The 144179-nt window shown below is 38.8% G+C and overlaps 1 protein-coding gene across 2 annotated transcripts; it reads left to right on the plus strand.

The window, feature by feature from the left end:
• The first annotated feature begins 48303 nt into the window (after positions 1-48303).
• Positions 48304-114784, plus strand: LOC105053504 (DNA polymerase delta small subunit). Of its 2 annotated transcripts, none has more exons than XM_029267149.2 (14): positions 48304-48509; positions 48637-48766; positions 50747-50853; positions 50955-51081; positions 51179-51286; positions 86630-86745; positions 86814-86897; positions 87066-87134; positions 87293-87364; positions 87475-87566; positions 87639-87766; positions 88026-88127; positions 88207-88274; positions 111530-111812. In XM_029267149.2, exons 1-14 carry the CDS (start codon positions 48438-48440, stop codon positions 111713-111715), a joined length of 1461 nt encoding a protein of 486 aa, XP_029122982.2. In that variant the 5' UTR covers positions 48304-48437; the 3' UTR covers positions 111716-111812. The 2 variants fall into 2 exon arrangements, with proteins under 2 accessions (XP_029122982.2, XP_010932996.2); XM_010934694.4 differs by lacking the exon at positions 111530-111812 and adding an exon at positions 114437-114784 and having other exon boundaries at positions 48307-48509.
• Positions 114785-144179: the final 29395 nt, after the last annotated feature.

Raw genomic sequence — 144179 nt, forward strand, 5'->3', positions numbered from 1 at the left:
AGCAGATACAATGATTATGAGATCTAGCAGATGGATGTCAAGACTGCCTTCCTCAATAAAAACCTTGAGAAAGAAGTCTATATGACTCAGCCAAAGGGATTTGTCTCAAGTGAGAGAGCAAATCAAGTATGCAAGCTGAATAGATTCATTTATGGATTAAAGCAAGTATTGAGGAGCTGAAATATTTATTTTGATAAGACAATCAAATAATTTGGCTTCATCAAAAATATGGATGAACTTTGTGTGTACAAGAAGACTAGCGGGAGTGCTATTGTCTTCTTGATCTTATATGTGGATGACATACTGCTCATTGAGAATGATATACCAATATTGCAATCGGTCAAAACTTGGTTATCACAAAAGTTTTTCATTAAAGACTTGGATGAAGCGTCCTATATATTTGATATAAAGATCTATAAGGATAGATCGAAATTGTTGCCCAGCTATGCAACCCAAGAGGGGGGGTGAATTGGGTTTCTAAAAATTTTAAACTTAACTAATGACTTATGAAAGATGTTTGTCAATAGCTAAATGAATGAGGAGAATAATCTTAGTTCAAGATTAATTGCCTAAAGCAAGAATGCAAGGAAATAATGAAGAGTTAAAGAGAAGCAATTATGCACACCACAAACACAAGGATTTATAGTGGTTCGGTGCCAACCTTGCACCTACATCCACTCCTCAAGCTCCTACTTGGGAATTCCAATCCACTAAACTTGTATTCAACCCGAATACAAACATCGGAAACTCCAACACTAGCTATCCCAAGCTAGTCCACTTGTTTTCCGGGTACAAGCCAACCCAATACACTCCAATTCTAGGTTCGGATCAACCTTCTCTTGTTTTGGAACCCCTCCAAAACAAAAACAATCACTCAAAAAGAGTAAAATAGTTTATAGCACAAATAAGTACAAGAAAAGCTCTTTAATGAGCGAATATAACTTTAAATACACTTTACTCAAGTGAAGAAGTTCCTTTTTGGATTTTCTCAAAGTGGATGGAGAATTGATTGAGCGCTTGAGGAGTTGGTGAGCTTGGATTGATGGCTTCTTGAAAGCTTTAAATGAGCTCTTGATTAGGGCTGAAAAGTTGGCTTGAGAAACCCTTTCTCTTTTGAATGCTCTTGAATGCTCTCTTGAATGCTCTTCAAATCTCTTTCTTTTCTTCTTAATCTCTTGTTTGTTTCCCACCTTTTGAATCCTTTTATAGCTTTAAGAAATAGAGAAAAATATTCTAGGCAGAAAAAGAGCCGTTAGAGCACATTAAATGAGCATTTAAAGCACTTAAAACGGGTTAAAAACTAGCCGTTGCGGAAAAATTCCGTCGCAGGGGTCGACTCATGAGTCGACTCATGCTTCAGGGGTCGACTCATGAGTCGACCTCTGTTGCAACAACCAGAAAATAGGTTTCTGTAACTTTTGGCCTAAAACTGCAGAAGTCGACTCATGAGTCGACTCATGCCTTGAGGGTCGACTCATGAGTCGACTCACAGGCCGTGCCAAGCCAAAAATTCAGCGTGCCAAACTGCTCATTGTGCCATGAGCTGACTCATGAGTCGACTCATGGATTTCAAACATGCATAACTTCAAAAATATAAGTCCAAAAACAATGAAATTTTCACCAATAGATCACAAATCTTTTGTTCTACCAAATGATACTATTAAATCAGAGTTTTGGTAAAATTATGATTTTGCCCCTGAAGAGCACAAAGACTTTTTCAAATAAAAAATATTGGTACCCCTTCAATCTGCTTTGTAATCATCAAAATCAATTTAGGAGCAACAATCTCCCCCTTTTTGATGATGACAAAATATTTGAACAAAAGCATTTATGTGAATCATGAATTTCAAAAGGATGCATTAGCATGAAAAGAATATTGATTCTTTTGGCATGTGATACAAATGGTCATATGCATAAATAGTTTGCCCATTTGCTTAAAGATTTGAAAATTTGCTCATTGGATTATGTGATTTTGGTGTTAGAGCAGAAAGTTTGGTTTTGTTATCAGAGCAAGCTGTATCTTGAAAATTTGCTCATTCTCATTTGATTATTTAGTTTTAGTATCAGAGCAAAAATAATTAAGTGTGCCAATGCATGTCTAAGAGTTAATTTGTGAAGTATATTAGAGCATGTTAAATTTAAGATGTATCAAAGCAAGTAAGAATTTTAAAGCATATCAGAGCATGTTTAAAGAAGTAATTTTAAAGGTTGCTCATTTGCATTGTACTTAGCAATTTACTCATTGTATTTTTAAGTCATTTAATAATTTTACTTTTGATATAGTTCTTTAATTTCTTCCCAATTCATTCATTTTATTTTCAAGTCTTTTAATAATTTATAATTTTGCTTTTGATGGGTTTCTTTTTCTTTAATTTCTCATAATTTATGATTTTGCTTTTGATGGGTTTCTTTTTCTTTAATTTCTCATAATTTATGGTTTTGCTTTTGATGGGTTTCTTTTTCTTTAATTTCTCATAATTTATGGTTTTGCTTTTGATGGATTTCTTTTTCTTTAATTTTCATAATTTATGGTTTTGCTTTTTCTTTAATTTTCTCTCCCTTTTTGACATCATCAAACATTGTTAACTCCCCCTCTTTTTCTGAATACGTTTTCTCTTTAATGTTTCTAGTGCTAATCATTGATGTTTGCTCCCCCTTAATACAGCAATCATTAACAGCAATCATCAACAAAGAGAAGATATTTCAACAACGAGAAGATATATAACCAAAAGATGATTGACATCATTACAAAAAGTAGATATATAAGTAGAAGATGATTAAAACCATAATAGTTTCAATACAAATTTCATAACATAAAAGTCAACTAGCTAATGTCAATACATGGCCCCAAAATAAGATCCTAGAAAGAACAAGAGACTAACACCTAGGATCTAGTAAAGATCATGACTAGAAGGATCGGAGTCGTCAGAGATAGGATGAGGAGATGATGGATCTCGACCAGAAGAACATCCTCTACCCCGTCTGCCTCTGGCACGAGCAGGTGAGCGAGATGAACTAGGAGGCTGAGAACGCTGAGAGGCCAAGGACTGAACTGATAGAGTGAGTCTAATGGAATCAAGAACGTTCAATGCTCTAGAAACAGACTAAAGTAGAGCAGTGAACTGAGTAGATGCATGCTCACTCGAGCCTCTGATCTCTCTCCTTAGTAACTCATAACCACCCTCCAAAGCACCTCTGAGCCTGCCAGCCTTTGCAGTAAGGTCTGTGACCTCAATAGTGGACTCCTGTGGCTAAGGATGGGCCAAAGCTAGGACTTGCCCCTGCAAGTCAAGAACTCTCCCAGTCAGTCTCCAAACGGTGTCCTCAAGCTGCTGAATCCAGATAGACTGATCTGAGATCAACTGAAACACAGTGGAGATATGGGGAGTCAAGGTCTGATCAGATGAAGTAGCCTCTGGTGTAAATGTGTAGTGCTCCACTGTCTAGATAGTAAGGAAGCCACACGCTGAGATATCTGCTCGATCTGATCATCAGCCAATCTGAACTCTGAAGGAGGTGCTCTGCTCTCTGGCTGATGTACTGGTGTGGGCCTCCTGGTGAACTCTGAAGGGCCAGCCTCTGGGTCTGGAATAAACTGGATATCTGGAGATGCTGCCCTGAAGTCATGGATAGGAGATGATGGACCTTCTTCTTCAGCTCTGTCTTCTACTCTGTCCTCAGCTCTCTCCTCAGAACCCTTGATCCAACCACCATCAGTTTTTGTAAATCCCATGCGGTGCAGGGTGTGTTGGTTGAAGGTGTCTACATGAGAAAGCTTAGTAGATGCCTCCCCCTCAAAGCTGACTCCAAACCTCCTAAAAACTCAAGTAAGGGCCATACCAAAAGGCAGATGTGCCTTGGATCTGTTCAGTGTCTCTCTCATGGCCTCAATCATTAGTGCAGGGAGGTTCAGGGGGGTTTGAGTGATAACATGAAACATAATACAAATATCTCTGCTAGAAAGTAGATCATGCCTACCACTCCTAGGGAAGAAGAGCTTTGTCACTAACTGATGTAAGATCCTCATCTCAATAGATAGAATTTTGGCTTCCAATTTATTCAAACTTCCTGAGTAGGTTCCCCCTAGAATAACACTGATCCCCTCTTCCTTTACTGGGAGTTCCATGTAAGAATCCCCTCACAGGGCAAATATAGTATTTCTCCCAATATGACAGGATCCAGACAAATATCAACTCCTTTAACTGTCGAAGTCACTGTTCCATTCCCATAATGCAGATTCTGATAAAATTCTCTAACTAGGTCTACAAAAGTGACTTCCTTAAGAGAGCAATAGAAACCCCAACCCTGGTTTTTAATCTTTGTTCCAAAGGTGAAACCCTCTTTTTCAAAGAATCGAAAATCCACATTCTTTCCGGTTTCAACTTTCCTATCAGATAGAGGGATCTTACTGGGGCTAAGGGAAGACTGAGAGGGACCTTGAGCTGACACAGAAGCCGGAGTGGGAGCAGTGGAGGACTGAGCAGCTTGCCTTTTTCTGCGGATATTTTCTTCTAGCTCACGGACCGACTTTCTTCTCTGAGGGAGCTTCATCTTCAGAGCCATTCTCAACACAGCAGCAGGCAGAGAGACTTGGAGGATCAAGTGGATGAGTGGAAGAAGGGCTACAAAAGAATGGAGAGGGATTTTGGCGGAGAGAAGAGGCGGATTTGAGAAGAACGGTGGAGGCTAGGGCACGCTCCAACTGTTTCAATCAAAGGGAAAAGACGTGAAAATCTTCTTTCCCAGCGGTGATTTGTGGTGGAGAGAAGAAGGGAGAACAATCTTAAGCTAGATCCTTGGTTTTGGAGAGAATGAGGATGAGGATGTCGGTTCTTGGAGGGAGGAAGACGAAGAGATGAGTCGGCTCATGAACAAGCTTCCAAATAAAAAGAAGGAGCCCGTGGGAAGTTGGCAGAAATTACAAGTTTGCCAAGGGGTCGACTCATGAAACTCAAAAATTCAGAAAAAATATGAATAAATTCCGAAAAAATTTAAAATTTTGGGAGAAGGAATTTTGTTCAATGACAAGTTGTGAGAGTGATAATCTTGAGCTTTTGGGATCAAGATAGATGATGGAAATTGAGCTCAAAGAATTTTTGACATCAAATCTTTGGAATTTGAGAAATATTTAGGCATAGGATCAAGAATTCCTAGATTTCTCCTAATTTCACAGAATCTGTCCTCACTAAGGGCCTTTGTAAAGATATCAGCTAATTGATTTTCAGTGCAAACATATTCAAGAATTATATTTTTATTTTGAACATGTTCTCTTATAAAATGATGTCTTATTTCAATATGTTTGGACCTTGAGTGTTGAATTGGATTTTTAGATAGATTTATGGCACTTGTGTTGTCACATCTTATTAGTGTTTCATTAAGTTTGATTCCAAAGTCTTGAGTTGTTGCTTAATTAACAAGATTTGAGCACAATAACTTCCGGCTGCAATGTATTCGGCCTCAGCCGTAGAAAGTGCTACCGAATTTTGTTTCTTGCTAAACCAGGAGATTAGGTTAACTCCAAGAAATTGGCAAGTTCCACTTGTGCTTTTTCTATCTAATTTACATTCAGCAAAATCAGCATCTGAATATCCTAATAAATCAATTTGTGAGTCCTTAGAGTACCATAACCCTAGAGTTTGAGTACCATTCAAGTATCTAAGGATTCTTTTAACAGCATTCAAATGAGATTCTTTAGGATTAGATTGATATCTAGCACATAAACAAACACTAAACATGATATCAGACCTACTTGCAGTTAAATATAATAATGAGCCAATCATACCTCTATAGTATTTTAAGTCTACACATTTACCTTCATCATCCTTGTCGAGCTTACATGAGGGGCTCATTGGTGTGCCAATTGGTTTGGAGTTCTCCATTCCAAATCTTTTGAGTAGTTTCTTGGTGTACTTGCTTTGGGTGATGGAGATTCCTCTTTTGTTTGTTTGATTTGGAGTCTGAGGAAGAAGGTAAGTTCTTCCATCATGCTCATCTCGAACTCCCCCTGCATGAGCTTAGCAAAGTCTTGACAAAGAGATTCATTAGTAGACCCAAAAATTATGTCGTAAACATAAATTTGTATTACTAACATATCATTTTGATTTCTTTTAATAAAGAGGGTTGTATCTATATTACCTCTTGAAAAACCATTATTTAGTAAGAATTTGCTTAGCCTATCATACCAAGCTCTAGGTGCTTGTTTTAATCCATATAAAGCTTTATTTAATTTAAAAACATGATCAGGAAAAGCATGATTTTCAAATCCCGGGGGTTGTTCTACATAGACTTCTTCAGCAATATATCCATTTAAAAATGTACTTTTAACATCCATTTGAAATAATTTGAATTTCATAAAGCAAGCATATGCAAGTAGAAGTCTAATGGCTTCTAATCTAGCAACAGGTGCAAAAGTCTCATCAAAATCAATTTCTTCTTCTTGATTATATCCTTTAGCAACCAATCTTGCTTTATTTCTAATTACATTACCATGTTCATCTAATTTGTTCCTAAAGACCCATTTTGTGCCAATTATTGAATAATTTTTAGGTCTTGATACTAAGGTCCAAACATTATTTCTTTCAAATTGATTAAGTTCCTCTTGCATTGCATTAATCCAATTATGATCATTTTCAGCTTCTTCAATAGTTTTTGGTTCAAGATGAGATACAAAAGCACAATGATTAAATACATCTCTAAGTGAGGAACGAGTTTTTACCCCATGCATAGGATCACCAATAATTAACTCCTTAGGGTGATTGTGAACATACCTCCATTCCTTGGATAGGTCATTTGTACCTTGAGGTTGTTCTTGATTTTCTTCACCTCTCTCATCTTGTTTGTCTTCTTGTTCCTCGTCCTCTTGAATTGTTGAATCTTTCAGAGTGATCTCCTTCATTCCTTCTATTAGAGGATCTGCATCATCAACACCCTCATTCTTCTTTGAAGGAAGATCGTTAGATTCATCAAAAACAACATGTATGGACTCCTCTACTACTAAAGTTCTTTTGTTAAAAACTCTAAAAGCTTTACTAGTGGAGGAGTAACCCAGAAAGATTGCTTCATCTGATTTTGCATCAAATTTACCAAGTCTTTCTTTACCATTATTTAACACAAAACATCGGCAACCAAAAATATGAAAATATACAATATTTGATTTTCTTCCTTTCCAAAGTTCATAGGGGTTTTCTTTAAAATTTGTCTAATCAAGGCACGATTTAAAATATAACATGCTGTGTTAATTGCTTCCGCCCAAAAATATCTTGGAAGGTTGCTTTCACAAAGCATGGTACGGGCCATTTCTTCTAAGGTTCTGTTTTTCCTTTCAACTACCCCATTTTGTTGGGGTGTCCTAGGAGCAGAGAAGTTATGGCCAATTCCATTTTCATCACAAAATTTTTCAAAATCTTAATTTTCAAATTCAGTTCCATGATCACTTCTAATATTTTGAATTGAAAATCCTTTTTCATTGGTGACTTTTCGATAAAATTTAGTAAAAATATGAAAAGTTTCATCTTTGTGTGCTAAAAAGAAAACCCAAGTAAAACGAGAGTAATCATCTATAATTACAAAACCATATCGTTTTCCTCCTAGACTAGTGGTTCTAGTTGGTCCAAATAAGTCCATATGCAAAAGCTCTAAAGGTCTAGAGGTTGAAACAATATTTTTGGATTTAAATGAAACTCTTGTTTGTTTACCTAGTTGACATGCATCACAAATTCTATCTTTTTCGAAATTCAGTTTAGGCAAGCCAAGAACTAATCCTTTCTTAATTAATTTTGAAAGAAAATGCATACTAATGTGTGCAAGTCTACGATGCCAAAGCCAACTAGTCTCATTAACTTTAGCATTCAAGGATACTAGGCATTGCATATTTATTTTGGCTAAATCATTTAAATCTACCATATAAACATTGCCATGTCTATGTCCAATAAATTTAATGCCATCGTTAATAGGACTAGTCATAATGCAAACAGATGATTCAAAAACAACTTTATACCCTTTATCACAAAATTGACTAATGCTAAGTAAGTTATGCTTTAAACCACTAACTAGCAAAATATTTTCAATGTATTTGGAGGGAGTGATACCAATGTTACCTATCCCAATGATCTTTCCTTTGCCATTATCTCCAAAGGCGACCATCCCTCCATCCTTAGCATCAAGCGTGATGAATTGTGATTCATCACCAGTCATGTGTCTCGAACATCCCCTGTTAAGATACCATTTCCTATTTTCTCCTTGGGATGCTAGACACACCTGCAAGTAAAAGTCAAGTTTTTGTTTTAGGTACCCAAGCTTTCTTGGGTCCTTTTTGGTTAGTCAAAATGGTTCCTTTTGGAACCCATATTTTCTTTATAGTTGAGTTTGCAGATTTGTCAAAGAAGCAAGTGTATAACTTATGTCCTACTCTACCACATTTGAAATAAATAATATTGGTAGACTTGTTGCTTAAAGAATTTACATAAATATTCTTCAGATATTTTTGTTTCTTCAAGGGGTTATAGCCAAGTCCAGCCTTATCATATACGGCTTTTTGATTATCAAGAATCATATTTAGTTTGTTTGAACTTAAGGTGAACTTATCTACTATTGGTTTCAGCTTGGCAATTTCAATCTTTAAGCTTTGATTTTTTGAAGCAAGGTGGATTTTTCAATTGAAAAGTTTTCAGCTTGTTTCACTAAGGATTGATTTTTCAATTTCAGCTCTTTGTTTGTCATCCCTAGTTTCTTTAATTCATCAACTAAATCATAGAATGCTTCATGCAATTCTTCAAATGTAAAATCACTAGGGGTTTCAGAAATTACCTCATTTTCGTGTGCCATAAGGCACAGGTTGGCTTGTTCGGTTGAGGTTTCCTCATCGGAGCTTGAGTCATCACTCGCACTCCATGTTGCCATCATGGCCTTCTTCTTGAACTTCTTGGGACCTTTCTTCAGTTGTGGACATTCGGATTTGAAGTGTCCCGGTTTCTTGCACTCGTAGCAGATAAGGGGTTGTTCTTTCTCTTTTTCTTTGCTTTGTTTCTCTTTTGTGAATGGCCTCTTTCTCATCTCCTGTTTCTTTTTTCTCAAAAATTTCTTGAATCTTCGGGTGATGAGAGCCATCTCTTCATCTTGTCCTTCATCTTCAGTGTCATCAGTTTCTTCATCAGGAGGAGCTGTGGATTTGAGGGCGATGGTTCTTTTCTTTTTGACTTCTTCCTCTTGATGTTGCTTCATGCTTAGCTCATGAGTCATCAAAGATCCAAGAAGCTCTTCTAGAGGTAGAGTGTTCAAGTCCTTCGCTTCTTGGATGGCAGTCACTTTGGCTTCCCAAGTTCTTGGCAAAGACCTGAGAATCTTTCTTACAAGCTCACTGTTAGTATAGGACTTACCAAGACTCTTCAAATCATTAATGATATCAGTAAAACGAGTAAACATTACAGTTATGGACTCATCATGCTCCATTTTAAACAATTCATATTTATGCACAAGCATGTTTATTTTAGACTCTTTTACTTAATTGGTTCCCTCATGGGTTACTTCTAACCTATCCCATATTTCTTCAGCAGATGAACAAGTAGAAATGCGATTAAATTCGTTTGCATCAAGAGCATAATAAAGTACATTCATTGCTTTAGCATTTAATTGGGCCATCTTTTTATCAACCTCATCCCATTCTTTCTCGGGTTTGGTTGATTCCTCACCATCTATAATTTTAGTGGGTGTGTGAGGACCGTTCACTATGATACTCCATATATCATAGTCGAGTGCTTGTATGAATATTTTCATCCGAGCTTTCCAATAGGTGTAATTAGACCCATTGAAAAGTGGAGGTCGGTTGGTGGATTGCCCCTCGGTTAGAGAAGTACCGACATAGGTTGCCATAGATCTTTGGCTCTTTGATTGTTTAGATCAAAGATGGGCTAGAGCATCGGGCTCTGATACCACTTGTTGCCCAGCTATGCAACCCAAGAGGGGGGGTGAATTGGGTTTCTAAAAATTTTAAACTTAACTAATGACTTATGAAAGATGTTTGTCAATAGCTAAATGAATGAGGAGAATAACCTTAGTTCAAGATTAATTACCTAAAGCAAGAATGCAAGGAAATAATGAAGAGTTAAAGAGAAGCAATTATGCACACCACAAACACAAGGATTTATAGTGGTTCGGTGCCAACCTTGCACCTACATCCACTCCCCAAGCTCCTACTTGGAAATTTCAATCCACTAAACTTGTATTCAACCCGAATACAAACGTCGGAAACTCCGACACTAGCTATCCCAAGCTAGTCCACTTATTTCTCGGGTACAAGCCAACCCAATACACTCCGATTCTAGGTTCGGATCAATCTTTTCTTGTTTTGGAACCCCTCCAAAACAAAAACAATCACTCAAAAAGAGTAAAATAGTTTATAGCACAAATAAGTACAAGAAAAGCTCCTTTAATGAGCGAATATAACTTTAAATATACTTTACTCAAGTGAAGAAGCCCCTTTTTGGATTTCTCAAAGTGGATGGAGAATTGATTGAGCGCTTGAGAAGTTGGTGAGCTTGGATTGATGGCTTCTTGAAAGCTTTAAATGAGCTCTTGATTAGGGCTGAAAAGTTGGCTTGAGAAACCCTTTCTCTTTTGAATGCTCTTGAATGCTCTCTTGAATGCTCTTCAAATCTCTTTCTTTCTCTTCTTAATCTCTTGTTTGTTTCCCACCTTTTGAATCCTTTTATAGCTTTAAGAAATAGAGAAAAATTCTAGACAGAAAAAGAGCCGTTAGAGCACATTAAATGAGCATTTAAAGCACCTAAAATGGGTTAAAAACTAGCCGTTGCGAAAAAATTCCGTCGCAGGGGTCGACTCATGAGTCGACTCATGCCTCAGGGGTCGACTCATGAGTCGACCTCTGTTGCAACAACCAGAAAATAGGTTTCTGTAACTTTTGACCTAAAACTGCAGAAGTTGACTCATGAGTCGACTCATGCCTTGAGGGTCGACTTATGAGTCGACTCACAGGCCGTGTCAAGCCAAAAATTCAGCGTGCCAAACTGCTCATTGTGCCATGAGCTGACTCATGAGTCGACTCATGGATTTCAAACATGCATAACTTCAAAAATATAAGTCCAAAAATAATAAAATTTTCACCAATAGATCACAAATCTTTTGTTCTACCAAATGATACTATTAAATCAGAGTTTTGGTAAAATTATGATTTTGCCCCTGAAGAGCACAAAGACTTTTTCAAATAAAAAATATTGGTACCCCTTCAATCTGCTTTGTAATCATCAAAATCAATCTAGGAGCAACAGAAATGAAAGCTAGGCTTGTCCCATTCTAGGTATATTGACCTTGTATTGAAGAGATTCAATGTGGAGAAAAGTAAAAGAGGTTACTTGCCCATAGGTCATGGCATACAACTCTCTAAGAAGATGTCTCCTAAGACACCTAAAGAAAGCAATAGAATGAGTTCTATTCCTTGTGCTTCAGCAGTAGGATCAATAATATATGCTATGTTATGTACTAGACTTGATGTTGCTTATGCCTTAGGCATTGTAAGCAGATTTCAGGCTGATCTCGGGAAGGATCATTGGAAAGCTATGAAAAATATACTCAAATACTTGAGAAGGACTAGAAATATTTTTCTAATATATGGTGGATCTGATTTAAAACTAAAAAGTTATACTGATTCTAATTTTCAATCTGATCTGGATGATAGCAAATCGATATCTGGATATGTATTCACCTTGCATGGGGTGCAGTAAGTTGAAAAAGTTTCAAACAATAAACTATTGCTAACTCGATTACTAAGGTTAAGTATATTGCTGCAAGTGAGGCTGCTAAGGAGGCCGTCTGGATGAAGAAATTCATCACAAAGTTGGATGTGGTTTCGAAGATTGAACAACCAGTGCCTCTTAATTATGACAATACTGGGGCAGTTGCTCAAGTCAAAGAACTAACGTCTCATCATAAATCCAAGCACATCCTAAGACGATTCCACCTCGTTTGGGAGATAGTCGAAAGATGCGATGTGATCATGGAGCGAGTTGACACCAAGAATAATATAGCGGATCTGTTCACTAAAGCATTGTCATTGCAGTAGTTTGACTGTCACCTTGATTGCATGGGTATCAAGTATAGGGATGATTGACTTTAAGTGCAAGTGAAAAATTGAAAGAATAATATCCTACAAGCCAATGCATATGGGATACAATAGAGTGTTTATTGTAATTTATCTTCCAGACTCATGTAATTGACATTTATATTAATAAAATAGGTATTTTTGATTTATTATATACTCCATCTTATTATTTTTTAAGATTATAATGAACCTCATAGGTCTGGATAATGATTTTAGGACCGTGATGAGATCACGCCAGTGAGATCTAATTTCTTAATATCTCTGATCTAAAATATTCTTAGTCGTTGGTATATTAAGTCAGGGATCAATGATATCGGTAAGACTAGCATATCCTATATATGCTCAGAAATGAGGATGGTTGATCTCACAATCACTTATGTGGTGACACTAATATAAGAATATGGATGCTCATTAGAGAATGAGTTCACTGAATTAACCTACAAGAAAATATCAAATGGAGTCTTATTTACATATCAACTTATGATTCTCTAGTGAAAGTTGTGTAAGTGATCCTTAGACCTGAGGTCATCATGGTACCTTGTATACTTAAATCCATATTTTGGTTCACTACCTAATTTGGTTCTTTGATCCTTATGTGGGTTGTTTTAGATATGGTGAAGTGTGCATAGAGGTGTGAGTGATCAATAAACGATCAGTCATTTTGGTTCATTATCTAATTTGGTTCTTTGTGAAGCAAAAATTCAATGCAGGGGCAAAATAGTAATTTTAAAACTTTTTCAAAATTACTATTTTATAGTAAAATTATTAATTAATCTTATTAATTAATACTAATTAACCCTACACTAGGATCTAAATATGATACAACAGCATGCATTTAAATTTGAAATTCAAATTTGAAACAGTAAACTTTTTACTGTACTGTGTTCAGAACACATCACCTTTTACGGATAGTCGATCACCGCAATCTGATCATCGTCGGAGGGCTCTGATCTTCACATCGCAGCCACACTAGTGTCAGGCCTCTGGGATCATCCACACGAAGCTTCCATCTGATCGATTCCTCACGAATGCTAGTTCGTGATTTCACCCTTTTGATGGCTGATGTTGATCGAACTCCTTCGATCGATGTGTACCGACTCCTCAGACACTCCGGATCATCTGCATGGTTGGTTGAGAGACTGATGGATCTCTTCCTAAAATTTGGTGGACTCACGACACTCGTGGCACACCAATCTCACTTCCCGAACCCTAGGTAGAAACCTTAGGGTACACACCAAAAACCCTGCGCCCACTTCTCTCTCCTTTTTCTCTCCTCTCGATAAATTTTGAATACTTCAAAATTTTTTCAAAATCTCCCCATGCCCCGTATCTCTTCTTTTTTTTTTTTTTGCTCACGCCCCCACCCTTTCTCATTTTATAAAACATCGCAAGAGATGTTGAAAGCGTGTGAGTGGATAAAAAGAGGTGGTTGCTCACTTAAATTCAAATCAAATTTGAATTCAAGTGTCAACCAATCTTATCCTCATCCATTTATGCGAGAAAGAAGAAATGGTGTGGCTCTTTTTTTTTCTTTTTTTGTGCATGGAGACTTTCACGAGAAACCATTTCTCGTGTGGAATATGGGGCGCACAAAAGAGGATAAACTGGCGCATGGTTATTTGGTTATCCATTCAAATTCAAAACCCCTTTGAATTTGGATGGGTAACAAATCAAGTTAATCCAAATAATTGGTGCACCGAAATATGGGCGTGAGAGAGCTTTGCGTGGGAAATTCATGAGAAAATTTCTTCTCGTGAATTCAAATGGGCGCAAGGAAGTTGGGTGGCGCAGGGAATTTGAAACAAGGTGGTTTGATTCAAATTGAGCCAACCTAATTAAAATAGGTTAAGCACAATTAGACCAAATTAAATCCAACACAATTAGGCTTAATTAGGCTCAATAAAATTCTAATCAAATCAGGAATTAACTAAGCCTAACCCCTGATCAAATCAGGGACTAAACCACCTTAGCGATTAGATCAACACTTAACCTAATCAGGTCAATCCAAACTGAATCCAATTCAATTGGACTTGATCTAAAAATAATTACTCAATCAAATTGAGTTAATTAGTGATCATATCACTAATTAAATCTCTCATAAATATTGATCCAAATTCGATGGGCAATTAGGCATCAGAGACCATCGATATGAAACCCTGATCAAAGAGTTCAAATTTCAAATTCAAAATTTGAAATTCAAAATTTTGACTCCGGTACCCAAAATATGTGGAACTCATGATCAGAGAATCCTAATTCTCAATCATAGAGTCCCAGACACATAAGACTCATAATCAGCCATCAGATCAGAAAGGAACCTCTAATGTGTGTGACCCCACAGGTTCGAACCTAAGTCGGTAGCACAGGAACCAATTCCTGTACTAATCGAAGTGACCATCTAGCAATGGTACCCGATGATCGGATAGGTCGAATGGTCATAATCGCAACATTCAAAACTTACGTGAATATGGTTACCGTATAATTCATCCCTTTTGACCCCTGTGTTTAGGACGACTCAGGGTTAAACTGTCAACCCTGATAAGATCATCCGAATCGTGCTCAACTCAATTAGTCCTGTGACTCCTCACTAGGATTACCCTGACCAAGATTTTGCTAAATTGAAACATGACTGTACACAGCTCCTAAACTGGAGTGGTCAATCCCATCTTGATACACGCACCGACAAGTCAAGTACTTGACTACACCCAGCAGCCTTCCGTCACTGAATTAGAAATTCAGATAGTCCAGTGCCTAAGTGCAGTGAGTTGCTTGCAAGTCACCGTGGCGTCTCAGGTCGGAGGGACATTTATACCCATATCCCATCGGAGCAAATCTTGATAGCAGAAATAGCTCCGGAGTCGGTCACGTTCAGTGTAGATGTACCATTACATCTCACCTGTATGCCATACCAGTGTCTCCACACTCCTTGGTTATGAGGACAACCAACCCATATGGCACACAATGACCTATGCTCGATAAATGTTATCGTCCTTGGTAACAACGTATCATTTGATCGCGAACAGGTTTAAGGACTAAGCGACAAATCCTTCTTTGTCGAGTCTAAATAGTCCTAAGGACTTCACCACAACACAGGAGTTCATTAGAAGATGAAACATTTGTGATGAAAAAATATCAAAATAATTTTTATTTATTTATAATTCATGTACTAATACAAAAGGAGCACAACCATCAACAGTCTGACGATTGGCTTTGGGACACTATTCCCAACAATCTCTCACTTGGCCTAAAGCCAATCGGTGCAGTATCTAATACCCATCTTCGACTTGTAGTCGTTGAACTCCTTCACCGCAATGGCTTTAGTGAATGGGTCGGCCAGGTTCTCCTTTCCGTCGATCTTCTGAAGGTCGACGTTGCCTCAATCTACGATCTCTCGGATGAGATGGTAGCGGCACAGAATATGCTTCGTCCGCTGGTGTGCCTTCGGTTCCTTCGCCTGAGCAATGGCTCCAGAGCTGTCACAGTAGAGCAAAACTGGACCAACAAGGGAGGGTGCTACTCCAAGCTCGATGATGAATTTCCTCAGCCACACCACTTCTTTGGCAGCATCTGATGCAGCAATATACTCCACCTCGCATACTGAATCAGCCATAGTGTGCTGCTTGGAACTCTTCCAACAGACAGCCCCACCATTAAGGGTAAAAATAAATCCTGACACACTCTTGTTGTCATCACGATCAGACTGGAAACTAGAGTCTGTAAACCCTATAAGTCTCAAGTCCGATTCACCATATACAAGCCACTGATCCTTAGTATTTCTTAAATACTTCAAGATGGTTTTAATAACCTTCCAGTGATTCTCCCCTGGATCAGATTGGTATCTACTCACTATCCCTAGTGAGTATGCCACATCTGGTCGTGTACATGTCATGGCGTACATGAGATCCCACTACCGAAGCATATGGAATTCTACCCATACGCTCTCTCTCTTTAGGTGTTGTCAAACAATCCCTTTTCGAGAGAGAAATTCCATGGCCTATCAGTAGATAGCCTTTCTTGGAATTCTCCATGCTGAACCTTTTTAGCAAAGTATCAATGTACGTGGACTGGGATAAGCCAAGCAACCTTTTGGATCTATCCCTATAGATCCTCATCCCTAAGATGTAGAAAGCTTCTCCCAGATCCTTCATGGAGAACTGGACGATAGCCAAATCTTTATTCCCTGTAATGCAGGGACATCATTCTCGATTAAGAGAATGTCATCCACATACAATACAAGAAATACTACTACTGGACCATTAGCCCACTTATAAATGCAGGGCTCTTCTCCATTCTTAATGAAGCCATACGTTTTGATCGTCCTATCAAAACGTATGTTCCAACTCCGAGATGCCTGCTTAAGTCCATAAATGGACCTTTGTAGCTTGCATACCTTAGACTCATCTGTGGATGTGAATCCTTCAGGTTGTATCATACACACCTCTTCGTCCAGCTCTCCATTTAGGAAAGCTGTCTTCACATCCATCTGCCAGATTTCATAATCTAGATGGGCAGCTATCGCAAGCATAATCCGAATGGATTTGAGCATTGCCACAGGAGAAAATGTCTCGTCATAGTCTATACCATAATGTTGACGATATCCCATGGCAACCAGACGGGCTTTATAGGTCTCCACCTTTCCATCTGTGCCTCTCTTCCTCTTGAAGACCTACTTACACCCTATGGGTTTCACTCCTTCGGGTGAGTCAACCAATGTCCACACATCGTTGACCTTCATGGACTCCATTTCGGATTTCATGGCTTCTAGCCATTTCTCAGAGTCAGGTCTCTGCATTGCATCCATGTAGGTGATCAGATCCTCATCATTTTCATCAAGTTCGATAGGATCGCCATCTCGGACCAAGAAACCATAATATCTGTCCGGTTGATGTGGTACTCTACCAGACCGCCTTAAGGGTGCATAATCAATGGGCTCCGGATCTGATCTAATCAAATCCGGTTCAGGTTCAGTAACATGTGTCGATTTTTCCACCTGTCGAACTTCGTTAAGTTCGATCTTAGAGGCAACAGTTCCTTCACTAAAGAACTTCTTTTCTAAAAAGATTGTCTTAAGGCTGACAAACACCTTTTGCTCATCAGCAAGGTAGAAATAATACCCTTTGGTCTCTTTTGGGTACCCTATAAAATTACACTTGTCAGACCTAGATCCAAGCTTGTCTATAATTAAACGTTTAACATAAACCGGACACCCCCAAACCCTAAGGTGCGAGAGTACTGGCTTACGTCCTATCCATATCTCATATGGCGTTTTGGCTACAGACTTACTCGGAACTCTATTTAGAAGGTAACAAGCCGATTCGAGCGCATATCTCCAGAGAAAGATCGGCAGACTAGCAAACCCCATCATGGATCAAACCATGTCCAATAAGGTCCGATTCCTCCTTTCAGACACACCATTATGCTGTGGTGTTCCAGGAGGAGTCCACTGAGAGAGAATCCCATTCTCCCCTAGATACGTCAGAAACTCATTGGAAAGGTATTCACCTCCTCGATCAGATCGAAGAATTTTAATACACTTCTCAGTTTGTTTTTCTACCTCATTTCGGAATAGTTTGAACATTTCAAACGACTCTGACTTATGCTTCATTAAGTAGACATACCCATACCTCGATAGATTGTCTGTGAAGGTTATGAAGTAGAAATATCCACCTCTTGCACTTGAGCTCAAGGTCCACATACATCAGAATGTACCAGACCCAAGAGTTCACCGGCTCGCTCACCTTTTTCAGTAAAAGGTGACTTGGTCATCTTTTCAAGAAGACAAGACTCACAGGTTGGAAGTGATTCACAATCACCAAGTTCAAGAATTCCTTCTTGAGCCAACCTGTTTATCCTGTTCTTATTGATATGACCTAGCCTACAGTGCCAAAGGTAGACTTCTGACACGTTATCTATTCTAGGGCATTTACCGAAGTTTTGAACAACATTAACAGGCTGTGATAGTCAGTAAATTCCATTATTTAATTATCCAACAAATATTGTAACACCATTCAAAATGATATTGTAAATATTTCTTTTTATTAAAAAATCATAACCGTACATGGCCAAAAGGCCTACAAAAATAATATTTAATAAAAAGCTTGGACAATAGTGATATTCACTCAGAATTACATTACGAGAATTGATTACAAGACTCATGATTCCTAAAGCTAGAACTGGAACTTTGCTTCCATCTCCAACGTTCAGGAACCTCTCGCCTTCATCAAATCTCCTACTGACCTGCAGACCCTGCATCGAATTATAAATATGATAAGGGCTTCCGGTATCCAATACCCAAGCAGTAGTATCACAAATAGAAAAGTTGCAAGGAGTTATCATATAATTACCTTGCTTCTTCTTCGGCCTGTTCGAGTCCAGGGAGACTATGTATTGAGGATAGTTCCTCTTCCAATGCCCCTGCTCCTTGCAAAAGAAGCACTCCGCCTGGCTCTGGTCGGGCTTGCGCTTCTTGGTCTGACCCTATGCAACCGTCCCAGCATGAGGCTGCACCTTCTTGTTCTTCTTCTTCTTATTCTTCTTCCCCTTCCCAAAGGGTCGACGACGAGAAGAAGACCCTCCCACTACATTCACCGACTCCTTATGGAGCAAGTGATCCTTCTCAAAGTTCTGCAGCAACCCCAACAACCCGTGGTAGTTTACTGCAGGCTTTGTCATTCGAAAATGAGTAAGGAATGGGAGGAAGGACTTGGGCAAGGAATTAAGGATCGCATCCTTACCGAGCTGCTCGTGCAGAGGAAAACCCAATTTGCTTAGGCGCTCAATCATCTCGATCATGTACAGTACATGATCAGTGACTGAGGCCCCATCCCTCATCCGAGCATTGAAAATGGCAAACTAGTTTTGTGCCTTTCAACGTCGTCAGGCGTGCCAAAGGAGTCGTTCAACATTTGAAGCATCTCCTGTGGCTGGACGTTCTCAAACATGCGACTGAACTCATCATTCATTGCTGCCAGCATAATACATCGGACAGTGGTGTGGTCATTGAGCCACTTCTGGTAAGTGTCTCGAATCGCCTTACTAGCATTCGAAGCTGGCTCCTCAGGTGCTGGATCCATTACTACATAAAGGATCCGCTCATGCTCAAGGACGATTTTCAATTTTTGATACCAGCTATCGAAATTAGGTCCCATGAGCTTGTCATTATCTAATAATGACCGGAGCGACAGGGTAGTGGCCATAGCTGTATAAAGAAAAATCAGACCTCTATTAGTACAAAAATTAATACTAAAGACTTGGACTTTAGTCTAAAGTTTTTTCCAATATTTTTACGAACTGGTAGCCTCAAACTCCAATTTGAGGAATTACTTTAATTCCTTAATGGGTACTAGAATCCACACAGACTACACATGAGCCCAACTTTGGTTGGTCAACCCATGTGCATCTATGGGTAGGTTCTTAACCAGTTGTTTCTCTAAATAACTTCTAGTAATTGATTTTGCCCTAGAACCTAATCAGTAGGCTTTGGCCTCCACTGAAAAGATCTGGTTAGATCCAACCATTAACATGACTTAATTTGGTGAATCAGACCAATAAATGATCAGGTTCGACTTTGGCCGGCCAACCTAACCACCATCAGAAAGACTCAACCAAATTATCATATTATGAATGATAATTCCATTAGCCAATGAGCACCAGGCCTTTGGGCCTCCAATGATTATTGAACTAATGGACTCATTATCACTCACTTAATGGGAGGCATTGACTTAGTTATCATTATAACTTAATCATTTTAGAGACCTAATAATTTTTGAGAATTTTATTAAAGGATAGTAGAGAAGAAATCATCCAGCCAATTTCAATCCTCCCACTGACTTCACCAAGTCAGATTAAAAAGGATTTAATTAAAGCTGGTATTAGGAGCACCTAAATCAGTCACACTGATTTACCTAATGACATGAGTGAACTCTAATCACCAAGTGATCTAATCAAAATCTAACTTACCAGATTGGCCAGGTAAGTGAGATCAGTGGTGAAGATTTGCCATTAACTCATCAATGATCGAATCAATGCGAGTAGCTTCCGCTTAAGAATCACTGGTCAAAACTGACGAACTTATCTTAGACACCAACCGGTTCATTAGTTTTAATTTTGATCAACTTAGTAAATAGGGCTCCACCGCATAGCCATGAACTAAGTCCATCTTGGTCTAGTTAAAGACATGGATCCATTCAACTACAACTATTGAAGTTGAGTCTAGAGTATCCTTGACCTAATCTAATTTAACTTTTGATTAGATTTGATCAATTACTCCATTTAGTCCATTTTTTAAGCTAACCTTAGGTCTAACCCAATTATGGACCTAATTCATCTAACCCATTGACCCACAAGTTTATGCAATTGTCTTAGGTCTTAATTCATAATTCTAGACCTACTAGATAACACTTAATTCTTTTAATTAAGTACTTGGGCTGATGGGTCAGGGTTTGGCATTTCAAAAATAATTTTTAAATTTTGAAAGATTTTATTTTCTGTTCACCAAATGTGTTGGCTCATTTCACAAACGGGTCAGCACATTTCATAAACAGCAATCCTATTGCTCATTTCACAACAAAAAATAACTCAAAATAAAATATAAATTTTTTTTTAGATCTAATCTAACACATTCATGATAAATTTTATAATTAAGTCCTTTCGTTGCTTCATCGGCATGGGATATAATTACATTGGCACCCCTACCGCCATAGGAGATCCCATCGAATGGGAAGAGAGAGCCTTTAAACCCTACTTTTCTCCTATGATCGGACGGCCATGGCAACCAACCCAATTAGATTACTTGCTACTTGGATCAAGTATATCTAAATATACCAATTTTAAATTTTAAATTTTAAATTTCAAATTTCAAATTTCAAATTTCAAATTTTAAATTTTAAATTTGAGATTTCAACCAAATTTCAAATTTTCAATCTTTGAATTTTAAATTTTTGAATTTTGAATTTAAATTTTAAATTTTGAATTTCAAATTTCAAATTTGAAATTTCAAACAAATTTCAAATTTGAAATTTCAAACAAATTTCAAATTTCAAATCTCAAATTTCAAAATTCAAATTTCAAATTTCAAATTTCAAATTTTGAATTTTAAATTTAAAATTTTGAATTTCAAATTTAAACTTATAGATTACACCTTAATCTACGCATGCATATGCATATCATATTCTAGAACCATGCTCTGATACCATTTGAAGCAAAAATTCAGTGTAGGGGCAAAATGGTAATTTTAAATTTTTTTTAAAATTACTATTTTACAGTAAAATTATTAATTAATCTCATTAACTAATACTAATTAATCCTACACTAGAATCTAAATATGATACAATAGTATGTATTTAAATTTAAAATTCAAATTTGAAACAGTAAACTTTTTACTGTACTGTGTTCAGAAACATCACCTTTTGCGGGTAGTTGATCACCGCAATCTGATCACCGTCGGGGGGCTCTGATCTTCACGTCATAGCCACACTAGTATCTGACCTCTGCGGATCATCCACATGAAGCTTCCGTCTGATCGATTCCTCACGAATGCTAGTTCGTGATTTCACCCTTTTGATGGCTGATGTTGATCGAACTCCTTCGATCGATGTGTGCCGACTCCTCAGATACTCTGAATCATCTGCATGATTGGTTGAGAGGTTGATGGATCTCTTTCTAAAATTTGGTGGAATCACGACACTCGTTGCACACCAATCTCACTTCCCGAACCCTAGGTAGAAACCCTAGGGTACACACCAAAAACCCTGCGCCCACTTCTCTCTCCTTTTTCTCTCCTCTCGGTAAATTTTGAACACTTCAAAATTTTTTTAGAACCTCCCCATGCCCCTTATCTCTTCTTTCTTTTTTTTTGTCCATGCCCCCTCCCTTTCTCATTTTATAAAACATCACAAGGGATGTTGAAAGTGTGTGAGTGGATAAGAAGAGGTGGTTGCTCACTTAAATTCAAATCAAATTTGAATTCAAGTGTCAACCAATCTTATCCTCATCCATTTGTGCGAGAAAGAAGAGATGGCGTGGCTCTTTTTTTTTTTTGTGCATGGAGATTTTCACGAGAAACCATTTCTCGTGTGGAATATGGGGTGCACAAAAGAGGATAAGCTGGCGCATGGTTATTTGGTTATCCATTCAAATTCAAAATCCCTTTGAATTTGGATGGGTAACAAACCAAGTTAATCCAAATAATTGGCACACAAAAACATGAGCGTGAGAGAGCTTTGCGTGGGAGAAAATTCACGAGAAAATTTCTTCTCGTGAATTCAAATGGGCGCAAGAAAGTTGGGTGGCGCAGAGAATTTAAAACAAGGTGGTTTGATTCAAATTGAGCCAACCTAATTAAAATAGGTTAAGCACAATTAGACCAGATTAAACCCAACATAATTAGGCTTAATTAGGCTCAATAAAATCTTAATCAAATCAAAAATTAACTAAGCCTAACCCCTGATCAAATCAGGGACAAAACCACCTTAGCGATTAGATCAACACTTAACCTAATCGGGTCAATCCAAACTGAATCCAATTCAATTAGACTTGATCTAAAAATAATTACTCAATCAAATTAAGTTAATTAGTGATCAAATCACTAATTAAACCTCTCATAAATATTGAGTCCAAATCCGATGGACAATTAGGCATCAGAGACCATCGATATGAAACCCTGATCAAAGAGTTCAAATTTCAAATTCAAAATTTAAAATTCAAAATTTTGACCCCGATACCCAAAATATGTGGAACTCATGATCAGAAAATCCTAATTCTCAATCATAGAGTCCCAGACACATAAGACTCATAATCAGCCATCAGATCAGAAAGGAACCTCTAATGTGTGTGACCCCGCAGGTTCGAACCTAAGCCGGTAGCACAGGAACCAATTCATGTACTAATCGAAGTGACCATCTAGTAATGGTATTCAACGACCGGATAGATCGAATAGTCACAATCGCAACATTCAGAACCTACGTGAATATGGTTACCGTATAATTCATCCCTTTTGACCCCTGTGTTTAGGATGACTCAGGGTTAAACTGTCAACCCTGATAAGATCATCCGAATCGTGCTCAACTCAATTAGTCCTGTGACTCCTCACTAGGACTACCCTGACCAAGATTTTGCTAAATTGAAACACGACTGTACACAGCTCCTAAACTGGAGTGGTCAATCCCATCTTGACACACGCACCGACAAGTCAAGTACTTGACTACACCCAGCAGCCTTCCGTCACTGAATTAGAAATTCAGGTAGTCCAGTGCCTAAGTGCAGTGAGTTGCTTGCAAGTCACCGTGGCGGTCTTAGGTCGGAGGGACATTTATACCCATATCCCATCGGAGCAAATCTTGACAGCAGAAATAGCTCCGGAGTCGGTCACGTTCAGTGCAGATGTACCATTATATCTCACCTGTATGTCATACCAGTGTCTCCACACTCCTTGGTTATGAGGACAACCAATCCATATGGCACACAACGACCTATGCTCGATAAACATTGTCGTCCTTGGTAACAATGTATCATTTGATCGTGAACAGATTTAAGGACTAAGTGACAAATCCTCTTTTGTCGAGTCTAAATAGTCCTAAGGACTTCACCACAACACAGGAGTTCATTAGAAGATGAAATATTTATGATGAAAAAATACCAAAATAATTTTTATTTATTTATAATTCATGTACTAATACAAAAGGAGCACAACCGTCAACAGACTGACGATTGGCTTTGGGATACTATTCCCAATACTTTGATCATTATGTGGGATGTTCTGGATATAGTAAAGTATGTATGGAGGTTGTGAGTGATCAATAAGGGATCAGTCATACCTAATAAGGGGAGCAACATCCTATGTGATCTCATAGGATGGTGATTCTGAAAGTCTTTGGCTAAAGCAGGATAATAATTAGAAAAAGATTTCTAATATATCATCAACTGAATCATCACCTTCAGATTGAGATACATATAGATAAGTAATTGGATTTCACATATTTTCATGCCCACAGCTCATTTGGGATGTTATTTAACTGAAGGATTGAATCATACGAAAACTTATCGCTGAAGGATATTTTGATAATTTCTACTAAAATTTTAAATCCTTCAGATAGTTATGACACGTTGCTAGACATCAATCTTGATTTGTGAGCTCGTCAGAATTAAAAAAATTTGATTTTGAAATTAATTTGGAAGAGTTCAAGTTGATTGAGACTCTTCGGATGATCTAATCTCATCGAATTAAGGTTACGTCGAAAGTTTGGATCCACTGTTGGCTAGATTTGGAACTCAATGGGTCACACATTTTAAGATTCAATTTTGGTCTAATTTAATTAGAGTTTAATATAAATTTTATGGATTAATTTGATATGCTAGCATATTGTATTAACCCAAGTTCTCAAATTGGTTTAGTTCAAAGTGTTTGAACTAACCTAGACCGGTTGCCTTTGTCCTAATAGGATTGAGTCAGTTTGGATTGGATCCTTATCCAACTGGAACCAATTTCAAGTGGGAAAGGACTCCTATGTACCCATCAAAAGTTATGATAAAATATAAATGCTGCCCCCTTATTTTTGGCATGTGAAATGAAGAGTCCTTTTTAATGAAGGCTCTTAATTTTTATGTATTGTCATATTTTTCCAACCAGATCTCTTATGTTTTGTTATCAAATTTTATTAAATTATTTATGACATGTAGAAGAAGAAGAGTCCTTCAACTATAAGTATCTAGAATACCAAAAATTTACTCAGTGAATTTATTCATTGTGTGAGAAGTTGAAGTGCCAAAGGTTGGCACCCCTTCATCCCATATGACATCCCTTGGTCCCCTATTTATAGGGGACACCCCAAATGGCTGATTGCTATAATTTTTGTTTGAATCTAGAGAGGAGGGATGTGGTAAACATAAAAAAAAAATTTGAAAATTTTTTAAGGAAAAAGAAAGAGAAATTTGAGTAGCAAAATTTGCAAGAAGGATGGAGAGATTTTTAGCAAGTATTGCTAGTGTGCCCTAGGGTTTGATTTTTCCATATATTGGAGCCAAAAATCAAATCCTAGGATCCTAGGTTGTATAAAATCTGAAGAGTATCTTCTTGGTGTCGTTTTGATGGCAAGATTGAAAGCAACTGAGATTTGACGCGATTGTGATGCAAGTTCGAAGCTGACAGTGTTCTTGAGAAGACAAGGCTGCGGCAGCGCACCAGTTGGAAAAGACCTTGGCCAACTTCTATGTGGATCACTGTTGGAGGACTTCTACCTTGGAGTCTCGTGGAGAACATCAACATGCTACTTTTTTCATTTTGGTGAAAGTATAAAATTTTATCTTTTCTTACATGCTTGATTTTGCTTTGATCGATATCGGCAAGGTGATTCTAGGATTTGGATTCCAGTTCGATAGTTTTATTTGATAGAGTTATTGATTTGTATGATTTTAAAATTTTTAAAAATCACTTTCCACTGCATGGCCAGAATCCAACATCCTGTGGCCTCATCTAACAGCTATTGGCACATTTCTTAGTTAAGTCCGACCCATCATTCACCAATGAGTGCAAAGTTGTCATTGGATCCCTCGCCTAACAATTATTGGGCCCAATCCCATCTTTATCTCGAGGCATCTAATGCCAATAGAGTGGTTGTGCCTTTTTGATGCAACCGAACCACAGTAACCAATCGAGAATGATCAATGCTGAAAAAGACATCCGCATCTCTACAACGGTGAAAGACCAGTAGACTTAATATTTAGTGAGAAAATTTAGGTTCAGATCTCTTCTAATTAGTCACATATATCTGATGTAATGACTAATTTGATTTGGGTCAGCATATTTCATGTCTGACCAACCTAGTCGGCATGGGTGAACTCGGATCAATAAGTAACCTAATACAAAACATAATCTCCCAAGAAGGCCAAGTAAGTAAAGATGAGTGGGGTCCCCCTGTTGCATTTCTTAGACACCAATGAATTGGTCAGGTCAAACAACGGAACCAATTAAATAACTACCATCTAATACTTGCCTTAGGCATCCAATTAGTTGATTAGAATTAATTAGGTTAACCTATAGACCTAGGCTCGAACCGCTGAGTCAAATTCGATCTTGATTTAATCAATTCACATCACATGTGAATCAATTTGACCAACTACAATTAAATTCAATTTTGAGTCTCTTTGACTTAATTCCAACCAACTCTTGATTAGATTTGATCAACTACTCAAAATCGAAAAGGATTCTAACCTGATCTAATCAATGACCCAAGTTGTAGTTTAGTCTCTAAATCTAATTTGTTCAACCCATACCTGAAGCCTATATTTTATGCATTAAAATTTAGATCTTAAATTTGTAATTTCAGATCTTATAATTTCAAATCTTAATTCTCAATTAAATGCATTATATATATGGGTTTAAGTTTAGATCTCGAAATATTTTCTAATCTAAATAATTTATATTGTATCTCATACAATATCGCTGTTTACAGAATCGAGTCGAGTTATCCTGATATACAAATCGATTTGTCACAGTGAGTCAGCACAATACTGAGATAAATAAAAACCTGTAGACCTAGCCTGTACAATTGAGTCGGCTCATCAGCAAATGAGCTGATCTACCAGGGTCTTGAGTCGACTCCAACAAAAATAAGTTAACTCACCTCAATAACTCGAGTCAACCCAATTGAGAATTAAGTCGACTCCATAGGCATACCAATCACAGTTTCATATTTTCATGCAAATAGAGCCTAAGATTTTGGATCTAGGATTTTGGAGAAATTAAGTTTTAAATCGTGTGTCAAAATAATATATCAAATATAATATTTTAATGATCTAAAATACATAAAAATATATGTATAATCTAATTTAAATTTAAAATACGTCATACATATAATTTTTTATTCACTATTCATCTTCATAGAAAATATCACAGTCGGTACCCTTACACGTCATAAGAGAGAACCCATCGAATAGACGAGAGAGGGACTTTAATCCCTTCATTATCTTATGACCAGACGGTCATGATGACTATCTCAATTTAATTACTAAGCTACTAAGAAATTAATCTAACATATTACATATGTAATCAATTAAAATCAAATCTAATTATCTTTCATATGTCAAATATATGAACAATAACTATGAATCTATGCATGTAAAAAAAGTTTCAGCAACCATACTAGATCTAAATTAAATCCTAATTAATATATTTAGATCTAAAATTAATTTTAGATCTAAATAATTTATGATTTATTTCAGATATGAAATAATTTTATATTCAAAATAATCTTGTAATTATATTACAACATGTAGAAAATTTATATCTAATCTTAATCGATATTCTACATCGTTCTAGGACAACCATTCAGCATAATAGAATTATGCGAGGATAATCTTATTTCAGAATGAGTAGATCATCAAACTAATCTTTAGATCTAATTTCTACAAATCAAATTTCAAATCTGGGGAGTTTTCATATTCGTATCAGAACCTAAGCTCTGATACCACTGTTAGAAAACCGCTACGATTTCATACGTGAAGTTCAAAAAATTTTAAACATCTAAGCAATGGAAGTAAATCAACTAAAATATTTTTAATTAAACTATATACTAGATTTAATTGAAAAAATTATAGTTAGGATCTTGATACGAACAAGTAACCATAATCTGAAATCTGAAAAAGAAAATAAATGGTTAGTGAAAATCGAATGGAGATCAGATCTCCATACCTAGGATCTTGTAAATTTCTTGGATTCTAATCGTAGCCGCGCATGTGTCCGACCTCTATTGGTATCTACAAAGAGATGCCTGATCGGAGCACCGAGATCATCGGTATACTAACACCTTACAGATCTCGCTCCTCAATCTTAGATCTGTTAGATGTGTGCCCTAGATACCAGATTGGCTGACACATTCCTGTACAAATCTAAAGGTAAATTTATAATTTTGAATATAAATCAATAAATGGGATATTCTTCTATCACATTGTGTACATTGTGTCTGTGATACATCCTTTGAGTTAGTAGGAATATCAATTCATATTTTCAAGAGTTAAAAATTTAAGGCATGAATTTACATAACTAACTCATAAATAGCTCCTGACCATAGGATCATCACGAGGATGGTGATCGATCCGGAAGGTTGGTGTACGATCGCTTTCTTAGGATAGATGTATCTTGAGTCAACGGTGTGGAGACATCGAAGCGAGAGTACAGATATTCATTGAGAATGAGAGTACTGAGTGTGACCACCTCGAGCAGTCATAAGGAAGTCTATCTTCTCATCGATGACTAGCTCGATGCTGTAGTTGTGTGTCTAGTTCTTTGACCTGAGTTGCATCGACAGTTCATCTTGAGTGTGTTATAGTTTGACTATACCATAACTCGATCTTCTAGCCATTCGGAACACTGAGGTATATGTTGGCTGTAGCATATTCATTGTAGGAACTAGGTCGCACCAAGATGGGATCTATCAACCTTGATAGATGAGAGGAGTAGTCCTATGATGATCGAAAATCGAGTCCTTAAGTCCATAGCCATGGCAGAGTGAAATAATGGAAAAAAAGTTTTCTATTGGAGTTTCACATCAGACTCGGATCAATCGATTGATTCAAATGACTGATGTTGGATTTGATGAGTTCACCTTAACCCTAATTCAATCGGGACTCATGATAGAGGAACTCAATCACACAGGTAGCTGTACCGAGAGGTTCATCTTCAGTTCTGATGGATTGCTACCACATACTGCTAGATGTCACTGGTAGATTTTGGGAGCAATTAGAATGATATTGATGATCGATCATTTTAATTGTCTAAATCAAAAGAGTTCTGGTCCATCGAAAGAAGTTTCGATGATGTCGATGATGAGATCACGACATATCTCATTACCATACAGAATTGAACCTAACTGAGTCACACAAATAAGGGTTAGGATCTGAATGTCATCAATTAGGCTAACCCAATTGATTTGGATAAGATCCAATTAGGTTCAAGAAAATTATGCTAGCACACGATTGAGCCTAACTTTCTCCTCGTGTAATCTTTTCTGTCTCTACTGAGCCAAATATGATTTGACTCATCCAAAAAATCTTGAAAAGATTTTTCTCAGTCTAAATGAAGCTTGTCCATCTTAGAAAAGGCTTGTCTTAATTCATGAGATGAATTTAAGACAACACCTGCTAATTCCTAGCACCTGCCAATTTCATATTAGGATATCTGTCAAAAGTTGACATATAGATCTTAAACTGAAGAGGGCTCATTGGATGATTTTTTGTGGAGTATCCACAAGACAAAATCCAATTGAATTAGATACCATAATTAGATTATGGCGTGAGCCCAATTAGATTAAAGTGGGCGCCCCAAATGGATAAGAACCAAAGAGTCCTGATAAACATGGACTCTTTAGCGCCACCTTGCTTGAGCTTATCCAATGTTGGTGCCAACTTAGGAGAGAGGGTGGAGTTTTTATCTGATATGATCAGATGACATCACTCTACTAATCAAAATTTTTTCAAAATTTATTAAAATTTTTTGATTGGTTGAATGATGTGGCACTGCGCAGCATACAGGGTCTATATAAACCCTGCTGCACCTAAGGTTTCGAGGTAGAAATTATTTTATAAACAAAACCCAATAGCTGCCACCTCCTCTCCTCTTCTTCACATCCTCCCTACTCTCCTTCCTCCCCTCTTCAGGTCCAAAGAGTTGGACATCCATCTGGCAGAGATCCAAGGTGTGGTGATGCCTGGAATAGAAGGCTGCAGGACTTCTTCGACAGGCTGCTGCTCCAACTTCAAGAAGATTTTTGAAAATTTTTCTAATCAGATTTAGATCTGATTTTTGGAGCATAGATTCATGAGGAGAAGACATTCTAGGTCCTGCCTGAGTGGATATTGGTAGAGGTCAGACACTTGCGTGGCTACATCAGAACCTCGGGCTGTGCAGAGATCATCTACAGGGTAATAAAATTACCCTTGAGGTATTTCTTCTTTTATCATAGTTTTAGATTTAATTTTAGATTTTAAATATCAAATAATAAGATTAGATCTAGAGATTTAGATCTAAAATACATGTAGGATAAATATTTTTGAATTTATTCCATCTCAGATTTGGTGAAATCTGGAAGATCCTACGAGGAAAAGCGGTTTTCCTCCTTCAACTGGTATCAGAGCCAGGTTGTTGGCTCTATTTCAGATCTAATTTAGATCTAATTTTGACTTTTATTTATTTGATATTAAAAATTTTAGATATTACATCAGATATGATAGGATCTAAAATTAAAATATTTAAAAATTAAATCTAAGAAGATCTAACATGCATAAGATGCATGACTAGACTAGGATTAGTTAAATCTATGAATAGTCTTAAGTCTTATATTTTAATGAGATTAAAATATGAATTAAATTTAATTTATTTTCTATTTTTTTGATATTATAATTATTATAATTAGATTAAAAAATAAAAAATAAAATTTTAATTATTTCATAAAATTGATCTGTTGCATGTCTAGACTAGTTGTAGAATTGTTCTAGTAACTTGTCTAGAATAGTTTTTATTTTGAATAGTTTAATTTAAATTCTATTTTTTAGATATTATATATGATATATCATATCTGAAAGCATATTAATGAGATTAATTTTTAATACATGAGATGTATGCAAAGCATGTATTAGTTAGATCTTAAATTGTATATGTGATATGTTAATTTAGATCTAACTAGTTTTGTAGTTAAATTTATATTTCTGATTAAGGTGTTCCTCATGGCCATCCGGTCATAAGAATAAAGTAAAATTTTAAGACCCTCTCTTCCTATTCAATGAGGTGTTCATATGACGTGTAGGGGTGCCGCGCGTTCATCCTTAATCAAAAATCAAAACTTACTTTTCTGCAAAACCCTAGATCCTGAAATCCTATGATTTATTTTACATGCTTTATTTATGAACCCAAACTTAATTAATAAATTAAGCTTATAAAATTAAGTTAGGTCTAAAATTGAAAATTTCAGATCTAAGATATTTTTATAAAATTGGGTTCAGGCTTGGGTAGCTCAATTAGGTCTAGTGGTTGATCAAATCGAATCAAGAGTTGGTTAGGTAGGAGCATGAAAGCTAATAATTGACCAGTCTAATAGGATTAAGTCGGGTCAAGGTCGAATCACATTTAGATGTGACTTGGTCAAATTAAGACCTAATTTGGCTCAGTGGTTAGAGCCTAGATTGTAGGCTAACCCAATTAGTTCTGGTTCGACAATTTGGTGTCTAAAGTAAGTTGGGCAGATACGACTGACTGATTTTTAATTGGGAGCTACTCGACTCGAATACATTTTTGTCGAGTTAATGGTATATCCCTCCTACTGATCTCACTTACCTGGCCATATGTGTCGACTCAGTTCTGATTAGAGGTGGCTAACAATTCGAGCTAACCCATGCCACTAGGTTAGTCATAATTGTTATGACTATGTCAAGTCAAGTTTAATGAGACCTAAATCAAATCTTTCTAAAAAAATATTAAGTCTAGGTCTTCCATCATTGTGGATGTGCGGGCCCTTCCCGGGGTTGATTGTTCTCGGTTGGTTACAGTGGCTCAGTTGTACCGGAAAGACGCAACCATATCCATTAAGAGGCATTGGATGCTATGAATTAGAGGATTGGTTGGGCTCAATATTTCGGATACGGTGAGGGACCCAATCAGGAATCTAGTTCGTGCAAATGGTGGGTCTGACTTAACTAAGGATTGGAGCAATATCCCAAGCACGGTGAGCTTCATGAATTAGAGACCAATTTTGGGTGCACCATGATTAGAGAATCATTGGATAAGAGTTGTCCACTCATCGGTTGACCCATAACCAATAACTGTTAGGTGAGGTGGTGAGTCAGTTGGTGAGACCGCACCACCCATTAGAAATCACTGATCACGGAGATTTTCACATCTCTACCAAGGGAGTGTAAGGATCTGAGAAAATAGTGGAAGTCTAATTTATTTAAAAATAAAAATCTTAAATAAATTGGTTAAGTCTGATTACAAAATCTAACTAGAAATTTTTGACTCTCTACAGGAAACATGTCTGCCTCAAACCCCCTGACCAAAATACTAGACACCCACAGATTGACTGGACCCAAGTTCAAGGATTGGTTAAGGAACTACAGAATTATTCTGGATTTTAAAAAATTGACTCATATTTTGGACCAGGACCCACCTGCCATGTCAACACGTCCGACTGCTGAATAGAGAGCATCTCTGAAAAAATGGACGGATGATGATAACAAAGCAAGGTACTAAATGTTGGATGCAATGTTTGATGACTTGCAGCACCAACATGAAAATATTTTGACCATCCGCCAAATGTTGGCTCACCTGTAAGAGTTGTTTGGTGAACAGAGTCGCGCGGCCAAGTATCAAGTCTGTCAAAGACATTTTAAGACCAAGATGCATGATGGACAGTCAGTCCAAGATCATTGTTTGACAATGATCAAGGATCTTAAGGAGCTTGAGAAGCTCGGTATCATCTTAGATAAGAATTTTCAGATTGATGTGATCCTTCAGTCCTTGTCCGATGCATATGGTCAGTTCATCATGAACTTTCATATGCATAAGATGTAGTGTACCTTGGTCGAGTTAATGAGCATGCTGGTTAAGCTGAGCTTTCTATGAAGAGTTCAAAAGGCTCAGTTCTTACTATGGAACAGACTTCTTCCAAAAAAGTCTTTTGAAAAGAAAAAGAAGTCTGCGAAGAAGCAGAAGGTGGATGCAAGAAGAAGAAGACAGAACGAAGAAGAAGGCTGCTGATAAGGAAAAATATTTTCACTGCCAATCAGACGGCTATTGGAAGCAAACTATCCTCAGTACCTGACCACCCTGAAGAATAAGAAGGATGGTCCTTCTGAAGGTATGCTCATTTTAGAATCTAATCTTACAGTTTCTTCTGCATCCAGTTGGGTGCTTGACTCTGGTTCTAGTGCTCATTTATGCACTTCTATGCAGGGTCTTAAGGAGAGCAGGAGGCTGAGGGATGGGGAGATGATCTACACGTCAGAAACGGAGCAAGAGTTGCTGCTGTGGTCGTGGAAACCTATCCTCTACGATTACCATTAAGATTAATTTATTTCTTAGAAATAGTTATTATGTGCCTGCAGCAAGCAGAAATTTGATTTCTGTTTCATGTTTAGCACAAAAAGGCTATGTGATTAGCTTTCATAAGGACTATTATAATATTTTTTTATGAAAATAATAAAGTTGCAGATGATTTTCTTATTAACGGTCTCTATCAGCTACATATTGATGTATCTGTATTTAATATTGAGCAAAATATGAATGCCATAGGAATTAAAAGGCCTAGAGAAAGTCTAAATGATAAGTATCTGTGGCACCTAAGGCTAGGTCATATAGCGAAAGACAGGGTTAACAAATTGAAAAAATTCAGATTATTGAGTCCGTTGACTTCCGAGTCATATCCAGTTTGTGAATCATGCCTTCTAGGCATGATGACCAAGCTTCCTTTTATGGGACATGGAGAAAGGACCACAGACCTACTTGTCCTAGTACATACGGATGTGTGCAGCCCATTTGATGTACCGGCTAGAAGCAACTACATCTACTTCATTACCTTTATCGATGATATGTCTAGGTACGGATATGTATTTCTAATGAAACACAAGTCTGAAGCTTTTAAAAGGTTCAAAGAATTCAAACATGAGGTAGAAAAACAAACAGAAAAGTCCATTAAGGTTCTTCGATCAGATCGAGGAGATGAATACCTTAGTCGGGAGTTCCTAGACTATCTTAAGGATAATGGTATAGTCTCTCAATGGACTCCATCTGGAATGCCTCAACTCAATAGGGTTTCAGAATGGAGAAATCGGATCCGATTAGATATGGTCCGTTCCATGATGAGCTTCATAGACCTCCCTGAGTTTCTTTGGGGATATTATCTCATGACAGCAATTTATGTATTGAATAGGGTTCTCTCTAAAATCGTTTCTACCACACCGTATGAGATATGGCATGGTAAGAAGCCAAGTCTGAATCATCTCAAAATTTGGGGTTGTCCAGCTCACGTCAAGAGACAACAGACAGACAAGTTAGAGTTCAGGTCTTTTAGAGCTTGATTCAGAGGATATCCTAAAGAATCATTAGGATACTATTTCTATATTTCGGAAGACCACAATGTGATTGTGAGTCGAAATACTATTTTTCTTGAAAAATAGTTTATTCAAGATGGTGGCATCGGAAGAATAATTAAGCTCAAGAAGAATGTCTCTCAAGAGCAACGAGCTAAAGAACCTGAGGAACCTAATCAATCAGAATCAGTCTTAACATAACCTCTTCCACCTCGTAGATCGATTAGGATTTTTCGTCCTCCTGAAAGGTACTTAGGTACCATACAAGAGGATATAGAGAAAATATTCCTCACAAAAAATGGGGCACATGGTGATGACCCCAAGACTTATGACGAGACGATATCATATATCGACTCCGAGAAATGGTTAGAGGCAATGAGATCAGAAATTGACTCGATGCACTCAAACCAAGTCTGTACCTTGGTAGATCCACCTGAAGGTATCGTACCTATTGGGTGTAAATGGATCTTCAAGAGAAAGATAGGTGCAGATGGAAATGTAGAGACATTCAAGGCTAGGCTCGTAGCGAAAGGTTATAGTCAGCACGAAGGCATTGACTATCAGGATACCTTCTCGCCCGTAGTCATGCTAAAATCCATCCGCACATTGCTTGCTGTTACAGCCTGTTTCGATTATGAAATATGGCAGATGGACGTGAAAACGATGTTCTTAAATGGACATCTTGAGGAAGATATCTATATGGAACAATCGCTTGGTTTCACATCCAGTGATGATGATCACCAGATCTGCAAGCTGCAAAGGTCCATTTATGGACTTAAGCAAGCATCTCGAAGTTGGAATACTCGTTTCAATGATGTGATCAAAATATTTGATTTCATCAAGAACAAGAAGGAACCATGTGTATTTAAAAAGGTCAGTGGGAGCGCAGTTGTCTTCCTCGTATTGTACGTAGATGACATCCTCCTAATTGGGAATGACATTTCCATGTTGACCTCAGTCAAAGTATGGTTATCTAAGGAGTTCTCTATGAAAGATCTAAAAGAGGCATTTTTTATACTGGGTATTAAGGTCTATAGAGATAGACCAAATAGGATGCTGGGACTTTCACAGAAAATGTACATAGAAGAGGTGCTAAAGAGGTTTAGCATGGAAAACTCCAAAAGAGGTCTATTGCCTTTTAGACATGGTATTCATCTCTCCAAGAAGATGTGCCCTAGCACACCTGAGGAGATTGAACGCATGAGCAAGATCTCTTATGCTTCGGCAATAGGGAGCCTCATGCTATGTACACGACCTGATATAGCCCATGCTGTGAGTGTCACAAGCAGATATCAGTCGAATCCAGGTGAAGAGCACTGGACTTCTGTGAAATGTATCCTTAAGTACTTAAGAAGGACTAAGGATATGTTTCTAGTCTTTGGGAATGGAGAACTCCAGATTCAGGAATATACAGACTTAGACTTTATGTCTGATATAGATGATCAAAAGTCGACATCTGGAAGTCTGTTCATTTGTAATGGTGGTGCAGTTAGTTGGAAGAGTTTCAAGCAAACGGTGATTGCTGATTCCATCATAGAGGCAGAGTACATTGCTGCATCGGAAGCTGCGAAGGAGGTATTCTGGTACAAGAAGTTTGCCGCAGAGCTTGGAGTGATGTCATCAGATGCTATACCTCTTTACTGCGACAATAATGACGCCATAGCCCTAGCTAAGGAGCCAAGATCTCACCAGAAGTCCAAGCACATTGAGCAGCAATGCCATTTGATCCGTGATTACCTCGAAAAGGGTTATGTCGAGGTCAAGAGAGTCGACTCCACAGATAATGTGGTAGACCCGCTGACTAAGCCATTGGGCTAGCAAAAGATCGAAGCCCACTTTGAGAAGATGGGACTTAGATATGTAGCCAATTGGCATTAGGTCAAGTGGGAGTTTGTTAGATGTGTGCCCTAGATGCCAGATTGGCTGACACATTCTTGTACAAATCTAAGGATAAATTTATAATTTTGACTATAAATCAATAAATGGGTTATTCTTCTATCACATTATGTACATTGTGTCTGTGATACATCTTTTGAGTTAGTAGGAATGTCAATTCATATTTTTAAGAGTTGAAAATTTAAGGTATGAATTTACATAACTAACTCATAAATAGCTCCTGACCATAGGATCATCACGAGGATGGTGATCGATCCGGAAGATTGGTGTACGATCGCTTTCTTAGGGTAGATGTGTCTTAAGTTGATGGTGTGGAGATACCGGAGTGAGAGTACAAGTATTTGTTGAGAATGAGAGTACTGAGCGTGACCACCTCGAGCAGTCATAAGGAAGTCTACCTTCTTGTCGATGACTAGCTCGATGCTGTAGTTGTGTGTCTAGTTCTTTGACCTAAGGTACATCGATAGTTCACCTTGAGTATGTTATAGTTTGACTACACTATAACTCAGTCTCCTAGCCATTCGAAATCCTGAGGTGTATGTTGGTTGTAGCATATTTATTGTAGGAACTAGGTCGCACCAAGATGGGATCTATCAACCTCGATAGATGAGAGAAGTAGTCCTATGATGATCGAAAGATCGAGTCCTTAAGCCCATGGCCATGGTAGAGTGAAATAATGAAAAAAGTATTTTCTATTGGAGTTTCACATCGGACTCGGATCGATCGATTGATTCATATGACTGATGTTGGGTTTGACGAGTTCACCTTAACCCTAATTCAGTCAGAACTCATGATAGAGGAACTCAATCACACAGGTAGCTGCACCGAGAGGTTCATCTTCAGTTCTGATGGATTGCCACCACATACTGTTAGGTGTCACTGGTAGATTTTGAGAGCAATTAGAATGATATTGATGATCGATCATTCTAATTGTCTGAATCAGAAGAGTTCTGGTCCATCGAAAGGAGTTTCGAAGATGTCGATGATGAGATCACGACATGTCTCATTACCATATAGAATTGAACCTAACTGGGTCATACAAATAAGGGTTAGAATCTGGATGTCATCAATTGAGCTAACCCAATTGATTTGGATAAGATCCAATTAGGTTCAAGGAAATCATGCTAGCATACGATTGAGCCTAACTTTCTCCTCGTGTAATCCTTTCTGTCTCTACTGAGCCAAATATGATTTGACTCATCCAGAAAATCTTGAAAAGGTTTTTCTCAGTCTAAATGAAGCTTGTCCAGCTCAGAAAAGGCTTGTCTTAATTCATGAGATGAATTTAAGACAACACCTGCTAATTCCTAGCACTTGCCAATTTCATTTTAGGACATCGTCAAAAGTTGACATATGGATCTTAAACTGAAGAGGGCTCATTGAAAGATTTTTTGTGGAGTGTCCACAAGCCAAAACCCAATTGAATTGGGTGTCATAATTATATTATGGCGTGAGCCCAATTGGATTAAAGTGGGCGCCCCAAATGGATAAGAACCAAAGAGTCCTGATAAACATGGACTCTTTGGCGCCACCTTGCTTGAGCTTATCCAATGTTGGTGCCAACTTAGGAGAGAGGGTGGGGTTTTTATCTGATGTGTGATCAGATGACATCACTCCATCGATCAATTTTTTTTCAAAATTTATTAGAATTTTTTGATTAGTTGAATGATGTGGCACTGCGCAGCATACAGGGTCTATATAAACCCTGCTGTGCCTAGGGTTTCGAGGTAGAAATTATTTTACACACAAAACTCAATAGCTACCACTCTTTCTCCTCTTCTCTATGTCCTCCCTGCTCTCCTTTCTCCCCTCTTCATGTCCAAAGAGTTGGACGTCCATCTGGCAAAGATCCAAGGCGTGGTGACGCCTGGAACAGAAAGCTGCAGGACTTCTTCGATAGGCTGCTGCTCCAACTTCAGGAAGACTTTTAGGTCCTGCCTGAGTGGATACTGGTAGAGGCCAGGCACTTGCGTGGCTACATCAAAACTTCGGACTGTGCAGAGATCATCTACAGGGTAATCAGATTACCCTTGAGATATTTCTTCTTTCATCGTAGTTTTAAATTTAATTTTAGATTTGAAATATCAGATAATAAGATTAGATCTAGAGATTTAGATATGAAATACATGTAGGATAAATATTTTTGAATTTATTTTGTCCTAGATTTGATAAAATCTGAAAGATCCTACGAGAAAAAGCAGTTTTCCTTCTTTAAGATCTAAATCTCTTCTTCTAAATCTTGAAGAAAGAAATCGCTACGCGAACTCTTTCGCACAGATCCGATGGGATCTAAACCAGATCATCATGAAGAGAAGAAGAACTCTTCTTCTTCTCTTTTTCTCTCTCTTTGCTCTTCTTAGATCTGATCTCTATCAAATCTGGATATTGGGATGTAAGGAAGAAAGAGGATGAAGAAGGATTTAGGCATTGAGAGGTTGTTGTCCAAAAGAAGTCGCCCCTTCTTTCTTAACGCAAAAAAAACACACCCCTTCTTTCTTTTGACGCACCAACCATCTTATCCAATGCATATCCTCTTCTTAATGCCCTAAAAGATCAAATCTCATTTGATCTTAGGCATTCAAATCCAAATCAATGGTTAGAAAGGCGTTGAGATAAAGTTATGCAGTGAGAAGGAAATCCCACTCCTTATTAGCGCACATCCACTTTTCAAGATTTTTTTATCAAACAAAAATAATTTCTTACATACTCAATCAGATATGATTTAATCCTATTTTAAATTATATTCAAATAGAAAAAATTTAGAGGAAAAAAAATATCAAATAAGGTGGGGTGTCAATTATTGGTGCCCCCTCCCCTTTCACACGTGCAAGAAGAGAAGCTCAAGAAAAATAATGCCTCTCTTTCCTTCTTGGCATGATTTTTAGAGAGAGAGTCTTAAAAAATCTGGACTCTTCGAGTCATAGTTCTACTGGTTCAAGTTTGGTCTCAATCGGATTCCAATCGAGTCCGAAACGAGCCAAATTTGAAAAAGCTGTCAAGCCTGAATCAATTAAGCTTGAAATCCAAATCTGATTTGGATAATTAAATCTAATTAGTATTAAATTAAATTAAATATAATTAAATAAATTTTGATTTAAATTAATTAAGACTTAATTCATAATTTAATCAGTTCAAAAAAAATTATAATATTTATAATTAAGTTCCTGTGCTAACAATTAGCAGCTGCCAAAGCTGTAATGCTTACAAATTAGCAGTTTCTAATATTCAAACTATCAATCTGATTGATAATTCGAATATGATCCAAGCTATTAATCAGGTCATGCTCTTTTTATGTATGATCCCTCAAGTTTTATTCTGTCTGGTAGTGAGACATACCATGATCTCCATCACAATATCATCGAAACTCTTTTTGATAGGCTGAAACAATTCCAACTCAACTAAACAAAGATTGTTGATCCGAAAATAATCTTAGTGAGTTCTCACAATCCACCAGTGACATCTAGCAATATATAGTGACAACTCAGTAGAACAGAAAAATGAACTCTTAAGTGCAGTTATCGTGTAATACAATCTCTCTATCATGAGTCCCGACTTGATGGAGGTCATAGAAAACTTGTCAAATCCCATCGTTAATCATATACTTGATTGACTCGACTCGAGTTCATTTATGAATCCTGTGAAAATTCTTTTTCAGTATTTACACTTTGGTCAGAGATTTTCTAAATTCAGTCTTATGAATCGTATAGGACTTCTCTTTTTCTATCAAGATCGATAGATCCATCTAAGTGCATCCTACTCCAAACAGCGAATCTGAACCTACAATAGCCAACATATACAGTAAGAACTCGAATAGCTAGGGATCAAGAAAATATGCAGTCAAACTAAGTAGCCTTACTGCAAATAGCCAATATATCGTAGGTCAAAGATCAGTCACACCATTACAGTATCGAAAAAAATCACTGATGAGTGAGTAGACATCCAAGTAATTTTTCATGTTGATCACGCTTAGTGCAAGTTATTCTCTAACAACCACCTGCACTCTCATTTCAATGTCTCTACACCGTAGACTCGAGACTCATCTGCCCTAAAGGGAGGTGATCCATGTATCAATCTTGAATGGATTGATTACTGTCCTCCATGACGATCCTTCGATCGAAAGTATTTAGAAATTAACCACTAATGATGTATGTCTCAAATTTTCAACACCTTAAGAATATACAAAATCATCTTTGTTAATTTCTAGGATAAATCATAGACACATAAGACATGATTAGTTATAAAGACTGTCCATCAAGTATAAAAACATATCTTAGAGAAAGGTATGTGTCAGCAAAGATTGGCTTCTAAGGCACACATTCAACAGCAAATCTTATTACTCAATCAAATTGAGCCAATTAGTAATCTAATTGCTAATTAATCCTTTTATAACTCACAACTCTTTAGTGAGTTACTTAATTATAATTTTTACATTGGATTAATCATCAATCAAATTGATAATTAAATCCTATCATGATTCATAATCATAATTCAACCATCTGATCAGTCAAAATACTCTTTATATGTGATCCATAGGTTTTATTCTGTCTAATAGTGAGATATATTATGATCCCTATCACAATATCATCAAAAAAAAAATTTAATGGGTTGGAACCATTTCAATTTTGCCCATCAAAGATCATCGATCATCGAGATGATGCTCATGGGTCTCACAATTCACTGATGATATCTAGCAGTATATAGTGGTAATCTAGTAGAATAAAAAGTGATGAACCTCTAGGTGCAGTTAACGTATGATATAGTCTCTCTATCGTGAGTCTCGATCAGATGACAGATCATGAATAAATCATCAAATCTCATCATCGATCATATGATAAATTCAATTAGCTCGAGTCCATGTGTGATTCTTATAAAAAATTTTTCCATTAATCACACTACTATGGCCATAGACTTAAAGACTCAGCTTCTTAAATCTCATAGGACTACATTCTTCTGCTAGGATCGATAGATTCCATCTAGGTGCACACCTACTCCTACAGTGGATCAACTATCACCAACATCCACTATAAGTACTCATTGAGTCAATGTTTATGTGTAGTCAAACTCCAACAGCCTCACTGTGAGCAGCTGTAGCACTGTCGGTCAAAGGACCAGTCATACTACTGCAGCATCGAGAAAATCACTAACGAGTGAATAGACATCCATGTGATTTCTTGTGTTGGTCACGCTCAGTGCTAGTTATTCTCTAACAACCACCTGCACTCTCATTCCAGTGTCACACACCACAGATTCCAGACTTATCTGTCTAAAGAAAGTGATCCGTACACTGATTTATCCAGATCAATCACTATCTCCATAATGATCTTATGATCAGGAGTAATTTAGGAATTAACCATCAATGACATATATCTCAAATTTTCAACTCTTTGAGAATATGTGTCATCATCTTGTTAATCTCTTAGATGATTCATAGACATATAAAACATAAATGATAATATAAATACCCATTAAGTATAAAAATATGTCCTAATAGTATGATATGCATCAGTCAAAATTGGCTTCTAGGACATATATCCAACAAGGGTGTGACTCCAATAGATTGCAAATGGATCTTCAAGAAGAAGATTGGAGCAAATGATCAGGTAGAGACCTAAAAGGCCAGGCTAGTGGTAAAAAATTTTAAACAAATGCAAGGTGTTGACTATGAAGAAATATTTTTATCTGTAGCCATGCTCAAGTCTATTTGAATTATGCTTGCTATAGCTATATATCATGACTATAAGATCTGACAAATAGATGTCAAGACTGCTTTCTTCAATAAAAATCTTGAGGAAGAAGTCTATATAACTTAGCCAAAAGGATTTATCTCCAATGAGAGGGTAAATCAAGTATGCAAGCTAAAAAAATCTATTTATAGATTAAAGCAGGCATCGAAGAGTTGGAACATCCATTTTGATGAGACAATCAAATTATTTAACTTTATCAAAAATATGGATGAATCGTGTGTATACTTGAAGACTAGTGGGAGTGTCATTATTTTCTTGATCTTGTATGTGGATGACATACTGTTCATTAGAAATGACATTCTTATATTGCAATTGGTAAAAACACGGCTATCACAAAAGTTTTTCATAAAAGACTTGGGTGAAGCATCCTATATACTTGGTATAAAGATCTATAGAGATAGATCAAAAATGATACTTGGCTTGTCCCAATCTTGGTACATAAATCTTATGTTGAAGATGTTCAATTTGGAGGAAAGTAAAAGAAGTTACTTACCCATAAGTCATAGCATACAACTCTCTAAGAAGATGTCTCCTAAGACACCTGAAGAGAGAAATAAAATGAGTTTTATTCTTTATGCTTCGGCTGTAGGATCGATTATGTATGCTATACTATGTACTAGGCTTAATGTAGCTTATGCTTTGGGTATTGTAAGTAGATTTCAGATAGATTCAGGGGAGAACCATTGAAAAGGTGTGAAAAATATTCTCAAGTATTTGAGAAGGACTAGAGATATTTTTCTTATATATAGTGGATCTGATTTGAAACTGGAAGGCTTTACTGATTTCAATTTTTAATCTGATCCAAATGATAGCAAATTCATATCTAGGTATATATTCATCATATATAGTGGCACAATGAGTTGAAAAAATTTTAAATAACAAACTATTGCTGACTCAGTCACTGAGGTCGAGTATATAGCAGCTAGTGAGGCTGCTAAAGAGGCTGTCTGGATGAAAAAATTTATCTCAGAGTTGGATGTGATTTCTGAAATTGAATAATCAGTACCTTTTTATTATGATAATACTGGGACAGTTGCTCAAGCTAAAGAACCAAGATCTCATCACAAATCCAAACACATCTTAAGATGGTTCCACCTCATTCGAGAGATAGTCGAAAGATGCGTTGTGATCGTTGAGCGAGTTAACATCAAAAATAATATAGCAGATCCGTTTACTAAAGTCTTTTATTACAGTAGTTTGATCGCCACCTAGATTGCATGGGTATCAAGTATAGGGACGATTGGCTTTAATGCAAGTGGGAGATTGAAAGAATAATATCTTACAAGTCAATCGCAATGTGATGCGATGGGATATTTTTCTAGATTTTATCTTTCAAACTCATATATTTGACATTATTTATTAATAAAGTTAGGCATCTTCGATTCCTTATATGCTGTATCTTTTACTTGTTTAAGATTATAATGAATCTCATAGATTAGCATAATAGTTTTAGAGCCATGATGGCATCATACCAGTGAGATCTAAATTCTTGATAGTCCTGATCTAAAATATTTTCAGTCGTTAGTTCATTGATTCGGAGATCAATGATACCAGTAAGACTAGCACATCCTATGTATGCTTGATGGAGAGGGTGGTTGATCTCACAACCACTTGTGTGTGACATTAATACAAAGATATGGGTGCTCATTAGAGAATGAGTTCACTGAATTTACCTACAAAAAATATTTGATGGAGCCTTATTTGCATGTTAGTAGGTTGCTCTCTAGTGGAAATTATGCAAGTGATCCTTAGACCTGAGATCACCATAGACTTTATGTACATGAATCCATATTTTGGTTCATTCCCTAGCTTGATTCTCTGATCCTTATGTGGGATATTCTGGATATGATGAAGTATATATGAAGTTTGTGAGTGATCAATAAGGGATCAGTCATTCTTAATAAGGAGAGTGAATATCCTATGTGATCTCATAGGATGATGATTCGAGAAGTCTTTGGCTAAAGCAGGATGATAATTAGAAAAAAATTTTTAATATATCATCAACTGAATCATCACCTTCTGATCGAGATATATATAAATGAGCATTTGATTTTGACATAATTCTATATCCATTGCTCGTTTGGGATATTGTATGACTGAAGGATTGAATTGCACGGTAAATTACTATTAAAGGATAATTTTGATATTTTTATCAAATTTCATCTCTTCTGGATAGTTATGACATGTTGTAAGACGTTAAGCTTGACTTATGGACTCGTAAGAATTAAAAGAGTTTAATTCAAGAATTAATTAGAAAGAGTTCTGATTAATTGGTGCAATTGAGCTGACCTAATCTAATCGGATTAGGGTTAGATCAAGAGCCTGGATCCACTGCTGGCTAGATTTGAAATTTAATGGATCACACACTCTGGGATTTGATCTTCGTCTAATTTTATTTGAACTTATTATAAGTTCTAAGGGTTAATTTGATATGCTAGTACATTGTGTTAACTCAAGTTCCCAATTTGGTTAGTTCAAAGTATTTGAGCTAAACTTAACTTGTTGCTTTGAACCTAATTGAATTAGGTCTATATTTAATTGGTTTTTTATCTTTACATGAAAGTATTTTATATGTGAAAAAGGTTCTTCATGCCACCCACTTGAATTCAATGCCAAAATTCATGGGTGTGTAAAAGAAGAGTCTTTCTTTTAATACATCTCTTTGTTTCCCACACCATTTATTTCTTTCACACACCATTAATATATGATATTTATGGGTGTGGAAGAGGAAAAGTTTTTCTACACTTGGGCCTCCTCCACATCATTTATTCTTGAATGAGGATTTATTTCCCCATATGAGAATGTGGAGCACCAAGAGTTGGCATCCCTTAGGAGACCCAAGCACCTCTTCATTTCCTATTTATAGGAGACGCCTCCTATGGATTTTGGAGCAAATATCCTGACATTTGGACATGGGATAAGTGAAGATTAAGCAAAAAAATTTAAAAAAATTAAAAAAAAAAAGAGAGAAAAAAATAAAAAGAGAGAGAAGAAGAGAGAAAAGGTAAGTGAGGGCTGCTTGACCTAGGGTTTGATTTTTCCATATGTTAGAGTACAAAACCAAACTCTAGATAGTGAGGTCTCTTGAGAAGAGGTTCTTGGTACGGTCCTGATAGAGGAATCAAAGGCAAATAGATAGTGGTACGATTTATTCTTGAAGAAGGATATCAGCAGTATTCTTTTGAAGAAAGGTTGCAGCACTATTACGGTTGGGAAGGACCTTGATCATCTTTTGTATGGATCACCATTGGAGGGCTTCTATGTTGAAGTCCTATGAAAATCATTTTGCCATCTGATCATTTTCTTTAAGAAGTATAATTTCTATCCTATTGCATGCTTGAATGGTTTGATTGGATCTACAAGGTGATTCTAGGGTTTGAGTTCCGGTATATAGATTTTAAGTATTAAAACTTTTTTTGTGCATGCTAAAAATTTTTGAAATCCATATTTCATTATGTGATCAGAACCCAACAGACTTCTGCAGCCTCCACCCTCGACTTGGCTTCGACCTTTGAAGTCTCGGCCAATTCGTGCTTCTTACGCACTTCAGCCAATTCCTTTTCGACGTTGCTCTCCTATTGATAAGCGCAATGGTATAGTACCCCACCTGTACCTATAACATAGGAAATAAATATAAAAAAGAAAAAAAGAAAAGAGAGGAAAAGGAAATAGGGGCGAAGGGCATCGTGGGTAGTCTTTTAATTGTTGAAGGCACCCTTAGTGATCAACGAACCTAAACCTCATTCCTGGTCCATTGATCCCTCGGTCGAGTCTGACTCCACTTGAATAGAACCAAGCTATGGGGGCAGAAAGTGCGATCAATTTGGGGGCTGAGTCTGGAGGGGAGGAACCGAAATGGCCCCCTCCTGAGCTAAGGTTAGGGGAACTGCTTCTTTACTCCTTCACTCGAGGCCTTAAGTTTTTTTCAAGCATCAGTAGACGAAGAAGGAGCTATCCTTTTCAGTGAACCCCTCAGCAACCTCTTCACTTCTTCAAGCTTCATTCATGCAATGAAGTAGTTAGCATTTGTAAGAGCAAGGAAAATGAACATCGGGAGGAATGGAGATCCTCACCTTTGGGATCAATCGGACTGTTACCATCATTGAAGAGAGCTTGCTCCAATAACAACTCCTGTAACATAGGAATTTCATATCCCCTTAAAATATGGAGTGCTCTAGATCTTCATCTCTAAGCTTCAAAATCTAGAAGGTAGAATCCCTCGGCTGACTTCAGTGTGAAAATCTCCACCCCTCTATAGAAGGATCAGAAATTAAAAAAAATCGATCCTTCTAACCATGCATCGAAGAAGAGGCCCTTTTACCAAAGTAGAGACTCCCCTCGGAGGAGAGACATACCACCAATCATCGGTACGTCTCTTCACGATATAGAAGGATCGAAAAAGAGATAGGAAAGGCTGAACATCAGTTTTAGAATAGAGAACAAAAAAATCAATGATGAAACGAAAAAAGTTAGGGATGACGGAGCAAAAGGAGAGATTGAAAAAATGAAAGAGCTCGATAATGAAAGGATGGATAGGAAGCTTAAGTCCGATTTTGAAAACTTCTTCATACAAACTTATCCTACTAAGAGGAGGACAGCTAACCCTACCGCTTGAGCCAGGGGATTCTAATTTAAAGACAATCGGAATTCTATATCGGGTTCACATATGATTCAATCCTCGATACCTAATCTAGACCTAATCGCATCAGGAGTGAGGGAAGTGCAACACCATGCCCTTCACCTACACTGATAGGAGCCCCCCCCACCCCGAAGAGGAAGACAACTCAGAGGAACAGTTCTCATTATGGCTCTCGAAATCTGCCATTAGAGACATAGAAGACGGTTGAACTAAAGGAACAAAAAAGAAGCAAAAAGAAAAGAGAAAGGAAGGAAACCAACCTGTAGTGATATAATATAGGAGGAGAAGATGGCGATTCCCCAAGAAGATGAGGGTGACAGTCTGAAAAGAAATCACCAGTGATCAAGAAGCCTTGGAAACAGAGAAGAGAGCCGGAAGGGAAAAAGAAAAGTCTAAAAACAGTGTGAAAGAGAGGCAAGGGACACCATCTCCTTTTTAGACGTAGGAAATTAGAACTGTCCGGATATCAAATCCCATCTAGCCGTCCGATAATCGACACGTGCCATAATTTCATTAGTAACAGAGAGGCATCAGTCGGCCAATTAATGGTATGCACAGGAAATTAGGCATGCTATTTTTCTAACCTTGCTGATCACTCCTCAGTCATGATTATGGACTGATGTGACTTTTGATCCAGTCAAGGAGCGCAGACGCCCTTTTTGCGAAAAAGACAGCATGTCTTTGGCCAGTCAGAGCTCAAGTACTCCCTTCGTTTGAACCGAACTCAGGAGTAGGGGGCATGTGTTAGAGGGGATGTTTTTCCTTTGGCCGAAGACATGAGCCAACATAAGTGTAGATGGTGCAATCTTAACTTCGGCCCATGACAATCCTTGACTCTTAGTGACCTTCCTAGGCGGAACATCTAGGATCGATCGATCCTGACTTTGGCATCAAGCTTGTCCCAATCTCCATGGTATCTGGCATTCAACATCTAGCCAATGTCTGCAGACAACAGGATATCTGAACTGGCCAATTTCTGACTTCAGCCATAGGTATCTGTCATCCTTCAGTCTTCATCTCACCAAGTGCGATCGACCTCAGCTACCTCTTTCCTTTAGCTCCCACTTGCATCGGACCAACCCAAATGAAAGGAGCTAGTCTAATTTTAAAATTCAAAAATGCCCGCAACATTCAGTGGGCTTTAGAACAGAAAAGATAGGTGCAATAACTACCTCATTAATCTCGACTAGAAGTCTCGTCATATTGTACCTGAATCGTCCATATAACTTTCCAAGATGGTTTTCCGACCTTACTCTACAAAAGGACCTCCAGGAGATCCCCTAAGGTACGTGCGAAATAATCTCTATACTTTTCCTCACTTGTTTCTTCTGTTATCTGACTTGAGTGTCGGAGGGTTCCTATCATAGTTAATTCGGGTTAGGATTTGCTTGCAGATTTTCTTTTTGAAAAGATGCGCCACCGCTCCAACATTCCGACCGTGACCTATTTTCAGCAGCAATAAATGGTATTTCGAGAATTTGTATGCTGCACAATCATATATTTACAAAATTATCATTATCATAACTATCCATCCATTAATATTTTATAAAATTTTTATCATAAATTAAAAAAAATATTTTTGAAAAAAATTATTAATTTTTATTTCATGAAAAATTTCAAAACTCAACATTTTAATGAATTTTCGCGTGAAAAATGTCTTCTTGATTTTTCCATTCTTTCTTTTCTTAGGACTCGAACCCCTCTCCATTTTGCAAAAATTCCCTTCTCCCTCCACTTCCCATGAGCCAAACGAGTCCGTGGAGTCTTTTTCTCTGCCCCCTTAGCCTTTTTTTTTTTTTGCTTCTTGTCTTGATCAGCTAAATCGTGCAGCATCCATTCAGGGCAGAGCGGGCATTGCACCATCCAAGTCGGACGGATCCGAATCTGAGCAGGGCCGCTCTAACTCCGCCGAGTGTAAGTTCGTCCCTGAGCCGAAGGCGGACGGGAAAGAATTCCAAAATCCACATCTTTTCCCGCCATGAAAGACGCAGAGATGGGAGACGGAAGCCCGAAGCTCTTCGAGAGGAAGCAGGCCGTCTATCAAAACCTGGTATCTTCTCTTCTTTTCCTCCCTTCCCTGATTCTGTCTATCCTCTTCCACTGTGTAGAGATTTCACAACTTTTCCCTTCTTTTCCCTCTTCCTTGATCTCTTTCCACTCCTTTCTATTGATCCCAGGACGAAAGGTATGTGATCCATGGAGAGAGGTATAGAGGGCAGCAGTACAGCCAGATCTACTTCACTCGCCTCCATCACATGAGGAATCTCCTCAACTCCCTTGTCCCCAAGTGGAAGCCTCACCTCCCTGGTAATTCCTGCCTCCTATTGATTGCTCGCTTCGTTTTGATTTCTTGCAGGTTTCTGAGGATCTTTATTTAGTGTTACTTGATGGCTGTAGTCTTTGAATCTGTTCTGTCTTGCTTGTATCTGTATGGAAACCCTAGAAACCTAGGGTTCTCTTGCTCTAAATCCGTGATTCGGTGTGTAGATACTTCTTTTGAGTGAAATCCATTCAATAAGACTAATTGGGTTTGTGGAAAGGCCTACGAGTCTGGTTGTAGATTTCCAACCTTCTAATCCTTCATCTTTTTTGAGTGAAATCCATTTGATAAATCTCTTTCTTCATTTTTACTTTTTACTTCTGTTTGTGAGAAGGATCCCGAAGTGCCCAAAGTTGGTGGACTGGTTTAGAAATTCTAGCCGAACTTCAATCTTAGATTGCATATTCTTCGTGTTAACATTTTCATGGTCCTAAAAAGTTAGGTACACAGGAATATGACAGGTATATGACCTTTATCTTGTAGTATTTTGAGAAAATCTGACTTTATAAAATTGCCTTGTAGGAATGAGATAAGCATGGCTAAAATTTTTAATTGTAGGCACATGGGTTGTGGGCAAGCATTTTCTGAATCATGCAGTAAGAGGGTTTAATTCTCACACCGTAATGACAGTCTGTCTTTGAGAATGTTGAGATGATGAAGTATGGCCAACGCATGTTTTCTGAGATGCCAATAGAAGATATAGGTAAGTTTGGTGGCGTTGAAAATAAAAATGTCATCTCACAAGGAAGCTCACTTATGTTATTTCAGCCTTACTAAGTAGCCTTGTTCTTGTCTTAGGCTGCTGTTTCAAATTCCATCCTTAATTTGATGCTCAAGCTTCTTAAAATTCAGGAGTATGTAATATTAATGGATAAATTGGTGGATGTCATATCTCCTTGCATGAACCTTATAGTAGGATTTCCTTTTCCTTGCTTATGCTTTATTGCTGTGTCTGGTGTGTTTTCATTTAAAAAGGTAGAGAGGTAGCATTTTGTGCGTTGGAAGTATGAGTGTTGGAGATCAACAAAGGATGGTAGAACCAGACTGGTAGGCATGCTAGCTGGCAACCGATACAGTACGATATCGGTTCATATTGTATTGTGCTATGGTGTACTAGAACTAGGGGAGGGAAAGGGAGAGGCCCAAAGAAGAAGAAGGAGAGGGAGGGAGAGAGAGAGTGGGGAGAGGAAGAAGGAGAGGGAGGAGGAGAGAGGGGGTGGAGAGAGAGAGGGAGAAGGGACTCATCTGTGAAGGGATTGGAGGAGTTTTGAAGCATGTGCAGTCATGAAGAGGCTTCTATTTGAGAGGGAGAGAGGCTGGAGGAGGAGGCGGAGGAGCCGAAGGAGTTTCAAAGCAAGTGGAGTTGTGAAGAGACTTTGATTTGAGAGGAGTTTTTGGCGAACTGAGGGAATCAATGTTCCAGAAAGAGGTCCTGATTTGTGCTGGTAACCAACTGGTTTGATTCAGTTTGTCCTGAACCGGCCTGTTCGGCATGGCTCAGCAATTCATGAGATCAACATTTTCACCTGCCATTGTTCATGTTGTATGCCAGCCTTAAGAGACATCCTTATTTATGGTGGTAATTTATGATTGCAAAGTACTTTATATCCAATAAGAACCAACATATTTAGGACTTTTATCATGTCTTCAGGTTGTTTTGAATCTTTTGAGTTCAACTTGGTGGTGGTGCATGTTCTTAGGTTGAGAAGATCAGTAAATTGTTTTAGTCTTGTTTCCACCACAAGATCTATTGCAGGAAAAAGAACTGCTTTATTTTTAAATAAAGCCAGTACAGTTAGGCTGTCCTATGAGGAAAGGATCAAGAGAGTAGTTTCAACACCCCATCCTCCGCCCCCTCTAATGCCTCACTCAGAATTATTTCTAGACTATCTTCAGTTTTAGAAGGCAAGACAGTACCTTCTGAACCCTTCTATGATGTTACTTTCTTGACCTTTCTTTGTTTGCAGTTCATACTGTTTTAGGACTTGAAGAAGGCAAAGAGTGCATTATAATTGGAACTATGTACAAGCATATGAAGCTCAAGTCCTCTATTCTTGATGAGTACTCTAAGGAGGTATTATTATCTTCAAATCATCATCACTGTCTTGGTAATGTCTAAAGCTTATCATTTGATTTATAGAGGTCAACATTTTTAATATGTTTTATTATATGCAGAGGTCTGTGGTTCCACTTGTCAAACCTCATAATTTTATGCATCCTGATGATCATCTTATTTTGGAAGATGAGAGTGGAAGGGTTAAACTTGCAGGAACTTTCCTTGCCCCTTCCGTTTATGTGACAGGTTTTCACGTTGTAAACTTGTGTTTAAAATGGTATTAAATAACCCCAGGTTGCTCAACTACTTCATTTAAAAAAATGATTTTATTTCTCTCTAGCAGGGATTGTAGTGGCCCTTCATGGAAAAGAAACAAGTGATGGTGATTTTTTTGTTCAAGATGTTTTGGAAGCCGGTCTACCACCCCAAATTGAGCTACCTCCTGGCTTAAGTATTGTTTAAATTCATTTAATATAAAAAATGACTATGCTAAATATTATTTCATAATTTAACTGCTATTCTTTTTGGGAATATTGGTCCTTCATGTTGCAATTTTATGACTATGGGATTGTAGTTGATTGTAGAAAGTGATCTTTTTTTCCCCTTTGGTGCTTGCCATTGGCTTTTCCTCATTTAATTGTTTCTAGAAGAAAAAGGAGCAATATAGATATTATACTACTTTTTTTATTTCCTTATGATTTCCTACTCAATGTGGGAATTTTAGAAATCATACTGAAAAAGCACTTGTACTTGCAATAAAATTTGCTCTTAAAATAGACTTCCTGACTAGTTAGGACTAAGTGAGTGATTTTCCTTTATCTTGGAACTCTTTTTAAGTGGGACTTTTAGTTTCATTGTTCATGCAATTCTAGGATTGATTTTAAGGTGTTCTTTACTTTTGATTTTTGTCATGATTGATTTGAGAATTAGTTTTGAGGATATTCTGCATCCAGGAGTACCTCTTGTTGGGATGTCAGATGCATTTGCTAATTTCTGAAGTCTGTAGGGTGGCTTACAAGCCTATCTGCTGCTATCTTTCTTGCTTAGTCTCTTTACACTCGTCTCTCTCTCTCTCTCTCTCTCTCTCTCTCTCCCCCCCCCCCCCCCCTCTCTTCCATCCATCCATCCACATCCCTCCTATAATATTGCACCACAAGCTCTATCTATCTAGGTCCATCCATCCATGAATTCTTCTACATCTCCTGTAATTTTGCACCACAAACCCTATCTATCTAGATAGAATTGAAGTTTTTTTTTTCCCTTGAAACTTCTATAAAATATTTCAGCTTGGACCACTAGCTCCATCTATCTAGACAGAATTGAAGACCTTTTTTTGCTTGAACCTTCTGCAGAACATTTCATATCCTCCTTTTAGGTCCACTTACATCTCCTATAGTTTAGCTCCACAAGCTCTCCAACCTTCATCGTCAAGTTAATAAAAACTTATCTCCATCAATCAACCAATCAATCTATCCTATAATTTTGCACCACAAGCCCTATCTAGATGAAATGATGACTTTTTTCCTTGAACCTTCTACAAAAGTTTCAGATCCTCTTTTCGGGTCCAATTACATCTCCTATAATTTTGCACCACGAGCTCTCAAACCTTTGTTGTCAAGTTAATAACAACTTATAGTTCATTGGAAAAAGCAAGAAGCTTCCACTTTGAGTTTTCACTGTCATCAATGAAATGTATCCCTTTTCTCTATACCCTAAATCTTGGATATTAAGTTTGGTAATGATCCACCCGTTGTTTAAGTCAGATTGAGTCCCCGGAAATTCCTATTTCGCATGTCTGCACTGCTTTGGGATTAGAGATTCATTCCCAACAGGTTAACTGCATCAGACATCAAATTTGGTAATATTGTTTTCATACAGGTGAATTTTCCAATAATTCAGCATGATGCTATGGAAATGTTCATTCTGTTACTGTTGATGGGATCATATATTTTTTCTCGGTGGTTAAATACCCATAATTTTCTGCAAGAGATTTTAGTTGAAATATCTTGATTTTTCCTTCTGTAAGAAAATGCTGTCAGCCAACTCTACTGCTAACTTACTAGGTCTTGTCAGATTTTGCCTAAGAGATTAAAAGTGCTTAATACGTAAATGTAACAATTCTTTGTTTCATGAAAACTAAACCAGCTTTAAGTTGCACATATCAGATAGCATATGGTCTCTCTGAAATTAGGATGCTTAATATGCTATTAGTTTTTAATCTGAAATAATGAAATATTTGTAAAGAATAAATATTGGGTAATCTTCTTGGATATATAGTATGAAGGAATAAAAAGTTATGTTTGGGATCAGTCATATGAATTAAGGCTTCTAATCTTCTGATAGATTTTGGACAGCTTAAAGAAAGCCTCCTGTTGGGGAAAAGCTATCTTATAAGAATCATGCAGATATTTTCTCCATTGGATTCTAGAACATGCTTTTTTGTCAATACATGACTGGATGAGTATGGGTTTCCTGTTAGTCCTTTGTGTCATTGGAGATGTCCTTTGTTCTCACATAAAAAAGTCTTGATAGAAGAAGCTAGCAATGGAAAATGTCGGGCTTGTCATGGCAGGGATATGGCACTTTCTTTATCTCAGGGTAGCATAATATTGATGCTGCATGCGAATGTACTTGAGAGAGTATGATAATAAGATACAATTTTTAATATGCATAAGTGCATATGTATGTATACATATATGTGGTTATGTGTTTTATTTTTTAAATATGTATGTGGTGTTCCATAGCCATGACTATGTTTTCGTGTGGACCAATGCGGTGTGTTTTATTCTATTAATATGCAGTGAACTGTTAAAGCCATTTTTTGGGAGGTTTTCACATTTAACATCTTATATTTTCCTATGCATTAAGAAAACAACTTGAGCATGTTTGTTCAGGTTGAGGACCACTCTAGACTTAACTGAGCCAACAACATGCCCCACCCTAGCCTGATCTAGAACCAAGTCTAACTTGCTTCCATACTTCAGCTAATGCAAACTTTATCTTGGATAAAATCATGCTAGTTTGGATTGTATCTAAAGAAGATTTTCTTCTAAGATCTACAATTTGATTTGGGCATGTTTTATGTTGTCTAGATTGGTAGTCCTATGATAGAAATATGCATTAGTTTTTGGTTTTTTCTTGGGTTTAGTAACCTCAGTGTAGAAGTGGAGTTTGGTTGCCTAGAATTTAGGCTTGAACTTCACTTTATTTGACATTGGGTTGACATTTATTGGTTTCTCTAGTCTTTGGTCTGAACTATGGCTGACCAACCTAAGTTGCATGCCTAGTTACATGGAGATAAAGTTGTGTTTCAATAATTTATATGATATTAGAAGTTTTCAAATTCTATTTACCTTGTTATTTTGTTCCATTGAAACAAAGAGTTGTATAGATTGACGATTGAAGTCCTGGTGGGATGGGGCTGTCCCCGTCCCTTTTCATCGAGATCTTGGCACTTGATATGGGTATGGGACCCCAAAACTACTTTCGGCCTCCATTTCGGCTGTCCTGCCTTCATTCCAGCTGGATCACGCATCGATACGGCTATTTCGGTCAGGGTGTGCCCTAAATTTTCTTTCTAGATGATGCTTTGGTGGCTGATTGGTCGCCGGGTGGAAGAAGGATAGAGTACTGACCTTCCACTGATGTGTTGGCATTGACATTGTCGTTGAGAGGGAGCATGGACTTTAGTTCCTTTTGATTTTCCCACTAGTAGAGCATGCTAGGAGGGAGATCGCTTGGGAGGGAGGAGGGAGGCATTTTGATTTTCCCACGAGCAGAGGCCACCATGGAGCCGTGGGCCAAGAGGGGGGGGAGGGTGGAGTCCCTTTCCTCTGTCTCCTGAGCCAATCGATCGCACATCGCCTCGGTTCTTGGTCATTGGTGGATAGTGGAGTCCATGTGGCAGCGCATTGCGGGAGTTTACTTCAGAGTTTGGATTGCATCATTTTCAAAGCATTCCAAACACCCTCCATTAGCTGCACAGCTCTTAAAGCATTAATTGCGCCACCCAACGGTGGATTTGCACAAAGAAGGGGGAATCATTCTTTGGTGCGAAAAGTCTAATATGTTGAGGAGTATAGGTGACTAAAGGTGTCATGAGAGTTTTTTTTCCTCCTCCAAGGCAACTGGAGAGGACAGCGTGGGTGCATATGGAAGAGAGAGCTTAAAAAAAGTCAAAAAAAAGGAGAAAATTATCCATATATGGGGAAAAAAGATAGATTCACTGTTGGGTTCCGGTGGCACAGTGGAAGGCCCAGGTGTTTAAAATTTTTCATTCAAAACACCTAACGCATCGAAATTCAAGAACCCAGGAACCTTTGATAATAGCAATCAAAGCATGAATATACAAAAAATATTAGGAAGCATATTTTTTGAATTCTGATTTGGTGAAGAATTATTTTTACTAGGCGTCCAAGTATTCGCTCTCCAACGGTGATCCACACAGGAATCAATCCAAGGACAGTGCTCCTTTTTCATCTTGCTTCAAGAGTTCTAACTCTTAGAACTCGACCAGTCTCCAACTAATCAGACCCTCCTCCAGATCTGAGTTTGGACCTCTCAGAACTTCCTTCTGGCCTTGATCTCCTTCTTTAGGACCTCTCAAACCCTTAGAACTATTGAAAATAGGACCTTGTCCTAAGACCTAGGATTGTAAGAGAGGGAGAGAGAGTGGATAGGGTTGTAAGAATTTAATGACCAACTCTATTTGCCGCTCCCTATTTATAGAACCAGAGGGGGCGCCAATCAAGAAGTCACATCCCAAATTAATCATCGTATCAGATAACCAGAGTTCCTTCAAACAGAAGGACTTATCTGGTTTCAGATACGACGATTTCTTCTCCCACGCATACGCCATGAATAAAAAGATGCTTTTGGCGTCCCTTCACAAATATGATAAGCCCTCATTCGTCATGTGGCAAGGGCATTTAAATTTGGTGACAGATAATTAGATCAACAGATAAGTGCTGCCCCCTTCTGCTTGAAGCAGGACTCTTCACGCGACTCTTTGCGTGAAGACTTATCACCCACGCACGCCATGTTTTTTTTTTTGAGTGTCTCATGCCCATTCAGAAGGAGTTTTCACACTTTAAAAAATGTGCCGAGGAAGTTCAATGGCTGATCTCTACGTCCTAAGGATCAGAGATCCAAAGTAGGACTTTGGTCCTCTGCATGCTAAAAATGAAGTGGGCGTGCGCCCCTTCACAATTAGCGCCAAGAGTCCATAACCACTTGGCCTCTTGGTTCCAAAACGTGGATAAGAGCTTTAGGTGCCCCATTTTGGGCTGCCTCCAAGTGGCTTGATCTAATCCAGGTTCTTATCAAATTAGGTTAGCCAAAAAGTAAGGTTTGAGATCAAATATGATCTCTTAAGGAGCTAGGGTTAGCCACATGTGCTAGCATGCTTACCGGCTATCCGATTGGATCCATAATTCCAATCAACCATATCAAATGAGTCCTTAGCTAATTTTCTTATGTGTTTGATCCATTGGGTTCCACATCTAGTTAGCAGCAAGTCCGGATGTAAGTTGACCTAATTTGATTAGAATCCTTTCGAATCGATTAAGGTCCAAACTGTGCTAACTCGAGTTTAGCAATTAGAATCCTTTCTAATTTGGAATCGAATTAAATTTTTTAATTCGATCAAACCTACAAGTTAAGATTGACATCTAGCAACGTATCATGACTACCCAAAAGATGTGGAATTTGGTGAAAATATTAAATATACCCTTCAGTGGTAAGTTACCGTGCAATTCAATTCTTTGATCATTCCGCATCTCGAATATGTTCATGAATATGGAATCATATCAAATTCAAACACATTCTTATTAATTCTCCATTGGTCAACGATGACTTTGATGATGAAGCATTAAAAACTCTTTCTAATCTTCATCCTGCTTTAGCCAAAATTTTTTTGAGTCATCTAGAGATGAGAATGCATAGGATGTCATCTCCTTTTGCTAGAAGTGATGGATTTCTTGTTGATCGACTCACAACTTCCATACACATTCCACCATATCCAGAATATTCGGTATATGCTTTTATGCCATGTATAGGAATCAACCAAAATATGGATTCATGTGCACAATATTTCATGGTGATCTCAGGTCTAAAGATCACTTGCACAACTTTCACTTAGAGAACCATCTTTTGACATGCAAATAAGGCTCCATAAAATGTTCTCTATTGGCGAGTCAATTTAGTGAATTTATTCCCTAATGAGCACCCACATTCTTGTATTAGTGTCTCAAATAAGTAACTTGTGAAATCAGCTATCCTCTCCATCGAGTATACATAGGATGTGTCATTCTATCCGGAATATTGATCTCCGACTCAATATTCTTACGATCAGGAATGTTTAGGATTAAGGTTATAGGATTTTAGGTTTCATAGGCATGAACTCTTCATGATCCTAAAATCATTGCTCTAATCTATGGGGTTCATTATAATCTTATACACAATAAGATGCAGCTACAACGATGAATCAGTGCCTCATTTTATTATCAAATGAATAATGTCATTACATGAGTTGGAAGTTTATAAAGAAAAGTTTCATCACATCACTCATGCGATTGACTTGTGGGGCACTCTTCTTTCAATCTTCTACTTGTACTAAAGCCATTCATCTTTGTATCTCAATCTCATACTATCGAGATGGCGATCAAATAGCTGTAGTGGTGTGGCCTTAGTGATTGGATCTTATATTGTTCTTAGTATCAACTCGTTCTCAGACAACATCTTGTCTCTTAATAATTTTTTAAACGAGATGCAAGTGTCTGAAGATGTGCTTGGATTTTTGATGAGATATAGATTTCTTTGCTTGAATAGCAGCACCAATGTTATCACAATAGAGTGGTACTGGTCCTTTAATCTCAGGAACCACTCTTAATTCAGTGATGAACTTCTTCATCCAGACAGCTTTCTTAACGGCTTTACTAGTAGCAATGTATTCTGCCTCGGTGGTTGAGTCAGCTACAGTCTGTTGCTTGGAACTCTTCTAACTCATTACTTCACCATTTAGGGTAAACACATATCCTGATATTGACTTGCTATCATCTGGATCAAATTAAAAATTAGAATTAGTATATCCTCTAGTTTTAACTCTGATCCATCTCCATATATAAGAAAAACATCTTTAGTCCTCCTCACATACTTAAGAATATTTTTCACAGTTTTCCAATGATCCTTCTTTGAATCAGCCTGAAACTTGCTAGCTATGCTTAAAGCATAAGCTATATCAGGCTTAGCACATACATGGCATACATGATCGATCCCACAGTCAAAGCATAAGGGATTTCACTCATTCTTTTCCTCTCCTCTGGTGTCTTAGGACACATTTTCTTGAAGAGACGTATGCCATGTCTTACAGATAAATAACCTTTTTTATTTGCCTCCATGTTGAACCTTTTCAACGCAAGATCGATATACTGAGACTGGAACAAGCCTAGCATCCTTTTAGATGCATCTTTGTAGATCTTTATACCCAGTATATGGGATGCTTACCCAAGTCTTTTATGAAAAATTTATTTGATAGTCAAGTCTTGTTCGATTGCAGCATTAGGATATCATTCCCAATGAGTAGTATGTCATCGACATACAAAACTAAGAAGACAACAGCACTCCCATTTGTCTTTTTATACACACAAGGCTCATCCATGTTTTTGATAAAGTCAAATTCTTTGACTGTTATATCAAAATGGATGTTCCAACTCTTCGAAGCTTGCTTCAATCCATAGATTGATTTTTTTAGCTTGCATACTTGATTTGCTCTCCCACTTGAGACAAATCTCTTTGGCTGAGTCATATAGACCTCTTCCTTAAGATTACTGTTGAGGAAAGCAATCTTGACATCCATCTGCCAAATCTCATGGTCGTAGTATGTAGCTATAGCAAGTAAAATCCGAATGGACTTGAGCATGGCCACTGATGAAAAAGTTTCATCATAGTCAATTCCTGTCTTTGCTCGAAACCCTTCATCACCAACCTAGTTTTGTAGGTTTCTATTTGGCCATATGCTCCGATCTTCTTGAAGACCCACTTGCATCCTATTGGGGTCACACCCTTAGGCGCATCAACCAAAATTTACACTTGATTGATATACATTGAGTCCATCTCGGATTTCATGGCATCCAGCCATTTGTCAGAGTCTACTCATGACAGCTTCCGAATAGGATAGTGGATCATCATCCTCAATGATGTTGATCTCATTGTCATTCTCAATGACAAATCCATATCTCAAAGATGCCTGTCGCACTCTATCTGACCTTCGAAGAGGTGTGTATTGTGGATGTACCTTATCCTTGGATACTTCTGGTTCAGGACTCCTTGTGGTCTAACTACAGGTATTTCTGGAATAGTTTGTATGTCCTGAACTCCTTCGAGTTTAACATTCCTGCCACTGCCTCCTTTTTGGATGAATTTTTTTTCCAAAAAAGTAGCATGCCTACTAACTAATATTTTTTGTTCAGTAGGATCGTAGAAGTAGTATTCTTTAGTTTTCTTAGGATATCCTACAAACTTACACTTGTTTGATCTAGCATTTAGCTTATGCTCAAAAATATTTTTGACATAAGCAGGATAGCCCTAAATCTTAAGATGTTTAAGATTCGACTTCCTTTCTTTTTATATCTTATATGGAGTACTAGCAATAGACTTTGAAGGCATCTTGTTCAATATGTATGCGGCTGTTTCTAGGGCATATCCCCAAAATGATATTGGAAGATCGATGAAGCACATCATGGACCGCATCATATCTAATAGAATGCGATTTCTCCTTTCTGCTGTACCATTTAATTGTGGTGTATAAGGAAGGGTCTAAATAAGAATACCTTTATCTTTAAGATGATCAAAAAATTTACTGGATAAGTATTTTTCTCCTCAATCAGATCGAAGAACCTTGATACTTTTTCTAGTTTGTTTCTCAACCATACTTTGATACTTCTTAAACTTATTAAAGACTTCGGATTTATGTTTCATAAGATATACATATCCAAATGTTGATAAATCATCTGTCAAGGTGATAAAGTAGGAGTATCCTCCTCTGACCTGAGTTGTTATCAGCCCACATATATCTGAATGTACAAGGGCTAACAGCTCTCTTGCCTTCTTTCCATATTCAGAGAATGGAGTCTTGGTCATCTTACCTATGAGACAAGATTCACAAGTTCCTAATGATTCATAATTATATGGGTTAAAGAACTTTTTTTTGTACAATTTGTTAATCCTTGACTCACTAATATGACTAAGGCGGTAACGCCAGAGATATGTGATATTCACATTTTCTTTCTTTTCATATTTCTATCAATATGAAAAACATTTTCATTGAGTGTAAGAATTAGAAGATTGTTATCAATATAACCACTGCCATAGTATTCATTAAAAAAGAAAATGGAGCAATCATTACTCATTAACTTTATTTCATAACCTTGTTTTAATAACAAAGATACTGAAATAATATTTCTAATGACCTTAGACATATAATAATAGTCTTCTAATTTTAAAGTCTAGCCCGAAGGCAAATTGAGCATATAGGTTCCTACGGGCAGGCTAATGGACTCACTTGCTCTGAAAAGCTCGAGATCACCTTTTTTTAGCCCTCTGATATTCTGTAGCTGCTGTAATGAATTGCAGATATGTGAACTACAGATGGTATCCCGTATCTAAGTATCAGAGTCTGAGGTACTCAATGAAAAATAGGTCTGTATCATCTATACATCTTTCGGTGCAACACTTGCACCCTGCTTCAAATTTGCAAGATAATTCTTGCAATTTTTCTTTTAATATCCTATTTTGCCACAATAATAATAGGTAATGTTTGTAGGAACATTATTTGCCTTCTTCCTTTTGAAGATGCTATCTTTCCAGCTCTGCTCTTCATATAATTCCTTAAGATTAAGGATTATGGAGTGAGGATCCATATTATTATATTGTCTCTGTAACTCTTTGCTCATCGAGGCCGACATAATATATTTGACAATCATGTTGTCTGATTGTCACATCTTATATGCAGTTTGATCCTCTTCAGAAGCATCTTCATTGGTCGAACCAGGGTCAGGAATTTTCAGAACATAAGAGACCTCCTGTATAAATCTAATTTGCAAGTTTCTCAATCAGTCCACATAGTTTGGACCAGTCAATATATTTTCATTTATGATGCATGCAGTGAGAGTGAAGTTGTCATAATGTAGAATTAAATCTATATGAATTAAGAACAATAGTATAAGCAGACTACTCATGTTTGATATGCATAACTAGATAAGGTCTTCTGTCTTGTTATGTCTCTCATTATTTTATCGGATACCATAGCCCTTACCTATGGTAAGTGAGAAACCCTACTTGATTTCTTTAGTGGGGTTGAGATGCTAATTCCTCATGAAAATCTTATGGATAGTGTTGGATATAAAATACCCACAGCCGAAATCCTCGGCGGAATCGACATCAGAACAGCTCCGCCCGGACTCCTACGGGAGCCGGGCTCCGCCATCGACATCAGAACAGCTCCGCCCGGACTCCTACGGGAGCCGGGCTCTGCTATCGACAGCAGAACAGCTCCGCCCGGACTCCTACGGGAGCCGGGCTCCACCTCTGACATCAACTGCTGCACAGTTCCGCCCGGACTCCTACGAGAGCCGGGCTCCGCTCTCAGTATGAACTGCTGGTAAGCTCCGTCCGGACTCCTACGGGAGCCGGACTTCGCCTCTAACTTGGATTGCTGGTAAGCTCCGTCCGGACTCCTACGGGAGCCGGACTTCACCTCTAACTTTGATTGCAGAGTGCTCCGCCCGGACTCCTACGGGAGCCGGGTTCCGCTTTCAGTATGAACTGCTGGTAAGCTCCGTCCGGACTCCTACGGGAGCCGGACTTCACCTCTAACTTTGATTGCAGCACAGCTCCGCCCGGACTCCTACGGGAGCCGGGCTCCGCCATCGACAGCAGAACAGCTCCGTCCGGACTCCTACGGGAGCCGGGCTCCGCCTCCAACATCAACTGCTGCACAGCTCCGCCCGGACTCCTACGAGAGCCGGGCTCCGCTCTCAGTATGAATTGCTGGTAAGCTCTGTCCGGACTCCTACGGGAGCCGGACTTCGCCTCTAACTTGGACTGCTGGTAAGCTCCGTCCGGACTCCTACGGGAGCCGGACTTCACCTCTAACTTTGATTGCAGAGTGCTCCGCCCGGACTCCTACGGGAGCCGGGTTCCGCTTTCAGTATCCACTGCGGGTAAGCTCCGTCCGGACTCCTACGGGAGCCGGACTCCACCTACAACCCCAACCGAAAGGAGGACCCTTCCCGGACTTCTACAGAGGCCGGACTCCTACCGCTGCCGAGCCTCGATCAACAGATCCGCGCCCCTTGGCAGATCACAATAACAACCATGATCCTGTTCCACTTCCTGTAGCGGATTCCGCGCGGCTCCATCATCCCCTGCGGCGGACCCATTACTTTCTGACAGGCTGTGCCAAACGGCCACGATTCTGCTCCGCTCCCTGCGGCAGGTGCTGCACGATCCCACTACTCGCTGACAACTAGCGGCAACGGACGCCGCTCCACTACCTGCAACAGGCCCTACGTGGCAGGCTATGACAATAGCCACGAGTCTACCCCACTACTCTTCGTAATAAATTCCCCTGACTATGGGCGGCCACTACCAGACGGTTACAAACGTCGCCATCAATCCGTTGCCCCCTCCACCTATAAAAGGGGGACCACCCAGATACGTTATTCTCTAAGCTCATTTTCTTATCTCAAAACTCTGCTAAATTCTCCGTTCGAGCACTCCATTCTTGTTGAGGCAGAGAACTGACTTGAGCGTCGGAGGATCTTGCCGGAGCAACCCCATCTCCGGTTTAGACTTCCCTTGCAGGTCCCGACGGCGACCGTGGCTTCCCCGACTCCAGCTTCTCCGGCGCAAGCAGATTTTTGCACCAACAGGATTGGCGCTAGAGGAAGGGGCTGTGTCTTCGCAGCACCCTTGTTCTTGAAGGAGCGCTCAACGGATCCGCTTCCGGCCATCTTTTCCGGCGCCCAATCCTCCTTCCCTCATCTGATGCCCTCTCATGAGGTCTCTGCACAACTACCTCCGGCTATGGTCGCCGACAAAGGGTGGCCGGATGACCGGTCTCCTCCGGATTCCGTCAACGTCATCTCGGGGGAATCCCGGCGGGAGGCAATCAGCACATCAGCTGCATCCTTCAAGCGGCAAAAAGTTGAAGAACCCATAGCCTTCACTGAAGAAGACGCCCAGGGAGTCCAATTCCCTCATGACGACGCGGTCGTAGTTTCCTTGAACATAGCAAATTACGACGTCCGTCGCATTCTCGTCGACAACGGGAGTTCGGCCGACATCTTGTTCTACAACGCCTTTTCAAGAATGGCCACTCTTGGCGGTAATCTAAGGCCGATTTGCTCCCCCTTGATAGGGTTTACCGGTGATGCCGTTCCGACGGAGGGAATGATAGCCCTAACTGTGACCGGGGTCAGCATCCAAAGCAGTCCAGAGCCCTGGTGAATTTCCTGGTGGTAAAGGCGCCGTCTGCCTACAATGCGATTCTTGGCCGACCCGGCCTCAATGCCCTCAGAGCTGTTGTTTCAACCTACCATTTGAAATTGAAGTTCCCCACCAACCAGGGGATCGGAGAGGTCTGGGGAGACCAAGCACTGGCCAGGCATTGCTACAACATTGCCTTGCAAAGAAGCGATCAGGCGGACCCCTGCCCGGTCGATGGATTGGATACCCGCGATGACCTCGCTGAAGAGAGGGGCGGACCAATTGAAGATCTAATACCAATCCCTCTGAATGATGGGAACACAGAGCATGTGGTATTAATTGGCTCCAACCTGGGGGAGGAGGTACGGACGCGTCTTGTGGATTTCCTCCGAACAAATGCGGACGTTTTCGCATGGGTCCCGGCGGATATGCCGGGGATCGATACAGAAGTCATGGAACATCATCTGGCGGTCGACCCTAAACATCGGCCGACAAAAGAAAAAATCCGGAGTCATGCCCCGGAGAGGCAGAAGGCAATAGCCGAGGAAGTGGATAAGCTTCTCAAGGCCGGATTTATCAAGGAAGTCAATTATCCTGAGTGGATCTCCAATGTCGTCTTGGTCAAGAAAGCAAACGGCAAGTGGAGGATGTGTATCGACTTCAAAAAGCTGAATAAGGCTTGCCCAAAGGACAGCTACCCCCTTCCCAGGATCGACCAACTGGTGGACGCTACCTCGGGCTATGAGCTTCTCACTTTTATGGACGCGTTCTCCGGCTATAACCAGATTAGAATGGCATCGGAAGATGAAGAAAAGACAGCTTTTATCACTAATCGCGGCCTCTACTGCTACAGGGTTATGCCGTTCGGCCTCAAGAACGCGGGCGCAACCTATCAGCGACTGGTGAACAAAATCTTCAAGGAGCAGATCGGCCGAAACATGGAGGTTTACGTGGACGATATGCTCGTGAAAAGCAGGTCTTCCGGAAATCATGTCGCCGATCTCGAGGAAACCTTTGGCGCTCTTCGAAAGTACAGAATGAAGCTGAACCCGACCAAATGCGCCTTTGGGGTAACCTCAGGAAAGTTCCTGGGCTTCATGGTATCAGGGCGCGGGATTGAGGCCAATCCGGAGAAGATTCGCGCCATCCAAAATATGACCGCCCCAAGGTCGATCAAGGAGGTTCAGTGCCTCACGGGGAGGATTGCGGCCCTTAATCGCTTTGTCGCGAGGTCGGCCGAACGATGTTTGCCCTTCTTTCAAACCCTCAAGCAGCCGAAGAACTTCTGTTGGACCTCTGAATGCCAATGGGCATTCGAAGAATTAAAAGGCTACCTTAGCTCACCCCCACTGCTGGCGAAGCCCGAACCTGGGGAGGAATTATTTTTGTACCTGGCAGTCTCTCCCACAGCCCTCGCAGCCGTCCTTGTCAAAGAAGAAATGAAAGTCCAGCGGCCGGTTTACTACATTAGCCGTGCGCTGAGGGACGCCGAGACCAGGTATACTAAATTAGAAAAACTGACCTACGCCTTGTTGATTGCAGCTCGGAGACTCCGACCTTACTTTCAAGGGCACACGGTGACACTACTCACCGATCAACCGATCAAGGCGGTTTTGCACCGAGCTGATACCTCTGGAAGAATGGCAAAATGGGCAATCGAGCTCACAGAATTCGACATCAACTACAAACCTAGACCGGCAATAAAGGCCCAAATATTGGCAGATTTCATAGTAGAATGCACCATCCCCGAGGAGGCCGAACCTGAGTAAAGCAAAGTTGACGACCTGAAGACTCGACCGAACTCCCCCAACAAAGAAGCCAGTCCCTCCGATTGCTTTTGGACCCTCTGTGGACGGATCTTCCAACATGGCGGGCGCGGGTGCAGGACTGATCTTGGTCAGTCCGGAGGGAGTCGTCGTGGAGTACGCTCTGCGTTTCGAGTTCCCCGCAACAAACAACGGAGCGGAATATGAAGCTCTGATAGCGGGATTAAGGGTCGCCAAAGAGCTCGGAATAGGTCAACTCCGGGTGCACAGCGACTCCCAACTTGTGGTGGGGCAAGTCAGCGGGAGCTATGAAGCACGGGAGGACAGCATGGCCAAATATCTTGAGAAGGTGAAGGAGTTCACCCCTACCTTTAGCAGTTTCGACATCAGGCAAATTCCAAGGTCGGAGAATACCAGAGCCGATCTTCTCTCCAAACTGGCGACATCGGCTCCGGCCGAACTGCCCAAAGGCGTCCTCTTCGAAGTTTTAAAACATCCGAGTACGGAAGAGCCGCGGCCCGTAATGGAGATCGACCACGAGCCCAGCTGGGTCGACCCACTGACAACCTACCTTAAAGATGGGGTTCTCCCCCAGGACGCGAAAGAGGCCCGGAAGCTCCGAAATCAAGCCTCCCGGTACATCCTTTATGAGGGCAAATTGTACAAAAGATCATACTCCTTGCCCCTTTTAAGGTGTCTCCGGCCCTCAGAAGCTGACTACGCTTTATGGGAAGTACACGAGGGAGCTTGCGGAAGCCATTTGGGTGCCAGATCTTTATCCCACAAGCTACTCCGCCAAGGGTATTACTGGCCAACGATGCATCATGATTCGATCGAATATGTCAAGAAATGTGATCGATGCCAGAGATACGCCAACATCCAGAGACAACCCGCTACCGAGCTCACACCCTTGAGTGCCCCATGGCCTTTTGCACAGTGGGGGATGGATATTCTTGGCCCCTTTCCCATGGCGTCCGGTCAAAGGAAGTTTCTCCTTGTAGCGATCGACTACTTCACCAAATGGGTTGAGGCCGAGCCACTAGCAAAAATCACAGAAGCGAAAGTGCAGGATTTCGTCTGGAAATCAATCGTATGCAGGTTCGGTTTGCCTAGAACCCTAATCACTGATAATGGACGGCAATTCGCGGGAGCCAGATTTGCTGAATTCTGTGAAGATCTAAACATCTCCCACAACTTCACGTCAGTGGCCCATCCTCAGGCAAACAGCGAAGCTGAGGTAACTAACAGAACCCTTTTGCAGGGAATTAAGACAAGGCTTGGAAGAGCGAAAGGAACTTGGGCGGACGAGCTTTATCATGTGCTATGGGCGTACCGAACTACCCAGAGGTTGCCTACAGGGGAGACTCCCTTTGCTTTAGCCTTTGGTACGGAAGCCGTCATCCCGATCGAGCTTAAACTCCCGTCGGCACGAGTCGTGGCATTCGACGAACCCCAAAACACACAAAGTCTCAGGGCCAACCTCGACCTGCTGGAAGAAAGGCGGGAGATTGCTCAGGTTCGGATGGCGGCCTACAGACAGAAAGTTGTCCGGTATTACAACGCCCGAGTCAAGAACAAGGCATTTAAAGCAGGAGATCTAGTGCTCCGACGAGCTGCTGTCTCGCAACCACAGGGCCAGGGGAAACTTGCCCCGAACTGGGAGGGACCTTACGAGGTCAAGGAAGTAGTTCGGCCCGGAACTTATTATCTTAAGGAGCTCGGAGGAGCCGACCTCCCGCGACCATGGAACTCAGAAAACTTACGGATGTACTACCAGTAATTTCGTCCTAATCAAAAAATGCGTGCCCATATGTCTTGGGACAATTCAAGCAAACTGTATTAAAAACAAGAGGGCAACCTCTTAAAGTCGAAGGCCCGGTTCTTTTAGACCGGATGGGGGGAGAGGCCTTACAACGCCCATATGTGCCCCCACAGCCCTGTTAGGGACAGGAGGAGAACCTCGCCCTAACTTGAGCAAAGTCGAAGGCCCGGTTCTTTTAGACCGGACGGGGGGAGAGGCCTTACAACGCCCATAGTGCCCCCACAGCCCTGTTAGGGACAGGAGGAGAACCTCGCCCTAACTTGAGCAAAGTCAAAGGCCCGGTTCTTTTAGACCGGATGGGGGGAGAGGCCTTACAACGCCCATATGTGCCCCCACAGCCCTGTTAGGGACAGGAGGAGAACCTCGCCCTAACTTGAGCAAAGTCAAAGGCCCGGTTCTTTTAGACCGGATGGGGGGAGAGGCCTTACAACGCCCATATGTGCCCCCACAGCCCTGTTAGGGACAGGAGGAGAACCTCGCCCTAACTTGAGCAAAGTCAAAGGCCCGATTTTTTTAGACCGGATGGGGGGAGAGGCCTCGCAACGCCCATATGTGCCCCCACAGCCCTGTTGGGGACAGGAGGAGAACCTCGTCCTAACTGGAGCAAACCCGAAAACCCAATCCTTCTAGACCGGATGGGGGAGAGACCCCATAGCGCCCTAAAGCGCCCCCGCAAGCCAGGCTAATAACGCGAGGAGGACCTCACGCCGGCCCGAGCAAAACTAAAGGCCCGGACTCCTACGGGAGCCGGGCCCCAGCGACAAAGAAGACTTCACCCGGACTCCTACGGGAGCCGGGTTCCGCTCTCAGTATCAGCCGCTGGTAAGCTCCGTCCGGACTCCTACGGGAGCCGGACTTTATCTTTAACTTTGATCGCAGAGGACCCCGCCCGGACTCCTACGGGAGCCGGGGAATGCCTCCAACATCAGCTGCAGAACAGCTCCGAGGGAAACGAAAGGCTCCACCCGGACTCCTACGGGAGCCGGGTTCCAACGACAAAAAAGATTTCACCTGGACTCCTACAGGAGCCGGGCTCTATCGACGACATCAGCTACGGGACAACTACGCCCGGACTTCTACGGAAGCCGGACTTTGCCTAGGACTTTGGTTGCAGGAAAACGAAAGCTTTGCCCTGGCCCCTACGAGAACCAAGCTACTTCAACTTCAGGAGGACTTCTCCGCTCGGACTCCCAAGGGAGCCGGACTCAGCTCCGACTTCAACAGAGAAGAAACCCAAGCAGAAAGGAAAGCAAACAGTGCCCGAAGGCAACGGAAGCCTGGACCCTCAAATTCAAGCCCTAGGGGGGACTTCGGGCCCGAAGGGCCCCAAGCGAGCCTGCAGCCGTCAACGGAATCACAATTGGGTATCTTCGAACGGCGTAAGAACTGAAAAAGTAGCTCGGCAAACGATAACCCCACTAAAGAGGCCGCCGCCGACCTTGGGACGACGTGACACAGACGAAGAGAAGGAAAGGAAAATGAAGAAGTTCGACAGACAACTATTTAACGCGAGATGCAGACGAGGTACCAAAATTTCTTTTTCATTTAACAAAAGTATACGTTACAGGACCCGGTGGGTCAGAAAAAAGAGAGAAAAAGAAGATACACGTCATTACAAGTCTCGCAAGCACGGTTCAGGCAGGACGAACCGGAGGCCGCTACGAACTCCTCTCTCCGTCTCTATCCTTCTCAGTCGCGTTCTCCAGTGCGTGTAACAGCTCTCGCCCCATCTCGCCTCATTCTGTTTCCGAAGTCCCAACCCTGGCGGGAAAGGGGTGGGATAGATCTCCGGAGACGGTAAGGGCAACGGCGGCAGTAGCGAAGACCTGTTTCAAGAAGAACCGGAGTCACCTCGGAAGCGGTAGCGACGCCAGAGATGTGCCTCATCTCCAGACGCCCCACAACAGCCGCCACCCAAATTGCTCCGGCAAGGTCGGCATGCGCTACTTCCACCGTCCCCGCAACAAGTTCTACTGTCCCACCGTCGACGCCAACCGCCTCTGGTCTCTCGGCCCCGACGGCGTCAAGGATCCCGTCATGGCTTATGACGACTGCTCTGCCCTCTTGACCGGTATCACCCCGCCTTGCTACTCCGAAATTCGCGGGCAGAATAGCTTCACCAACAGCCCCCGTTATTAAACCCCTGTTGTTGAAGGGATTCTTCCTCGGGCCCCCTTTAAAACGATAGAGATTCTCACTGGCAGCCATTCTCCTCCTCGCCTTCCTCCAAGCCCTAAACATTCCTCAAGAACGGCTTCCGGGGTGGAGGACATGGCGTAGGGACCCTCAAAGAAGAATTGGGGGGGCTGAAGGAGGCAAGGACTGGTGCGAGGGAAACAAGACTCTCAGACGAAAGAAAAGCGCCAGGATGAAGCCACGAAAGGACTGAGGGGTTTAAATAACCGACGGATCCTAGCGCAATTATGGCGGCGAGTATTCCTGGGCCAGCTGGTGTGTGCCACATGTCGCGCTTATCCATTTCATTGCTATCGAGGGTTGACCACTCACAAATTCTCGTGGCACGACGCTTGGGATCGCGTTCTAACGGGGGTTCCGAAAAGACTCTTCACCGAGAAGCGGGCTATGACGTACACGCATTAAATGCCAAAATATCTGGAGGCGGCAGTGCGCAGGATTCGAAGGGACGGTTCCGGCTGTACCCATCTTTCTCTCTATGTACTTCCTTCGCTTGAAATTCAAACTCGGAAGTAGGGGGACTGGTGTTGGGTATAAAATACCCACAGCCGAAATCCTCGGCGGAATCGACATCAGAACAGCTCCGCCCGGACTCCTACGGGAGCCGGGCTCCGCCATCGACATCAGAACAGCTCCGCCCGGACTCCTACGGGAGCCGGGCTCCGCCATCGACATCAAAACAGCTCCGCCCGGACTCCTACGGGAGCTGGGCTCGGCCATCGACAGCAGAACAGCTCCGTCCGGACTCCTACGGGAGCCGGGCTCCGCCTCCGACATCAACTGCTGCACAGTTCCGCCCGGACTCCTACGAGAGCCGGGCTCCGCTCTCAGTATGAACTGCTGGTAAGCTCCGTCCGGACTCCTACGGGAGCCGGACTTCGCCTCTAACTTGGATTGCTGGTAAGCTCCGTCCGGACTCCTACGGGAGCCGGACTTCACCTCTAACTTTGATTGCAGAGTGCTCCGCCGGACTCCTACGGGAGCCGGGTTCCGCTTTCAGTATGAACTGCTGGTAAGCTCCGTCCGGACTCCTACGGGAGCCGGACTTCACCTCTAACTTTGATTGCAGCACAGCTCCGCCCGGACTCCTACGGGAGCCGGGCTCCGCCATCGACAGCAGAACAGCTCCGCCCGGACTCCTACGGGAGCCGGGCTCCGCCTCCGACATCAACTGCTGCACAGCTCCGTCCGGACTCCTACGAGAGCCGGGCTCCGCTCTCAGTATGAATTGCTGGTAAGCTCCGTCCGGACTCCTATGGGAGCCGGACTTCGCCTCTAACTTGGACTGCTGGTAAGCTCCGTCCGGACTCCTACGGGAGCCGGACTTCACCTCTAACTTTGATTGCAGAGTGCTCCGCCCGGACTCCTACGGGAGCCGGGTTCCGCTTTCAGTATCCACTGCGGGTAAGCTCCGTCCGGACTCCTACGGGAGCCGGACTCCACCTACAACCCCAACCGAAAGGAGGACCCTTCCCGGACTTCTACAGAGGCCGGACTCCTACCGCTGCCGAGCCTCGATCAACAGATCCGCGCCCCTTGGCAGATCACAATAACAACCATGATCCTGTTCCACTTCCTGTAGCGGATTCCACGCGGCTCCATCATCCCCTGCGGTGGACCCATTACTTTCTGACAGGCTGTGCCAAACGGCCACGATTCTGCTCCGCTCCCTGCGGCAGGTGCTGCACGATCCCACTACTCGCTGACAACTAGCGGCAACGGACGCCGCTCCACTACCTGCAACAGGCCCTACGTGGCAGGCTATGACAATAGCCACGAGTCTACCCCACTACCCTTCGCAATAAATTCCCCTGACCATGGGCGGCCCACTACCAGACGGTTACAAACGTCGCCATCAATCCGTTGCCCCCTCCACCTATAAAAGGGGGACCACCCAGATACGTTATCTCTAAGCTCATTTTCTTATCTCAAAACTCTGCTAAATTCTCCGTTCGAGCACTCCATTCTTGTTGAGGCAGAGAACTGACTTGAGCGTCGGAGGATCTTGCCGGAGCAACCCCATCTCCGGTTTAGACTTCCCTTGCAGATCCCGACGGCGACCGCGGCTTCCCCGACTCCAGCTTCTCCGGCGCAAGCAGATTTTTGCACCAACAGATAGCACAACAAATTTCCATGAGTTCAAAGATAGGAAACTCTTTCCAGTTGTATCTTATGCAACTCTCAACTTCACCTTGCCTCTAAGACACTCATAGTCTTGTGGATAGCATAACAAACTATAGTGTTTAGTTAAGTCGGACCCTTCAATTTTATACAGTCATATTTGAATAATGCTATCTTTATGGATAGCACAACAAAGCAATATATCCAAAATATGCCGTAAACATCTAATATGCATCATGACAACCCCACATCAATCCATATAGTAAGTCTTGTGGATAGTGTAACAAACCTACTACAGTTCTTGATATGATAATTGCTCATCATGAAGGAAGGCATATGTAGTGTCTTCAATGCTAAGCAACCCAAATTCAAAACTTAATTGACCAAGTAGGTGGGAGGCTTCCTATGCTTTCGCAACGGTCCTAATTAAGTAACCACTTTTGGCATTTATCTTAGACACCAATTGATCAATGAATTCGAAATGCGGTTAGCTATTCGTTTTCCAATATTACGACTTAATATAATTTTTTTGAGGGCTTTATAGTCTCATGCACATCCTATCTTAACCATTCACAACGATGCATAATCGAATTTAAATCATGACAACATTAACATGATCATAATCATGACATCATGCATCTAAACATATCTCTAAGATAGATTAGGGTTTGGATGTTCAATCGGACTCAACTCTTGACCCGACTTGAACCAAATCAAAAATTCTAGTTTGATCACAATCAAGACCACATTCTAACCTTTGATTGTATTCATCAAGATAGGCTTTGATACCACTGTTCGATTCCGGTGGCGCAACGGAAGGCCTAGGTGTTTAAATTTTTTTATTCAAAACACTTAATGTATCGAAACTCAAGAACCCAGGAACCTTTGATAATAGCAATCAAAGCATTAATATACAAGAAGTATTAGGAAGCATATCTTTTGAATTTTGATTTGGTGAAGAATTATTTCCATTAGGTGCCCAAGTGTTCGTCCTCTCATGGTGATCCACACAGGAATCGATCCAAGGATAGCGCTCCTTCTCCTTGCTTTAAGAATTCTAATTCTTAGAACTCGACCAGTCTCCAACTGATCAGATCCTCCTTTAGACCTGAGTTTAGACCTCTCAGAACCTCCTTCTAGCCTTGATCTCTTTCTTTAAGACCTCTCAAACCATTAGAACTATTAGGAATATGCTTGTCTTAAAAGAACAAACCTTGTCCTAAGACCTAGGGTTGTAAGAGAGGGAGAGAGGGAGTGGATAGGATTGTAAGAATTTAATGACCAACCCTATCTGCCACCCCCTATTTATAGAACCAGAGGGGGCGCCAAGCAAGAAGTCACGTCCCAAATTAATCATCGTATTAGATAACCAGAGTTCCTTTAAGTAGAAGGACTCATCTGGTTTCAGATACGATGATTCCTTCTCCCATGCGCACGCCATGAATAAAAGGATGCTTTTGGCATCCTTTCACAAATCTGATAAGCCCCGAATTCGTCATGTGGCAAGGGCATTCAAATTTGGTTTCAGATAACCAGATCAATAGATAAGTGCCTCCCCCTTCTGCTTGAAGCAGAAGGACTCTTCACGTGACTCTTCGCGTGAAGACTTATCACCCGCGCGCGCCATGTTTTTTTTTCGAATGTCTCATGCCCATGCAAAAGGAGTTTTCACACCTTAAAAAGTGTGCCAAGGAAGTTCAATGGCAGATCTCCACGTCCTAAGGGTCAGAGATCCAAAGTAGGACTCTGGTCCTTCTGCACGCCAAAAATGAAGTGGGCTTACGTCCCTTCACAATTAAGGCCAAGAGTCCATAACTACTTGGACTCTTAGTTCCAAAATGTGGATAAGGGCTTTAGGTGCCCCATTTTGGGCTGCCTCCAAGTGGCTTGACCTAATCTAGATTCTTACCAAATTAGGTTAGCCAAAAAGCAAGGTTTGAGATCAAATCTGATCTTTCAAGGAGCTAAAATTAGCCATACGTGCTAGCATGCTTACCGGCTATCTGATTGGATCCATAATTCTAATCAACCATATCAAATGGGTCCTTGGCCAATTTCCTTATGTGACCCATTGGGTGCTACATCTAGTCAGTAGCAGGTCCGGATGCAAGTTGACCTAATTTGATTAGAATCCTTTCTAATCGATTAAGGTCCAAACTATGCTAATCCGAGTTTAGCAATTAGAATCTTTTCTAATTTGGGATAGAATTAAACTCTTTAATTCGATCAAATCTATAAGTCAAGATTGACGTCTAGCAACGTATCATGACTATCCAGAAGATGTAAAATTTGATGGAAATATCAAAAACACTCTTCAGTAGCAAGTTACCGTGCAATTCTATCCTTCGATCATCTTGCATCTCGAATATGTTCATGAGTATAGAATCATATCAAACTCAAACATATATTCTTATTGATTCTCCATCAATCAACGATGACTCTGATGATGAAGCATTAGAAATTCTTTCTAATCTTTATTCTACTTTGACCAAAGACTTTCTGAGTCATCTAGAGATGAGAATCTGTTGGATGTCATCTCCTCTTACTAAGAGTGATCGATTCTTTATTGACCGACTCACAAGCTCCATATATATTCCACCATATCCAGAACATCCGGTACATGTCTTTATGCCATGCATGGGAATAAAACAAAATATGGATTTATATGCACAAGATTCTATGATGATCTCAGATCTAAGGATCACTTGCACAACTTCCACTTAGACAACCATCTTTTGACATGTAAGTAAGGCTCCATAAGATGTTCTCTGTCGGCAAGTCAATTCAGTGAAGTCATTTCCTAATGGGCACCCACATCCTTGTATTAGTGTCTTACACAAATGATCTGTGAAATCAGCCACTCTCTTCATCGAGCATACATTGGATGCGTCAGTTTATCTGAAACATTGATCTCCGAGTCAATGTTTCACAGGCATTCCTATGACTAGGAATGCTTAGGATTAGGATTTGAGGATTTTAAGTTTCACAGGCATGAACTCTTCATGGTTTTAAAACCATTATCCTAATCTATGGGGTTCATCATAATCTTATACAGAATAAGATGTAGCTACAATGATGAATCAATGCCTCATTTCATTATCAAATGAATAATGTCATTACATGAGTTGGAAGCTTATAAAGAAAAGTCCCATCGCATCACTTATGTGATTGGTTTGTAGGGTATTCTTCTTTCATTCACAGGATATTTTCATATGGTCGACATGATTTGAAGTAATAATGCTGCGAAATACTTGGAAGACCATCTTTTAATCCATTAAAGGGGAGTTCGAAGCCTCCCCTTGGTGACACGTGTCGCCAATTGAGGGGGTTCTGAGCTCTCCAAGGAAAAAAGGGGGAGGGGGAGAGAAGAAAAAGGGAGTTTAAAGTGGATTTGCATTGTATCTTTCACGCGAAAGAATGATTGATCTTCTTTTGCGACCTTAACTACTAGATCGTGCTTTGCACACCTTGCAAAGCATGATGAACATCTTCCATTCATCTGCAGCATAGATAAGGAAGCTCAAGTCTCATTTTGAAAGATGTGTAAAGCATGATCTAACGGTTGAGATTGCGAAAGAAGATCAATCATTCTTTTCGTGTAAAAGATACCACCCGGGTATGTTCAAAGCTTGGTTTTGAACTCCCTTGTGTATGATAGGAAAAAGGGGGGATAGAAATAGTAGACTCTAAGCCCCTTTATATGGTAAGAGAAAAAATGGTGTATGGTAGATATATTATTTGTACTGTAGATGGGATCGACTTCATTCTTTTCGAGTAGTACAGAGTATTAATGGATAATGATGCAACTGGGGATAGAGTTCCATACTTTGTCTGGAATGGGGCCGTGGCATGACATCTACATCATCATCCACATTGGCATCCACATCAGCAACTTGTTCAATCAATAGAGGGAGAGATGAGAGAAGGGATGCTTGTGGGTCAAGGAGAGAAGGGATGTTACTCGATGGCGGCATAGTGGGGAGAGAGGCGATGGACTAAGAAGGAGAATGTGGCACCGACGATTGTGGCGCAAGGGCTTGGGCAATAGTGAAGAGTATGGTGATGTGGGACTGGAAGGGGAAGGTGAGGAGCAGAATGTACGGGTTGCCAGTGTAGCTCCTGGCAGACGGTGGTGTACAGCAAAGATTGGGGATGTACGTTAAAGACAGGTCATAATAGGAAGTGATAGAAATAAACTAGCCTAGCCTTGGCAAGAGCCATGATGTCGAGACCTTTTTATTAATAAAATGGCCAGGCCACTCTTTGTACGTAACACCTTTTCTCCCATTCTAATAAATCCTAGGTGGGTGACCTCCAATTCATCACACAAAAAAAACAAAGCTTGAAAAAGCTAACTCGTTAGGCTATATATATCGGAGCAACAACCGTCACAAACTTCTTCTTCAAATGATGCTTTTTTTGTGGGATCAAAGGCTGTCATATCCCAGACAGCAATCAGTAAATTGATGAAAGAGCAAAACAATTAAAAACTAAATTAACAAAAAAAAAAAAGAACATCCTAAATCTATCCTCTTCCATAACAATCTGGTAATCCAACTATTCTTCCAATCCTTCGAGTTTCGTTACATATATTGGAGCAACAAATTAACTTTCATGTAAGTTTCTGGAACAAAATTATATTCTATATGTTCTTTAGTTAACAAAAAAATTCACAATATTTAGGTTATTTTCTCCACATTTACACTCTCCCGCTATGGAGCACAGGTCCCACACTAGTAATGCATTATAGTGTTAGTTTTAAATAGAACCAATTTATCATAAATATATTTGAAGTTCAAATATGTTTAAACAATAAATAGAGCGGTAAAACTTTGAGATAATTTTTTTAAAAAATAAAATATATATATAAAAGTGCGTCCCAAGCATATATCGGGATGTCCGATCTGGACAGCTACTGAGATGAGGTGGGTCGTGGGGTGTCTTGTTTCGTTGGAAAATCAGGATGTTCCCATCCCAAGGGATTTAAAACCTTCATATAGATCAAGTTTAAAATATATTGAGATTGGAAACAATCTTTTCTACTTTCAAAAAATTTAGGAAAGGCATGAAAACTGCACAAGGACAATTAAGGAACCATCACAACTTTGCCATAGTAAGACATTCTCTTTCGTAGGGAGGGGGAGTGATGTTAGGGTTGCGGGGGCTTGTGTGCTTATTGTTGACTTGACACCACCATGATGCAGAGTAGTTGGCATGTAGGATGTGCTGGGAAGCGTTATTTATGGTGCCAACCATGGAATCATTGAATGTCTTTGTTCTTATAGGTGAAATTGAAAAGCTCAATAGATGATGAGATCTGAATGGAGTGGTTAATTACCGTTGTCTTTTTCGTGACATAAGCTAATAAATGTGGTTGCAAGCAATATTTTGTCAGTAGATAATGCTTAAAACCTTTTAACTTGGGTAATTTTTTATTCATTTCCCTTGGGCTGGTAGAAAATGATGATGCGAAGATATGGCAGGACGAACCAACCTGCAAAATGGTAGTGGAGAAATTCGGTCTTAGTTCTTCTTGTGCTAAAGAATTTTTTGGCAAGGGAATTGCAAACTGGCTTCAGCCAATGTTTCCTAACTTCCATCCATTTGGAGGATGAAGAATTAAATGTGGATGTTGTCTAAACTTAAATGTCAAACATTTCAAGTTCACAGATATAAAAGTTATGACTGACCTGTACGGGCTAGTTGACACACTTTATATTATGGGACATTTGTCAGAAGACAAGATTAACAGTATTAACTGCTACCATAGGTGAGACACAAAATAAAGAAAGAAAGAAGATGCAACCATAGAGCAATGTATGCTTACTGCCCACTCAAAGGCATAATCTGAGTTATAACTGCTCATTTTAACACGTGAATACTTGTGCAAAAGCTAACTTTAGTCCAACAACTGTCAGTTTGTAAGTTTTTAAAATTAAGTTAATAACATGGGTTTCTAGCACAAAAATTGAGCCTGGGATCTTGGTAGGAATTCTGTAATCGTATGATACTACTACTATATTACTTAGTTTCATGTTAAGGATGCTTATAGTTTGATTTGGTGAGTTTAGAGTGTACATGTTTAATAGGGATTAAGGAACCTGCAGATTGGAGACTATTTCCATGATAATATGATAGCTAATTTTCTTCATGATTGAATTTTAATCATCGCCTTATCCTCCACTTATGTTACTTTCCATCCAAACGGCATTATGTGAATTAAAGAATGACTACTGAAAAGACAACGAAATTCTTCCAAGTTTTTATATATGTAAAAGATCCATGCTTCGAAACTTGAAGACTATTGCCAAATTAAATTTTGTTACATAACAAGTTAGGAAGATGATAATGATGACTGATTGCAAAGATTGACAAGGAGTTGTAAAGAAGTTGATCACAAGGAGAGAGGAAGAGCTCTGGGAGGGTGGACAATGGGAAGGAAGATGGGTGAGGGGTACAACAGTTTCAATAGGGGGAGGAGGAAGTTATTGTTTTTGTCAAATGGGAAAAAGATGAAGCTTATATATCTATTGCATTGTTTATAAATATATATAATACACCAAGATCCACACAAAATCTCATGATTGTGGGAAACAAATAAAGAAAAAATACAATCCCATGATTACGGGAAACAAATAAAGAAAAAATTCAAATGATGCAAAATCAAGGATAATGGAGTTGATGGAGAAATTGATATATTTCTTATGGAGGAATTGTCATGCTTTCCAAATACATCTTTTCAAACATAATAATATTCCAACACTCTTCCTTAAGCTGGAGCGTAAATATTATGGAGCTCCAGCTTGTTATAAATATAATCAATCCTTGGACACCTCAATGACTTAGTAAACATATCAGTTAGCTGATCATTAGAGCTCACAAAAGTCGTAAAAATAATATCAGACTGTAGTTTTTCTCAAACAAAATGACAATCTATCGCAATGTGCTTCGTACACTCATGAAACACAGGGCTCAAAACAATATGAAGAGCAACCTGGTTATCACAAAACAACTTCACAAGTTCAGAATGAATAACTCTAAGCTCCCCTGAGAGAGACTTTAACCATATCAGCTCACATGTGGTTAAAGCCATAGCATGATATTCCGCCTCAGCACTGGAACGAGCAACAACCCCCTGCTTCTTGCTCTTTCATGAGATAAGATTACCATCAAGAAAGACACAATACCTAGAGGTAGATCGTCTATCTGAGGAAGATCCTATCCAATTTGCATTTGTATAGCCAACTATCTGGCTATAACCACGATCTTTGTCTAGTGCACTCCTTAAATATCTAAGAATGCGAACAACAGCCTCTCAATGACAAACAGTAGGAGAGTTGAGAAATTGGCTGGCGACACTAACAGCAAAAGATATATCTGGCCTGGTGACTGTAAGATAATTCAGTTTTCCGACTAATCTCTAATATTTTCTAGGATCTGACAAAGGCTCCTCCTAATCAGGAATAAGTCGTACATTAGGGTCCATGGGGTATCAACAGGATGAGACCCTAACATACCTGTCTCCAACATGTCAAGGACATACTTTCTCTAATTCACAACTATATTTTGACGAGACCGAGCAATCTCAATACCAAGAAAGTATCATAACTCTCTCAGATCTTTGGTCTGAAATTGTTGATGTAAATAATCTTTTAGAGCAGTAATGCCATTATTATCATCATTAGTAATAACAATATCATCTATATAGATAATTAAAAGAATGTGCTTGCCTGACGCCAAATGCTTATAGAAAACCGAATGATCAGAAGTACTTCTGAGAAGGCTGAATTAAAGAATAACCGAGTTGAACTTCCTAAATCAGGCCCGGAGAGACTGCTTCAGGCCATATAATGACTTCTTCAACCGACATACATACTCCCTCCGAGCAACATATCCAGGAGGTTACTCCATATAAACCTCGTAAAAATCATCATGCAGAAATGCATTCTTAATATCCAGCTGATGAAGAGGCCAGTGAAAGATAGCAGCTAAACTTAGGAGAAGACGAACAGATATGAGTTTAGCCACGTGAGAACGTATCAAAATAATCTTGGCCAAACATCTGGGTGAAACCCTTTGCAACCAGTTGAGTCTTCAATTTGTCATCCTGCCTATTAGGAGAACACTTAACAGTATAAACCCAGCGACAACCAACAATGGACTTACCTGGAGAAAGTGGAATAAGGTTTCAAGTATCCAAAGCACGCAGCACAGAGATCTTATCATCCATCGCCTGCTTTCAGTCAGAATAAGCAAGTGCCTTTGTAACAGTGCGAGGAATAGAGACTGAAGCAAGCGAGGAAATAAAAGCAAAATATTTGAGAGATAAAGATAACTAACAAAATGATCAATAGGATGTTTTGTTCGATTACCTTTGCGCAGAGCAATAGGAACATCCAGGTCAGGAGGAGCTGGTGTAGTAGGACTATCTGGCAGAGAAGCGACTAGTGCCGGTGTTGAATATGTGGGCTTAGCAAAAAAGGGATCTCAGGTGGTGCACGACGTTGATATGCATGAAAATTTGGCCGATCAAATCTAAATGGAGATAGAGGAGGAATGGGTATAGGTGACGAGGATGTATCACCAGAGAGAAGAGATACAGACAGCCTAATAGATACAGACTCCTCATGAGAGGCAATAGATTTAGAGCCAAGAAAAAAATAAGGAATGGACTCAAAGAACGTGATATCAGATGATATAAAGACACGATGAAGAATAGGAGAGTAGCACTTATATCCCTTTTGGGATCAAGAATATCCGAGAAAGACACATTTTAAGGATCTTAGGGACAACTTATCATGACCAGGGCCAGATTGATGGACAAAATAGGTGCACCTAAAGACTCTAGGAGGTAAGACATATAGGGAGTCCCTAAAAAATAAAATCGAAAAAAGAATTTGATCATGCAACATGGATGAGGACATACGATTTATGAGATTACATGCAGTAAGGACAACGACATTCCAAAAATGAACAGGCACATGCATATGTATGAGAAGTGTCCGTGCTGTGTCATCACGGTGACGATTTTTGTGCTTTGCTATCCCATTTTGTTGAGGCGTATAAGCACAAGATGTCTGATGAAGAATCCCATGAGTAGTTATAAGGTTTTGAAAATTAGTATATAAGTGCTCACGAGCATTATCACTTTGAAAAATTTTAATGGATGTATGAAATTGATTTTTAATTTTAGTATAAAATGCAGTAAAAATTGAAAATAATTCAGAACGATTACGTAACAAGCACATCCAAGTCATGCGAGAATAATCATTAATAAAAATGACAAAATAGTTAAATTTCATAGAGGAAATAATTTTATTGGGTCCCTAAATATCAGAATGAATAAGATTAAAGGATGCTAAAGCATGTTTATTTGACCGACTAGGAAAGGACTATGATTCTGCTTTTCTAACTGATACAACTCATAATTTAACTCACGGACATTAGACATACTAGACATTATCTTTTGGAGATTTCGGAGATGAGGATGACCCAATCGGCTGTGAATTTGAAGAGGCGTAGCAGCAACTGCACACACTGATGGTCTAGACAGCCGATACAAACTACGGGACTCAAAATCGAAACCAATTATCCTCCCTGTCTTCAAGTCCTGCACCACCACAGAATCAGAAAAAAAGGTAACTGAGCAATGTAATTGTTTAGTTAATTGGCTAATGGATATTAAATTAATAAAAAAATCAGAAATATATAAAACAGAAGACAAAGGCAAATTAAGACAAAGGGAAACAGTTTTTCTATTCTTAACTGGAGTAGTGGACCCATTAGTCCGAGTAACATGTGGTAAGGTTTGTGACTTAATGATATAGACAACTATATTTGTGCCTAGACGTGATCAGAGGCACCAGAATAAAAAATCCAAGAAATAAGGTTATTTAATGAGCAACTAAGACAGGTAGTCGGATTACCATGTTGTAATAGAGCAGTGATGGATGAGAAAGCTTGTTGTGATGTCTGGAACTGAAAAATTGTATATACTTTTCTCCAGAGATCGTAATACTGTCAGAAGACAGGATAGAAACTGTCGAGTTGTCCTTTACTGATTGAGTCTGCACATTATGTGCAGTCCATTATGAAAATCTATAAAGAGTGTAACAGATGTCCTGGTTGTGCCCATGATGATTACAGTGGGTGCACCAAAGACGACCACCACCACGACCACCTCTACCACCATGGCTTCGAGGACCACCTCGTCCACCTCTAAAATCTCTCCTGAGGATTGAGTGGACAAAGCAGAGTGGTCGGAGGATAAAGTTGCGTCAGGATGGTTTACCCCTGTGGATGCTTGGAGTAAACGTCAGTAAACATCTACAGGAGAGGGTATGGATCTGAACTAAAGATCTGGATGCAAACGCCTTCTAATTTTGGACGATCCCATGGATATATAAGATAGTAATCAGACGATCCCACTTGACATGCTGGATGCAAATATCAGAAGAAAATGGTAAAGCTCATGTAACTCAGTGGCAAGTGGCTCATGGCGCCCCAGATAAGACTGCATATCAGAATCTCCATATCACAGATGAAAAAGAGAATCAATCTACAAGTGTGTAAAATTGCTCGAGTACAATATTCGAACGCGGATCCAGATACCATAACATGTACGGATCGGTCTGAAGATAGAAAGTAGGTCAGAGTCAATGATCTGCTAAATCAAACCAAGAATTGGAGCATCGACTCTTTTCCATTGGTCTCGACTAGCAACAAGGATTTCATCAATAGAAGATGTAAGATGGTCAGAAACGTCCTGATCTTTGCATCATAACTCCACAGATGCAGCCCACGATGAATAATTTTTTTCATTCAACTTATCAACAGTGTTCATAGCGGATCTGGTGAGGATAGATGTATTCACCCTGAAAGTGGGTGTGGTGGATGTAGCTGTAACATCCAAAGTAGAAGCCATTGGATAATGATTTTGGATTGAAGAGAGATCCAATCAAGGGCAGCAGAAAAATTGGACAAGAAGAGCAGCGGTTGTTGCTGTTCAGAACAGATTTTTGCAAAGAAAACAAAATCTGGACAGACTGGAAGGGCTGATGGGACTGAGACTGGCTGACGGTTGCTGCAGCTGGACACAAGGGTAGTGGCAGCATCAAGTCTCTGCTGATCTGTTAGACATGCGATAAAGGAACTGGCGACCTTTTAATCTGCTGCTTGCGACTAGGAAGATAGCAGCAGACAGAAAAGATCAGAAATTTGTGGCTGCTGATCTGAACAAACAGCAGCATTGAACAGAAAAGAGCAGCGATGAGGACTGCTGCAGCGGACAGAGAAGATAGAGGGGCCGATCGGACAGAGACTGGATGTCGGTGAGGACTGTTGCAGGACAAAGGATGGCAGCTAGGGTTTCTTCTTCTCTTTTGGCTTTGATACCATGTCAAATGGGAAAAAGATGAAGCTTATACATCTGTTGCATCGTTTACAAATATATATAATACACCAAGATTCATACAAAATCTCATGATTGTGGGAAACAAATAAAGAAAAGATACAATCCCATGATTGCAAGAAATAAATAAAGAAAAAATTCAAATGATACAAAATCAAAGATAATGGAGTTGATGGAAATTAATATATTTTCTATAGAAGAATTGTCATGCTTTCCAAATATATCTTTCCACATATAATAATATTCCAACAGTTTTCATTACCATATGTCTCTCTGCATGGGACTAACGTTAACTCAATTTTGGTCTAGTAGGTTGAGTAATCATATCTAGGTCATTATTGATTATCAGGACCTAAATCGATACCTATTGAGCTTTTCCAGGTTATGATCCAATCCATTGAGAAGCCTAACTATTGTTATATATTCAGACGCTGGAAGTTTGTATCTATGTAGATGTTGAGTTGGTGAGTGGGGTCAAAGTATTATTTGATGTCTCACACAATTGTGGAGGCTATTTTATATCCATTTGTTGAGTGGGACCAAGTAAAATTTGATGTCTCACAATTGTGAAGGCTATGATTTTTTCTTTTATACCCATTTTTTAAGCCACTCGTACTATTCCTGTCTGCTTGCATGATGATGACAATGTCCTTAAGATCTTAAATTGTTGAACTTTTTGACAAGCTCATGAAGCACATTGAGATCACTTTTTTATTTAGTTAGACTTATCAGTTTAAATACTCATTTCCTACCTGTAGTCTTCTGAATAGCTTACATTATAAGCTTGGAAAAACCCAGGCACAAACAGAAAAATTCTGAATTTAACTTCTTTTTTATTTACACGAACACAGAGTACATTAGAGGAAGGCTGTATTATAACCTGAGTTGAAAGAGAGCAAGGTTTGAAATGCCTTGCTTACATTATAAACTTGGAAAAACCCAGGCACAAACAGAAAAATTCTGAATTCAATTCTTTTTTATTTGCATGAATGCAAAGTACATTAGAGGAAGGTTATATTATAACCTGAGTTGAAAGAGATCAAGGTTTTAAATCCCTTGGGATGGGGGCATCCCGCCATGTCCTAGTGGCTGTCTTGATCGAGCATCTTGGCACATGCCTAAGACACCCTTATATATATATATTTATTTTTCTAAAATTCACCTTGAAGTTTTACTGCTCTATTTGTTGTTTAAACAAATTTGAACTTCAAAAGTAATATATTTATGATAAATTGGTTCCATTTAAAACTAACACTATAATGCATTATGGTTTTCTAGGCATTTTGCAGCATTGGTACTTCAAATCATGTCGACCACATGAAAAAGTCCTACAAATCTATCTTTTCTCCGATCATACAAATAATTTTCTTTTGTTTTTCCTAACTTTTGTTCTCTCTTTCCTATGCACATATGTGGTCCCCTCCTGTTGCCTTGGAGGAGAAAAAAAATCCCATGATTCCTCTAGTCGCTCGTGATCCAATCGAGATGAAGGCGGGCCAATCTGGATAGAGGTCGGAAATATGTTTCAGCATCTCGCACCCATCCCAGGTGTCAGGATCTCAATGGAATAGGACGAGATGGCAAGGATGGCCCCTGTCTCTCTGGGACTTCAATCAGTAAAGGAGAGGGCAAACTTTTATGACAATTGGACATGTAGTATGTAGGCTAAGTAACAGGAGTGCCAAATCAGGTTGACATATTTAAAGAGGTAGAACGGACTAGGTGTGAGTGGAAGTAGTTCAATATGATGCTAAGCTATGTTTCATAAGACTCAGCCTTGAATAAAAATTATAGAAAAGAATGATCAAGGTGACAAAGCTTGTTTAGATTTTCCTACTCATTTTGTCATCCTTCATGTATTTTTGAATCCATTTAAATTTTCAAGTATTCTAATGTTCTTCTCTTGTTATTGTTTTATTTCAGAAAGTGAGAGATGTAGGACCAATTATGGATGACCTACATTGTGTGGAAGGACCTAGGAAAAAGATTGCATTAGGAATAGGTCTAATTCGGTGGCTGCCGTAAATCTGTAAAATGGGACAACACAGCAGTGATAAATTTTTTTGACTAAGGACAAATAAAAGGTCAAATAAACTTTTTCTAGTTTTTTGGTATTGGGGAAAGAGAGGAGGAATAGAGTTTTGAAGGATTCTAGGGTAACTGAGAGGTTCCGTGATTGATGTGTAGCTGATTCAGAAAACAGTGTGTGCAGAATAAAGATGATATCGAGAAGAAAATAAAGACAAAAGAAGAGATACCATCAAGGGAAGAGAGAGTGAGAGAGAGAGGAGGAGGAGGAGGAGATAAATGGGCCGAAACTGGCCGGCAGGTTCAAAGCAAATCATGTACAATGCTTCTAGCGGCCAACCATAAGGCCTTTTTATAGATTTTACATATGTTGACTTGCAAGTAAACTAGGGTTCTAAAAAATTAATTATATCTACAACCTTTCTTGAAAAAACAAAATTTAGAATCCCACATAACCCAAATAGATCAAATCCTAAGGACTATGACTTGCCCAAACCCAGAATATGCTGAAAGCAGGACCTTTTCACACCAATCCCACTTAAAATGGGACCCTAAAACTTATTTTACAAATGATCCAAATAGAAGTCCCGAAAATACAATAAAATATGAGATGTACTCATTTTTGTTTGCCATTAGTATGGGTTTTCTCTCTGTTGTGCTCTTGCTTGTCGGTCAGTCAATTACTTGTTTTCCAATATACTGACTTTTTGGTTTTACATTTCTCTGTTGTCTTTGCTCAAAATGAAAAAAAAAAAAAAATCTTTGTTAGAAGGATATATATGTATTGGATACACTATCAGTTAGCCATTTGTGTGGTTGTTGTTGTAGGTTTCTCTTTGCAACTGGTTCCTACTCAATCTAAATATCCTAATTCTCAAAGGTAGTGTTTGGCAGCCATTTTGGTATTCCTGGAATAGGAATACCAATTCTCCAGAATACCTATTCACCATCCCTATTCCAATTTTGTGTTTGGTTGGAAATTTGCAGGGCCTACTGGAATTATACATTGTTATTCCCTAAACTAGAATAAGGTGAAACTATTTCTCATCATTTCTCTAGAATAAGCTATTCTATGGTGAAACATGGAATAGCTTAAACCAGGTGGAAGGGAATAAGGTGCAATTAATGCACCTTTGACCGGAATTGTTAAACCCGCGGGCTGCACTGCCATTTCATAGTGTGTTTGGGGGAATAAGGTGGAATAAGCCCTTATTCCACCTTATTCCCAGCAACCAAACGCTACCCAAGTGTCTTTGTTGTCCTTCCTCTCTTCATCCTCTGTTGTGATTCATTAATTTGAACCTTGAGCCCTCACTTGACTGGTACTATCTGCAGCTTAGTTGAACTTCTAATCCAGAATTTCTGCTTTACTGGTCATAATCCTGAGGTTCAATCATTGTACTATTCTCTTATCTTGTTTCCTTCCTAAGTTTAACTTGTTACCTCTGTTACTATGTTTATTCTGTCGAACATTCTCCATGACCTCATGTGCTGATCCACTCAGAAATTTCAGCTTTTTAACTGCCGTGCAGTATCTTTATTGCCCGGGACTATGATATCTTATATCACCAGAATTTCTGGTCATTTAACTTGCTAGAGCATGATAATCAGTATTTTGATCTTTCAATTTCATCAGGGTTTTAAAGTTTTCAAATGGTTGGGGCTTGTCTTTCCTCTCCAACACCAATCTTGTAATCTTCTTCTACCTGAAATTTTCCTTCTGTAATCTTGTTTATAGTATGTTCTTTGGTATGTTGGAGTGCTTAATGTGATTGCTATTAGACTATTAATATTTCTGTCCATGATGCTTCCTCATAAAACTGTGTTGTATCAGAAGGCCGGTTATAAGTTTTATCAAAACATTATTTTACTGCACCAGATAATCCTAAGTCGGGCTTTAGCAGTGTACTTCAGGATTCAATAACATTTGAAATCTGATGCTGCAAAGTTTTGACTTCACTGCAGGAGAAGACAAATATGTGGTTTTCATCTCAGGATTGAGTGTTGGGAGTAACATGTTCAATCCTCTTCAATTCCAACTTCTAGTTGACCATATAACTGGGCATTTGGGTGATGAAAACGTATGCAGTTTTTCTTTAAAAAAATTACTTAATTTTGGAATCAATATTTGTCTTTTAACATGGAACAGGAGCAAAGCATTGCATCTCAAATAGTTCGTGTTGTAATTGCTGGGAATTCTGTACGGATATCACAGGGCATTCTTAATGGTCAGGTAAAATGGCTGTTTATTAGGTAATGAAATTCAGCAAGCACTAAAGATTAATTTCTTGAGATGGCATCTTTCTTAGGTATATTATCTGATGAATTATTGTTCCCATCATATTATTGAGGAATGTACCGGCAATATGCACATGAATTGTATGTTTTTGAGGACATGCAGATATTAGCTCCGAAGGATCAGTCTAGGCTAACAGAACCAATCAAAGAGTTTGATATATCATTGATTCAGGTTTTAATTCTCATCATTGGGTTCCTTAGTGATGTCCTATTTCTAGAACAATTATAACCTCTGTTTAAAAAGGAGCTCATTGAAGTTTGTAATACTATTAGTTTTTTATAATGTTCTTGTCAGACAATTTAATTAGATTTACTAATTTACTTCTCCAGCTTGCAGCTGCTATGCCTGTGGATATCATGCCAGGGCCTAGTGATCCAGCTAATTTTTCCTTGCCCCAACAGGTTTTTGCTCTTTACACGGAAATATTACTGAAGCACAATATTTTGCGCTTATGCAAAGTCTTTCTTTTACATAATACCCTTTAATTTACTTGTATTCTACTCTTGTTCAGCCTTTGCATAGGTGTCTTTTTCCAGGAGCATCAGTCTACAACACTTTCCTCTCATGTACAAATCCTCATCAATTTGAACTGGATGATGTTCTGTAAGCAATGAGCATCCCTTAAAGTTTCTCCTTGAGTAAGTTAGAGTTCTAATTAAGAAACATGCTGTTTAGGTTTCTTGGGACATCTGGTCAGAACATAGACGATCTTAGTAAGTATTCTGATGCCAAAGACAAACTTGAATTTATGGAGAGAACGTTAAGGTGGAGGCATCTGGCACCAACAGCTCCAAATACACTTGGTATCACTTTGCTACCACATAAAATATGTCATTTTCTTTTCCTGCTTCCTGTATTCATTCAAATACTTGACAAACGAGCTGAAGTGCTGCTAAAATTATTTTGCTATTTTGGATGTAACCGAACAGAATTGTCATAACAAAAATTAAGAAAGAGACAAATAAAGTATCCATTATGTGTCATTTTTTTCCTGAAATTCTATTACATCATTGCAAGTAGTTTTACTTATCAAAATGTTTTTATCTATTTTTACACTGTCAGGATGTTTTCCCTATACTGACAAGGACCCCTTCCTCATTGAGAGCTGTCCACATGTATATTTCATTGGCAATCAGGATAAATATGAAACTCATTTATTACAAGGTAATTTTGACTCTGAAAAGGCCTTCCTTGAATTTGTTATCATGTTCAAAAGTAACAAGTCAGTCTTTCTTCCCTGTAGGACCTGAGAAGCAACCAGTAAGGCTAATCTGCATTCCCAGATTTTGTGAGACTGGAGTTGCCATTGTGGTATGTTCTAATGTGCAGTTAAAGTATATTTCAGCTCATCTGAATGGTATAAAAATGAAGATATTCCTTGGTCTATAATTGAAAGAAACCAAGATATAGTAAAATCAATAGTGACATGCCTGTATGATTTAGCATGGGGAGTTGAGTGACTGGGATAACACCATTCTTTACACTTAATTAGTTATTAGATCGTTACTCAAAATATAGGTTTCCTAACCTCAGTCGGTTATATGAATTTCTTTTAGACTATATGGATGTATATTATCATATAATTGTAAATTAACTTTGTTAGTAGCAATTTGAAAGTTGTAAATTCAAAGAATGCAGTCCTTAAAGTTTTAACTCTTTTGCTAGTTATTTTTGGTCAAAAAATGCCAGCAATAGGATGTATTATCCATAGATGCCGTGTCCTAGGAAAATGCTTGATGGTTATGTTTGTGGGAGGACAGATTATATTGAGCTCAAGCTGTGTCGTAAGTCAATAATTTTTGACACATCAAGTGCCCCCATAGTGCATATATTTTGGTGACCTTGCTTTAATGATATAATGGGCCCGTGCTATGCACATGTCTGTCGATGAGTGCACTTGTATTGGTTTGAGATGAGGTTCTATCCATGCTACTTTGGTGCCACCAGACATGTATTGTGCTAGGCCTGGACTGACATAAGGCATAGGCAAGGTTTTAAATTTTATGGGATGGGGCTATCCTGATTTTCTTATGAAACATGATGTGCACATGTCAGGATCGTTCACATGCTGAAATTAAGATGTTGAAAATAAAATCAGACTTAGAGTTAGACCTTTACCTTTGCACGGATCGATGATTTTCGCAGCTGATGATCGTGGTAATCTGGTGAGGTTCTTGCAGAGCCGCATACGCATCTGGCCTCTACGAATATCCACACGAGGCCCTCGATCCGATCGGAGGCCTGCGTCTTCACCGGGATACTAGCTCCCTTGCAGAAGACACCTCTTGATGGTTATCGAATCGATCCCTCTCTTGATTCTCTTCTCAAGATAACTAAATAGATCTAAAATAAGAGGATGAAATCAGATCTAATTTGATTTAAATTCTTCAAAGAAATCAGATCTAATCTGATTTCTTTTTTCCTTTTTCTCTTCTCAAGAGAAACATAAGAAGATCTAAGAAAAAAGAAAGATGAGAGATCAAATTTCTCTTTCTTTTTGTTCTGTCCAACTCTTGGACTGAATCAGGAGGAGGAGATGAATCATACGTCCAACTCTTGGACTTGAAAGGAGGAAGAAAGGGAGAGAAGAAGAACATCCGACACTTGGATGAAGAAGAAAAAGGAGAGAGGGGAGGCGTCAACCTTAAGACCCACGCCCCTCCTTTTCTTCTTTTGTGCGCTCGCCGCATCTCATGCTTGCCCTCTTTTTTGTTTTCATGCCAAAACTGAATTAGGAGGTGCTTCTTTTCTTATCTCACATTGAAATCAAATGAGGCGGCCCTCTCTTTTTTAAACCATATAACTCAGGGTGGGTTAGATAGGAGTCCAAAAGCACTTGGAATCTTATAAGATAAATGCCGCCCCCTAATTTGTGTGCCTCCCTTAATTTTCATGCTAAAATCAGATTACCGTGAGGGAGAGTGGGGCGTGAGGCATCTGAGAAGAGTCCTGCAGGTTAAATTCCTCTTACGGATAATATTTCAATTTGGTTTGAGTCCAATCTGATTTAGGTTTCCAAATAAGTCAAGTGCTTATGGAGTTAGTCTAAACCTTTTAGACTAATGAAACCCAATTTGATTTAAACTCAAAGCAAATCAAATCAAATCAAATTAAATCTGAATTTGATTTGATTAAGCTCAACCCTATTATTTGATCAAATCAAATAATTAGCAACAATTGTAATTAAATCCTATAACTTACTAACTCTTAGTAAGTCCTTCATGTAACTTTTACATATAAGTTCAATCGTCAATCATATTGACAATTAGATTCCTCTGTGATTCATAATTGCGGATCAACTATTTGATCGGATAAAGATCTCTTTTGTGTGTGACACCATATGTTCTATTTTGTCTGATAGTGAGATATACTGTGATTCCTATCACAATATCATTGAAATTCTTTTCGATGGGTTGGAACGATTCCAACTCTGTCCATCAAGGATCATCGATCATTAAGACGACGCTCGACGAGTCTCACGATCTACCAGTGACACCTAGCAGTATGTAGTGGCAATCCAGCAGAATAGAATATTGAACCTTTAGGTGTAGTTATCGTGTGATTCGATTCTTCTATCGTGAGTTCCGACAAGACAGAGGTCATGGATAACTCGTCAAACCTCATCGCTTGTCATATGTAATATTAAATTGACTGGAGTTCATAAGTAAAATCTTATGAAAATCTTTTTCATCATTCACTCTGCCATGGCCATGACCTTCTGTACTCAGTCTTATGAATAACATAGGACTACTTTTCTATCAAGATCGATAGATCTCTTCTAGGTGCGCATCCTACTATAGTGAATCTACTGCAGCAAACGTCTACTACAAGAACCCATATGGCTAGAAATCATGTTTATGTGTAGTCAAACTACAGCAATCCTACTGTAAGCAGTCGAGGCACCGCAGGTCAGAGGACTACTCACATCACTGTAGCATCGAGTATATCACTGACGAGTGGATAGACATCCATATGTCTAGTATTGTTCACGCTCTGTACCATTCTCTAACAATATCTACACTCGCTCTAGTGTTTTCATACTGATTCGAGACGCGTCTGTCCAGAGAAAAGCGATTTGTGCACCAATCTTCCAATCAGCATTCGTATAATCTTGTAAATGCAAATCGAATCCTTGATAGTAAAGAAAATAGTTTGCAGATGATCCATCGATCTAGAGCATTTAAGAATTAATCATCAATGACACGTCTCAAATTCTCAATTTTTGAGAATGTGTCATCATCCTATTAATTTTTTGGACGATTCATGGACACATGATTCAACATGAATGAAAATTAATTCGATTTGTTTTATTCAATTACAAAACTATGCCATTAGAAAGGTTATATGTGTCGGTCAAGTTAGCTTCTAGGCCATTCATCTAACAATTTTCCACTTACACTGAAGCCAATTGGCCATCAACCTAAGCCTCATCTTCTCAAGATGAGCTTTAGTCTCCTGCTGGCACAAAGCTTAGTCAGTAGGTCCATCTCGTTCTTCGTGGTGTCTAACTCTCTGCACCTCAATACTCGAGATATTCGCGAATCTGATGGAATCGTTGCTCTATATGTTTAGACTTTTGGTGAGACCTTGATTTTTCAATCGGAGCTATGGCATCGATGTCATTGCAGTAGGGTTATATGACATCACATGTCATCACTCCAAGCTCTGCAACAAACTGTATAAATCAGAAAGCTGCCTTAACTCCCTTAGAAACGACGATGAACTCTTATCTCTATAGTGGAATTTTCAATGATCGATTATTTGGAACTCTTCCAATATACTGCACCACCATAACATAGGAATACACATATTGATGTAGACCTTCTATCATCAATCTATGTATATCCCAGAATTCTAAATTCTTCTCCTTAAAGAACCAAGAACATATCTTTAGTCCTTCTGAAGTACTTAAGGATATATTTCATAGCTATCCAGAGCTCCTTGTGTAGATTCGACTGAGATTTTGCTCGTGACATTCACTACAAGAGTTGTATCAAGTCATGTACATAGTGTAGCATACATGGGGCTCCCTATAGCAGAAGCATAAGGGATTTAAGCTCATGCACTCAATCTCCTCAGGTGTGCTAGGGCACATTTTTTTTGAATGATGAACTCTATGCCTAGAGGATACAATTCCTCTATTAGAGTTTTTCATGCTGAACTCCTTCAGCACTTTCTCTATGTACATTTTCTGTGAGAGACGAAGCACCTTCTTAGATCTATCTCTATAGATCTTTAATTTTAGAATATAGGATGCTTATCCTAGATCTTTCATGGAGAATTTTTTTGACAACCAGATCTTAATCGAGGTCATCATGGGAACAATATTCCCAATTAGGAGGATGACATCTACGTACAATACGAGGAATGTCAAGCACTCCCACTGACCTACTTAAAGACTCATGGTTCCTCTTTGTTCTTAGTGAAATCAAACATTTTGATCACATCATGGAAACGATGACACCATCTCGTAATAGTTTTAGAGATCATCTCCATGTTCCTATCTTCCATGAGGAACATTTTCTCTACATCCTCTGTAAATATATCCTTGTACTTTTCAAAAGGATAGGAGATTCAACTAAATCTACGAGGTGGATGAGGTACACCATTTACTAGCTCAATGAGTTCTATAGGCTTTATGACTCATTGTTGCTCTTAAGAGATTTTTTCTTCGAGCTATAATTGTCTCCCACTGTTTCCATCATGGATAAACTGTTTTTCAGAAAGACTGTCAGATCACAATGTGATTGTGATCCTCTAGAAGGCAAAATTAGTATTTCAAAACTCTTTTAGATACCCTACGAGCTCTCATAGACCTAATCTCTATCTTGTCTGCCTAATATTGCTTGACATGGGCCGGACATCCTTGAATCTTGCGATGATCAAGACTTAATTTCTTACTATGTCATATCTTATATGGTGTGGCAAGAACGGATTTAGAGGGAATCCAATTTACTAAGTAATTAGTGGTAAGCTAAGCATATCTCTTAAATAATGAAAAAGTCAGTGAAGCTCATTATGGATCGAACTATATCCAAAAGGATCCGATTTCTTCAATCTGAAAATTCCGTTGAGGCATTTCAGGTGGAGTCCATTATAAGACTATGCTATTTTTCTTGAGATAATCGAAAAATTTTTTAGATATTATTTTTTTCGATCTAATCGAAATATCTTTAGGGTTTTTTCAGTTTGCTTCTCTACTTTATATCTGAATTCTTTGAACATTTCAAAGGCTTCAGATTAGTGTATCTCATACACATACCTGTATCGTGGACAATCAACGGTACAGATAATTAAGTAGAGATAACTTTCTCTGGCTGTCATATCAAATGGGTCACACACACATCAGTGTGCATCAGGGCAAGTATCTCAGTGGTTCTTTCTCCATGTCCCACAAAGGGTAATTTGATCATATTTTCTTGAAGACGAGACTCACAGACCGGATATGATTCAATAGTCATGGAGCCCAAAGGCCCATCTTTTTTCAGTCTGTAAATCTTTTCTTCTCCTATATGATCCAGTCTAAGGTGCCATATATACTTGAGATTTATCTCATCACTGGATCTCTCAGATCCAACGGCATTCACTATTTGCTCGGATATATTCACATCAACATGCAAATGATGGAGACTGTTAATCATAAAGCCATGTCTATTTTATTTTCAAAATAAATGATACCGTAATTTTTATGAAAACTATCGAGCAGATCTGACATACCTTCTAAAGGTATGTCCCTTTCATTTTTCTTTTAGGATTTTCAGGTATTCAGGACAGTTTCTCCTCTCCACAGCGAGAATTGTGTCCTTTGAACTCTTCAAGGTCTCCTCAGTGGTCACCAAAATGTTGAATAACTCGGTCAGAGCGCAATCATTCTTGTTCATATAGTAGTAGTTTACTATAAACTACTTATACGAACTTGTAAGGGATTGTCGGATCAAATCCGCCTGCAATTTCTAATGTTGGGTCATGTCGAGCTTCTCAAGCTCATCTATGTCCTTGATTATTGTCAAACAATGCTCATGGACAGATTGCCTTTGATTCATCTTAGCGTTGAAGAGCCTTTTAGACACTTCATAACGCATGGATTGGCTCTTTGAAAGAATAATGCCCTACAAGTCCATCGCATGAGTGATGTGATGGGGTGTTTTCTATATTTTATCTTTCTAACTCATGTATTTGATATTAAATTATTAATAAAATTAGATATTTTCATTATATGCCGCATCTTAATATTTGTTTAAGATTATAATGAATCCCATAGATTAGGACAATAGTTTTAGGGCCATGATGAGATCACGCCAGCGAGATGTAAATCCTTGATAGTTCTAATCTAAAATATTCTCGGTCGTAGGTTCATTGAATCAGAGATCAATGATACCGGTAAGACTGGCACATCCTATGTATGCTCGATGAAGAGGATGGTTGATTTTACAATCACTTGTGTGGTGACATTAATACAAGGATGTGGGTGCTCATTGGAGAATGAGTTCACTGAATTGACCTATCGAGAGAACATTTAATGGAGTTTTATATGCTTGTTAGCTGATTGTTCTCTAGTGAAAGTTGTGTAAGTGATCTTTAGATCTTAGATCATCATGGTATCTTGTATATATGAATCTATATTTTGGTTCATTTCCTAACTTGACTCTTTGAGCCTTGTATGGGATGTTCTGGACACGATGAAGTGTGCATGGAGGTTGTGAATGGTCAATAAGGAATCGATCACTCCTTATAAGGGGAGCGAACATCTTATATGATTTTATAGGTTGATGATTCAAGAAGTCTTTGGCCAAAGCAAGATGATAATTAGAAAGTTTCTAATGTATCATCAATTGAATCATCATTTTCTGATCGAGATATATAGAGATAAGTGTTTGGATTTGATATGATTTCATGCCCATAACTCATCTGGGGTGTATGATCGAAGAATTGAATTGTACGGTAATTTTCCATTGAAGGGTATTTTTGATATTTTTATCAAATTTCATATCTTTCGGATAGTCATGATATATTGCTAGACATCAATCTTGACTTGTGGACTTGCAAGAATTAAAAGAGTTTAATTCAGAAATTAATTGGAAAGTGTTCTGATTAATTGATGCATTTGGGCTGACCTAATCTAATCGGATTGGTTTAGATCATGAGTCTGAGTCCACTGCTGGCTAGATATGGAACCAATGGGTCACATACATTAGAGATTTGATTGGTCTCATCTATTTGGATTTATTGTAAGTTTTATGAGTTAAATTAACTTGCTAGCATATGGATTAACCCAAGTTTCCAATTGGATTTAGTTCTAAGGTGTTTGAGCTAACCCTACCCTGATGCCTTGGACTTAATGTGATTAGGTTCAAACCTTAAGACATTAGATGGCTTAATTAAATTAGTATGAAAGAGTTTCATTCTAATCCAACTCTTCCACGCCATTCACCACATTAAAATAAAAGCACCGCCCTTTAGTTTTGTGTGTCCAGGAGTCCTTTTGGAGCACTCCTCTTAACAACCTTCCTTTAATTTCCATGCATTGCTTTATTCCATGCACCATTAGATGTCTTTTGGGAATATGTGGGCGCAGAAGAGGAGTCCTTCTATATGAAGGCTCTTCCATACCATAAGTAATTACACGGTGAATTAATTCTCCGTAGAAACCTATGAGTCATTGCATGGGAAAACTAAGTGCCAAAGGAAGTTTCTCACGCCTCTTGGTTTTCTATTTAAAGGAGGCGCTACATGGGATGTGGCGTGCAAATCCTAAGGGCTTAGGCGTGAGATTGAGAGGAGAAAAGAAGGAAAAAATATGAGAAAAAGATAAAAAAAAAAGTGAGAGAAAAATAGAAAGAAAAGACAAGAGAGAAAAGGAAAGGCAAGAGTTGCTTATCCTAGGGCTTAGAAAATCCAATAGTTGGATTTCTGAATCAGATCTGGGTGGTGAGATCTTTCGAGAAAAGATTTAGGTATGGTCTAAGTGGAGGTTCGAAGGCAATCAAGAGATGGTGCAATCTATCCTTGAGAAGAAAATTGACAGTGAACTTGTGAAGAAAGCTGCAGCACTACATCGAGTTGGGAAGGTGATCAATCTTGTGTGGATCAACGTTGGAGGATATTTACTTTGGTGTCTTGTAGGGACCATCCTAGCATCGATCGTCATCTTCTGGAAGGTATAAATTCTACCTTATATGCATGCTTGATTTGTTTGATTGAAATCTACAAGGTGTTTCTTGGATTTGTGTTCTGGTTAACATGTTTTAAGAGTTAAAACATGTAATTTTTTTTTAAAGTTATATTCCGCTATGCAACTGGAATCCAACACTCTTCTCACCATACAACTCTTGTATGTGAGTCAACATAGCCCAAGCAGTCTTCATGACTTGGCGTTGTAACTCATTTGACTTAGACGCCAATTTGTTACACTAGATCTTGGTACGATCATCCATCCAATTTTCCAGTATTTCTTATTGGTCAGCGGTCGGACGGTTTGGTAACACTAGGATTTTCTGGTCCTAGACATAGCTAAGCTTCTCGGAACTCAAAAATAATTTTTAGGTTCCAGAGCTAGTCCTTATAATAGGGTCTGGTTAGTCAATTGTTTTCTAAAAATAGACAGGGTTGAAGGTAGACATTTCTTAGCAGAGAGAAGAAGATTCTAGTTAGATTTTTGTAATTAATTTGTTTAGTTTGTTTTAGAGGTTTTATTTTAAAAACAATCTCCTATTATTTCTGCGAATTCCTACATTCCTCGAGCAGGAAAACTTGACAGATCTTGATGAATATTTCAACCAATGTCTGGACAACTCTTGTCCAATGCTTCTCAAGCAAATTGTATGGAATTTGGTCTCTAAGTCCTGAGACCTCATCTGACAGATCTTGACCTCATTTCTTAGTTAAGTCAGATCCACTATGGAGCGTGAGTGAAGCCGTCATTGGACTATCACCTGACAGATCTTGGGCCCAACTTTATCTCCACTTTGCAGCATCTCATGCCAATAGAGTGGTTGCTTCTCCCCTGATGCAACTGAACCACTATCCAGTCTGAGAACAATCAACATCGGAGAGGACACGGCACTACAATGGTGGAAGACTCCTCGACTTAATATTAACAAGGAGATTTTAATTTAGGTCTCTTTAATCCTAATTAGTCATAATTGTTATGACTAACCCTAAAGGCGTGGGCTAGCTCGAATCATCAAGCAATCATATTAAGACTAATCAATCAAATTGGTCAGAAAAGTATAAGATCGGTGGGGGTCCCCTCGTTGCTTTCCTTAGATACCAATAAATTGATCAGGTCAGCGAATGGAACCAATCAAATAACCACCTCTCTTTAGGTCAAATCGAACTATTTTCCTTAGACACCAATTGGTCAATTAATTTCGAATAGGTTAGCTTGTGTAACTCAGGCTCGAGCCACTGAGCCAAATCAGGTCTTTAAGTTAATCGATCCAACATGTGGCTGTTAATCGATGTGATCAATCTATAATTATTGGGTTGATCTCGAGTACTCTTGACCTAATTCTAATCAATTCTTGATTGGGTTGGGTCAACCGCTCATCTCGATTGAGCCCCACCATTTATTAATCGATTATCCAAAAATAATCGAATTACTAGGCCTAATTAAACTATCCAAGCTCAAACCCTCATGTTTTATACTTAATTTCAGATCTTTAATTCTCAATTTCAAATCTTAATTAAGTGCGTTATGAATATGAGGTAGTTTAGATGTTGAAACAACTTTCAGATCTAAACTATAATCTATGTATCTCATACATAAGCATAAAATCTGATCTAAACATGATCAAATATATCGCATATATATATATATCAAAGATTAGATCTAAACATGAAAACACCTTTTCAAGTAAGGTTAGATCCTAAATGGTTTTGGATCTAGGGTTTTATACAAAAGTAAATTCTTTCTTTTCGCGATTCTTCTTGATTCATATAGGCACCCCTTCCACTAGTCCTCTATGGCAAGATGGCTTTTACTATGAATCTCGATGAGTACTAGGCTACTAAGAATTTAATATACATCTACGCATATCACATATGCATAAACAAATTTCACACATTTCATGTATTTAAATTAGATCTAATCTAATTTATCAAATCTGATTTTCAGATCTTAATGACTTGCATGTGAAGCTAAAACCTGACTCTGATACCACTTGAAGGAAGTCTGACTTCCGGGATATGCATTTAGAAATTTAAAACTAGCAGCAAAAAAAAAATTCTGATCTAGATTAAAATAATTTTAATTTATTATGCATAAAATATAGATCTAATCTACATATGCCAGGATCGTTCACATGCTGAAATTAAGATGCTGAAAATAAAATCAGATTTAGAGTTGGATTTTTACCTTTGCGCAGGTCGATGATCTCCGCAGCTGATGATAGTGGTAATCTGGTGAGGTTCCTACAGAGCCGCACATGCATCCGACTTCTATACATATCCACATAAGGCCTTTGATTCGATCGGAGGCCTGCGTCTTCATCGGGGTGCTAGCTTGTAGAAGACACCTCTTGATAGTTGTCGAATGGATCCCTCTTTTGATTCTTTTATCAAGAGAACTAAATAGATTTAAAATAAGAGGATGAAATCAGATCCAATCTGATTTAAATTCCTTAAAGAAATCAGATTTAATCTGATTTCTTGTTTCCTTTTTTTCTTCTCAAGAGAAACATAAGATCTAAAAAAAGAGGAAGATGAGAGATCAAATCTCTCTTCCTTTTTGTTCTGTCCAACTCTTGGACTGAATCAGCCGGAGAAGGAGATGAATCATGAGTCCAACTCTTGGACTTGAAAGGAGGAAGAAGGGAGAGAAGAAGAACATCCAACACTTGGATGTTGAAGAAGTAAAAGGAGAGAGGGGAGGCATCAACCTTAAGACCCACGACCCTCCTTTTCTTTTTTTGTGCACTCCCCACATCTCACGCTTGCCCCCTTTTTTGTTTTCATGCCAAAACTGAATTAGGAGGCGCTTCTTTTCTTATCTCATGTTGAAATTAGATGAGGCGGTCCTCTCTTTTTTAAACCATATAACTTAAGGTGGGTTAGATAGGAGCCTAAGAGCACTTGGACTCTTATAAGATAAGTGTCGCCCACCTAATTTGTGTGCCTCCCTTAATTTCCATGCTAAAATCAGATTATCGTGAGGGAGAGTGGGGCATGAGGCATCTGGGAAGAGTCCTTCTGCAGGTTAAACTCCCTATGGATAATATCCCATTTGGTTTTGGTCCAATCTGATTTAGGTTTCCAAATAAGTCAAGTGCTTATGGACTTAGTCTAAACCCTTTAAACTAATGAAACCCAATTTGATTTAAACTCAAACGAAATCTAGTCAAATCAAATCTGAATTTGATTTGACTAAGCTCAATCCTATTATTTGGTCAAATCAAATAATTAGCAACAATTGCAATTAAGTTCTACAATTCACTGACTCTTAGTAAGTTCTTAATATAACTTTTACATATAAGTTCAATCGTCAATCATATTGACAATTAGATTCTTCTGTGATTCATAATCACAGATCAACCATCTGATCGGACAAAGATCTTTTTTGTGTTACTCTATAAGTTCTATTCTATCTAATAGTGGGATATATTATGATCCCTGTCACAATATCATCGAAATTTTTTTCGATGGGTTGGAATGATTTCAACTCTGTCTATCAAGATTATCGATCATTAAGACGACGTTCGAATCGGTTGGTGCAGTTATCATGTGATTCGATCTTTCTATCATGAGTCTCGATAAGACGGAGGTCATGGATAATTCGTCAAATCTCATCGCTTGTCATATGTAATATTCAATCAACTTGAGTTCATAAGTGAAATCCTATGAAAATTCTTTTCCATCATTCACTCTGTCATGGCCATGGTCTTTTGAACTCAATTTATGAATAACATAAGATCAGGATTGCCGTATCGGCCTGAACCGGTCGGTACAGGGCGAATCAAGCTTATGGTCCGGTTCGGATCTTTTTTTTCAAAAAATAAGGGGTGCTAAATGGAATCGGTTGGTTCGGTCCGATACGCTGCAGGAACTGCTCGGTTCTTGCCTAAATCGCTCGAATCGGGCGATTCAGGCTGGTACGGCTCGATTTCGAGCCATATCGATTATGGCATGTGGGGGGATTGTGGGGGAGGGGCCATTATGTCGGGAGGAAAGCTTTAGCTTCTCCTTCCTACCTCCTGAGACCTCTGGCTTTCGAGTTAGGCTCGGTTCATCATGGAAATGAAAGAGGAAAAAAAATTATGGAGCTTGTGGATGCAAGAAATTTTGTCACAATCCTGTTGAGAAGGTGACAAAGATCAATCGAGAGCAAGATAATTTACCATTCTTTGCTTAATTTTTTTTAATTGTTTGATCGAAAAACGGCAACAAATACAAAATTAAGAAGAAATCATGCCAAAATTTATGATTTGGGTATGATTTCATTATATATTGTAGATCTTTAGACGATTTACACGGTGACGCGAAAATCATTAATTTTTATTATTTTTTTAAAATTTTTTTAATATATTTTTGAAAAAAATTTAAAAAAATAAATTTAAAAAAATTACTGTAAAATCATATTATTAAATTATTGTGCTTTGTTAATCTTGTAGAGATAAGTAAGAAGAAAGATACAGAGCGTGACATTGGCTGGAAACACGGCGAGATGCTCTCGGCTCGGCACCATTAGAAATGCAAATGGTGCAACACAGAGTTCAAGAAAGGAGGGATGACAGATTGAAGCAGCATTTGGCTGATGGTTACGGCGATGTGTCCATGTGTTGGAAATGCCCACAGGAGGTACGCCATTTGATGAAGAAGCACTTTGCTAATTTTAAAGCATCAAAAGAAAGGGCAAAGTAGAAAAGGGTAGAGATGGATCGTCGAGCCGCAGAGCCACCTTCCTATCATTCTAGAGAGTCAAAAAAGACTTTCGCTCCAGATAACGAGGCACAGATTGAGGCTGCCATTCAGGCGAGTCTGGATGATGGCCTGATATAGGCGAGTTTGGATGATCAGTATCGGTTAGAAGAGATGGCCTGATATAGAAAGCGATTTAGATCATCATGCTGTGAATCGGGGTTCGGCTCTTCGACTGTTGGAAGGAATCAGAGTTCAGGAGGACCATCTCAGTCAGAGAGATCGGCAGTAGAGGCAGGCACGGTATTTCGTCTATGTTGGGGGCTTTTGGCAGTAAGAGATTGTTTAGAAACATGGCAGTAGGAGCCACTATTCATGATTTGGATCTACAGACTTTTTCTAGCAAGGATTCAAAACAGCAAATGATTGAAAGCAGTTGAAGAAGAATAAGAAGAATATGTGGCGAGCTATTGGATCATGGTTTTATTTCAACCACATTCCAGCATATGCAGCAGATAATATTTATTATCAGTCTGCCATTTCAGCTATATAGACTGTCGGTCTAAATGTGGATCCCCCAATATCTAAGGACATTTATGGTCAGCTTCTTGACACTAACAAGGAGCTACAGAGATAGATTGCTTCTTACAACAATAAGTGGCTTACATACGGACTGACGGTGATGTGTGATGGTTGAATTGGTCCTACCAAATAGAGCATCATCAATTTCTTGACATATTCTGATGGAAAATAAGTCAATTGATGCTTCAGGTAAGGTGCATGTTACCGCATATATCCTTGGACTGATGGAGGAGGTGATTGACTCAATAGGAGAGCAGAATGTCATGCAGGTCATCACAGATAATGGGTCGCAATATAAGGTTGTCGGAGAGTTACTGATGGAGTGGCGATCGCATATTTATTGGATCCCATGTGCTGTACATTGTATTGATATCATATTGATGGATATTAGAAAGCTTCATAGAGTGCAGCAGACAGTAGATATGGCTCAGATTATTACTAGATTCATTTACATCATACATGGGTCCTATCATTGATGCGGACACATACGGAGGGAGATCTTGAGATCGGGTGTCACCAAGTTTGCTACGAATTACATAGCATTTGATAGCCTTTTAGAGAAGAAAGTAGTCTTACATTAGATGTTTGTCAGTGTTGAGTGGCAGGAGAGCAGATATGTGACGGCTGGCACTGAGGGAAGTCAAGTAGAGAATTTGGTGACGAGTCAGTCATTCTGGAGATGGACTGATAAGATAGTGAAGGTTATCAAGTCATTATATGAGGTGCTTCACGTCATGGACAGCGAGAGATATCCTTAGATGGATTTTTTATATCGTATGATGGAGAGGACAAAGAAACAGATCAGTGAGATAGATCCAAAACATGTCCAGGAATACATCAATATCATTGAGCGTCGCTGGGACACAGATGGGGAGGGATTTGCATCTAATCGGTAAGCACAAATGAAAAATTTTACTAAAAATTTTTTAGCTTTTGTACTTGTGTAAGTGTACTTAATTATTTGTAGATTTATCTGCAGCTTACTATTTGAATTCGGAGTTTCAGTATATCAGACCTGGGATAGATATAGATAGCGAGCTTCTCACTATTCTCCATAATGTGATATATAAGATAGTGTCCGATTCGAAAATCGCATCTGTGCCTGCAAGATGTATGTTATGTTACCTAATGTGTGAGCATTTAGCTGAATTCGATCCGTAATCAATAACATATTTGTTAATTTAAAAAATATATTTTTTATAGACGAAATAATTTAGAGAGAGGACGGACAGTTTTGGAGTTGCATCGGAGATGAATCCAGATAAATTATATATTAATAATGAGAAGACTGTTGACGTTACATACCTAGAGATATCATAAAATCTGATATGTAATTTTGCGTAATATTTTTGCAATTGAATGATGGATTCATTTTGGGCAGTCCGCAGATAATTTGAAAGCTGTGGCAATTCGCATTCTTTTCCAGACGATCTCCTCTAGTGGCTGTGAGCACAATTGGTCGACTTTCACCCTTATTCATAGTAAATAGAGAAATCATTTGACACAGAAGCACCTCAATGATTTTGTAAATATTCACTATAATTTGAGGTTGAGACTAAAATGTATCCAGGAGGAGGTGCACCTGAAGTTTGCAAATTCAACATTAGGTGATTATGATGATGAGGACGATGATCCGATGATTGGATGGCTTGCAGGACGACAGCAGGAGTTAGAGTTTGATGAGTCGGGATCCCCTCTACGACCAGCTAGTGTGGTAGCTAAGGGAGATTAGGGTGGATCCAGGGCAATGGGTAGAAAAAAATATTTCATATATGGTTTTAGTTGATCAGCCATAGCCTGAGAGGTCACAGGGGGATCATCATATGACTCGATGTCCGAGACATCCTCGCAGATGTTTGAGCGAGAAATATTTAGATGAGGTCGATTAGCAACAAGACATCCACCTCCCAAGCATTGAAAACTCAGTCAGAGGGGCACAAGGGGAGGAAAAGGAAAGACGGTTGCACGTACACCACTCTCGAGAGTGCAGGAGCTATTTGGCTCAGATTCGAAGATCGAGGAGAGTGATGATGGTACTAGTGGTCATAGATCTGATGATCCGGGAGAGATTGGAGGACAGGAGCACTGTTTATGAGACAACCGCAGGGTGGTATTCGATTCACCGGTGAGTCTCAACTTACACATGTCACATAAGATAGGGACCACGGTGGACGAGTCGGTAGAGCCGTAGGGAGTCGATTTCATATAGATGACGGGCTCCTAGAAGTCGTCTAGCATACGATGCAGCTGCAGACGATCTTGCATGTAGAGTAGGATTCATGGATATATTTGGATCATCTTCACATTATGGATCCTATGGTAGCCACCTTATGATCTATATGGATATAATGCATCTGAGACATCGTCTTCTAATGGTTACTATCCTATACTGTCTGGAGCGTCTTACGGATCAGATTTTACTATCGGTATATTTGGATGGGCTCCTTCACAGTCATACCATTATCCTAAGGATCTCTTAGAGCTAGAGTTTGAGTGTGAGATCTGAGATATCTTATAATCTAGAGAAGATGTCTTATGGATGAATATTCAAGAGTACAGTGCTGCTTGATTAGAGGGATGGATTGATGTTCCTCCAGACTATACCGGTGATTCAGATATTTACGAGCGTCACAGACACTCGACAAGATATTTGATACAGAGCAGATCTCGAGATTAGTATTTTATTCTTTATGCTTTGTACTTTAAAAATTTAGATATATTTTAATGTACATTTATATATTTTCTTTTTAATTTTAGGATGATAGAATTGTAATATAATGTAAATAAATATGTATTTGGATCAAGTTCTCTGTACGGTTGTACTGATACCGAACTCAAAAATTGAACCCCAATATGTAAATAAATATGTAATATAATGTAATTTTGGGATGATAATCATGATATTAACTTGGAAACCTAAAAAAAAAGATACAAAATCAAAAAAAATTATATCGGTATCGAACCAGTACGTCAGAGCATACCGTGTGTTGGTACGGTACCGATATCATACCGTATTGGTCCGACATCGATAGGAGTATCGGTATCGGTACAACAATCCTTGCATAGGATTATTTTTTTTCTATCAGGATCGATAGATCCCTTCTGGGTGCGCATCCTACTCCAACAGTGAACCTACTGCAACCAACGTCCACTGCAAGGATCCATATGGTTAGGAATTATGTTTATGTGTTGTCAAACTACAGCAACCCTACTGTGAGCAGTCGAGGCACCGCAGGTCTGAGAACTCCTCACATCACTATAGCATCGAGTATGTCACTGACAAGTAAATAGACATCCATGTGACTATTGTAGTTCACACTCGGTACTATTGTTCTCTAACAATCATTTGCACTTTCGCTTCAGTGTCTCCATTGTAAATTTGAGACTCGTCTATCTAGAGAAAAGCGATCTGCACATCAATTTTAATCAATCACCATCCTCGTGATGATCAATCGATCGGAAGCATTTAGGAATTAATCATCAATGGCACATATCTCAAATTCTTAACTCTTGAGAATATATCATAATCCTATTAATTTTTTGAACGATTCATGGATGCATGACTCAATATGAATGAAAATTAACTTGATTTATTTTATTCGATTACAAAATTATGCAACTAGAAAGATTACATGTGTCGGCCAATTTAACTTTTAGGGCATATATTCAAACAGAATGTAGCTCGACAGTGGTACTCAAGTCTGAAGTCGAGAATAATTCAATCGTTCGACCAGTTGAGTTGGGCGTTTGTCATCCACTTCGTGAGCAGCAGAAGGTAGCGCAAGGGATCGGACTCTCTGATTAACATCAAACAAAGAGAGGAAGAGTCGCTCCGATCTTATGTGAGTCGTTTTAATGCGGCCGTATTTGAAGTTCGCAATCTAGATCAATTGGTTGTCGTGACCGTCTTGATGGATGGACTCTTGAAATACAGTCTTCGATTTTCATTGGAGAAGATCTATCCTCGAGACTTCGTCGATATGTTGGCTCGGACAGAAAAGTATGCTCGAGCGGAAGAAGCTTTTGAAGAAGAAACCCCAACAGAAACTGCCAACAGGAAGAGGGAAGAAGAAGAGCCCAAGAAATCCCCGCCAAGGCGGGACCACGGAAAAAGTCAGCAATGCTCCCAGTTTCTGCCTAGATGTTGAAGGTCCAGAACCCCTCAGAATCATCGGACAAGGAGCCTGTTAGGATTTGACGCCTCGAGATTCAGCCCACATTGAGCCCACAGCGAGGTTCGCGGCGAAAAATGGAGTCCAACGAGACCAAGATCACCTGAAACGGAGCTCGGATGGAGGAGATACGAGCTTTTGAAGTTGGCACGAGAATCGAGGCGGTGGAGGACCGCCGGCAGAAGACGGCGCGCGGGACGCGCGACCCAGGCCGCGCGGGGGGGCGCGCGGCCCAGGCGCGCGCGGCCCAGGTGCGCGCGGGCGCGCGGGCCTGGGCCGTGGCCTGCTGGCCCTTGCCCCGGTCCACCGTGGACCGGGTGGTCCACGGCGCGGCCTGTGGACCGCGTGGGCGTTTCCCACGCGTTTCTCGCGGTCCACGGCCCTATTTCGTGGACCGGAGCGCGATCTAAGGGCCAAGGACGCTTCCGGTCTTGATCCGACGGTCAGGAGGGTTTCTTGACTTTGTTTAGGACTCCTAATCCCTCTCTAATCAAGTTTAAAGGGTGTTTAAGCCTTTAAAAGGCCCTGAGAACGAACAGAAGAGGAGGGGTTCGGTTTCTCGCCGCCGTACGAACCAGAGGAGAGAGAGAGGGGCGAGGGCGCTGTGAGAGAAGGAGCAGGAGGCTCCTGGACAGCGGTCGCCAGGCTCTTCAGGGGTTCAGGGGGATCTCCAAGAGAGAGAGCTTTTGTGAGGGGAACTTCATGTGAGAGAGAATTGGGTGTACAAGGGTTGAGGGTGAGGTCTCCTCTTGTAAAATTTTCTTTTCATAGTGAAGTTTGCATGCCCCGTGGAGGCGAGCCCTTTTGTGGCTGATCCACGTATTTTGATTGTTTTTCCTTTTGTTTTGGTTCTTCTTTCTTCCTGCTGCATCGCGTGGTACTGAAAGGATCTTGGGAGGTGGTGTCCTGGCCAGACATCCACCCAACAGAGCCCCTTCAAGAGGGGGCAGTGTACACCTCCATTAAGAAGGTTTACAAATTACATGCCGCTAAACACCCCCTGAACCCAGGATTGATGGAAATAAGGGATCGGCTCCTTAGGGCTAGAAGAATGCGGACCAAGCTGGGTCAGTGCAACCTGAATAAATAGTCTCTACCACCATGAGCATGGCCATGATACAAAAGACTGCATCCAACTCCAGAATGAGATCGAGGAGCTTATCCAATGTGGATGTTTGGATTGATTCATCAGACGTTGGCGTGAACAATAGGAAGAACAGTGGAGGTCATCTCAGCCACCAAAGCAATAGCAAAGAGAGCTCTCCAGAGATCGACCCATAGCTGGAATAATAAACACCATAACTAGGGGGCATCATGGCGGTGGGATGAAGGAATCCATAGAACCGATCAGGAGATGGAGAATTGAAGAACCCATTGTTTTCACGGAAGAAGATACTCCTTAAGATGCATAAGGAGTTAAGTTTCCACATAATGATACGGTCGTTGTATCTTGAATATAGCAAATTATGATGTACGCCACATATTAGTTGATAATGAAAGTTCAGTTGATGTATTATTCTATGATACTTTCTCTAAAATGGGTATATCCTTGGAGCGGTTAGGGCAACTCGATTCCCCCTCGTGGGATTCACTGGGGATGCTGTGCCTGTCAAAGGAGTCATTACCTTGACGGTGGTTGCCGGTCGAGCTCCTCGACAATCCATGGCTCAGGTTGATTTTCTTGTAGTCTGAGCACCATCGGCTTATAGTGCCATCCTCAGGCGATCAGGACTCAATGCGTTTTGAGTCGTGGTGTCTATGTATTGCTTGAAGGTGAAATTTTCAACTGCGTATGGGGTTGGAGAGATTCGAGGAGATCAGACCCTAGCGTGACAGTGCTACACCCTCGCTCTTCAGGGAACAAAATCTCTTGATGCATGTATTGTTGATGGATTAGACACCCGTGATGAATTAGCTAAACAGCATGAAAAACTGGCAGGAGACCTCGAGATGATCCCATTAAACGATGGGAATGAAGAGATACAGTTCAGATTGGATCCAACCTAGATTAGGTAACAAAAGATCGTCTCACTTTTTGCGGGAAAATGCTGGCGTCTTCGTTTGGACACTAGTTGATATGCTAGGCTTCGCGGCTGAATGTGAATTCGACCTACCGACCTGTCAAATAGAAGAAACGATGCTTTGCCCCCGAATAGTAGAAGATAATGGTTGAGGAGGTGGATAAGATGCTTAAGGTAGACTTTATTTGGGGGGCAATCTATCCAGACTGAATCGCTAACATAGTCTTCGTGAAGAAGGTGAATGACAAATGGTGAATTTGTATTGATTTCACTAATTTGAACAAAGCTTGCCTAAAGGATGGCTATCTAAGATCTCGGATTGATGATCAGTTGGTGGATGCTACTTCAAGACACATGCTCTTTACTTTCATGGATGCTTTCTCTGGTTACAACCAAATTTGGATGGCATCTGAATATGAGGAGAAATCGCATTCATTATTGATTGAGATCTCTTTTGTTATAGGGTTATGCCCTTTGACTTAAAGAATACAGGTGCAACTTATCAGTGCCTCGTAAATAAAATTTTCAAAGATCAGATCGGACGGAACATGGAGGTCTACATGGATGACATACTCGTCAAAAATAAGTCCTCACAGACATATTGATGATCTTAAGAAAATCTTCACCACTCTTCGAAACTATCAGATGAAGTTGAATCCAGTGAAGTGCACCTTTGGAGTTGCCTTAGGAAAGTTCTTGGGGTTCATGGTTTTGGGCCGAGGAATAGAAGCAAATCTTGAGAAGATCCAGACCATACAAGAAATGAATCCACCGAAGATTGTGAAGGAGGTTCAGCGCTTCAATGAAAAAGTGGCAGCACTAAGTCGGTTCATCTCTAGATCGGCTGAGTATTTTCTCTCATTCTTTCAGGTCCTCAAGCAACCAAAGAATTTCTAGTGGGCTGAAGAATGCCCACAAGCATTCGAAGAATTGAAGAATTACCTCGCCTCTATGCCACTTTTTGGTAAGTCAGAGCCTAATAAGGAACTCTATCTGTAATTGGTAGTCTCACCTATTGCAATAAGTGCAATATTATTCTGCGAAAGGGACAAAATCAAGAAGTCGATCTACTACATTAGCAAGACTTCAAGATGCCAAAATCAGGTACATTAGGCTGGAAAAACTTATCTACACATTATTTCGGTCCGAAAGCTCCTATCTTATTTTCAAGCGCATAGCATCATAGTCTTAACCGACCAACCCATCAAGACGGTCTTGCATCAGCCTGACACATCGGGTCGATTGACAAAGTGGCAATTAAGCTCATAAAGTTTGATATGAAATTCCAACCCTGCTCGTCTATTAAGGTGCAAGGCTCTAGCAGACTTCATTTCGAAATACACGATCTTGGAAGATAGCCATGAAGAGGTCGAACCAACCAAAGGTCCATCTAAAAGCGAACCTGAAGGGCTTTAGGTCATGCATGCGGATGAATCATCAAATTCTATCGGGTCAGGAGCAGGCTTGTTGCTAATCGGCCCGAAAGGGTTCATCGTCGAATATTTCTTGCGGTTTTACTTTTCAGCTACCAACAATGAAGTCGAATATGAAGGTCTCATCGTCGGATTAAAAAAATGCAAAAGAACTCAAGAGTACAAAAGTTGAGGATCTGCAGCGAGTCTCAATTGATAGTGGGATAAGTGAAGGGTGATTATGACGTGCAAGAGGAAACTATGAATATCTCAATTAGATATTTCAGACTTTATGATAAGCTATAATGTTTGAAAACAATGTCATCAATAAACATAAAAACATATTCCACGCTAATTCAATGCAAATCAAATCCTTTCAAATATTCATACACACAATTATAAATCTGATTCGAAATAAAGTACATATAACTCAACAACCTAAACTACGATCACACTTATCCCTGTGGTAGGGTTTAGAATAGAGTGCCAATATATAACCTCCATTGGCAGGATCCAAAAATCAACGTATAACCTTCATAGACGGGGTCTAAAAATCAATGTATAATCTCCATTGGCAAGGTCTAAAATATAGTTAGGCTAAGAGCACAAAATCTGATTCGTATCAAAGCATTTTTACAATATAATATATAGATATCATAATTTCATTGAATATATGCATTTTTCATAATAAAATCAATAAATCACAATATTCTAGAAATCTCAAAGTTTTAAATCACTTTCGTTCAAAATACAATTTCATAAATCATGAATAATTTCAAAAACTAATTAATTGCTTTCAAAATAAATTATGAAATATCTTGAGAAGACGGTTCATTACTTACATTTTGCAAAGCATTGAATGAATAGATTGATTAATCTTGAGGAGATTTTTTAGAACCTATTATTCAAAATTATATCCTTGTATTAATTGTAATTTATAACTAAATCAAAATAAAATCTCAAATCAAAATTCTATTTAAGATCGGACTAGAAATTGAGTGTGCTTTTCGAATCAAGTTTCTAGAGTAAGATCAACTTAATCATGGAAGGTGGACTTCTAGTTTCATCAATCCCAAAAAAAGAGAGATAATAGGCATGATAGAGAGAGAAAAACATTGAAGAGAGAGAAAATTCATAGAGAGAAAGTAGAGAGAAAGTGGAAACCTGTGAAGAGAGAAGGGAGAGGGAAGAGAGAGACTCTTTTTTTCTTTTCTTTTCTTTTTTCTTTGTTTTTCTTTTTTTCCTTCTTTTTTCTTCTTTCATGGAACAGGGGATCCTTTGATCTCCGTAGTTCCCGACATAAGGGAGTCCCTCGGCCGGTTCCGCCCATGGTCGGAAGGTAAACCACAGCAACGAGACCCACGGACCTTGGTCCGGTGACCGGCAGTGGAAAATCAAGACTAAACATGGAAGAAACAAGGGATTCGATAATCATGAATTTTTGGCAGAAATCATGGCTAAAATTTAAGCTTAGGAACTATAAGAGCTTGAGAGGAAGATGATTAGAAGGACTTACTTGGTCTCCAATCAGAATCGATTTGATTTTTGGGGGCCAAAACAAGATTAAACCACCAGTGTCAAGAGGAAAAGAAGGGGAAAAGAGCGGCGAACTTTGATGATTTTCCGGTGAGAAGGAACCAAGGGGTTGAGACCTTTAAATAGATCTTTAATGGGGAGGAATTAGAGTTTGATTTAATCTCAAACTTCACTTTCTCATGGAATTCTTGATAATAAGAGTTCATTTTTTTTTTGGTGGGAATAATAAGAGTTCTTTTACCTATAACAAGGAGCAACTAAAACCAAAATCCGAAGGTAACTGACCAATTAATTTTCAGCAAAGATTGCCATAGAGGGCCAAGGTTTTGCACAGGACATATCTCCACTCTCAAGACTGAGAGTCAAAGATGAAGAAAATCTTCCAACATGTATTTGCTGTCCTTTATTCGTACGGAGTAATTGAAGAAAATAGTCAAAGAACCTTGCATCAATAGAGAATAATTTAGAGAGACTTGACTTCTAAAGGAGGGTGAAATGCTCTCAACTTGCATCTCCTTTTCTCTTTATGGAATCAGAAATATTAGTACAGCAAGAAAAGAGTCATGCTAAGTGTGTGCATGTGTGTTTGTGTGTGTGAGAGAGAGAGAGATTTCAATGTCATCCCTATTATTATAATGGGAAGCATCTATTAGCTGAAACAATGGGATGCATGCCCCATGCAAAAAGCAAAATTTGTTTCTTAACGGTGTAACTGGATTTTGGTGGACTATGGTACAACGTGAAGCCATTAAATGAGAGTATAAAAGGGCCTAGTTTCTTATTCTTATTCATCATCTAATCAGTGATGTGGTCAAAAGAGGTTTGGGTAGACACCGCATTGGTATGGGTGGAGATTGGTAAGCAGTGAAAGATGAATTTCAAATGGTGGGTGGAGTTTGCGCTTATAGGTTTATCTTTTTCCTTTTCCTTTCTTCTCTTGCTCATATGATGCCTTTTTTCTTTTTCTTTTTTGCTCTTTTGCCTCGCAGGTGCTAGGACTGCCACTACCGATAGCAGTGGTTGCTGCTGACGGTGAGGCTGCTAGCATCAGTCAGTCCTGCTCATATGGTGGTTTTTCCCTACAACGTAGGCTGCTAGTGGTGCTGCAGGTGCCTGTAGCAATAGGGTGCCAGGTGCTAGCTAGTGGTGCCGCCAGAAGCAGCAGCTGCTGCTAGTTGTGGTGGTGTAGCTGGTGCCTTTAGCAGCGGAGTGTTGAGTACCAACATGTGGGCTGTTGTAGATGGAAGAACAATGCATAATAAGCCAATAAAAAGAAATAGATGATACATGAAAAAGCATTGTTGTCTATTTGCATTTGATGCTTTTCAAAATGCTTTAATCTTGAAATCAAGTAATTAATTGTGATGTCTTTTTTTATTTTAATATTTGATTATTTATGTGTTGCCAAAATTATGCTTTTTTTTTTAAAAAAAAATTGGAATCTAGTAAAATTCTTACTCTTGTCTATACTTATTTCATGGTTGTTTATTATAATTCTAGATATCATAAAAATAAAATGTATAGTATGATTTGTTACAGAATTTTTGTATTGGTTGTTGACTGTACACATCTGATAGAAATGTATTTATATATTGATTATGTTATTACCATATTGCATGAATGATTGCTAGAATTTGTCGATGGTACGATTTATTCATTGCTTGAGTGATTGCCGAAATTTGTATATGGAAACTTGAAACTTGATGCTTCATACTTGGATATGAATTATGATATTTAATTGTATTTTTCTTGCTAAAATAATCCTTTTCTTGACAAAATTCAAAGGTCATGTAACTCCAGAAAATGAGCAAATTTACACCTATATATTTCACTTATATAATTACTCATAACCTCCATGATGTGGTGTTTCAAATCTATTTGGCATAGAAGCCACCCATTTACCACTAAGTCTGATTCCGTTTCAGATGTCTCAAGAAATAATTAAATGGTTGAAGTGTGGTTTAGTACATCCATATGAGAGAAGACAAAATTGAGTAGCCTACAGCAGGTGTGGTCATGGCTACGGGTGCGGGTGATGTGTAAGCCGCAAGGTTTAAAAACATGGGAGATGGAAGTATCTAGAAAGTGCGTGTTTGCATATATGTATACACACACACACACACACACATACATATATGTACACATATATATACACACATATATTGATATATAATTGATTATTATTATTTTTTGACTGCTTATCTTCTATGTTTAAAATAATTCTTGTGTATAGGAAAGAGAGGATAGATAGATGCTTGGTGGTGCCAAAAGGGGCAAACCATCCCGCTTGATCATGTATGTCATGTCAGCCTAAGGAATGAGATAGTGGAGAAGGATTTTTATGGTCACTCCATCTCTCTCCTTAATCATGCTTCTCTCCCTCTCTCTATCCATCAGTCTCCCTCATTATGCCTCCACCAGCCGTACTCTCTCTCTCCCTCATTATGCCGTCAGCACCTCCCTTATTGTGCCTCCAATTGCTCTACCTATTCTCCTCTTGCTCTCACCCCTCTTTGTCCCATCATTGCCTCATCATTACCTCCTTCACTGACCCACCTCTGTCTAGACCTCGTCATGTCAGTTTCTTCCGTGTCATCGCCATCCACCATGGCCCCACTTCTGTCTCTTTCTTGGGTTTGAGAACCCAGCTACTGTGGTCTACCATGGACATTGAGAACCCTAGAACCCTAAATATTAGGGATCACCTCCAAGCAAAGAGAGATCACATCATAGATGGTGGATCATGCATCCAAATAGGTAATTAACTCAGTTTTATACACATCTCTATTCTAATAAGGAAAATATTTAGGTATGTACCCAAAAATAAAAGGAAAATATTTAGAAGAAAATCTTGGATTCTAATCCTAAGAAATATGGCAACCAAAAATTGAGGTCTTAGTTTGGATATATTTATGAGTGAGAGAAGGATTACAGTGGGGTGTTTTCACTTCTGTGATGCGATTCAGGAATGCTGTAACCCTTTCTTAGCTGAATACAGTTCCAAAATGCTGAGATGTGCTTCCTGGATGGGTGCCATAGTGGGATTAGATGTCTTGTTCTTCTAAGAGATGAGCATTTAGTAGGCTTCTAAGTTGTCTCCAACAGTGCCTAATGCTTGTAAGTGGATTTCATTTTTTAGAAAACTCACCAGGAACTCAGTTCCATTGCTTCTTGCAATTACACTGAGAAAGCAAACTTACCCATTATGAGAAGAATCCTTGGGTTAATGCTGTTATAGAAAAGAGGTAAAGAGCAATTTCCTCTAAATTACTACACATTCTGTTTCCTGCTAGATAACTCAAAAGCTGCCATGTGCTAAATAGTCTAATGAATGTTTATATCACCGCATCTAAAATTGCCATCTCCCTTAGCATAATGCTGGCAATTGGATACTTGCGTAATATGGCCCAGTTGTGTGCATCTCTACAATAGAAGTGGATGTGATGGTTATCATGTTTGTCAAAGGCTTATTGAATCATGGTGGCAGCTTCCTCGTATCCCATGCGAGTTTCATGCATGATGAGGTACATATCATACCTGAAGCTTTGGGTAACTATTATTAATTTGTATTTCATGTCCAAATCAACTCAGATGAGTTGAAGTGCTTTGAAGATGCACTTCTTTAAATTTAGTACCTTTAAATTGTTATTTGCAAAAAAAAAAAAGAAAAGAAAAGAAAAGAAATTGTCTATTTGTGCGTATCTATATGTATATGTGTGTGTTTGTGCGCATGCGCACACATCTCTCTCTCTCTCTCTCTCTCTCTCTCTCTCTCTATATATATATATATATATATATATATATATATATATAATACACCAACATTTTAATGCATCACTATCGCTATTTTTTGACTGCTTGCTGGATTTCACAGATATTTGATATTCTGTGTGCAGCTTAATTTGCGAACTCTTGAATGCCATGCTCTCAGTATCTCAGCAAATATGGACAGCTAAGTTGGCATGTGTGCTATATTTGAAGCAGCATAGGAGCTAGTTGTCTACCACCCACGTTATGGATAATCACAGATTTTGAGGGGCGTGCTATGATCCTGACATCATTGAAATCCTTGTGAAAGATTTACCTTGCGTTCAACCTAAACAGAGGAATTAACAAGGATTGCAGTCATTTGCAGACTAAAATTTGGTCAATATCTAATCCAACATATAGTGTATTTGAGCTTCTCTTTGCTCAGAGACTGGAATCAGTTTCGTTACCAATCTGTTGTAAGCCTTCCCTTTGTTGATGCCTATTAATTTATGCCAGATGAACCTTGGCTCGTTTTCTTTTTTTTTTTTTTTTTTTTTTGGTACTAGTGTCAAATCTGGACAATAATTGAGTCCATGGAATCAGTTAACTGCCTGTTTATACTTGAATTCATTAACATCCTTTGCTGTTTCTCCAATATCTGTACTTGGATTGGAGCAGTATTTGGTCATAACAAAAGATTGTGCTACTTGATTTTAAATTTGAATGTTGGTTTCTCTAGAGTTAAAATTACTTCTATTGAAGATTCTATAATTGTGGCAGGATTATTCTTGCAACTTATATTTCATTAAACTATGATATGTTCATGTTGGGGTTAACAATTCAAATAATCAATTGATTAGTGCCTTAAACATGAATGACATTCATATACATATATACATGGAAAAGTGTGTTTACCTGTATGTGTGTGTGATTCTATTGATTATGATCTATGACATTTAAATGGCCTAGAAACTAGAAGTCATGACTTTTCAAGATCTTGTGCTCATAAATTATGATACCGGTTTTTGTTTTGAGAGATCTTTCATTGATTTCGATTGGAAAGTCTTGGAAACCAAATATTCTCAAAAAACAGTGACTCTGTATGTACATACGCTACTATTTAAAATGATAATTTGAAATTTAGAGAGTATTCTTTTTTTATTCTGTCATTTTTTATAGCAAGATTCCCTTCCATTTGTTTGCTTTCTGCCCTATATTAATCACAATATACATGCGCCCTTACCTCTCTATTGCCTTCTCTGACCGGATTGGAGTAGTCTGTGTGTGTGTGTTTTTTTTCTCCAGTACCCAATTGGACTAATACTCTAATTTGATACCAAAGAGTGTAGACTCTAGCTCTCTTTGGTGCAAATTAAAACATATCTAGTCCCCATACCTCCTATCTCCCTACCAATAATATTTTCCCCACTTTTTCCACCTCACAACCTACCCTCTACAAGTCGAATTAAGCTTTCCTGGAAGCCTACTAATTGGGAATAACTTATAAAACTAATTTGAAAAATAAAATATACAATTTATATTCTTTTTACTTAAAAATTGTTTGTATAATCTCTCTTCGCTCTTTCACATGCTCAATAGCCGACATATGTGTTTATGTATTTGTCTAGAATTGATATCAGTTTTTGAATGTAAACAAAGAACTGATAGCCCTCTAAGCTATTGATTATACAAAGCACTTCTAATATGAATAAAACTCTGAGAATCAGAAAAATCATTACTAAGTTACATTTGTAGCTTTTAGCAATTTTATATCTAGAAAACATTGAAATTTCATGGATAGTTGTAAGATATTTATAATAGATCTTGAAGAATCTTTTCTAACATGTGCAAGGTCACCACAATGTGATATATCGATGAAAGATTATGCTTCTTAAAATAGAAAGAAAATTATCATTATATTACTGATATAGTTCATAGCCATTTTGTGATTTAGAAATAATTAGAGTCTCATTGAGATGGTACGAGATCAATTAAGATCACTGAAATCTGATGTTTCTATAAAACATTGTCGATTGAAAGATTTTTGGTTTCTTGTACATTGTAGCAAACTTCAATAGTTTGACATCATAAATCTCCAATTCTACACTACCTTAATATTGCAAATGTATATTTACCCTGATTTATGATAATAATGATAGTTATGATGTAATAAAGTTGAGTGTGACCTTGTGCAAAGTAATATTTATATGTCAAACATTTGTACTTCAGAAACTAAAATTCCAGCATGAATGTCTTAAGTCAGATATTAATATAACTTTGATAAGTTTTTTAATGAATAATTATTAATTATAATTTAGTATTATATTTCTTATTCTGTATGCCATTTGCAAGTGCAGGTGTGTGTATAGGGTGTATAGAGTTGAAAACTTACATCACAAGTAAATTGATGCTCACCAAAAAAATCCAAAATTCACCTGTAAAATTTTAACAAAGGTTTTAACTTCCCGAGGGATGGAGGGCACCTCAGTTGTCCCATCCTATTTCTATGACAAAATGGGCTTGGGACGAGATTAGAACTTTGAAGTCCATCCAATACATGGGTGAAAAAGAAAGAGAAAGTCAAGGAAGAAAAGTTGAAAAAAAGAAGTAAATGGAAGAAAGAAAAAGGAAAAAGGAAAAAGAAAAGAAAGAAAGGGAAGAAAAAAGAAAGGGAAGAGAAAGAAGAAGAAAAAGAAAAAAGAAATAAAGAATGAGATAAGAACAAGAAAGAAATAGAAAAGGAAAGGAAGAAAGGTAGAAAAAAAGAAAAAGAAGGAAGAAAGAAGGAAAAGAACGAGAAAAAAAGAAAAAGAAGAGGAAAGAGATGGAGGATATTCTGCCAGCATACATGATCGACATTGCTGTCAAGATAGGATGGGTTGGTGGGGCATATCATTTTGTGGAGAAATTGGGACACTTCGTTTTTAGAAGATTTAAAACTTTGCTTTTAGTAGAATCATGAAATCATATCAAATTTCTCTACTAAAACAAGCAAAGACAAGTGAAAAAGTTTAACACATACAGCAAGATGATGCTAACGGTGAGCCAACTAAATACTTCTTCTCTTCAATTGGATTGCATTGAAGATGCCCTTTATCATCATATTTATTCAATTACTGATCCTCTTTCAAGAAATATGGATTTTACGGTGTGATTGGTGCATCTACAACTTATCAGCCAGCAAACTCCAACGAACCCAATTTCTTATATGTTGTTTGCAGATGACTATGTTCTTGTTGCTAGGTCCATTGCATCTAACGTTTTGTTTCTTGGACAAATAGTGGAGGAATGGTATTGATCTTCATGTCAAAAAGTGAATATGAAAAAATCGGTGATCACATTCAGCACAACAATTAAACAATCTATGAAGCAACAGCTGTTATCCATTTTATCTATCTTTAAATGTGATTCCACTTCGCAGTACTTGGGGTTCCTATGTTAGGTCAAAGGCCTATGGCTTTTTATTTTAGCAATCTTATGCAAAAAGTTATTGATAAATTGGAAGGTTGGAAAACTAAATGTTTTTCAATGATGGGGAGAGAGTGCTCGTTAAACCAGTGCTTGCCTCTATATCTGCATACTTGATGACTAGCACTGTGATACCAAGAACAATTTTGTAGAAAGTAGAGCGGTCAATGAGGAATTTCTGCGGCAGGGGAGCTATAATACAAGAAGAATCCACCTTGTATCTTGGGTTGAGATTTGTCAGTCAACTCAGGATGGTGATCTTTGAATTCCATCTTTATCAGCTAGATATAATGCTCTTCTAACTAAGATGGCAGCCAAGATAGTTACGGATCCTAACAAATCTTGGAGTGTCTTGATTCATGAAAAGTATGGGTCTTGGTCCCATGAATTTAATATTTTTTTTCTCCCAGAAGAGATGCTGCAAGATGGAAGGAATTATGTAAATATGTTCCTATTGTCCTTTTGAATATGCTGTCTATTATAGGCGATGGTTGTTCAATTAATATGCTTAATTATCCTTGAATTTCTTCCCTTCCACTAACTTGGAGCCTACTTACCGTAAATACAGCCCTTCTAGATGATATTAAGGTTTCAGATGTCCTTACCGATTCAAAATTTTGGAATATGCATTCTATTGTGGAAGCTTTTTGTAAAATCTTGCAGCTGTGATTTTAAGTAGGGCTAGAACTGAGTCAGGCTGGGCTGGGCCATACTCCTATTCGAGCCTGGTCCGAAATATTTTTTCGGACTTCGGACCAGACTTAGGCCCGATTTTTTTTAAAAAAATATAGGTCCGAGCCCGGCCCCAGCCCAATTGGGCCAACCCTCCAGCGATGCTGATCTCCGCCGCCTTTGTCGATTTTGGATGTCCTTCATCTCCACATCAGCAGGACTCTCACAGGGCCGAAACATGACCGCCGGTGGGACCCTCACAGAGACCCTTGGCTAGTTTCAGAGTCTCGCACTATCGTGGGTTGGTTGATCTCATCGAGCAATTTCAACCACCGGTGATTGAAATGAGCAATCTTGGAGACGGCTGTAGAGGAGGGGGCTTATAAGGGAGGAGCTGTCTCTGGTGGAAGATGTCATCAGTGGAGTACATCTCCTCAGCAGTGGAGAAGTTGTCAGAGAAGAACTCGAAAGTGTCTATAGGAGGAGGGGAAGATAATTGGCCATTCTCAGAGGAAATAATGCTACTGGATCCGTCATCGCCAACCAAGGCGACATCGTAGAGCAAGAGGGAGAGGGAGGTGGAGTCTTTACCGTTGGATTCATTAGGATTAAAGGAAGATCGAGAGGAAAAAGGGGCTTGGGCTTTAACCTGGCTCGAGCCGGGCTGGGCCAAAGATCTGCCCAAGCCCGGCCTGAAATGAAAACAGACCCTATTTCTAGGCTCGAGCCTGGCTTGAATGATTTCAGACAGAGCTCAAAGCCCGACACGAAGCAGGCCCAGCCCGAGCCCACTTCCAGCCCTATTTCTAAGCCAATTTCTATAGGAAATGCTGATAACAAATTGGCGTTGGGGACTTGGAGGGAGAACGAAAATTATAACTCCTGATTTGTACAAATTGTTTTACAACACTAGAGTCCTCCATGAATGATGTTTGCTGGGGTTGTGGAAGATTAAACTCCAACAATCTCTATTTTGAGCAGAAAATTGCTTGGAACAGGCTTCCTTGTAAAAGTCTTCTGCATCAAAGAGGTATACATATTTCACTCATGTGGCCCTATGCACCTTAAAGAAGGAATCTATAGTACACTTCTTACTGCAATGTTCTTTGGCATATAGGAGGTTGGCAAGAATGAATGGTGCAAAAGCTCCGCTACAATTGATACTATTGTTGGTTTCCTCAAAGACCTCGAGAATAACTATACAAGGCCTAATCATCAAATAGCTATTGTCCTCAATTGTTCTATTGGGTATCAATTTAGGCAAGTTAGTGGTGCGAACTTTTGAAGCACAAATCTCTCGTCGACCATCAAATTCTCAAGATTGCCATGATCCAAGCTATTGAGTTTATGATGGCTTAGTTAACGATGCTTCTCCTAATAGTGGAGAAATTTGAGACTTTCATCTCCCCTTTCTTTTAACTACTCATATGACTTGGGAGTCTTTATCCTGCAGAGTGTTGGAGATAAATTTTGATGGTAATGTTGCAGCAAGGCTCTAAAAAGGTGCTGATGTGGTTGGAGCTGAATGCCGTTCGAGATTTGCGACGTCGAAAAATACCTACAAAGAAATTCCACTCTCACCAGGGGTGTTCCGACGGAAGACCTTCCAATGCCTAAGTTAGTTGAAGCTTTATGAATAGTAGTTGAAATCTGTGTTTAATTTTATTAGATCTCCAGAGTGAAAACTACCTACAAAGAAATTCCACTCTCACAGATTTCAGAGCTGGAAGAGCGGAAAAAAGTCCTCCTTCCTCCTACCAGGGCTTGCCCTGCTCTCAAGTGTTTGAGTTTTTACTTCTTGTTTCTTACCTGAGGGTCTCCTTTGTACCTCTTTTATATAGAGGTAAGCTTGTAAACTACTAGCTGAAATCTGTGAGTTTGTTAGATTTAACTCTGCAGATCATTAAGCCATGTTCTGACCCTTTATTGAGGGAGAAATATCTTCTACCTTTTTTGAATCGACGTTGTTAGTCGTGGATGTCAAGTGTGGGCTTCATGCATGCGGCTGGTCAAATTGATGGTTCTGGTTCTAGAGCTGGTGTGATCTTACTACATCAACTTGGGGTATGCCTCATGGAGGATTGAACCCGACGAGTCTCTCCCGCAATAGGTAGCATGCTCAACAAGGGTGCCTCAAGAGGCTCTTTTTTTGTCACTAAGGATCATAACAGAGTGGTGATTGCAGCTAGAGGAACACATCTCTTTAATACCAGTCCCAATGGAAGAGTTAAGGGCTGCTTGGGAGGAAATTTGATATGCAATCTTGATTTTGAAAGCTAGGAAGACGTAGCCTGAAGGTGAGTTATTAATTGTTTTCAACTACATCAACAAGTTGCTTAAACCATTATCACATGCTTACGTACTGCTTATTAATATCGCCATGCCCCAAACTTGCCACTCAGATTGGGCATCTGACAGCCATATAACCCCTATAGTATTCTCCCCGAGGGTATACAAGGCCTATGATCTGAGCCTAGTTAATAACAGTAGATATGATCAACGAACTATTTTCATTAATAGCTGATAACATAGTTGTTCAATTAAAGAACTCAGATGTAGCCCATGTTAGAAACAAAAATTTGACTAATACTCTCCTACCAACATCTCAGATACATCCCAGAAGCTAGGCATCCTATGGCTTTAAAAAGAGAGATAATAAATATACAAGCTGTTGCCACTAAAATTCGGCTCTTGGTCGAAATAGCTAGAGCGGTGGCGCATTCTCTCAGGAGAGCGACCTGCAAGGCAAGTTCTGATTGGAGTTGGCTCCGGCGAAGACCCTTCTGTTAGAAAATCGGATAGACAGCATGTGTATATTTCAAAACTCTTTTTGATCGCAGCGAAAAAACAAACGGGTTATACCCTTTAACCCCACATGCATAAGATCATATCTAATTCTACCAAAGCCCAGGAGAAAAGACATACATATAATCTGAAATTAAAATAAGTATGAGATCGAATCTCAATACCTTGGCGTGAGTAGAAATTCATCGCAATCGATGATCACTGGTTCAAAGTTCCTCGAGTCGCACATGTGTCTGGCCTCTATGGGTATCTACCGGGATCAATCTCGAACTGATCTTTTTGTAGTAGATTCTTCTTCTCTAAGTAGAATCTTGTTGCTCCTAGATTGATTTTGATGATCACAAAGCAGATTGAAGGGATACAAATAATTTTAAAATGAAAAAGTCCTTATGCTCTTCAAGGGAAAAATTGTAATTTCACTAAAATCCTGATTTGATAGTACCATTTGGTAGAACAAATGATTTGAAATCTATTGGTGAAAATTTCATTGTGTTTGGACTTATATTTTTGAAGTTATGAAGGTTTGAAGTGCATGAGTCAACTCATGAGTCAACTCATGGCACTGTGAGCTGATTGGCACGCAAAAATTCTCCTTGGCACGCTAGTTTTCTGGCTTGGCACGACCTGTGAGTCGACTCATGAGTCGACCCACAAGGCATGAGTCGACTCATGAGTCGACCCCTGCTAATTTGAGCCAAGAATTTCCAGAAACGCATTCTCTGATTTTTGCAACAGAGGTCGACTCATGAGTCGACCCCTGAAGCATGAGTCGACTCATGAGTCGACCCCTGCGACGGGAATTGTCAGCAACGGCTATTTTTTTGCCCATTTTAATTGCCATTTATGCTTCCTAAAAATCCTCTAACGGCTCTTTATCTACCTAAATTGTTTTCTCTTGCTTCTAATGCTACAAATTGCTTAATATGATGAAAGAAATTGCAGATTAAATAGCGGATCAAACGTGAAATCAAAACAGAAGAGAAAGAGAGAAGAACAGAAGAGAGGATCCGAAATTTGCAAGAAAAAGCCTGAGATCAACGAAAAATCCAAAAAGAAAAAGAGAGAGGATCCACAATATACCAGAGAGATTGTGACAGAGAAAAGCAAGATCTTTCAAGGAGAGAATTCTTCACGCCTATTGTTTCAACCTTGATCTAGAGATTGTTCAAAGCTTTCAAGAGATCTTCAATCAACAATCAACCTCTTCTCAAGCATTCAAGCGTTCATCCACTTTGAGAAAATCTGAAAAAGGGGTTCTTCAATTGAGTAAAGCTTTTATTGTTATATTTGCTCATTTAAGGAGCTGTTATTGTATTAATCTGTGCTCTAAATTTTCTAACTCTTTGTGAGTTTTTGTTCTTGTGTTTGGAGGATTTCCAAAACAAGGAAAGGTTGATCCGAACCTGAAATCGGAGTGTTTTGGGTTTACTTGTACCCGAGAAACAAGTGATCTAGCTTGGGATAGCTAGTGTCGGAGTTTCCGACGTCTTGTATTCTAGCTTGGGATAGCTAGTGTCGGAGTTTCCGACGTTTTGTATTCGGGTTGAATACAAAGGATAGTGGATTAAAATTCCCAAGTGGGATCTTGGGGAGTGGATGTAGGTGCAAGGTTAGCACCGAACCACTATAAATCCTTGTGTTTGTGGTGTGCTTTATCACTTTATCTTATTTCTTTATTATATCCTTGCTATACTGCTTTAGGTAATTAATATTGATTTAAAGCCATTGTTTTGTTCTTCATAAGTTATCTGTTGGGCTTAAAATTTTTAGAAACCCAATTCACCCCCCCCTCTTGGGTTGCATAGCTGGGCAACAAGTGGTATCAGAGCCGGTGCTCTAGCCCTTCTTTGATCTAACAATCAAAGAGCCAAAGATCTATGGCAACCCATGTTGGAACTTCTCTAGCCGAGGGGCAATCAACATACCGACCTCCACTTTTCAATGGGTCTAATTACACCTATTGGAAAGCTCGGATGAAGATTTTCATACAAGCACTCGACTATGATATGTGGAGTATCATAGTGAATGGTCCTCACACACCCACCAAGATTATAGATGGTGAGGAGTCAACCAAACCCGAGAAAGAATGGGATGAGGTTGACAAGAAATTGGCACAATTAAATGCCAAAGCCATGAATGTTCTTTATTGTGCACTAGATGCTAGTGAATTTAATCGCATTTCTACTTGTGCATCTGCTAAAGAAATATGGAATAGGTTAGAAGTCACCCATGAGGGAACAAATCAAGTAAAAGAGTCTAAAATAAACATGCTTACACATAAATATGAATTGTTCAAAATAGAGCATGATGAGTCCATAACTGCTATGTTTACTCGTTTTACTGATATAATCAATGGTTTAAAGAGTCTTGGCAAATCTTATACTAACAGTGAACTTGTAAGGAAGATTTCAGGTCACTGCCAAGAACTTGGGAAGCCAAGGTGACTGCCATCCAAGAAGCAAAGGACTTGAACACTCTACCTCTAGAAGAGCTTCTTGGATCCTTGATGACTCATGAACTTAGTATGAAGCAACATCAAGAGGATGAAGTCAAAAAGAAAAGAACCATTGCCCTCAAATCCACAACTTTGCCTGATTATGAAACGGATGACTCTGAAGATGAAGATCAGGATGAAGAGATGGCTCTCATCACTCGAAAATTTAAGAAGTTTCTAAGAAAAAGGAAACAGGGGATGAGAAAAAAATTCACAAAAGGGGATCAAAGCAAAGAAAAGGAGAAAGATCAAACCCCTATATGCTACGAGTGCAAGAAGCCAGGACATTTCAGATCCGAATGTCCACAATTGAAGAAAGGTCCAAAGAAGTTCAAAAAGAAGGCAATGATGGCGACTTGAAGTGCGAGTGATGACTCAAGCTCCGACGAGGAAACCTCAACAGAACAAGCCAATCTGTGCCTGATGGCACATGAAAATGAGGTAACTTCTGAATCCACTAGTGAATTTACTTTTGAAGAATTGCATGAAGCATTCTATGATTCAATTGATGAATTAAAGAAACTAGGGAAGAAAAACAAAGAGCTAAATTGGAAAATCAGTCCTTAGTGAAACAAGCTGAAAATCTTTCAATTGAAAAATTCACCTTGATTCAAGAAAATCAAAACTTAAAGGATGAAATGAACAAGCTGAAATCTATAGTAGATAAGTTCACCTTAAGTTCAAACAAGCTAAATATGATCCTTGATAATCAGAAAGCTATATATGATAAGGCTGGACTTGGTTATAAACCCCTGAAGAAACAAAAATTTCTGAAGGATATTTATGCAAATTATTCAAACAAAAAGTCTACAAATATTACTTGTTTTAAATGTGGAAGAATAGGACATAAATATACACATGTCTTATTAACAAATATGCAAACACAAAGAAAATATGGGTTCCAAAAGGAACCATTCTGACTAACCTGAAAGGACCCAAGAAAGCTTGGGTACCTAAGACAGAAACTTGATCTGTGCTTGCAGGTGTGTCTAGCATCCCAAGAAGGAAACAGGAAATGGTATCTTGACAGCGGATGCTTGAGACACATGACTGGTGATGAATCTTAATTCATCACGCTTGATGCTAAGGATGGAGGGATGGTCACTTTTGGAGATAATGGCAAAGGAAAGATCATCGGGATAGGTAACATTGGTATTACTCCCTCCAAATACATTGAGAATGTTTTACTAGTTAAAGGTTTAAAGCATAACTTACTTAGCATTAGTCAATTCTGTGATAAAGGGTATAAAGTAAGTTTTGAATCATCTGTTTGCATTGTGACAAGTCCTATTAACGATGGCATTAAATTTATAGGACATAGGCATGGCAATATTTATATGGTAGACTTGAATGATTTAACTAAATTAGACATGCAATGCCTAGTTTCCTTAAGTGCTAAAATAAATGAGACTAGTTGGCTATGGCATCGTAGACTTGCACATATTAGCATGCATTCTCTTTCAAAATTAATTAAAAAGGATTTAGTTCTCGGTTTGCCAAAACTGAATTTTGAAAAGGATAGAATTTGTGATGCATGCCAATTAGGCAAACAAACTAGAGTTTCATTTAAATCCAAAAACACTGTTTCAACTTCTAGACCTTTAGAGCTCTTACATATGGATTTATTTGGACCAACTAGAACCACTAGTCTAGGAGGAAAATGATATGGATTTGTAATAATTGATGATTACTCTCGTTTTACTTGGGTTTTCTTTTTAGCTCACAAAAATGAAACTTTTCAAATTTTCACTAAATTTCATCGAAAAGTCACTAATGAAAAAGGGTTTTCAATTCAAAATATTAGAAGTGATCATGGAACAGAATTTGAAAATCAAGACTTTGAAAATTTTTGTGATGAAAATGGAATTGGCCATAACTTCTCTGCTCCTAGGACACCTCAACAAAATGGGGTAGTTGAAAGGAAAAATAGAACCTTAGAAGAAATGGCCCGTACCATGCTTTGTGAAAGCAACCTTCCAAGATATTTTTGGGCGGAAGCTATTAACACAGCATGTTACATTTTAAATCGTGCTTTAATTAGACAATTTTTAAAGAAAACCCCCTATGAACTTTGGAAAGGAAGAAAATCAAATATTGCATATTTTCATGTTTTTGGTTGCCGATGTTTTGTATTAAATAATGGCAAAGAAAAACTTGGTAAATTTGATGCAAAATCAGATGAAGCAATCCTTCTAGGTTACTCCTCCACTAGTAAAGCATTTAGAGTGTTCAACAAAAGAACTTTAGTAGTTGAGGAGTCCATACATGTTGTCTTTGATGAATCTAACGATCTTCCTTCAAGGAAGAATGAGGGTGTTGATGATGCAGATCCACTAATAGAAGGTATGAAGGAGATCACTCTGAAAGATTCAGCAACTCCAGAAGACAAGGATCAAGAAGACGAACAAAATGAAAGAGGTAAAGAAATTCAAGAACAACCTCAAGGTACAAATGACCTACCCAAGGATTGGAGGTATGTTCACAACCACCCTAGGGAGTTAATTATTGGTGACCCTATGCATGGAGTAAAAACCCGTTCTTCACTTAGAGATATACTTAATCATTGTGCATTTGTATCTCAACTTGAACCTAAAACTTTTGAAGAAGCTGAAAATGATCATAACTGGATTAATGCTATGCAAGAAGAACTTAATCAATTTGAAAGAAATAATGTTTGGACCTTAGTATCAAGACCTAAAGATTATTCAATAATTGGCACAAAATGGGTCTTTAGAAACAAATTAGATGAGCATGGAAATGTAATTAGAAATAAAGCAAGACTGGTTGCTAAGGGATATAATCAAGAAGAAGGAATTGATTTTGATGAAACCTTTGCACCTGTTGCTAGATTAGAAGCCATTAGACTTCTACTTGCTTATGCTTGCTTTATGAAATTCAAACTATTTCAAATGGATGTTAAAAGTGTATTTTTAAATGGATATATTTCTGAAGAAGTATATGTAGAACAACCTCCTGGATTTGAAAATCATGCTTTTCCCAATCATGTCTTTAGATTAAATAAAGCTTTATATGGTCTAAAACAAGCACCTAGAGCATGGTATGAAAGGCTAAGCAAATTTCTACTAAATAATGGTTTCTCAAGAGGCAATGTAGATACAACCCTATTTATTAAAAGAAACCAAAATGATATGCTAATTATACAAATTTATGTTGATGACATAATTTTTGGGTCTACTAATGAATCCCTTTGTCAAGACTTTGCTAAGCTTATGCAGGGAGAGTTCGAGATGAGCATGATGGGAGAACTCACCTTCTTCCTCGGACTTCAAATCAAACAATCAAAAGAGGGAATCTCCATCACCCAAAGCAAGTACACCAAGGAACTACTCAAAAGATTTGGAATGGAGAACTGCAAACCAATTGGCACACCAATGAGTCCCTCATGTAAGCTTGACAAGGATGATGAAGGTAAAAGCGTAGACTTAAAATACTACAGAGGTATAATTGGCTCATTATTGTATTTAACTGCAAGTAGGCCTGATATCATGTTTAGTGTTTGCTTATGTGCAAGATATCAATCTAATCCTAAGGAATCTCATTTGAATGCTGTTAAAAGAATCCTTAGATACTTAAATGGTACACAAACTATAGGGTTATGGTACTCTAAGGACTCACAAATTAATTTGTTAGGATATTCTGATGCTGATTTTGCTGGATGTAAATTAGATAGAAAAAGCACAAGTGGAACTTGCCAATTTCTTGGAGTAAATCTAATCTCATGGTTTAGCAAGAAACAAAATTCGGTGGCACTGTCTACGGCTGAGGCCGAATACATTGCAGCCGGAAGTTGTTGTGCTCAAATCTTGTGGATTAAGCAACAACTCGAAGATTTTGGAATCAAACTTAATGAAACACCAATAAAATGTAATAATACAAGTGTCATAAATCTATCTAAAAATCCAATACAACACTCAAGATCTAAACATATTGAAATAAGACATCATTTCATAAGAGAACATGTTCAAAATAAAAATATAATTCTTGAATATGTTAGCACTGAAAATCAATTAGCCGATATCTTTACAAAGGCCCTTAGTGAGGATAGATTCTGTGAAATTAGGAGAAATCTAGGAATTCTAGATCCATATGTCTAAAATTTCTCAATTTCCAAAGAATAGATGTCAAAAACTCTTAGAGCTCAATTTTCAACATCTATCCTGGTCTCAAAAGCTCAGATTTATCACTCTAAAAATTATCTTTGAGCAAAATTCCTACTCCCAAAATTTTGAATTTTTTTGGAATTTATTTGCATTTTTTCTGAATTTCTGAACTTCATGAGTCGACCCCCATGAGTCGACTCAATGGCAAACTTGTAAATCCCACCAACTTCCATCGGGTTCATTGTTTTTAAACGGGAAACCCTATTCGTGAGACGACTCATATTCCCATCATCTTTCTTCCGAAAGCCATCCTCTCCAACTCTTCTTGCTCCAAATCCAAGGATCAATTCTGAGGCAATTCTCCCTCCTTCTCTCCACCAAAAATCGCCTTCTTGAAAAAGATTTTTCTGTGCTTTCTCGCAGTGATTGACGCGGGTGGAACGTGCCCTAGAACTTCACCGTTCATTCAAAATTCACTTCTTTTCTCCACCAAAATTCTTCTTTACTCTTTTGTGATCCCTCCTCCTCTAAATTCAAGTCTTCTTGTCTGCTACTTTTTGGATATGGCTCCAAAGATGAAACTTCCCCAAAGAAGGAAATCAATCCGAGAGCCTGAGGAAATTGTCCGAAAGAAAAGGCATGCTCAGTCTTTCAGTGTTTCCGATCCAGTTTCAGTACCTGCTCAAGGTCCCTCTCAATCCTCCATAAGCCCCAGTGTAAATCCTCTTTCTGATAGAAAAGTAGAAACCGGGAAAAATATAGATTTTCGGTTCTTTGAGAAAGAAGGCTTTACTTTTGCTACCAAGATCAAAAATCAAGGATGGAAACTTTATTGCTCTCTTAAGGAAGTCACCTATGTTGATCTAGTCAGAGAGTTCTACCAGAACCTAAATTATGGAAACGGGTCAGTGACTTCAACTGTCAAAGGGATTGACATATGCTTGGATTCTCGGATATTGGGAGAAATACTTCAGTTGCCTAGTGAAGGATACTCATATATGGAACTCCCAATTAAAGAAGAAGGGATCAGAATTATCTTAGGAGAAGCTTTTTCAGGAAGTTTAAACAGATTGGAAGCAAAGCTACTGTCCATTGAGATGAGGGTCCTGCATCAGATTGTAACAAAACTATTCTTTCCTAGGAGTGGTAGACATGACTTACTATCTGGCAGAGATGTATGTGTCATGTTTCATATCATCACTCAGACCCCCCTAAACCTCCCTGCACTTATGATAGAGGCCATGAGAGAAACTTTGAATAGATCCAAGGCACACTTGCCTTATGGTATGGCCCTTACTAGAGTTTTTAGGAGGTTTGGAGTTAGCTGTGAGGGGGAGACACCTACCAAGCTCTCATATGTGGACACTTTCAACCAACACAGCCTGCACCGAATGGGAATTACAAAGACTGTTGGTGGTTGGATCAAGGGCTCTGAAGAAAGAGCTGAGGAGAGAGCTGAGGAAAGAGCTGAAGACAGAACTGAAGGCAGAGTAGAAGAAGAAGGTCCATCTTCTCCTGTACATGACTTCAGGGCAGCATCACCAGATACCCAGTTCATTCCTGATACTGAGGCTGGCCCTTCGGAGTTTACTAGGATGTCCACACCAGTGTATCAGCCAGAGAGCAGAGCACCTCCATCAGAGTTCAGACTGGCTGACGATCAGATCGAGCATATTTCACAGCGTGTGGCTTCTTTGCTGTCTAGCCAGTGGAGTAGTACTTCTTTTACACCTGGAGCTACTTCTTCTGATCAGACCATTACTCCCCACATCTCCACTGTATTTCAGATGATTTCAGATCAGTCCGTCAGGATACAGTAGCTTGAGGACACAGTATGGCGACTGACTGGCAGAGTTCTTGACTTGCAGGGGCAAGTCCTTGCATTGGCCCATCCCCAGCCACAGGAGTCTACTATTGAGGTCACAGACCTCACTGCAGAGGCTGGCAGGCTCAGAGGAGCACTAGAAGGTGGATATGAGCTACTGAGGAAAGAGATCCGAGGATCGAGTGAGCATGCTACCACCCAGTTCACTGCTCTACTTCAATCTGTTTCCAGAGCACTGAACGTACTTGATTCTATCAGACTCATGGTATCAGCCCTAGCATCTCAGCATTCTCAGCCACCCAGTTCATCTCGCTCTCCTACTCGTGGCAGAGGCAGACGGGGTAGAGGACGCACTTCTGATCCATCATCTTCTCACCCCATATCTGATGACTCCGATCATTGACTTATCTTGATCTTTACTAGGTTCTAGGAGTTAGTATCTTATTCTAGGATCTATACCTTGGGGCCATGTATTGACATTTAGCCGGTTGAATTTTATGTATTGAAACAATTATGATATTAATGGAATCATCTTTTACCTATATTTCTACCTCTTTGTAATGATCATATTTTGGTTATATATTTTCTTCTTGTTGAAATATTGTCTTCTCCTTGTTGTTGTTTGCTGTTGATAATTGCTATATTAAGGGGGAGCAAACATCTGTGAAAAACTCTAAAGAAGAAGAAATTAAAGAATATTTCAGAAAAAGAAAAGAAAGAGTTAACTATGTTTGATGATGTCAAAAAGGGGGAGAAATTAAACAAAAACAAAAATTGAAATTAGACAAAAAGTAAAATCCTAAATTATGAGAAAAAGGGGAGAAATTAAATTAAAACAAATATTGGAGAAATTAAAACAAATATTGGAAAAATTAAATTAAAACAAATATTGGAGAAATTAAAATAAATATTGGAGAAATTAAACAAATATTGGAGAAATTAAACAAAAACAAGGATTGAAAGATTAAACAAAACTTTGAGAAATTTTGGTATCAAAATTTGGTATCAGACAGAACTTAAACAAAAAGTCATCCATCAAAAGCAAAATCATGAGTACAATGCAAATAAGTTTTTTTTATGCTTGATATATTTCAAAATTCAAACTTGCTTTTGAAATTTTACTCACCTTGATACATCTTAAGAAATTTGTTTTACTCTGATACATCCTACAATTTCTTTTAACTTGCTCTGATACATGATAAAATTTAATCCGATACAGTGTGAAGGTTTCTCTGATAAATTATAACATTTGATTCGATACAGTGTGAGAAAGTTTCTCTTATATATTATAACATTTGCTCTAATACAGTGTGAAATTTTCTCTGAAATTTATTCTGATACAATGAGAAATTTACTCTGACATTTGCTCTAATACAGTGTGAAATTTTCTCTGATATATTATAAAATTTTTTTTCTCTGATACATTGTAAAATCTTTTCTGATATAATTATTTTTCTTACTCTGATACATAGAAAAAGTTATTTATCTTCTCTTGCTCTAATATATCTTGAACTCAAAATGATCTAATACCCTTTTCAAATCTTTAAGAAAATGGACAATCTATTTTTGCATTTATATTACATGCCAAAAGAATCATACTCTTTTCAAGCATATACACTTATAATGGATTCTTTTGAAATTAATGCATTAACATAAGTATTTTTGTTCAAATGTTTTGTCATCATCAAAAAGGGGGAGATTGTTGCTCCTAGATTGATTTTGATGATCACAAAGCAGATTGAAGGGATACAAATAATTTTAAAATGAAAAAGTCCTTATGCTCTTCAAGGGCAAAATTGTAATTTCACTAAAATCCTGATTTGATAGTACCATTTGGTAGAACAAATGATTTGAAATCTATTGGTGAAAATTTCATTGTGTTTGGACTTATATTTTTGAAGTTATGAAGGTTTGAAGTGCATGAGTCGACTCATGAGTCAACTCATGGCACTGTGAGCTGATTGGCACGCAAAAATTCTCCTTGGCACGCTAGTTTTCTGGCTTGGCACGACCTGTGAGTCGACTCATGAGTCGACCCCTGCTAATTTGAGCCAAGAATTTCCAGAAACGCATTCTCTGGTTTTTGCAACAGAGGTCGACTCATGAGTCGACCCCTGAAGCATGAGTCGACCCCTGCGACGGGAATTGTCAGCAACGGCTATTTTTTTGCCCTTTTAATTGCATTTATGCTTCCTAAAAATCCTCTAACGGCTCTTTATCTACCTAAATTATTTTCTCTTGCTTCTAATGCTACAAATTGCTTAATATGATGAAAGAAATTGCAGATTAAATAGCGGATCAAACGTGAAATCAAAACAGAAGAGAAAGAGAGAAGAACAGAAGAGAGGATCCGAAATTTGCAAGAAAAAGCCTGAGATCAACGAAAAATCCAAAAAGAAAAAGAGAGAGGATCCACAATATACCAGAGAGATTGTGACAGAGAAAAGCAAGATCTTTCAAGGAGAGAATTCTTCACGCCTATTGTTTCAACCTTGATCTAGAGATTGTTCAAAGCTTTCAAGAGATCTTCAATCAACAATCAACCTCTTCTCAAGCATTCAAGCGTTCATCCACTTTGAGAAAATCTGAAAAAGGGGTTCTTCAATTGAGTAAAGCTTTTATTGTTATATTTGCTCATTTAAGGAGCTGTTATTGTATTAATCTGTGCTCTAAATTTTCTAACTCTTTGTGAGTTTTTGTTCTTGTGTTTGGAGGATTTCCAAAACAAGGAAAGGTTGATCCGAACCTGAAATCGGAGTGTTTTGGGTTTACTTGTACCCGAGAAACAAGTGATCTAGCTTGGGATAGCTAGTGTCGGAGTTTCCGACGTCTTGTATTCTAGCTTGGGATAGCTAGTGTCGGAGTTTCCGACGTTTTGTATTCGGGTTGAATACAAAGGATAGTGGATTAAAATTCCCAAGTGGGATCTTGGGGAGTGGATGTAGGTGCAAGGTTAGCACCGAACCACTATAAATCCTTGTGTTTGTGGTGTGCTTTATCACTTTATCTTATTTCTTTATTATATCCTTGCTATACTGCTTTAGGTAATTAATATTGATTTAAAGCCATTGTTTTGTTCTTCATAAGTTATCTGTTGGGCTTAAAATTTTTAGAAACCCAATTCACCCCCCCCTCTTGGGTTGCATAGCTGGGCAACAAATCTCAACCTTAGAACTTAGATCAACACTTTGATCTAGACTATGGGATCAACTCTTTGACCTACAGCCTTCTTCTTCTCCTCGTTCTTCGCTCTTGAAGAAGATCACCTCCACCCTGGCATGTAGAATAATGGAATGCCCAAGCCTTGGGTGTGGAAGAGAAAAGAGGAAGGAGGGGAGGCACGGAGAAGGGAGAGAGAGAATATTTTAATTTCATAAAATTCTATTCTTTAGAAACCCTAAGAGATCTTCTTTTAAATAGACTCTACCTTGACTCAAAAGAGAAATCCAATTAACTTAAAAAGGTACATTCTTATCTCATAAGAAACTCTATCTTTTTAATCTGATTTTTTTTTCAATAAAAGCAGACTAAATTGGTATGTTTTCATCCTTTTTTGCAAGTACATGGGGCGCCTCAATCTGATTGGATGCCTCATGTTATGAAAAGCAGGTAGATGGGGCACCAACACTTGGTGCCCCTTAGGGTTTCTTGGTTCATGAGAGGTGGCGTGGCCCCCTCTCTCTCTCCTCCACGTCATGCCACATAAGGGGGTGGGCCCCTCATGCATTATCCATGGGATTTGCGCCTTATGGTCCTGCCAAAAATAAAGGTACGCGCCACCCATTCTTTTCATTTATTTCACACACCACTTAGAGATAATTAGGAGATAATATAGAGATAATGTTAGGATAATTTATGCCAACTCATTTACATAATCCATTCCTCTTGGGCTCACAATTAAGAGTACAATTAAATCCAAATGGATTTAGGTTAGGTTTAAGGCTATGGACTTGATGAAATTGAAGTCTCGAGAAGAATTAGGTTTAATCATGTACTAGCATGGTTCTATTAAACCTAATAGGATTTCAATAAATCTTAATCCAATTAGAACTTCATAAGTCCAATTGATAAATTCAAGATTAAATTCTTTAATGTGTGATCCCATAGATTTCATTCTATTTGGTAGTGAGATATATTATGATTTCTATCATAATATCTTCGAAACTCTTTTCGATGGATTGAAATATTTTCAATTCTATCCTTCGAGGGTCATCGATCATCAAAACGACGCTCGATGAGTCCCACAATCCACCAGTAACACCTAGTAGTATGTAGTGGCAATACAGTAGAATGAAAGTATGAATCTCTAGGTGCAATTATCGTATGATTTAGTCCTTTTATCGTGAGTCCTGACTTGACAGAGGTCATAGAGAACTTGTCAGACCCCATTGTCAGTCATATGCTAGATTGACTCGACTGGAGTTCACTTATGAATCCCGTGAAAATTTTTTCTAGTATTCACACTTGCTTTGACCAAATACCTTTTGAACTTAGTCTCGCAAATTACATAGGACTTCTCTTTTTCTACCAAGATCGATAGATTCTATCTAGGTGCAACCTACTTCAAACAATGAACCTGAATCTATTAAAACCAACATATACAGTAAAGATCCGAATGGTTAGGGACCAAGAGAACATGCAGTCAAACCCAGTAGCCTCACTGCGAATAGCCAAGATACCGCAGGTCAAAGGATCAGTCACACCATTGCAGCATCGAGAAGATCACTGACGAGTGAGTAGACATCCATGTGATTTTCGTGTGGGTCACGCTAAGTACTAGTTGTTCTCTAACAACAACCCGCACCCTCATCCTAGTATCTTTACACTACAGACTCGAGACTTATCTGCCTACAAGAGAGGTGAACTATGCATCGATCTCAAATAGATTGATCACTATCCTCCGTGATGATCTTTTGATCGGGAGCATTTAAAAATTTACCACTAATTAATGTATGTTTCAAATTCTTAACACTTTAAGAATATACAAAAATTATTTTTATTAATTTCTAAGATAAATCATGGACACATAAACATGATTGGAATAAAAAAGCCCTTTATTTATAATAAAAAGATTACAAGTATAAGTTTAAACCCAAAATTATATAATGTGTCAGCCAACAATTGACTTCCAGGACACAAATCCAACAAACTTTTACTTGACCTAAAGCCAATTGGCCATTTACCTAAGACCCATCTTCTCAAGGTGAGCTTCGATCTTCTGCTGGTTGAGAGACTTGGTCAGTGGGTCCATCATATTCAGCACGGAATTGACTCTCTACACCTCAACAAACTTCTTCTCGAGGTATTCATATATGATGTGAAACTGCCGCTTTATGTGCTTGGACTTCTAATGAGATCCACACTCCTTAGCAAGGGCTATGGCATCGTTAGTGCAGTGCAATGGCATCTGATGGAATCACATCCAGCTTTGCAACGAACTTCTTAAACCAAAAGACTTTCTTAGCAGCTTCAGAGGTGGCGATGTACTCAGCTTCTATGATCGAATCTGCAATGATCGACTGCTTGAAACTATTCCAGCTAACTGCATCATCATTACACAAGAAGATGCATCCCGATGTAGGCTTTCTATCATCGACATCAGTCATAAAATCTAAATCAGTGCATCCCTCAACTTTCAGCTCCGATCCTCCATCAAAGACCAAATCAAATCTTTTGTCCTTCTTAAGTACTTAAGGATGTTTTTAATAGCAATCTAGTATTCTTCATTTGGATTCTCCTGATATCTACTCGTGACACTCATAGTAAGTGCTATATCAGGACGTGTACATAACATGGTATACATAAGGCTCCCTATTGCTGAAGCATAAAGGATCTTGCTCATGTGCTGGATCTCCTTAGGTGTGTCGGGACATATTTTTTTGGAGAGATGATGCCATGTCAAAGGGGCAAAAGATCTCTCTTAGAGTTTTCCATGCTGAACCCCTTCAGTACCTCCTCAATGTACATTCGCTGTGAGAGTCCTATTATTTTCTTAGATCTATCTCTATAGATCTTTATATCAAGAATGTAGGAAGCTTCTTTTAGATTTTTCATGGTGAACTCTTTCGACAACCATACTTTGACCAACGTCAGGATAAAAATATTATTTTCAATCAGGAGAATGTCATCCACGTACAATACAAAGAAAGTGACAGCACTTCCACTGATCTTTTTGTACACACACGGCTCCTTATTTTTGATGAAATCAAATATTTTGATCACATCATTGAAGTGAGTGTTTGATAAGTGGTATATTTTTATATTTATTGAAAGTATTTTTGGTAATTTATGGTGCTAATATCTTCTTAAAAACCTAATTTCATAAATTAAATTTTTTTATAAAAATAAATAATTAAAAAAATAAAATTAGAGCATATTTATGAAAAATAAATGTTGATTGAATTAAGAATCTAAGTACCAAAATATTAAGAAATTAATAAAAAATTTAATGCATATTTTTTCATATTTTTCAAGCAAAAATTAGAGCAAAAAATGGAGCCAAAATATCCTAAAAAATCTTAAAAATAGCCTTCGGTGCACGGTGGACCAACCGCTCAGTCCACAGAGTCAGGGTGCGGTCCACTGAAAACAAGACGCGGTCCACAGTGGTCTACGAGCGGTGGAAGCCTCTTTTGCACGATCCAACGGTTGATATCGATTCTGGAGAAGATCCGACGGTTCACACTCATTGTCGGTTGAAAGGACTCCTGGGCACGATTCGACAGCCCAGATGCAATCCATCATGAAATCGGATGGTGAGGACACTCCCGACTGAGAATAAGAGATAAACAGCACAATCCGACGGTCAAAAATCGATCAAAGGTGCGATCAGACGGCTGTGGTTGAATTCGACATTGATAAGGATTAAAACTATGATTTTTGATTAGACTTGAGCCATCCGAAGCTGATCTGATGGTTAGAAATAATTGTAAAGGATTTTATACGAAATCTAAGGGTTTTAGGACTCCTTTTCCTACCAAAAAAATATGAAAAATTCATCTATAAATAGGAGGTTCGAGAATAAGAGTAGGAAGAGAAAAAAAATTAGAGAAAAAATAAAAAAAAAATAGAGAAAAAAAATCAAAGAGCTTTAGGGATCAAATATTGAGAGATTATGGAGCTAGAGATTTTGATGCGTGGCTAAATCCCTTCAATCCAGGAATACGTGAAGCCTGTAAACGAGTTTTTATTTTTTTAATTTTTTATATAATAAAATTATATTTTTATTTTATATCTTTTTATTTTTTTTTGAGGTATTGATCCAGCTTACACGACTTATACCCTTTATTGGCGTGCCGTGATCTCTGGATACGGTACGTGCTTTGGAGAGATAGATCGTAGTATGTGAGATTAAACCTCAAATCTTGTAATTGAATTTAGATAGTTTATACTCCAATAGGACGAGCTGTGATCTACTGATATAGTCCGTATCCCTTAGAGATAAGCTATGCTAATATCTTAATCACAAGAATTAATATTGCAACATAAGAAAAAAAGAAAGTAAATCTAATTTGCTTGATGGATTCAAAATTTTGGATTATTTCTCTGAATTATTTTTTTCATAAACTAATTTATATTTTAAATTTAATTCTTGCTATTTTATTTTTTTAATTTTTTTACAATCAATTCTCTTTTATTTCTTCTTAAAAAAAAAGAGATAATCATCCTAGATCTTCGTGGAAACGATCTCTACTTACCTATCTATATAGTTTGAGTTGATTTTTATTCTTGACCGCCTATGACAGTGATTAGTATTCCAACTTCGATATGCTTGCTTGAGTCCATATATGGACTTTTGCAGCTTGTAGACCTTATGATCACTATCACTGGATGTGAAACTCAAACACTGCTCCATATATATATATCTTCCTCAAGATATCTATTTAGGAAGGCAGTTTTCACATCCATCTATCAAATTTTATAATCATGAAAGACTGCTATCGCAAGTAGAGTATAGATAGATTTCAGCATGGCTATGGAAGAAAAGATTTCATGATAGTCAATACTTTCACGTTGACTATAACCTTTTGTGACTAGCTTTGTCTTATAGGTCTCTACCTTACCGTCTGACCCAATTTTTTTTTGTAAATCTATTTACACCCAATAGGTACAATATTTTTAGGTGGATCTACTAAAAACCAAACCTGATTGGAATGCATGGAGTCAATTTCTGACTTCATTGCTTCCATCTATTTCTCGGAGTCTATATCTAACATTGTCTCATCATAGGTTTTGGGATCATTCCTAATGTCCCTATCTCCCATAAGAAATGTTTCCTCTAAATCCTCTGTAAGAATATCTAAGGACCTTTCAGGAGGATAGGAGACCCTACTTGATTTATGTGGTAGAGGAGGTATCACATCTACTGACTCATTATTGGGTTCAAATTCTTGGACTTGATGTCCTTCAGAGACTTTCTCTTCGAGCTCAATCTTCCTCCCACTACCTCCATCTTGAATAAACTCTTTTTTCAAGAAAATGGCATGATGGCTCACAATCACATTGTGATCCTCAAGAAGATAGAAGTAGTATCTCATGGTTTTCTTAGGCTACTTTGTAAAATGAGCCCTAAAGGACTTAGCCTATAACTTGTCCGTCTGCTGTCGCTTGACATGGGTCGGACTGAAGAAAAAATGGATAGTTCAAAGTATGTATTTTTAAAATTTTATAGTAGAATAATAAAAGATTAAATATTTTAATCTTTTAAACATGCTTTAGATCAGATTTAAACTACCATTAAGGATCTATGACATAAAAAATTTACATAAAAAATCTGAAATAAAATAGAAAACTGCATCAATCACATCGATGCCCTGAATTTGATCTAACCTTTAGATTATGTCGGTAGAATTCAGAACTCATCATCTTTTCATGGGTTGATGATCTTCATTGCTGGTAAGCATGGTATGAAGCTCTCACTGATATCAAGCAGCCACACAAGCATCCAGCCTCTACGGATGGTCTACACAAAGCCCCTCGAATCGATCAGTCCTCCGCGAGAGTGCTAGCTCGCGCAATCGATTTTTGATGGCAGATCTAATTTGATCTCCTTCTTCGATCACCTCAAACTTTTTTGATATCGAAGATTGATCAGAGAAGGATGCTGGATAGTAGAGAAAATTTAGATGAAGACTCTCTTCTCTTTGATTTTTTCCTCACCCAAAAATCTAGAACATTTTAGGTCTCTCACCTAAGAGGAGAAGGGTCTCCTCTTTTATTCACGCCAAGGAGGAATGAAACCCACCCAATCCTCACATCCCAAAGAAGTGTTTTTGACCCTTTTTCTCTCTGGTATCTCATGGTGAAGAGCACTCTTCTTATGGCACACAAAATTATAGCCTTTTTAGGGTTGTTGCACAAACTAGATAAAACAGGATAAGGGCTGGAGTTTGTTACAATTCAAACTCTTTTGAATTTTAATTTGACTCTAATTTTTTCTCACCTTTATCTAACTTAAAGAGAGACTTACCAGAGAAAATTAGATATGAAAATTAGTTGGAAAGACCTCTTTTTCTCATACACAATAGACCCCTTCAAAAGTAGCCAACATGTGGAAGGATATGGATAAGGATTTAAGTTAAAATTTAAACTAATTTGAATTCAAATAAAAACCAACCAATTCCTATCCTTAATGGGCAATAAAAGAAGGATTATTTTTTAATTTTCTAATATACAAACTAATTTTATATGGTGGGAAAAGGTGTGAGATAATTTAGGTGGTGCAAGGGATAGAGTCCTACTCATTCGGAACTCTAGGGTTCAACCAATTGGATTTCTTTCAAACCCAATCCAATTAGACCTAAATAAAATATGATGAACCTAATCTAATTAGGCTCTTATAATTTTAATTAAATTTAATCAAATTAATAAATTAATTGAGCCATATATCCGATCAAATCAGGATCATTTCTTCCTTACTGATTAGGTCATCTCATAACCTAATCGACTTGACCTGATTGAATCAAATTCAATCAGACTTGATCCAGACTTTAATTCTCAATTAAATTGAGCTAATTAGTAATCTAATCACTAATTAATCCTCCACTAATGATAGAGTCTAAGTCTAGTAGGACTCTTCTCTAGAGTCTCCATCCAATGGGACTCTTCAGCAGAGTCCTCGTCAAGTGGGACTCTTCACCAGAGTCTCCGTTGACTAGGACTCTTCAGATTAGCCATATGATTGGAGAGAAACTTCTAATGTGTATAACCCATAGGTTCGAACTTAAGTCGGTAGCATAGAAACTGATTCTTATACCAATTGGAGTAACCATCTAGCAATGATACCCGACGTCCGGATAGGCCGAATGTATGCTAAGCAACACTCAAGAACCTATTTGAATATAGTTACCGTATAATTCATCCCTTTGACCCAAATACTCAAGGAGACCTAGGATTTAACTGCCAACCTTGATATGGTCATCCACATTGTATTTTAATTTTCAAAATCCATCACATAGATTATCCTGATCAAGATTTTACTGAATTGAAACACACTGATATATTAACTCCTACTTATTTGGAGGGATCAATTCCATCTTGATTTACACACCGACTTCACAAGTACTTGATTATTCTCAAAAATCTTTCATTGCTGAATTAAAAATTCAGATAATCCGACATCAAAGCAAAGTGAGTTGCTTGCAAGTCACCGTAGTGATCTCAAATCGGAGGGACACTTATACCTATATCCCTTCAAAGTGAGTCTTGACAGCAGAGTACTCCAGAGTTGGTCATGTTCAGTAAAATATACTCCTATATTTTACCTATATGTCATATCAGCATCTCCACGCTCCTTGGTTAAGAGGACAACCAACCTATATAGCACACAATGACTTACACTTCATATATCTATCGTCCTATTAATTGTATATCATTTGGTTGTGAACTCATTTAAGGACTAAACGATATATCCTCCTATATCGAATCAAATAGTCCTAAGGTTTTTATCGCATAACAGAAGTTCAAAATGAGATGTACATAGTGATGAAAAAATTAAATAATATTTATTAATTCAATAATTCATATACAATTACAATGATAAGCACAACCATCAACAAGCTGACAATTGACTTTGGGATACAATTCCCAATAACTCCCACTTGGACTAAAGTCAATCGATGCAGTTTTGTATACTCATCTTTGATTTGTAGTCTTCAAACTCCTTGACGTCGAGGGCTTTAGTAAATGGGTTGGTCAGCTTCTCCTTTTTGTTGATTTTTAGAAGCTCGACATCACCTCGATCCACGATCTCTTAGACCAGATGATAGCGATGCAAAATATGCTTGGTCTGCTGATGTGACTTCGGTTCCTTCGCTTAAGCAATGGCACTAGTACTGTCGCAGTACAACAAGATGGGGCCATCAAGGGAGGATGTCACTCTGAGCTCGTTGATGAACTTTCATAGCCACACAGCTTCCTTCGCAGCATCGGATGTTGCGATATATTTTGCCTCACAAGTAGAGTTGGCCACAGTGTGCTGCTTGAAATCTTTTCAGCAGATTACTCCACCGTTCTAAATATAAATATATCTTGACATACTTTTGCTGTCGTCATGATCCGACTAAAAATTGGAGTCTGTAAACCCTACAAGTTTTAGATCAGATTCTCCATATATAAGCCACTGATCCTTAAGTATTAGGTCTAACCCAGTTAAATGGACTTGACTCGAGCTAACCCATTAACCCATGAGTTATGAAATTAATACCTTAGATCTTTGATTCTCAAATCTAGATCGCTTAATTCTCAATTAAGTTTTGGGTTGACATGGGTTTGGGTTCGGTGTTTGAAAATAATTTTCAATTTTATAAAATATTTTTACAATCAATCATCTAATGATCAAAATTATAATTTTAGATCTAATATACATTATTTCAGATCTAAAATAAAATTTTAAAATTTTTTTCATTATTCATCATCATGAAAAAGATCGTGCAGCACCCTTACACACCATAGGAGATCCTATCGAATGGATAAATAAGATAGTGAAATCTTGATTTCTCCTATGATCGAACGACTATGAGGATCTATCCAATCAGATTACTATACTACTCAGATTCAAAATTAACTATTTAGATCTAATCTAAATAATTAAAATCAGATTATATGCAAAAAATTCATGTCATAAGAAACCTTACTCTGATACCATACGAAGAAAAAATAGGTAGTTCAAAGCATATATTTTTAAAATTTTACAATGAAATAATAAAATATTAAATATTTTAATTTTTTAAACATACTTTAGATCATATCTAAACTACCATTAAGGATCTATGATATAAAAAATTTACATATAAAATCTAAAATAAAATAAAAAATTACATCGATCATATCGATGCCCTGAATTTGATCTAACCTTTAGATTATGTCGGTAGAGTTCAGAACTCATTATATTTTTATGGGTTGATGATCTTCACTGTTGGTAAGCATGATATGAAGTTCTCACTGATATCGAGCAGTCGCACAAGCATCTGGCCTCTACGGATGGTCCACACAAAGCCCCTCAGACCGATTAACCCTCTGCAGGAGTGCTAGCTCGTGCAATTGACTTTTGATGGCAGATCTGACTTGATTTCCTTCTTCAATCATCTCAAACCTTTTTGATGTCAAAAATGGATCAAAGAAGGATGCTGGATAGTGAAGAAAATTTAGATGAAGGCTCTTTTCTCTTTGATTTTTTTCTCATCCAAAAACCTAGAACAGTTCTAGGTCTTTCACCCAAGAGGAGAACGGTCTCCTCTTTTGTTCATGCCAAGGAGGAATGAAACCCACCCAATCCTCACATCCCAAAGAAGTATTTTTGACCATCTTTCTCTTTGGTATCTCGTGGTGAAGAGCTCTCTTCTTATGGCTCACAAAATTATGACCTTTCTATGGTTGTCGCACAAACCAGATAAAATAGGATAAGGGCTGGATTTTGTTGTAATTCAAACTCTTTAGAATTTTAATTTGACTCTAACTTTTTCTCACCCTTATCTAACTTAAATGAGGGACTTATAAGAGAAAATTAGATATGAAAATTAGTTAGAAAGACTTCCTTTTCTCGTACACAATAGACTCCTTCAAAAGCAGCCAACGTGTGGAAGGATATGGATAAGGTTTTAAGTTAAAATTCAAACTAATTTGAATTCAAATCAAAATCAACCAATTCCTATCCTTAATGGGTGACAAAAGAAGGATTATTTTTTAGTTTTTTCATATACAAACTGATTTTGTGTGGTGAGAAAAGGTGTGAGTCAATTTAAGTGGCGCAAGGGATAGAGTCCTACTCATTTGGGACTCTAGGGTTCAACCAATTGGATTTCTTTCAAACCCAATTCAATTAGACTCAAATAAAATATAGTGAACCTAATCTAATTAGGCTCTTATAACTTTAATTAAATTTGATCAAATCAATAAATTAATTGAGCCATAGATCTGATCAAATCAGGATCATTTCTTCCTTACTGATTAGGTCATCTCATAACCTAATCAGACTTGATCTGATTGAATCAAATTCAATCAGACTTGATCCAGACTTTAATGCTCAATCAAATTAAGCTAATTAGTAATATAATGACTAATTAGTTCTCCATTAATGATAGAGTCTAAGTCTAGTGGGACTCTTCTCTAGAGTCCCCATCCAGTGGGACTCTTCAGTAGTCCCTATCAAGTGGGACCCTTCACCAAAGTCTCCATTGACTGAGACTCTTCAGATTAGCCATGTGATCGGAGAGAAACTTCTAATATACGTGATCCCATAGGTTTGAATCTAAGTCGGTAGCATAGAAATTGATTTATGTACCAATCAGAGTAACCATCTAGCAATGGTACTCGACGTCCGGATAGGTTGAATGTATGCTAAGCAACACTCGAGAACCTATTTGAATATAGTTATCGTATAATTCATATCTTTGATCCAAATGCTCAAGGTGACCTAGGGTTTAGCTGTCAATCCTGATATGATCATCCATATTGTATTTCAATTTTCAAAATCCATCACATGGATTACCCCAATCAAGATTTTACTAAATTAAAATATACTGATACATTAACTCTTACTTATTTAGAGGGGTCAATTCCATCTTGACTCACACACCGACTTCACAAGTACTTGATTATCCCCAAAAATCTTTCATCGTTGAGAAGAAATTTAGGTAGTCCAGCATCAAAGTATAGTGAGTTGCTTGTAATTCACCATGGTGATCTCAGATCAGAGAGATACTTATACCTATATATTGAGAATAGTATCCCAAAGCCAATCGTCAGCCTGTTGATGGTTGTGCTCATTCTTATATTAGTATATGAATTATAAATAAATAAAAGTTATTTTGACATTTTTTATCATAAATTGTATCATCTTCTAATGAACTCTTGTGTTGTAGTGAAGTCCTTAGGACTATTTAGACTCAACAAAGGAGGATTTGTCGTTTAGTCCTTAAACCTGTTCGCGACCAAATGATACGTTGTTACCAAGAACAACAATGTTTATCAAGCATAGGTTGTTGTGTGCCACATGGGTTGGTTGT

The sequence above is a fragment of the Elaeis guineensis genome, chromosome 11 (genome assembly GCF_000442705.2).
Source record: "Elaeis guineensis isolate ETL-2024a chromosome 11, EG11, whole genome shotgun sequence".
Taxonomy (NCBI): Eukaryota; Viridiplantae; Streptophyta; class Magnoliopsida; order Arecales; family Arecaceae; genus Elaeis; species Elaeis guineensis.

Bases quoted from the DNA above. Each gene is read 5' to 3' on its own strand.
- LOC105053504 (XM_029267149.2), top strand. From the start codon at position 48,438: ATGAAAGACGCAGAGATGGGAGACGGAAGCCCGAAGCTCTTCGAGAGG. The intron at 87,135-87,292 runs GTTTTAATTCTC...TTACTTCTCCAG, and splicing joins TTGATATATCATTGATTCAG to CTTGCAGCTGCTATGCCTGT. The intron at 88,275-111,529 runs GTATGTTCTAAT...TTTGCCTCGCAG, and splicing joins AGACTGGAGTTGCCATTGTG to GTGCTAGGACTGCCACTACC.